This window comes from Trematomus bernacchii, unplaced genomic scaffold (genome assembly GCF_902827165.1).
Source record: "Trematomus bernacchii unplaced genomic scaffold, fTreBer1.1, whole genome shotgun sequence".
Classification (NCBI taxonomy): Eukaryota; Metazoa; Chordata; class Actinopteri; order Perciformes; family Nototheniidae; genus Trematomus; species Trematomus bernacchii.
In genome coordinates, this window is record NW_022987701.1 from 71,274 (window position 1) to 215,452 (window position 144,179).

The 144,179-nt window shown below is 39.7% G+C and overlaps 6 protein-coding genes and 2 non-coding genes across 9 annotated transcripts; 2 read left to right on the forward strand and 6 right to left on the reverse strand.

Moving 5' to 3' along the window:
• Positions 1-2,634: 2,634 nt before the first annotated feature.
• Positions 2,635-9,582, reverse strand: vgf (VGF nerve growth factor inducible). The gene is made up of 2 exons (XM_034139661.1): positions 9,386-9,582; positions 2,635-7,315 (listed from the first exon to the last, which is right to left on the reverse strand). The coding sequence occupies exon 2, from the start codon at positions 7,262-7,264 to the stop codon at positions 5,135-5,137; it is 2,130 nt and encodes a 709-aa protein (XP_033995552.1). The 5' UTR covers positions 7,265-7,315; positions 9,386-9,582; the 3' UTR covers positions 2,635-5,134.
• Positions 9,583-13,306: 3,724 nt separating this feature from the next.
• Positions 13,307-24,116, reverse strand: ap1s1 (adaptor related protein complex 1 subunit sigma 1). Its single transcript, XM_034139666.1, has 5 exons — positions 23,783-24,116; positions 21,378-21,556; positions 18,164-18,272; positions 17,886-18,023; positions 13,307-17,370 (listed from the first exon to the last, which is right to left on the reverse strand). The coding sequence occupies exons 2-5, from the start codon at positions 21,554-21,556 to the stop codon at positions 17,323-17,325; spliced, it is 474 nt and encodes a 157-aa protein (XP_033995557.1). The 5' UTR covers positions 23,783-24,116; the 3' UTR covers positions 13,307-17,322.
• Positions 24,117-25,637: 1,521 nt separating this feature from the next.
• On the reverse strand, positions 25,638-31,344 carry serpine1 (serpin peptidase inhibitor, clade E (nexin, plasminogen activator inhibitor type 1), member 1). Its single transcript, XM_034139665.1, has 9 exons — positions 31,239-31,344; positions 29,591-29,829; positions 28,223-28,447; positions 27,945-28,139; positions 27,424-27,622; positions 27,176-27,276; positions 26,964-27,050; positions 26,255-26,338; positions 25,638-26,149 (listed from the first exon to the last, which is right to left on the reverse strand). The coding sequence occupies exons 2-9, from the start codon at positions 29,826-29,828 to the stop codon at positions 26,112-26,114; spliced, it is 1,167 nt and encodes a 388-aa protein (XP_033995556.1). The 5' UTR covers position 29,829; positions 31,239-31,344; the 3' UTR covers positions 25,638-26,111.
• A 19,752-nt stretch (positions 31,345-51,096) lies between these two features.
• On the forward strand, positions 51,097-51,170 carry trnat-agu. Its single transcript has one exon. It is a non-coding gene; the product is annotated as a tRNA-Thr (tRNA).
• A 3,478-nt stretch (positions 51,171-54,648) lies between these two features.
• On the reverse strand, positions 54,649-54,730 carry trnas-uga. Its single transcript has one exon. It is a non-coding gene; the product is annotated as a tRNA-Ser (tRNA).
• Positions 54,731-59,913: 5,183 nt separating this feature from the next.
• On the forward strand, positions 59,914-94,134 carry zanl (zonadhesin, like). 2 transcript variants are annotated; one of them, XM_034139658.1, is made up of 53 exons: positions 59,914-60,021; positions 60,532-60,554; positions 61,856-62,005; positions 62,146-62,411; positions 62,741-62,825; positions 62,906-63,058; positions 63,373-63,537; positions 63,625-63,722; positions 63,807-63,885; positions 63,976-64,905; positions 65,029-65,222; positions 65,359-65,500; positions 66,149-66,393; positions 67,247-67,395; positions 67,624-67,752; positions 68,129-68,267; positions 68,492-68,633; positions 68,923-69,116; positions 69,248-69,386; positions 69,918-70,034; positions 70,668-70,792; positions 71,951-72,096; positions 72,680-72,823; positions 73,665-73,772; positions 74,955-75,124; positions 76,234-76,436; positions 76,614-76,758; positions 77,387-77,634; positions 79,571-79,748; positions 79,940-80,048; positions 80,135-80,229; positions 80,325-80,501; positions 81,402-81,607; positions 82,983-83,127; positions 83,750-83,847; positions 83,962-84,108; positions 84,203-84,367; positions 84,492-84,619; positions 85,217-85,488; positions 85,873-86,081; positions 86,847-86,991; positions 87,108-87,355; positions 87,430-87,559; positions 87,647-87,848; positions 88,534-88,695; positions 88,879-89,009; positions 89,729-89,931; positions 90,018-90,153; positions 91,038-91,178; positions 92,402-92,495; positions 92,683-92,727; positions 92,918-92,952; positions 93,841-94,134. In XM_034139658.1, exons 1-53 carry the CDS (start codon positions 59,948-59,950, stop codon positions 93,894-93,896), a joined length of 8,559 nt encoding a protein of 2,852 aa, XP_033995549.1. In that variant the 5' UTR covers positions 59,914-59,947; the 3' UTR covers positions 93,897-94,134. The 2 variants fall into 2 exon arrangements, with proteins under 2 accessions (XP_033995549.1, XP_033995550.1); XM_034139659.1 differs by lacking the exon at positions 92,683-92,727.
• A 2,231-nt stretch (positions 94,135-96,365) lies between these two features.
• On the reverse strand, positions 96,366-111,763 carry map11 (microtubule associated protein 1). The gene is made up of 12 exons (XM_034139671.1): positions 111,133-111,763; positions 109,920-110,003; positions 108,949-109,078; positions 108,733-108,819; positions 108,524-108,644; positions 107,059-107,206; positions 106,230-106,291; positions 104,813-104,985; positions 103,429-103,568; positions 102,750-102,925; positions 100,414-100,578; positions 96,366-98,998 (listed from the first exon to the last, which is right to left on the reverse strand). The coding sequence occupies exons 1-12, from the start codon at positions 111,577-111,579 to the stop codon at positions 98,995-98,997; spliced, it is 1,737 nt and encodes a 578-aa protein (XP_033995562.1). The 5' UTR covers positions 111,580-111,763; the 3' UTR covers positions 96,366-98,994.
• Positions 111,764-112,625: 862 nt separating this feature from the next.
• Positions 112,626-127,910, reverse strand: gal3st4 (galactose-3-O-sulfotransferase 4). Its single transcript, XM_034139673.1, is given in 5 exon segments — positions 112,626-118,554; positions 118,556-118,963; positions 119,703-120,003; positions 123,974-124,090; positions 127,618-127,910. Coding segments are annotated over 5 exon segments (1,506 nt in total). The 5' UTR covers positions 127,641-127,910; the 3' UTR covers positions 112,626-117,897.
• Between the last annotated feature and the right edge of the window lie 16,269 nt (positions 127,911-144,179).

The window sequence follows — 144,179 nt, forward strand, 5'->3', positions numbered from 1 at the left end:
AAATTATGGACGAATTTTGGACGAATGTAGGAGCCGCGGACGTGATTGGCCGGCAAATTATGGAGCTGGCACTGCCATAGAGAGGCGAAGTCCCTCCCTTTCCGGGGGACCTCCATGGGACCTTATTTTGGAAAAAGTATGCATTGAAGTCAATGGAGAGAGAAAGATTATCTTTCAATCCCGTTTGAATTGTGCCACGAATTACACATATGATGTTTGTCAATTTAGTTAGTCGGTTCTGTAAGAGCCAGCATGCGGGACCAGGATTCTGGGATTTGTAGTCTTTCTAGTTGCCTATTTTTCATAGTCTTATATTTCAACAGTTTTACGACAAACTGTGACTTTTTTGACATGGAAATTATTTTTTAAGATTGACAAACATCATATGTGTAATTCGTGGCACAATTCAAACGGGTTTGAAAGATAATCTTTCTCGGCCCATTGACTTCAATACATCATTTTTCCGAAATAAGGTCCCATGGGTCGGAAGTAGATGGGCGGGACTTCGCCTCTCTTTTGGCTAACCAATGTTGGAGCTGGCTCTCTGATTGGCCATATTCTCAACATTTCTCCAAATTAGACAGCCGAACCTGCGGCAGCTAGGAGGCTCCAGTCTCTTTGGAGGCGCGGGTACGAAGATTTAATTAGTTCCACCGTTCATGGGTTCGAATCCCGTCGGCGGCGTGTCCATGTAATTGGAAAACATGAAAAGTTTCCCATGTGAGCCCAGATAGCTAAAAATACATAATTCAAGTAGATATTGTTTTTAAAAAGACACACATTTTCCCCTTTTCTCTATTATCCCCCCTTCTTCCCCTTCTTTGACAGTCAGCGCATTAGACCGCTCGGCCATGCTACCATTGATTTCAATGAATTGCATCATGACGTCATAAAGAGTGTTTACGTCTGAGAATATTTAAGTTATACAAAAAATCTATGCTACATGTATTGGTGTGGATACACTGAATGTCTGAGAGCTATTAAAGGTTTCCACAACAGTATGTCCAATGTGTGTGTATGTGTGTGTGTGTGTGTGTGTGTGTGTGTGTGTGTGTGTGTGTGTGTGTGTGTGTGTTTTAATGAGCGTGCTGCTTCATTGAATATGTTTGATCATCTTACTGTTTTATGTACATGCATGCATACATATGTCTTATGTGTGCACTGTGTTTGTGTGTGTGTGTGTGTGTGTGTGTGTGTGTGTCCGTGTGTGTGTGTGTGTCCGTGTGTGTGTGTGTGTGTGTGTGTGTGTGTGTCCGTGTGTGTGTGTGTGTGTGTGTGTGTGTGTGTGTGTGTGTCCGTGTGTGTGTGTGTGCTCTGCAGTGGCTGCATGATGATGTTGGTGGATGAGTCACACAGTCTTCACCACGTGACATCATGAATCACTGCACCTCTCCATTGGCAGAGCTGCAACCATCAACCACTCCACTCCTCCCTTATCTCATCCCTCACCCCCCCCCCCCCCCCCCCCACTGCCTCTGCCCAGCCCTGTGTTACTTTTTTCCTCACCCCGTCATCTGGCACCCTCTCTGTCTTCTCTGTTTCTCCACCTTCTCTTCATTGTTTTACCAGCAGCCTTTCCTTTGCATTGCACAGCAGCCTAAATATGCCTCAGCAAAAATACTGATCACTTAATACACGTTTGCATTGTACACCATTTCTGTGTGTGCATCTCTGCCACTCACACAAACCACCTAAGTGAATGCATCCATTCATGGTGTCTGTGCTGAGATTGAATTACTGGAGCTCCATTGACAGCCCGTGGAAGTCCTTGACTTTCAATAGTTGTTGTGTTTCTCAAACCTTGACAGCCATGCATTTGTGGTGGTCTGCGTGGGTGTACGCACATCCCTGCAGCCCACAATTACCATCTCCTGTGATGGCTGCTCCAACATCTAATCACCCTGCTGAACACGGCCCCCACCCCTGAGCAGCATGACGTATCAAAGCAAGCCTAATCCTGTCTTCTGCTCCCTCCCACCTTTAATTACTGTCTGTGCTATAATCGGCCCCCAAGGACTACACAGGGGATTATCATTCTTAACCCTAGATGTGATTTATTTATCATGAAGATGGTGTACTTTCCTGAAAGCACCGGAGCATCATTGTTTTTGTCTTGAATATAGTGTTTATTAAAGGAGTAACTAACTCACCTTGCTTCCAAAATAATAGCTACATGTTTTTTATCTGTGCTGATCACAGTTTGGACCAATGACTTTCCTGTTCATCTTTACAGCTGTTTCCTTTGCAAAGAAATCTACAGAATGCATGCTTAGACATTTGAATGGCCGTCACATTATATCAACAAGTGATGTCGCATTCAAGTCCTCTCAACTGCAGCATCTTGTTGGTCCCTGGTACTCTGGGCAGTAAACTCTCACACCATCATCAGTTTTCATGGGGACCATTTTTCTGTAAAAAGTAGTTCCAGACAACTCTGCTCCGCTGTTGCATTTTTAAAAGGTCATTTTTTAAAGCTCTGAGCACTTTCGTTCTGAGCAGGCAGAATGATCAGAGAAACCTTGACATATAAAAGCAGAAATATGGAGAGATATACATTTACATTTTACTTCCACTTCAAAATCCATCCATCAATCAATCCACCCATCCAATGATTGTCCACAATGAAGCATTTTGTATTAAAAATAGTTCACTTTATTGTTTCTTTACGTGTAGCAAAAGTAGTCATTGACATGCGCATATTTACATCCAGCAAACGCATGTTTATCACGATGGTTACAACAAGGTACATCTAGAAAGATCACGGACAACACTCGCCGCACACAGGACTCATTTTGAGGTACACTGACGTCATTGTTTCTGTCATCTTTGATTTTTTTATACTTTTTTCATTGATGCTTGTACGTCTTCAAAGAAGCAATTTTTAGATGCAAGTATACATAAACGTGCAGACACTGTACCCTCGCCTCTGGTCTGTCGCTTCATTGTTCACTCCTCTGTCTGTAACTCCTCTCTCATAACAAAACTACAAATTGTTAGAAATGATAAAAAGGCTTTGTTTTTACTTCCATCTCTTCAACTCTTCTTTGACTAATGGCCTCGTGTTGACATTTCTTTCAGTGTGAGATTGTCGATGCCGTTAATCTGTTTTGGATGGCAACGATGATGTTGAGATGTGCTCATCCCTTAGCAACAGATGGCCTCAAAGGTCAACAATACGGACAAACCAAAGAGCAACATCCGCTATTGTTCCCAGTGACGCATTTGAAAAACCGATAAACCGGGAGAAAAGGACGTGTTTATTGATTACTGATTATCAGTAAGTCAAGAAAGGAAATGTCAGCAGTCCAATCTCCTTTTTCTGCACGTTAAAAACCTTTTTTGACAACGCTGTCCAATCCAAGAACAATTCCTTTATCATGCTTTAAAAATGATCAATAAACTCCAATTCTATCATCCCACCAGTTTCCATTACAAAAGTGATTACATCCTTGATCTCATTGACAATATCAAATGGTACAAAAGAGGGAAAGAAAGCATAATGTTAAGAATGTCACAGTGACATGTAAGGCAGCAAATATCAGCCCAAGAACTTCCTACTTCAAAATGTATAAAATGTATGATTGATGGTTGTGCAACATGTGGACAACAAGACCAATACAATACTCTTTGAGTTGATAATGGTCAATACAAATGTTGATTGGTAAGATGACACTAAATGGTCTCATTTAGCTGAATGAAACTTTGGGGTCCTATATCAAAGCCATAGATGGTTTCTTTAAAGGATAAGGTTACGGATTGTCTATATCACAAATGTAAACTGAGTGCTACAAACATACAAACAGGGTAGGGGAGTAAGAAAATATGGAACACATTTGGTGATATAGATGAATAAAGGAATAACACCAGCCTTACCCTTTCAAATGCATGTGTTAAGTAAAAAGAGCAGTATGCCTTCACCACTGCATTCTCCTCTGAAGGCATCACAAAATGCCATATAGACTTTGGCCAGGCTTTGGCACCATAGCAACAAGGTAATTGAAGTTATGCAAAAGTATGAGTCATCCAAGCCATTATAGTGATGGTAGGGTGGCTTCTGCAGCCCTTTGTATGAAATATTCTTTTTGGTGCGGTATATTTCATTATAAAGAGCTCTGTGTGAGTATACATATAGAGAAGGTGCGTTTCTGCAGAAATGCTTTGCTGCAATTTTATACAAATAACACAAAATGACACATTTGCATTAAATGTATTCATTTTAAAAACAATGAGATAGTGAATGGCTCCGGCAAGAGGCCATTTCAAGGTTATGATGATGTAATGTCATCTCTAAGAGACAATAGGTGCACCAGTTGATACAGACACGCTGTGTATCCAGGTTGGGGCGACTTCGGTCCAATTAAGGGAAATGAGGATATAGTGAGTGTTTTGTTGGAGGACACGAGCAGCCAATGGCTAGGCCACCACTTGTTGGTCCACAAGGTCAACAGATATTGACGTCTCAGATTACGGATTTCTTTTATCATGTACTCAGAGACATACAATATTGGCGTTGGAACTTCATAATGCTCTGAATGTGTCTGATTAACACATGGCTGGAATGTTTGGGGTCCACATAGTTTTGGACATTTAGTGTAGGGGAAATATTCTGTATAGATGACTCATTTTTAAAAGTTCCCTGCCTGAGAAAAATACACAAAATTCTCTGTTTGGTTGCCATCAAACATTTCCCAGCATCCACCACTGCCTCTGATGTTCCCGACTCTTTGACTGTGAACAATATGTTTTTTTAAAGGTACAGGTAACAACATATTTAAGCGTCCTCCTTTGTTGGCATTGTAAAATGTCCATATGGAGAATGTTGTCATGCCGGGAGTTTGGATGAAGTGTTTTAGCATGATACAAATCTTTGCTGAGTCATGCTTCCCAACGGGACGTTCATCCCGTCCCCCTCTTCCCAGAGGAGTGTAGATGTCTTTCTTTCTTTTCATTTTCCTACAAAAGGTACATTTTATTCAGACTACCTCTGGAAAAAGTCCTCCTGAATGTCCTGTCCAAATAGCAACCATTTAAAAAAGGAGAAAGAGACATACGTAAAACAAAACCAGCAAATCAAAATCCTAGATACTTTCCCTCTCTCCTCTTTGAACCGATTCCCGCTCTTTTCCCAACCCTCTCAGTCTAGCATTGGTCTCCTCATGAGAATCTGCTCTATGTATTTCTCCAGATCGTCACGGTTACTGCTGTCTGGCTTCTTTGCAGCCATATACAAATCTTCATTTCTCGCCGCTGCAGGTGCCGCCGGTGAGTAATAGAACTTCTGTTGGGGAGGGATCACGGGCATTCTGGGAGGGGAACGTGGCTTGGGGTAGTTCTGAAAGCGATAGCTGCTGTAGTAGGGCCTCTGCTGGGGGCCTGCGGGGGGGGTCCTCAGCCGAGGCTGGACCCAGCTGTGGTACCGGCGTCTGGGAGGGAAAGAGTAGGTGTCGTCCACGGAGTTACTCAGGTAGTTGTTGAGGTTGAGGGCAGGTTTGGTGAGGTAGTAACGGGGTTTGGGTCTGGGGGGAGGAGGGTAATAGACGGGGTTGTACTCTGGGTACTGCTTCCTCTGGTAGTAGGACGGGTATTTGTAGGGGTACGAAGGGTAGCCAGTCCAAACCGGCTTGGGCGATTGGAGCCAAAGATCCTGTTTGTACGACTTCTGAGGTTTGGGCCAGCGGTTGGGATTGGCTAACGGAGGCTTTGCAGGTTTGCTCCAGAAATCTTGCGATGTGGTCTGCGTGTTCTCCTGTAACCAGTTCTTCAGGCGATTGACAGATGGAGAGGGTTGCTTAGAAACCGGGAATTGATCGGTTGGAATCTGTGGTGCTGAAAAGGCGTTGTTCGATGAGTACGACGAAGACAGCGGAGTTGGGGGTCGTTGCCATCGAGACGGCGTCTCCGGCGACACGTCTTTCTTCTTCTTCTTCTCCACGTCACTGATGATGTCCACCACGTCGTCAGCGGGGAGGTGGAGTTTGTTGGAGATCTCGATCAGCTTGTCGATAGTCTGGGGATCGATATCGTCTTCCTCCGTCACTTCCTGCTCCTCGTCGGACCTCTTGTCCTCGGCGGCGTTGGACAGAGACGAGCGGTACTTCTTGTTCCCGTGGTTCTGTTTGACCATGTAGCGCAGCAGCATGTCCGAGGCGATGTCCGCCAACTTCTCCTCCTCCATCTTGGCTTTCTGAGCCTCGGCCGCCTGCCTTCTCATCTCCTCCTGCTCCGCCTTAGCCTGGACCTCCTCCTCCTCAGGACTCAGAACCTCCTCCTCCTCCTCGTCCTCCTCCTCCGGCTCATCTCCTTCCATCGCCTCCTGGTCAGACGGAGCATTAGACTGTGCAGCATTACTGCCAGCGTTATTGTCCTCAAAGTCGTCCATGAAGTTGCCTGCCTTGAATGTTGGGAAGTTCATGGCTTTCTGTGTCTCTTCCTGCCATTTCAGTTTCTTCTTGGACATGGCGAGGTCGTTGCCTTTGTGGCTCGGCATGACGTCGTTGTAGCTGCTGTAACCTCGGCTCTCTCTCTGGGCTTGCTCTGATTCTCCTTCCCTCTTGGTGGCCGCGTTCAGACGTGGGAATTGCTTCATCATGGTCTCCAGGTTCCTCAGCTCCTCGGGGCTGATCTGCTCGTCCTCGTTGCTCTCTTGGTCCGGGTTCTGTGGGAGAGACCCCTGACTGTTGTGCCCTGTTCCATCTGGACTGGCGGGCTTCTCAGTTTGGACCGGGACTGTCTGACTGGTGGTGCGACTCGTCACCTTTTCTGTCATCCTTTCCTCTTCCTCCTGAGCTCTCTTCCTCTCCTCTTCTTCCTGTTTGCCCCGCTCCTTCCCCTGTGCGGCCATCAGAAGTTCTAACTCCTTCCTTCCGTCTCTGTCTCTGTCTGTCCCCTCCATCATTCTCACTTCTCTGCTCGCTTCGTCCTCATTATTAACTCCACCCGTCTCAGCGTTTGTCTCTTCTCTCATCCCATCGCGCTCCCCTCCCTCCCTTCTTCTCCCCACTTGTGAGCGATTTAGTGCCTCCAGTAAAACCGCCGCTAGTGTTTTGGGATCCACATCTTTAAAGAGCTCGTCTTCTTCTTCCTCTGCCTCTTCTTTCTGTACCCACCGCCTCTCCTCTTCCCTTCCAGGAGGAGGGTCTCCATGTGGGTTAACGACGTCTCCGGGGATGTTGATGGGGCTGGGGGTGGACAGCCGGGGGAGGGAAGCCCCTGTCAGGAGGACAAGGAGGGTAAGGGCACTTGAGGCTGTGTGGTACCCGATCATGGTCAGTCAGAACGGGGTCCACTGTGAGCAGCAAGGGGGGCTCAGAACTGCCTGGAGGAGAAACAACATTTCTGTCATCAGTTTCAATGTCTGACTTTTTACCCTGCAGCAAATCACAATGATGAGTAGAGATGAAGAGTGTGTTAGAGGTGCTTTCCTAATATGTGCCCCTTAAGACGATATATGGAAACCTACAATATAAATGATTCTTCATTTCCCAGATTTATTTCAATTTTTCTCAAACTTGAATAAAAAATCGATCATATCATATATAAGTACTCAGATCCTTTACTTAAGTAAAAGTACAAATATTATGGTCTTAAAATACTCCACTACAATGTTAGAGGGCTAATTTCAAAATGTTACTTAGTATTAGCAAAGAAATGTACTTAAAGTACACAAAGTAAAAGTTGATTGGATCTTTTTTTAATATATTATCCTGTTTTTATACATATAAGATCCTTTTAGTATTCTAGTTTGGCAATGTGGACCAAATGTAGATACTTGAAATACTGCGTATATTAGTAACTGTATACTTACTACACTATAGGCTACCATATCAGCATGTGTTTTAAATACAGTAATTGTGAGTGTTAAATAAATGTAGTGAAGTAGAAGTATGAAGTAGCATTCAATAAAAATACTCAAGTACAATTACAGTATATGACAAAATAGTACAATACTTGAGAAAATGTAATTAGTTACTTTCCACCACTGCATGTCATATTTCACGCATTAAAAAACTGAACACTATTGGATTCAGCCGATAGGGACTGATCAGCCGTATGTAATGGAGGGGGGGAGGGAGGGAGGAGAAAACATACGGGGAGGGGGAGGGGGAGGGGGGAGGGGGAGGGCTACAGGTGACGTATGTTACCATTCCTTCTTTTCAATTGGCAACACCTCGACTTTAGGATAAGTGCACAAACAGGTCTAACATATCCCTGTTTGGCTCCAGGTCGCTTACATCGCCATAATAACCTGTTGTTATTCATGCATGGCACCAAGCCACTGTTTGCTGCAGTTACTTCAGGGATGCTGCAGAAATATGGGCTGCATTTTAAAAACGATTTAACATGAAAATGTCAAAAACAAGTTTAATTTCGATGTTTTTTTCAGTGAAACAACAAACATTTGAAGGGCCAATGAGATGATTGGGTGGCGCATGTTCTGCAGTGGAGGTGGCTGTGATGCGTGATGTGCAAACACGCAGCAGATGATCTTATCTCATCCTCCATGAAACAGATCATCTCTGCATCTGCCCTGTTTTCTTCACTACAGAAGGTATAGAGATCTGGTTTAGCAGGTCACACAACAAATATTTATAATCTGCTTCTGAGGCAATCATCAAGAAAAATCTGCCAGCATATAAAGCCACCTCCAGACTTCTGTCAACAGCAGTGCCAACCCCCCCCCCCCCACAGCCCACACACCAACAGTAACCTCCAGACCCCCAACAGCACGGACGTCAGAGGTGCAGACATTTTAGACACGACATAGGAATGTCACAGTGTCTGTGTTATCATTTTTAATGTATTCATGTTCACTTTCACGACCTTAAAGCACATGAACCGTTCGTTTTTCTACTGGGTTATTTTTGGCAAGGCGAGTAGCGTTTAATGGCTGGAGATGACGATAATTGTGATGATGATGATGGTGATGGTGATGATGATGATGATGATGGGGAGGAGGAAGAACATGATGAAGATAACAGCCACCTCTGCTGACCACAAATAAAGAAATATGCCCAGGGTGTAATTCATCTGATGCGAAGTAGAATACAAGTCTATAAACAATTAACTTTAAAATAGTTTTTTTTTTTATGTATCAATTATCTATTTTTTATAATTATATAATATAACAATGTATTTTGACAAATATTTCTAAAGGTGATTCATCATCATTTTGATCATTATAACCAGATACTTTTTTAATAACAATTTTTATAATTTTCAAAAAAAATGAAGGGTTGCGCTAAAAAAAAGGGGGAAAAAAGCAGACGTTTCGGAGTTGTTTAACATTTTCATAAATAATCTCATTATAAATAATAACACATCCAAAGCAACATATTTCCCTGTTCAGAAGCAAAAGTAAAGTAATGCAAAATAAGTTTGTACTCACTGGCAGTCAGAGGGATCGGCGCGGGGATTCCAGCTTCCCTGCTGGTCACGTCACACTCCTGGAAGTCCCGCTGTCATGCACTGAACCCGCTGTTCTGCACTTTCAGTGGTTGTTTTTTTTGCGCTAAAGTGGCTAAATGTGTTCACTATTGTCGCGGATGCTTGGTCACCTCCTCTCCCGGGGTTCCGCTGCTCGGGTCGTCTGGTTTCAGCACCACGGACAGCGGCTGCTCGGCTCTTATAGCTCGGTCCTCCCGGCCCACGTGTTTCATGCGTCAAGCGATCCCCATTGACGTCACTCGACTGTGTTTCATTCATAAGATTGCACTGCTGTCTCCCCCCCCCCTCCTCCTCCTCTCCTCCCCTCTCTGATCGAACCAATTAGCTGCAGTGCTCGCGCTGCTGAATGAACAGAAGCTGCTGAATGAATCCGCAATTTACCAGCCTTTCTGAGGACACAGCATGTGGAGTTGTTTTTCTCAACAATAAGCAAAGATACAGAACAATTATACACAATTACACACAGATCTTACATGTGGACAAGGAAGGGCTGGCAGCTGAGGATGATCCGCCCCATATGTGTTTTGTGTAACTATTGGTATATATGTACACATGTTGTATGAATGTACTGCAGGTAGAGAGTTCTGTAAACAAGTGATTGACATACTGTAGAGATGATTGGAGTTCACATGTCTCCCAAACATTCTATTGCTGAAGGATGATTCCTCTTTCCATGTATTAAACCATCACAAAAGGGTGCTCTTCGCTGGTTTCCTCAGCCAAAATGATTCTCATAACACAATGAAACCCCCACATGCTATATTTATCAAACAATGGATATCTTCCTTCCATGATCTCAGAGCTGTGATTTGCTTTTGTTAAAAATGCTTAAAAAAGTATAGATTATGAATTGTTATGCTAAATTGTGTGTAACAGATGAACTCAGACGATTGCTAACAAGCATTATGAATGTTTTCCTTTCTGATTTTGTATTATCGTTGACATCATGTTGTATACGTGTGTCCCTCTGTAAGGGCAAATAGAAACAAATGCAAAGTTGATCACAAAAACAATAAGCAAAGATGGGAAACATATTTGTTATAAATTACAAACGAATAATGTATTGTCTTGCAAAGAGATGTATTACACATGTCTTATACAGTATGGAGCACCTGTGTTACAACTTGCTAATGAAAGCACATATATAACAATGCACAGTGCACTGAAACAGTATTTCCCTTGTGACTGTCTACTATAAATATGACTAGCATTAATTAATCAAATTATGTTGTAAAATATATAAAAGTAATTACAAAATTGAGTTTCCTTCTTAAGCCATCATCAACTAAAAGTTCTGAAGACAAAAAAAATATTACCTTAAATATTTCCATGTAATTGACTTCTTCATTTGATACGAAGATCAAGTGATAGGATGGAAACCTTTACCTAACATGTAGGACCACTTTGTAGTGAAATTGTTTCCCAAGATGTACAGACAGATATACCTTTTTCCTATTTCTTTCTGCATATCCTTATCTATCATTTTCCTTCACCCTTTAATCATGATTTCCATATTTCACCATATTGCACCTATAATGAAAGATAGAAGAAGCATGTGCAGTCCATAACAACATATGGTAAACATGAAGAGAGCAGCTGCAGCCCCCCCTGCTGGTCAGCACTCTGAATCAGGGACCAATCACAGTGAGTCACCTCAGTGCAGGAGACACTGCTGCATGTTGGTGTTAGTGTTGGAACCCACTCATTACACCGCCTCAGTGTCAGGGAACAAAGAAGATGGTGGAAACAAAAAGTATTACTTTTGCTTAGGGTTGCAAAATTCCGGCAATTTTCAAAGATGGAAACTTTCCACGGGAATTAACGGGAATTTATGGGAATAAACTGGGAATTTTCAAAATTGAAGGTTGGCTCTTCTTAGAGAACTTAAATATAGTTGGGGAAAGTATATTTTAGCATAATCTTGACTAAAACAAACAGATGCCATTCAAGTACACTTGAATATCCATGCCATAGCACACTGCTTACTGCATGGCTATTGAGACCACACAAAGGTTCGCAACAGGCTCACTAATGTGAGAGTGGAAAAAGTGGTGGGCATTCGGGCAAACCTAAGGCTCTCTGAGCCTGACACAGCCATCCTCAACAAGGCTGGACAGTGACACTGAAGAGGAAGAGGAAGAGTTGGATGTTGATGAGGCCCAGGAAGAGCCCGTTGACTGAAAGGGTAAAAAATGCAGAGGATTGCTTGAAGGAAGATTTGCATGTTTAATGGGACTTTTTGGAGGGAGAAGGGCTCTTTTCATTTAACATTTTGAATGGGACTTTGTGGGGATTTTTGGATGGGGGGTGCATTTTTGTTCATTTTTTAATGAGTGGGGTTGGGGGGGGATGAGTAACATTTAACTCAACATTCCTGTTTTTGTTCTTCAATGAAACAAATAATTGTTCAATAAAATAATTAAAACTTGTTCTGTTCTACTTAAAAAAAAATTTTTTTTTAAAAATCTGTTGAAATGTTATGTTTTTTGTTTAATTTTGTATCGAATATTTCCAAAATTCCCCAGCTTAACTTTCCATGGAAACCTTCCGGAAACTTTCCGGAAATGTACCGGAAACTTTCCGCCCCTTTGCAACCCTACTTTTGCTACATTCCCAGAAAATATATGGAAAGTTACAACTACATCTAGACTGCAGGAAACAATAGTTACAAACAGTTTTTGGAAAGTACATGTACTCAAGTACTGAGTATATTATGTGCCAGTAGCTTCTTCACTTAATCTCAGAGGCACATATTGTATTTTGAATGAGTTCAATTGTTCTTATCTGATTTCTTTCACAGAAGGGCTTCTTCATATTTAATTCATAATCTTATTCATTTATCTTTTATTCCTAAAAACATGGAGAAATAGATTTTTTTAAATGGCTGTTTTGGACAGTATGTTCTCCTTTATGGGGTAATAAATGGAGACAAATAAACTTGTAAAAAAAACTAGAATGTAAAAAAAAAAAGTAAACCTGCCTTTGCCGAATGTACAGGTTTCTGTTATTGAAATGTATGACAAATGCCACATGTTTAATAATGTAAGCCTAATTAACATAATTAAACAATTACACATTTCTAAAAAACTCTTTAAACAACAATTCTTCTAAGTAATCTACTGGGAGAGTGGAATTGTTTTATCCTTTTTTTAAAAAAAAATCATATTAACCTGGGTGTCTCCCTGTAAGTATGTGTACTGTAAGTATTATATTGCCTCTGTGAAAAAGTAGGCTATTAAAACTAATGTTATTAGATTAACACAAATGTCTAAATATAATTTCACAGTTTTTAAATATACATGTGAGTTTAATCTGTAAATAGGTATTATACTTCATAAAATAACTAAGCTTTACAAAAACTCTATAAGAACTAGAAACTAGAGCGTCAGATAGTGTGATGGAGAACGGAATGTTTGCCACTGAAATGTAGTGGAGTAAAGTATTAGGTAGCATGAAATGGAAATACTAGAAAAGTTAGTCAACATGTGCACTCCCTAGGCTACTTGGTTAGGGAAGGATCAGGATTAAAAGAAGCCAACATTAAAACAAATGTTTTAATGTGTAGTGTTAAAGTCATATACTTTGTTGACACATCCATTCACCTGAACGTCCTCCTTAAAAAGGTTTGAACGCAGGTTATTGTAGACATTTTTACATGATCATTTTATTATTCCTGGAAATAAGTGTAAAAATGTCGACCCTAATGGTGTGATCTGTTCATTGAGGTTATGCAGCAGACATTCGTGGGAATCATTTGGAAAGATCTGTCGTTTTGGAACATGTTAAATATCCTGCAAGAACTCTTTCCTATACTTCTAAATCAACAGACACGTGAGCATGGGTACATAACACCAGGACAACATTTTATTTCGCTTAAAATTGTTTATTTCTTTATAAAATGACATTCACACACTGAGTCCCTTTAGCCTTTGCCTGCGTCACAGATTTGTGCGTTTCTGCTATCCTACAACAGCTCTTTAAGCCACACACTGTCCTCTTCTCCTCCTCCAAGGAACCAGAAAACCTTACAGACATTTCAAAACCTTATTGTCTTTCACATGAATGAACAAGGAAATCACCAAATCGATTGAGCATATGAAAAAGACAAAGATCAAACTGGGTAATTAAGTAGAATTTCACACAATGGAGATGGAAAAACATTATGAAACACACTTTTCAAAATGGAGGGAAAGCAGAGGTCAATGATGAAATCTTAGGAAGAGAAATATGCTCAAACGTACAAAAGAATGTGAGGATGGATAATTAAGTTTCAGAAAAAGGCTTTACAGAACTTTCTAAAAGGCAAAATCACACAGCTATGTCTAATTTTGAAAACTTTGTGAAACAGACTAACAAAGCACTGCCACGTCATGCAGCAATGAGCCAAGTTTGGAGTTGAGGAGGCGCGGTTGAGCATTACTCGTGCATCACCATTACGAGCTGTTATTGCATCATGACTACAAAGATACTCAAGAGAAACCAGAGGCAGGCAGTGTGACGCAGCCGTACAGTGTGGACATTCAGTAGAGCTAGGCTTTAAGATATGATCGGGCAACAAATAGTGCTAACACTAAAAACTTTAGGGCCATAATTCCATTCTTTTATTTAAATGACATTACAAGGCAAGTGTTAAAGGTGGCATTTGATGAGAAACGGTGGTAAGGAAACATGGGAATCAAGTCATCTTGTTTTTCTCCTAAGCCAATTAAAGCAGACTTTTTAGGGATGTGGTCTTAAAGAGACAGGCGCTGAAACGGCGTGTTTTAAGACAGATGGTGAATACAAGTATATTCAGACAAAGAGTATGAAAAAAGTATGTGTCTTTTTCACATTAAAGCATGTAAACATGGTCTAATAGAAACCCAAATACATAATAAACATGATTTTTTTAAATGATATGTCCCCTTTAAAATGAGTCAGATAATTGAATACAAGTCAAATATTCTGCTACTACATACATTTGAGACAATCTCTCTGTCTTGCAGAAGTTTCAGCATGTTTTACCTCCTCCCCGTGTGCCCTTTTGATGCATTTGTTCCACTACATGCCAACAGCAAACAATCAGATCACACAGTGAGCCCTAACTCTTAAAAAACGGACCAACATTCAGAGTTCAGTGGAGGAAAACAAAGGATTAGTCCTTGCTGTGTACAGACAACAGTGCTGCAGCCTGACCTCCACCCTGTCTTAGTTTTCCAGGACAAACACTCGCACAAACGTCATGTGAGGACATTGAGTTGCAGTACACTATTTACTTATTCTTTCTGTACAAATAAACAGATCAGGTTGAACCAGTTCACAAAAGAGCACTAAACTAAGAAAAATGTATTCTCCAATTAGAGGTGGTTTGTCCAGAACTCCTGAGAGGACGTTGTGTAAATGAATCCCTGTATAATGAAAAACATGCATATATTTTGGGGCAATAAAAGGAAGATTTCCCTCTGTAGGATTACATAGTATTGAACTAAAGAAACTAAACGTTAGCAAGCGGCAACCACTGAAATCTGGATTTAATATTTTGATACAGCTTGTGAATTATTTTCCAAAAATATCTAATGATTAATCACACATTTTTCTAAAGATAGCCTATCACCCGGCTCTATTTTATAGGAAATATTTCTTCTGAAACCTTACATCGTCACAGTATAAATAATGTTCAAACTGGTCTACTGAAAGAGGAACCCTACTGCATGGTCACTAAGACTTATTCCAGATATATTCATTTCAAAAAAGCTAAAGTCTGAGTGGAAATGGATATCTTTCAATCTTTCGTGAATCAACTCTTTTGTACAAAGAATCTGATTGCAAAGAAGTGTATACAGCTAACATTCAGTTCCCTGTCCACTTCTTGTTATGAAGTAAACATGTCATGCATAACATAGGATCACACCACTACACTGGCTAAGCAAATAGAAGCAGTGTAACAGTTCATGTGTACACTCTTTGTGTGTTATTGGGGGAGTAGAGCTCCGATTGAGTTGCATGTTTCAGATCAACAGAATATTGTGCCTCGCCAATTCAAATCGAAGTAACAGATTATTTTCCTTAATATTCAAAAGACACTAAATCATTTGTCTGAAACCGAGCCAATCTGCACAAATCCTGTCAAGGCAAATTGATATTAAAAAAACATCGTTCCACTTGATAAAGGATCCAGTGTTTTTCTTTAACTCGGGACCAAAACATAAAACCAGAGCTACGGTGAACTGTTACACCACTAAATAAAGAACTCAAAAAAGGTTTTAGGCACACGATTGTTTAAGAAATACCCTTTGCTTAAATGAAATGAGAAGTTATAGAAAGAGCTTTTATTAGATCCTGCTCTTTTCCCTTACTATGAATCTAGCAGCGGTTACTCATCTTAAATAACATTACCAACTGATCCACGGCCTCAGTAACAACCACATTCACAATGAGAAAACATTGTAACAGCAGTATGACATACTTCTCTAAAATTCGATGTATTCTCATGCCTTGGAACTAGCATTTAGTACCAGCAGAACAATGATTCCAACTCAATGCTGAATCTTTCCTTCTGCTTTCTTTAGTCAAACTAAGTGGGATGTGATTCTCCGCTGCACTTTGTTAAATTGCATAAGACAGACTTGACATTTCCATCTCGTCTGGTGCATCAGTCCACTCAGTACATATGCATGGCTAAGTTATTCTAGGCTGCGATGAAAATCTCAAATGTCTTTGGTTCATTATTAACAACCCACAATGCAGTGTGTCACCCCGGGCCTGTTGTGTTAGGTAAGAATTCTTAACTATGCAAACATGCCTTTTTGAGAAAATTCTAAGGAACTTCTTTAAGTGTAGTTTAAATAACTCTGATCATATTTACAGAGTGGAGTCAGAAAACAAAGTACATTTCTGTTTTCTTACCCACTCTGCACTTACTAATTACTAATAGAAAAAAAAAAGTGGGCTAATTTTCACTGAAGGAATAAACACTGGCGCTGAAAAGGTGGATAAATCCGTAGCTGAAAATAGTCCCCAATCGATGCACTATTCACTCCTGGTATGTAACTGTTAAGTTCTCCTTACCTATATATGTTTATGAATGACTTTATATAAAGACTTTATGATATTTTACTGTACTGTAAAAGATATTTGTTTTTACTTGGTTGCACTAAATAAATTAAGTAAATCTCCTGTTAGAGTGTCTGTTAAAAACTACAGTAGCCAGCATTAATTTATGAAACTATACATCTGTAAGCTTTTCTTAAAATGTTATGCTTTAGTAGGAACCAATGGGTTTTAAGTTGAGTGTCCCAGACAGCATATATACGCCAGAAAGTATTGCGAGATGGACCAACACATTTTTTTGTTTTGTCTTTTCATGAGTAGTTGAAAATACAAAATATATAAAAATACCATCAGAATTATCATTTAAGTGACGCTCACTTATTGTGTTTACCCAAATCCCGCCCTGTACCACATTCAGTACCTGACCGTTTACTTCTTTTTTCATTGGAGCTGCCTCGCTGCGATTTAACGACAGTATCGATTGCAGATTCTTATTCTAACTCTCTGATAAGGTGGACTCAATCTCAGCCCTTTCAAATCTGACCACATAACCCCCCCCTGCTGCCACACACAAGTTAAAATCCCATGTCCTCAAGCCCACGCTCAGATCACACACACAAACACACACACACACACACACACAGAGCTGAAAGGCCTGTCAGTGAACATGTCTTCCGTTCTTAACCGAGTCTCTTCCAGTGAAACACCGCACGTCGGCCCCAGAACCAGAGACCCAAACACCGTCAGTCCAAGCCTGTTCCATCCAAGATTGATCCCCCCCCCCCACCCCCCACTTCTCATCCAGCCCTCGGCCTTAGTATCTGTAGTCTCTCACAACTCCGCTGTGTACTACGCCAAGCCCATCTCCTCCAACACACTCCTGGGTGACTCGTCCTCCTGTGGAGGGAAACAGGCGTTAGAATTGTGGACTCAAGAACTATTTAAAAAAAACAAACAAATATGCACATTAACTGTTCATGGGGCTGCCATTTCTAAAACTAATGAGTCACTACAGCCACAACTTTGTCAAACACTTTGGGAATATGCAACTATGAAACACTTGGAAATGTGGAAAGTAAAATAAGCATTATTAATTAATTTTTTTTTAGAGCCTAAAAACAGCCATGCAGTGAAAGCATAAGGTCTGTTCAGATTCATAATCTTGTTTACATTTTTTCCCTAAATATGATAAATAATGTCACTTTTGTTGTCAGGGCTTCCTTCAGCATAATATGGTGGACGCCTAGCCTGAAATAAAGACAGCCAACGCTAATATCAACAGACTTTCAATGAAATACGACCAAAATTCCAACCAGATTTCATAGATTTGATCGATTTGAGTGATAACCTTGTACAGAAACAGTAACTGAAACCCCAACCCTCCATGGTAGAGGTGGTGGATTGGTAGTTACCTCCTGCAGTAGGTCGGCCTGTTCGATAGCTTTGAGGACGCTCTTCTTCGACGTATCCTGGATCTCTCCTCCCATCAGGAACTCATCTAGAATGAAGTATGCCTTCTCAAAGTTAAAGATGATGTCGAGCTCACACACCTGCACAAACACACACAGGCCATCAATGCTATGCACAGCAGGGAAACACACATTCACATTGTGTTGGGAGGTACAACTTCTGTCACCTTAGCACAGTCAAATCAACGACACAGAGCAGGAGGACAACACATGTGACTCACGCTGCCAAAGTACTTATCCAGAAGCTCTACGAAGCGGTGGATGACTTCCAGTGTGATCAGCTCATTGTCCTGCTCTTCAATTGCACAACAGAAATACAGGCTAGCGTACCTGCAGGAATACACACACACACACAGATGCATAGAAACAGTCAGGCTGGAAGATTCAGGGAAAGAAAACGAGTTGCAACTATTTTTGACCGATTCCAATCATATGAGAGAGTAATCCATTTTGAAATCTTCATTATCATCCATCATCGAAAAATAGAAATAAATGACAATGGTGTGATATTTTTGTAAAAGGATTTGCACAAAATGTGTAAGCTGGGATATCTCTGCAGCACTTCATTCAAAATGGTATAGCAACACATATTTCAATGAACTGTGCAGGCCTTATGGAAACCATGTGAATTCTTCCAGACGTCACACATCCACGGTCGTTAACTCGTGTGTCTGTTTTGCTCTCACACAACAAACAAACAGCAGCTTGGAGCGATCAAATCATTATTCATGATTGTTTTATCCAACCAACAGACCTAATAACATTTCATTGCCTAAAAGTAAGAGCTTATCGTCACATTTGAGGACAAGAAACAATGGAATTTCAGGCATTTTGTGTGAAGAAGTACATTAAGATGTTTGCCTATCTATTTGCGTTGAATGAATACTGGAGTGTTTGTTCAAGCTCTATTCAACTCACATCTAATAAGTAGGCAAACGGCCGATCTGCTCACGCACAGACACACAGCTCCATCTGTAGGGACTTGGGAACTGAAGGGTTGCCGGTTCAAGTCCCGATTGGACCCAAAAGAAATGGGAGGTGGAGATGTGCCAAAAACGGAATTTTCCAACCGATTAATAAAGGTTCATCTTAACTGATGTTTGCATTGACTACGCACTCAACAAAGGAGGCCAGATTGACATATTTCATGTAAGACAATATATCCAAAACACCAGGCTTGCACAGAAAGGGTTAACAGGGGGTTTCTGATACAACAGAACAGAGCTTGTATTGTGAGTGCAGTGTTCCCTCATTTCAACTCCACTGCAGGAAATCCCTGTGTGCTCCTCTCATCTCCCGCCCACGCACACACACAGGCTTCTTCGTTTGTTAGTCCACCTCTGCATTCTGCTCGCACAGTAATGAGCCCTGACACACACTGATGTCACAGAGTGTGTGTGTGTGTGTGTGTGTGCAGAAAGAGCTGTGAGAGAGGAATGCTGGGTCTCACCCTTTCCACCCACCTCAAATCTAATGCTGCTCAGCCCACATAGAAACAGACTTGTATTGGTCTGTGGGAGGAGAGCTAAAGTAAAAAGACGACGCAGTCAAACTTGCTGCTTCCTTTAAGTCACATCAAGACTTTTTACTGATGCAATGGAATCAACTCGTCCCTGATATCAAAGTAAAGAAACTAAAAGATATGCTTGACGTCAAAATGTTGCTGGAAGTACAATGGGGCTCCTCCAAGGCTATTGGTGCATTCACATGCCCCTGGGATAATGATGAAAATAATGAGCTGCAGCCCTAGGAATGAAATGCAAATCAATACGGTATCATCATCATCATCATCATCCAGCATCATCCTCTGCTCCTGCTGTCACTGTAGTGCAACATTTTACTTTAATGCAGTACAAATACATGTACAGTGATTTGTTATACTTGATTACAAGGAACACCGGAATGCAACAATTAACCGGTGCATAATTGTTATTGTCTGTCCTAGCTGATTAGTCGAACCATTTCAAGAATCTGGATTTCTGCTCGCTCCGCCGACGGGTTCAAATACTGATAAACTGTTTATTACCAACTAAATATGTTTTTATTTAAACTATCTTCTTAATGAAACTTGTAATATGAGTTATTATACAATATAACTTTAGATATTCTATATATTTGGTTCTCTTGCTTATAATGAATAAAATCATTGGATATTTAATACAAATTGTTTGTGCATTTCATTGTTTATTCATTTGTATTATCATTATATGCTCAGCCTAAAAGCCAAAGCTAATACAGGTTATGTTAAATTAACAAATGGTGTGCTTTTTTTGAACAATGAACATTAATGAAGTTGGCCAAACATTCAAAGTAAACTCTTTGCTTTTGTCTCGGGTGGAGGGAATACTCAAGTACTGCACTTAAGGATTTTTACTTGATGTGACCATTTTCTTTTGATGCTACTCTATTACACTACATTTTATAAAGATAATTGTTGGGGAAATATTTTCCTAGGACCCCACACCTTTGACCCAGTTTGCCTGCAGCCTTGGCTGCTGTGCTGTCAGTGTTGTGTCTCCCTGTTCCTGCCTGCCGGCGTCAGCTGACAGAGGTGTTATGGTTCTATCTTGTTATGCACAATGTTGATTCTTCTCTCAGAACGAGCTAAATACACGGGTCTGGGGTAGAGATCTTCAGAATTGGTTTGGCAGCAGCTGTGTCAACTCGTGGCACAGCACATGTCTTGTGAATTCTCCGGCCGAAGCTCCAAATAAAGCGTCAGTGTTTGCCATCAAAGCTCCTGCTCTCCTCGTGTCTCTCTGAGTCTCCATTTGCTCCAGAAGTTTCCATCACACTAATGAAGTTATTTTTAACCACTACATTTATCCGACAGCTTTAGTTACAGATTATGATACTATTCAATACAAATTATAACTAAACTAATAAATCAACTTTGATATATTATTATAGATTAATATTTCCAGCATCAGTAAGTAGAGTAATTCAAATGAGCTCCATCTTTACCAGCCGTTATAAACACAATAATGCACAAATAGTCAGAATCTAATTGAAAATGAGATTTTATCTCAATGTTTTTATCTGGTTAAATAAAGGTTAAATAAAAATAAAATAATAATTTCCTAAATGCAATTCTTAAATTACGCACAATAAGTACTTTTACTTCAAGTATGTAAAGTATATTTGAATGCCATTATACATACTTTTATTTCGATTTTAAATGCAGGACATGTATATATGTTACAGTGTCATTACAATGTAGTATTCCTACTTTTACTCAAATTCAAATTACTTCTAATATTACTAATATTTACACTCAGCAAATAATGAGAACAAGAAAGTGAAATTTGAGTAAAAAGAGAACCATATTAAATACAGTAACTCATTAAAGAAATCACTGACATGAGCACTTATGTAAGACTCTCCCAGTTGCCGGGCAGAAACAGGAGGAACCTTTTGACAGTTTTTGATCAGTACCTTTTATAGACAATCTTGAGGTCCCTCCATTCTAGAAAGCTGCACATTTTTGGTTTACGGGCGAGCACCATCTGCATGAGCTCCCTGACCATCTTCTTCTTGTCGCGCTCCGCTGTGGCGGTGTACCACTTCTGCAGCCGCAGCTTCCCCTGCCGGCTGAACAGCAGCATGAAACGCATCTACACACAGAGAGAGAGAGAGGGAGACTTTCAGAACAAGGGAACAGAGGCAGGGACGCATTCAGCAGAGGGGGGTTGATATACAGTATGTTCCATGTGGAAAAAGAATTTCTAACATTTCTGAGAAGAAATTATGAAAACGTTTTTGTTTGGTTTTTTTCATCACATGACAGTGCTAAATACAGAATTCATCATTTTATTATATTTCTCTTTTAATTCTGAACAGATCTGATGGAAGTTTAAAGTCTGCAGTTGCACAGGACTGAGTAGTAGGCTGACATTCAAATGAAGTAAAAGCAGAACATACGCTCACTGTTTTAATGTTAGAGCCCATGTCTGCACTCATTTACCCCTCCACAAGTCTAAAAACAGACACACACTGTTGGCATAGTGGTACATTTAGCGTCTTAAGAGCCAGAAATCATTCTCAGGAGTTAAGGGAGACTAAATTAGAACCTACATTTAGCCAGTTAACAGACTTGCATTGGGATGATAATGCTTCTCTGTGTCTGCTGAATATGTACGAAGGCAACTTACATTACAACTTTATTAACAGGGGATATTGAGACGTTTTACTTGACCAATTATTGGTTCATCTCTCTTATAAAGATGACATTCTGCTCATTTTCAGGTTCATACTTATATTCTGTGTCTCTACTGGGACATGTCTCCATGCTTTAATGTTCAAAAAGCTCTTTATTTCTCTCATACTGCCTGTGCTGCAGCACCTCTTTTCACCCTCTGTCTGAAACCAGAGCCCAGTCTGCTCTGATTGGTTAGCTGGTCGGCTCTGTTGTGATTGGTCAACAGCTTAGAAATGTCCCGTCTTTGAGCAAATCACGAACAATGTGTTGGAGCGCTAGCCAATAGAAGTCTGAGTGTTAGACAGTGATTTCACTTTACTACGGAAAAGAAAAAGGAGTCCAATGGAGGGCAAGGGGGACGTAGGGATTTTAGCCGTTGCAGACCATTTACATGCATACAAACCTATGACACACTTCAGAAAAGGGAAGACCCAATAAAGCCTCTTAAATAAACAGATTTCTACATAGAGTTTGGTGTGATATTTTCTCCACAAAGAAAAAAAAATACAGTATACACCCATATGAACGGATCCTAGCCTACTGTCAGGTGCATTTATTCACAGGCAAATAGTCTATGCAACAATGAATATCAACACATACTGCTACAGTGCATCTAGGATTATTACACCTTCAATAAAACTCAACGACTCACACGATCATAGAGCATAGATCTACCGCACCAACTACTATTTATCTTTAAATTACATGCAAACCTCTTTAGGGTCTATATGACAAAAGAGACAATGTGGGAGGTGTGGTTCCTGTTTGTTTTATAGGTGCAGGATGCTTGGATGGAATATATCTAAATATAGTCTTAAGAGCTATTCCAACATGGACTATGTGTTTTAGTGCAAAGGAGACTCTGGTGTTTATACTGCATATTATTTACAACTTGACGGTTCAACCCTTGTGGCAATAATGACAAACTGCTAAGTCTGGTCCAACACTGTTTGAATATTTAACAACAATGACTGAATTATGCATTTAAAGATTACTGCTTTCAACAATGCCGGTCTTATAGTGTCTTTTTTTAACAGCAAGAAAACAGAACCCAGAGCTTATATTTTGTAAAACATTGATATTGTACACAGTGATATATCTTTGCTGTAAAGAAAAACATGTATAGCCGAGCTAAATGACATATACAGCTTAACATAGTCAAACAATAATCATAATATATCTTGTTATTAGGTACCAACATCTGAGTGTATTTGCCAGCAACAGTTGTCACTAAACCAAAAGCATTAGTGGCCAATTACATATACTAGTTGGGACACATATTTTTGGAAATGTAGTGTACTAATACATTTAACAGTTATTTAATAGTTGATATGACAATTTACTTAACAAATAAATAGCTACAATGCATTGTCATCTACTGTCATATCCATTGCTGTGTATGTAACTGGTTAGAAGAAGGCAGTTGTTTGACAGTCGTCTAACTGTCACCTCCATGACACCGACTAACACCTGGGCCTAAAGTCGTTACCTGCGACAAGGAAACTCGCCAATTATACAGATAGAAAACATATTCAAGGCTCATTCAACATTACTCAATGTCAATATGATACAGCTAACATTTCAAGGGTCATGCGTTGAATAAAGCGCCACAGTGTGTTAGAAATACAAGATTATTTCCCACCTTATGCTGATATACGGCCTGTTAGCTCGCAGGCTATCCTGACAGAAGCCAGGTGAAGGTAGCGCAGGTGGACACTTCCTGTAATCATACACCTTGCTAGCTTTAGCTTAGCACGTAGCTCCTGCCCCTTTTTAAGCGGAAGAGAAGCAGTCACTTACCATTTCTCTTACTTTTTAAACTACCGTGACGGAACACACGAATACTATTTCTACACTGCCTGGTCCGCGTGAACAAATACACCGCAGCTAACGTTGACAGTACATGTCAGTGTGAGATACTACGAGGTAAATTGAGCTGTACCCATTCACCGCTACACTGAACAGTTCCGCCTCTACTGAGCATGCGCGGGAAATTACTTTTTTCGCCCTGAATCTTGCCTCTCAGGTAACACCCATCTCGTCATGTCTAACAAATATGTACATAATGCAGTGGTGGAATGTATGTAACTAAGTACCATTTCTCAAGTACTGTACTTAAGTAAAATGTTAAGGTACTTTTACTCTACCTGAGTATTTTCATATAATGGTACTTTATACTTCCACTCAACTACATTTGAGAAGCCAATGAATATAGTATACTTTTTACTCCACTACATTTCTTTGACAGCTTTTAGTTTATTTTTACTTTTTAGATTTAGATACATAAATACCATTAATGCATACTCATAATCCAGTAATTTAATGTCTATTATGAAATGAGCCACATTTGGTACTTAGGTATATTTTGATGCCACTACTTTTGTGCTTTTACCCGAGTAAGATTTTCAATGGAGGACTTTTACTTGTAACTTGAGTATTTTTACAATTTAGTAATGCCACTTTTACTTAAGTAGAACATCTGTGTACTTCTTCCACCTCTGTACATATATATTTTTACAATTGTATCCACTTTGAATAGTCATATTCTTCTTTATTTGTTATTGTTTTACTTTAAAACAAAAAGTCCTGCAAACCACAGAAGATCACATATCTAAATATAATTACCTTGAATTTCCTAATACGTATATAAATTGTAATTAAAGCATTACATAATAGCCAGGCACATTTTTATCTTGCACTTTATATGTCGTAGCTGCTACATTGTACTGCCATGTGGTAAATGCTTGTATGCTGCTCATGCTCTTCCTGGATATCATGTATTTATTTTTGCTATGTATATAAATGTCATTTTCTTATATGTTGTATGTGACGGGACTACGGATGGAAATTAGCTCAAAGCTAAAATCCAGCTCATTTACACTTGTAAGCATTATTTAGTTTTAAAGTGTTCATCAATGTGCACTGTCCCGATTCAAATAAACGATTAAAAATGTGTTAAGCATGGATAGATCTACATTACATCTTGTTTTTTAAAGGGGACGCATTGTGCTTATTTAAAGCTTCATACTTGTGTAGGACATGTTTACATTCTTTAATATAAAGAAAGCAAACATTATAATTCATATACTTTCTGAATATAGCTGTATTCGCCTCCATCTGAATAGCACCATTTTAGTGTCAAACTTTTTAAACACCCTTCGAAAAGCCCAGTCTTTGATTTGATTAAATCAGTTCTATTATAATGGACATGCATGTGATATGGGAAGAAGAGCCAATTCGGAATGGCATGACCCATTTTTTGAGCCCACACAAAGCTGATAGGGTTGATTTATCTTACAGTGTGTGGGTTGGAAGGCTCTCCAGATACCAAATAGATGTGCAAAAGCACTGGAAAAGTATGTTTTTCATGACCCATTTCAAATAGGGTAGTCATTACTTACAGTAGGCTGTTTAAACACCAGAGGTCAGTGTTTACCTTCCACAGATCTTAACACTAGAGTAATCACAGACTGCATTTTTGTAAAAACATAGTATTTTAATAAATATAAATACAGCAAAATACAAATGTTATTTGGCAACAACAATGAAATAACAAAAATAGACATTAGAAATAACATTGTAAAAATAGATAAACATATATCTTGTTTTAGTACTGCAGTGCATCGGGGCCTGTTGTGTCAGACAACAGTAAAATACTCAATTAGTTAACTTTCCTTCATACTTCTTTTTCTTTAGTCATTTAGAGAAATAAATAACAACAAACAAATAAACTCCCAGTCAGTAATGTTTCCAATGTCTGTTGTAATAAATGTGTGTATCTATTTGCCCCAGTCTTATTGTATTAAGTACCTTATACATAAAGGTGTCAGTGAATAAGTCTATTGAGTCGTAATAAGTCATATAAACTGTGTACAGTAGGTGTGGTGTGTGTATGGTCATCATGTGGAGTGTGAGCAGCAGTAGTCAGACGCAGTGGAATGAAGGCGGGTCTTCAGAGTGGGTTCATGTTGTTAAGGCTGGTTGAACTGGCCCATGAACAGAACAGCACCTGAACACAGGAAGTCAAACATTAGACACACCATCCCACACGCTCAGGTCAGATAAATACTTCTAAAATTGGATTTTAAAATAAAATGGGAAGAAATAGTGTTACCTGTTGGTTTGTGCTGGATGAGGAAGAGGAAGGGTCGGTCCAGAGTGAGCTCCTCCACTGCCATACGGGAAAACATCACAGCAGCTAAAGGAGGGAGAAATAAAAAACCAGGTCAGAGTCTGGAGGTTTATGCCTGAAGCCCTGGATACTCCAGAATACAATCTTATCTAATGTAAATTGTGTTTACAGTCATTTGATTAAACACACAACATGTCAAAAACATCTATCTGACACAGGGCCCTCAATAAGACAGGGCCACACATACGATTATTATCACATGCCCTATGATTGTGTCTTGTTATGGTGTGTATTCTAAGATCAACTTTCAGAATGATTTGACAATTCAACCTATTTCCAAGAAAATGCAGTCCTTAACTCAATTTGAAATGTTCAGTTTTGTAAGCCAATATAAAAATGACATGATTTCTCTCCAAAGGTATTGACACAAGCTAACCAGACCTGTGACTCAGTGTTAGCATGTCAGTAGTGTGATGTTGTTGTGTGTATCCTTCTGTATGTTGTAATAATCTTAATTTGTATGGTTAAAAAAGATTACAAAAATACTTTATTAAGAGTTTCTGGCTTTGACTGCAGCTTTGTTTTTATGTTGCATCCTTTATTTAACATTTGACTCAGCATTTCCCTTGGTAAAAAGCGGTTGTGTGTTGGTGTGTGTGTAAGAGAGGGAGAGTTTCAGTCGTGGGTCTACCTGTTGCTGCTGCTCCTTTGGTTCCTCGCTCATTCACCTCGATCTTCACTCTCTGTAGAACCTTCGACACACACAGCCTCTCATCAGCTGGAGGGCAGAAACACATAGATTAGATATATTGTTTATCAGAAGGCTTTCCACTCATTCTGGAAAATAACATGCTCATATACTTGTATGGTAAAGTTCAAGGTTAACTTAGGATTTGAACTTACTGGTGATGCGTGAGAAGTCAGCAGTAGCCAGGTTGAACATGTCTCCCAGACCCATGTTGATCAGGCAAGTCTTCAAATCCACCTCAGAGTTCAGAGTAAACCTGTGGAAACACACACAGTAATAATGTAACCCTGGTATCCACTAAACAATTCCTATGACACAAACAACCAATAAAACTACACTTAGAAAGTATATTTTCATTCATTTCCTCTTATCTACCCATACTCTCTGACCCGTCCTCCCTTACCTGGGCATGGCGAGCTGTCTCTTGACACTCCTCAGCTCTGTTCTCCACTGCTTCATCCTCTGGCTGCTCAGATCGGCACTGAGCGTGCTCAGAGGAACTTCAGGCTCGAAGGGCGACACCAGCAGCATGCTCAGGGAGTCACCCTCGTACGGGACCTCAATGACATCATAGTCAACGCCTTCGGCTGTCACAAACTCGCCTGTTGATATAGGAGAACGTTTTTTTTTATTAGTGTCATCTTCCAGTGTTGGATTTAGATCAAGCACGCTGGTGGTGTAAAGTAACTAAGTAGATTGACTTAAGAACTGTAATGTACCACAGCTTTGATAACACTTTAATGATCAATAATTATAATCAAAACATCAAATACATAACTTTTCTTCTTTGACTTGAGTGACATTTTGAATGGAGGACTTTTACTTGTAACAGAGTATTCCTACACTCTGGTACTTCTACTTTTACTCAAGTACAAGATCTGAGTACTCCCTCCGCCTCTGACTGGGACAGGGTGTTGAACATACCATAGTTGAAGCGGTTGGTGAGTCCCATCATGTGCACGGGCACGCTGCTGCCGTTGGCACAGTGGAACATCCTCTCCTGGGTCAGTTTGGGGTCAAAGGGGACCTTCCACAGGCCCTGGAAGTGGAGGGCATTCAGGAGGACCAGGCGGGTCTCGTCACTCAGAGAGCCAGGCGCCAGGAACTCTGGGATCTCACCTGCAGAATACAAAATCAACAAATGAGTCACGAAGGATTCAGAAGATGTGAGCACTTGAAATGAACATCTCTGCGGTAGGTACCTCCGGTGTGGTCTGAGACCCAGGAGTTGATGATGTTGACCGCCTGCTCTGGCTTGGTGAAGTCCACCTGGTTGGGGTGGGTCTGGAAGGCCTTGGTGAGGGCCCGGCGGTACCCCTTCTCCAGACTCATCTTCCTCTCCACCATGACCCCGCTGGCGGTGTCCACCCCCTCCTCACTGGACAGGTCCCGCTGCAGGAGGCGCTGCTGCCGGGACATTCCTCGCTCTGCGGGCCACAAGAGGTCAGGGTTGGTTTGACACTCATCTTACAACAATAATACACCGTTATATTTCCCTCCTCCCATGCTAGAGTTGACCTCATCCACAGTTTTATTACCTCCATAGCACTTCTTTTTTGTCACCATGTCATGTAACTTATTAAAATGTGTTTGTTATTGGCTTTATTCATCTTGTATGTAAAGCCTAAGCAAAAACGTTTTTCATACACTGCTACATTTTGAGATTTTGGGTGATTTCACCTCCACAGCATTGTCTTCTTTTAGACAGGTGTTTTTTTAATACACTTTGTCTATTTACTAGGGATGCCAGAAACTGACCATGATCAAATTCGAAAATCGGACAGCCCTGGCGAATATTAATCGATTATTCGCCCACCCCACCCCGACTTTACTTCGTTTGCACTTGTCAGTTCGAAGTAGTTCCACAAGGAACTCTTCTTTGAACGTGCCGCTTTGTTCATCTTTAGTTGTGTTGTTCTCACTGTTCTGTATGTCGCCAATAAATCAATCGCACGTGAGACGGAGAAGGGGGGGGGGGGGGGGGGGGTCGGTGTGTAGCAGTCTGCACTCTGCGGCTTCCTCCAAGTTTACAGTAAAACAAACTGGTGGTGTGACCAATGGCCATTTACAATTATTAATACTATTACTATTATTAGCATTAGTCTATATTTTGGTTGAAACTAAGCCAGGAAAAAAAAGAAAAACATAAATAATAATAAAAAAATATATAAATAAAATAGAATTTTAAAAATAATTTTCGATTATGGAGACTGTAACGAATATTCGAAAAATCGAATAATCGCTGGCATCCCTACTATTTACTTCTTTAGATTTCTCCTTAATTCACCAAAAGTAACCATTTGAAAATGCTTAGTTTGCATATTTAACATAACTTTTTAGAAAGCTTTAAAGTGTCATGGTGATATGTATAAGTTAACATGTTAACCCTTTTAACCTGCAGTGTCTACCCTTAATATTTAATCAGTTATATACTGTATCTGTAAAACATTGTTTTTTAATGGTTGTGGAGACGACAGCATGCTTTTTTCTTTGTTTTTTCTTCCTGCACACTGTTGTTGTTTGGTTTTGCACCACAACAAATCCTCCATCCTTTATTCTATGTGTCTCACCTTGGAGAGAGAAGCCCATGGCAGCGGTCAGGGCCTTCCGGGTGCTTCCAGCGGCGCCGGTCTGAGCCATGGCGAGGACGGAGGCCACGCCGTACGGGGACAGGGCCACGTTTTGATCCACAGAGTCCCGGGCCAGCTGGGAGAAGACCTTCAGGCCGAAGTCCGTCTGTCTGTCCGTCAGAGAGCCAAGCCCCACTGTGCTCAGAGCCAGCAGCAGGGAGATGTACACGCAAAGCATCCTGGGAAGGACAGACAGAAGAGAGGAGGTGTGAGATGGATTGAGGAGGGTTTTTCGGGGGCAATTTCGACAGTTAAAAGTTAAACCTTCATTTAATTGTATTCATATTTTAACAAAAACAAACATATGTTGCTGTATTAGTATACACTGCGACTGGCATCCATTGCACTTTATCCCAAAGGAGTAGAAATATGTTAAATGTCAGGGATAAAGAAACTTGGGAAACAATGCACCCCACATTGTGTCTGTTTCCCATTAAGAAGATACCGTAAGTACTTTGAATTGCTCAACACTAAGAGACTTTAAACAGCTTGCAGATGTTTTGAATCAAATGTTGTGACTAAGGCAAAATTCCAAAGAAATTCTTTAGCTTCCAGGAAAATCGTAAAATAAAGAATTTGCATATACTTAAAATGTCAGATTCCCACGATAATAAATATATTTTTGCATTACAAAACAAGATAAATATGTGATCACATCCAGCCTCCATCTGCCTACAATAAATCCTCCTGTGCTTTAAAACCTGTGGACTTCACATTCAAACTCCATCTTCCCAGATATTCAGACATGTGTGACTCATGCTGACTGTGTACACAATCACATCTGTGTGTCAGCTGGAAAATCTGCCTGTGTGTGTGTGCCGGTAGCATTGGTTTTCCACTGCAGACATCAATAGAGTGTACTGTGTTTGAAGAGGAGCTGGACTTCATGAAGCAGAGCATCAGAGACGCTGCTGACCTCAGCTCTGTTTGCATAAGCATTCACAAGCAGCTCAGAGAAGACCTGATTTACTACTTTCTGCCATGGTTAGAGTAACTGTAGTGAGACAGAATTAGTTACTTTCCACCACAACAAGTATCTAATGTGGTATACAACTAATTGAAAGTATTTTAAGGGGATCGAACTGACTATAGCTCCACCACATCAGTAAAGAATAACAGTTCTTAGTACCTTTTCTGCACTGAAAAACTTAAATCGTTGACTTTAATTAAATGTATTATGTCAACAAAATACACATAATAGAATTAGGTTAGTTGAAAGCAATAATATTAAGTTGAACCAATTATTTTTTATTTCAACTTAATATTATTGCTTTACAGTTATGTGAAATCTGGTGACATAATACATTTAATTAAAGTCCATTTTCAGTGTAGGATGCTGTTAAGGATGCCACCTCCTATTGGTACACTCTTTTAATACTGTAGTCTTATATTATTTTACATAATGCTATCATCTGCATATATATAAAACCACCATGTTATCCCTTGAAAGTCACATCAAATTAAACCTTTTTGCTCTTAATTGACGGTGAATAAAAAAATTGCACTCTAAAATAAAAAACGACATCTGCCAGTGTTTTCATTTGAGGTTTTCCAAAAGTCTTCATAATTAGATAAGTAGAATTCTTACCTTATGGTTGAGATGGTTCAGATTTAGTTCAGCAAGTGTTAGTTGTTTCAGCTTCAGTCTGCTGCTGCTGCTTGAGTGTGACTGTCTGAATGACTCTTTATAGTGCAGAGCTGCATGGTCCGAAGCCCCGCCCCCCCCACCTACGCACAAACACACACACAGAAGTTATTAGAGAGGATGATGTCATCTGACACTGTCTGGACGGGCTTCCTTTTCCCGTCCTCTCTCCTCTCACTCCCTTTCTCTGTCTGTGTGTCTGTTTTCAACCAAACCATGACAGAGCACATGGAAAGTCACTCAGCTGCTCATTCACACTCACACACACACTCACACACACACTCACACACACACACTCACTTACACACATCCCTAAGGCACGTACAGGAAATTCAGTACTCAGAGAGGCAGTCAGAACATGTCTTTCAGCCTGTAGGGTAATAGGTGTGATGTTTATTGATGTGTGGTTTTATAATTATTATAAGTATTTTTGTTATCTTGACACAACCCAAGCTCTTGTGATGACTAGTGAAAAACCTGTGAGATTCTGATGATTGTTCAATATACACGACGTAGGACCAAAATATGTGTTTTAACTACCGGCAAATGTCAACGCGCCAATTTTGCTAAGTTGTGAAACAAATAAAAAACAATAAATCTAATGATAAAAGTGAAAATATACCTTATTCCCTGCAGTTTGTATTATTTTTTTGCCAAAGGAAAACAACTTTTTTTTTGAGAACTTGTCTTCAGGAATCTGGAATTTACTTTTTCCAAATCAATGTCAACTAATAAAACATGCATATTCTACACATTCGATGCACATTTAAAAGTATGAAAAAATTGTATACTTATTTTTCAGACTTGGCAAGACTTTTAGATAATTATCTCTAAGGAATTATTCAAATTGGTCAATTAGGTTGGTTTACTTTACTTCTTACTTAAAGGGCTGCTACTATACCTTCAAATGATACTTCATCATAACAGCATAGAACACAGAGCATGTCCCACATATAAATGGTCGAGCCTGATTTGATGTGCGAACTGAAATGTATTTATAGTACTGACAGAGGCGGGAAAAGTACTCAGGTGCAAGTAATCATTCTGCACAATGACCCGTTTCAGTAACAGCCAATTAGAGTGGTGCAGGGATGACGTATTTACCCGGAAGTAAGCTGCGCATGGGTTCCCTCGCCAAAAAAAAGCAATGGGATTTTGGGAAATAGCTCGAAATAAGGTCTGTGGATAAATGCACGTTTTGTTCAGCCGGATAATATCCACATGTCTACCTTACTTTATCATTTTCAAATCATAAATCTAATCGCCAGAAGCAAAATGCTAACGTTATGCTATAAAGGAACTGCAGCCGAGTACAGCAGGGTCGCATGACTTCAACGTCACGCCAACTTAAGATCCATATTCAAAAATACAGATTAAAATTGTACAAGTTGAAGTGTTTGTTTTAACAGTTTGCAGGAGGCAGGCACTTGCTTTCACGCAGAACCGGGGCAAACAAACTTAGCGGAAGTGTTTACATGTTCGGCGTAATGACATACAACGTCCTCGACAACGTCTGTAGTCCTATTCAGCCACTTGGTAACAACCATCGTTTTTCAGACACGTAAACTCTTCAGAAATCACCAGCGGGGTCACTGCTGATGTATTTAATGTCGTAGAACAAAACGTGATCCGTCTCTTCAATGTGTCTCAACCACAGACCTTATTTCCAGCTATTTTCCAAAATCCTATGGAGGAATCCCATTGGCTCTGAGACGTGGGAACCCATAGTGGTAAAATGCTGGCTCACTTCCGGGTTTTAGGACTCGTTCCTTACAGTATACAAAGTAAGGGAATGCAGAAAGGCTCTTTCTAAGTATTTATGAATAATATTATATTATCACTTGTAAAAGCATTTTAATAGTTTGTCAATGTGGAGCCAATTTTGGGGACTTCCTAAAATACTTGATTGATAAGTAATGCATCATATTAATATAGTGTTGTTTTATATATAAAAAATATAGGAACAACGGGTGGTAAATAAATGTTGTGGAGTAGAAGTATAGAGTAGCATAAAATGCATGAAATGGAAATACTTAAAGTAAAGTAAAATGTTGTCAAAATAATACTGAAGTACGCTACTTGAGTAAATGTACTTGGTTACATTCCACCACTCAGCACTGACTAAATGTACTCTTAAAGTATTGTAAGTAAAGTGCACACAACACATCAGTCAGCATCAACTGTCTTTTCTTGTTGCATATAAAGGGGTTTGAGGACACGTGCCCACACGTTCATGCTTACATTTTTACTATCAGGAGTTTAATGTTATTAGCAGAGCTTTAGCTTTAGCTTATATTTCATACAGTCACTCTTTTGACTCTCTTTTGGGGAATGACACAAGCACCAAATTTGGTCGTGAGTTCCAGCATTCCTGATCCCACGACTCACAGACATCTGCTAGACAGGACAGGGAAAGGGAATTTACACACTTTTTCCAAATCGATCTGGAATGAAGCGTCTGGCAGACCTTCAAAAATGTTAATTGAAACCACTTTTTCTCATTGTGGTTACAACTTAAAAGCAATAAGAACTTTCTGGAACTGACGCAACCTAAATGCACCCGTTTTGGTTTCATTTTGTAGTTCTATCAGTGAGAAAGGACAAATGAACATATAGGTGTTCGAGCATGGCTAATAAGGGGAGGAAAGGGATGGGTCACCCACAAGCTGTCCTTTTCTTGTGATGGTACAAACCATTGAATTTACTCATGATTATGAGATGTTGGTCTTAATTATTGTTTTCTACATCTGTGTATAACATCACATTACACGTTACTTGTTTGACGCTTTTACCCAAAGCAACTTACATAGACTCAACACTTAATTTCTGCCTATATCATAAAGAACAAAATCCTTTGTAAATGTGCAATAAACGTAAATATTGAGGTGGAGAATCAGCCAATATAAAGTCCCATGATACTGGGCTGGATGAAGCATTGTTGGAAGGTGGTGATTGGAGTCTCCATTGAGTAGACCTAATCCAGTTTATGCAAGGAGACATATGTCAAACTAGGCGACAACAAACTAAAGTTTCATTAAATAGAGCCCTATGCCACTAGACAAAAACCCACTAACACCTTTTAACATCTGGCTTGTCTGTTTAGCGGTAAAGGTCACTATAGGCATTCTTTCCCAAGACAAGTCGTGGTCACACACATTTTTGTCCCTTTACGGCACAATTTTACGTGAGCGCATTGAAGTGAATATAAAGGTTTAATACAAAAGACAATAGACAATTTCTTAAATTGTAATACATGCAACTAATACGCTCTCCAAAGCGACCAGACTTTAGTCAGACGACATCATTTTACATTTCTGATCATCAACAGACTCTAATGAAAATGTAACAAATAAAAAACTTGTATTTGTTAGGCTTTCCACGGTTTCAACAATCACCAACTCTGGTTTGAGAGTTTGAAAGATAATGTTTAAGGAGCAGGTGTGAAAAGGAGGTTGCCACCGTGGCATTTTCACTGTTAGACTCTGTTTTTGCAAAGTAACTAAAGGTATTAAATAAATGAAATGGATTAAAAGTACACGAAAAATGTAAATACTCAAGTAAAGTCCCTCGAAATTGAAAAAAGTACAGTACTTTACCAGTGGCGACTGGTCATTAGGGGCAGGTGGGGCACAGCCCCACCTAGTGTCAGCAGAAAGTATTACAAATAATGATTACAAAAATGCAAAAAAATAAATAAAAAAATATATAAAATATATTTTAAGATCATGTTTAATCATCTGATTCGTCTGTACATTGCTGTTTTAGTCTGTGTTCTTCTAATTAGTGTGTCTACAGTCACAGTGTGTGCCTATTGAGCTGTTTAGAGCCATGTGGGACAAAACCTGATTATGCCCCTTCCTCTCGCTGTGAAGTCAACGGTGACTGTAAAAACTTCACTGCGCATGCTCAGAGTATTTTGTAATGAAATGTGTGTGGCAAAAAAATAATGACCAGAGGGGCATGGAGCTACCATCCCCACCATACGTCATCTCAAATCATTCAAAGCTGATTGGCTGTAAGTACGTGTGCCGCGAAAAGTGTGCTGTGTGAAGAGGAGACGAGAGAGCTGCAGTGGCGCGTCCTAAAACCAGGAAGTAAGCACAAAAAAGCAATGAGATTTCTCCAGAGGATTTTAGAAAATAGCTCGAAATAAGATCTGTGGGAAACGTACCTGTTAGATAAATGCACGTTTTGATTAGCCGGATAACATCCACATGTCTACCCTACTTTTATAATTTTTTTATCATAAATCTATGGATTAGATTTATGATAGACTTTTGAAACTACAAGAACATAAGGAGGACTTTTACAAAAAAGTAATAGAAATGTTTGTCCAGAAGGATAGGCAAATGGACTTCATCTTCAAGTCAAGGTAAGACCGCCATTTTATTGAAAATGGGATCTTACTAAGAGAGAACAATTCAATATTTAAATGATAAAATGACATTTTTTGGGTATCCTTTTGTTGAACTGTCTGTTTAAAATTAATCGAAGCATCAGACAAAAAAAGCTTTTGAAAATAATATTATATTTTGGTTTAGGTCAAAATATAATATTTGTAAACCTGAAGAGTCAGTGCCAGTGCCTCAGCAGCCATGAACCTCACTGCACGTCACTGCAGAAGCTTATATATAGACATCTAAGTTTTTTGTGCCCCACCACTTTTGTACATATAAAAACGCCACTGTACTTTACACAACTGCAAACGTATACTTTACTTCTGGCAATGGGGAAAGAAGTCGATTGTCTAATTTTTAGCGGGTATTTTCGTATTGACATTTTGGCGGGAAAACAGTGTTTGTTATAACAACTACAAGTGTCAAAGTCAGTATTAGTGAATACAGACACACTTGTTCACAAAAAAAGAGGTGACCATCGCTGGGTTAGTGGGCAAGGCATGGAACAGAAAATGTTTCTGAAACTACATGAAGTCTAGCAGAGTGAGACACCAAAAAAAAAGACAAACCCAGTCTACAAAGTGAGATGAAACGCTTTGGGAACTAGACTGGCCTGATGTCATTGTCTTCTGGCTTTCATCATCCTCAAAGTCAAGACAAGTGTGTCTGAGGGACGTTTACAGGCCCATTTACACTGTCTTTCAAACAAGACAGTGTAAATGAGCGGTCTTTGTCTTGGTGTTCTAGCGTTTTAGCACTTTAATTGCCTTGTAAAATCACATCATACAGCTAATTTACTGCCAAGCGTAAAGAGCTGAAGCTACCACTAAATAACTTTAAATGTTAGCAACCACACAATGAGAGAATGCTAGCGATGATCTGGTGAGTCATTTATGGAGCCTTTGTTAGGCCTGTTGTTGCAGTACATGTCATCCTGCTGTTTGTTTAGATAATGTTGCCAAAAATACACACATGCATTAGCACATGTCTTTACCGTCTCTTGGCATGATAAAACCCCCACTACCCCCACAGATTTGGTTCATTCCTTATACGGATGTGAATGGAAATTTGGCGTGTTCCACCCACCCAGTTCTCTGCGGGGGCTTCAGGAACATGGGAATCAACTGTTGCCAAGACAATACACAACATCACACCCACAGAATCCAGATACCAAAGATATCATTTTGGTTGGCAGGACAAATATACAAAAGTGCATCTTAACTTGCCAGGTACTTTTGAAAGACAATACATCCTGTCCTTAACAATTCAAGATCTTCTTACTCTGAAAAATTGGGACAGTTGACATAGAACTTGAAATATATACCTTTATAATAGCTTTTCTAGTAAGACACATAACGTAAATAGATCAGCGTGCGAGTGGATGTGTTCTTCTCCTTACTTTGTGCTTTTTCATTTTATTTAGAGGCCATATAAAAGCCTGCTCATTCTTTTTCCACTCTTTGTGCTGAGCTAGGCTGAACATGTCCTGGACTTACGTCTGAAATGGGAGCACAGATGTAAAACAGATGTACAAGTTCTCATCCAAGCAAACAATAACTGTGGCGTGTTCTGTCTGAATTATAAAAAACAAAGCATTAGCATCATTCAATCTGCTTTCCTCCTGAGATTATAAAAATACTAATAATGCACTTTATCTGTAAATATGTATTAATCAAATCAAATCAAATCAAGTTTTATTTATATAGCACATTTATAAACGATTTTTGGTCGAGCCAAAGTGCTGTACAAATAATTTAAAAAATACCCTACAGTAAAGACATTTTCCAGCTAATACAACAGCACAGTTTGTTCAGAATATCAGTATGGGAAAATAAAACGACACCCTCTGTCCTTAGACCCTCACATCGTATAAGGAAAAACTTCCAGAGAAAAACCCACAGTTTAAAGGGAAAAAATGGGAGAAACCTCAGGGAGAGCAACAGAGGAGGGATCCCTCTCCCAGGACGGACAGACGTGCAATAGAAGCTGTGTGTAAATCGAAGAGATAGGTAGGTAGGTAGACCGAATGTTAGGAAAGGCATTTCTTAGTCCTATCAATCGATCAAAAAATATATTCATTGCAACGTCCTCACTGTAGTTACAGGAGGAAGTACTTGGTTATGTACCTTCTTCTTTTTTTTGTACGCATTATTGTTTCCAGATTAATCGCGAGGGTTTACGCGTTAACAATGACAGCCCTAATATCTAGACTATATATATATAGATCTTTTCAAAGTTAAAAAGAGCTTACAAGATCAAACTAGCAAAAGAAAAATACAAAAAATATACAATATTGAGTAAAGCAACTACATACTAGAAAATGTACAGTAAGCTAAATGAAATAATTTAAAAAATCAATAGAAAAAAAAGGTGAGAAAATGCCTTTGTATAATAAAGGGATTTAAGAGGGTGATTAACAAATGAAATGTGTCAATAGATTTAACGCTCATATTTTGTAATAAATGACATTGTTCATTCTTTCGATGACTGATTTCAAATGAAAAGAAACAGACGCTGAATAATCATTGGTCATGGAAACGGTACTGACCAAATGCGCTGACTTAAGTTACGTCACATGTTTTATTGCATAATGTTAAATAGGAAAGTAAAGGGAAAGCTCTTGCGAAAAAAGAAACTTTCTTATGGGTTTCTTAACATCCAACCACATATGGAGAAAAAGACAAAGAATTACGGAAAATGTTGAGAGTAAGAGGAGAGGGGATTCCCTGTTTTAACAGCTGACCTTTCGACCCTGAGGTTTTGGCCCTGGACAGAATAGCATTGTGGATGTAAGTGTCGGTGTTTGATCCATGTTTGTGTACTCAAAACATTTCCAACCACAAGGAAAGAAAAAAAACACTTGATAAATACACACAGAAACAGAATACTGCACATTTGAAGAGTGTGTCATCATACCGGTCTAAACTGGTTTTTGATTTGGATCAGCAAAAGAACATGCTATCGCTGCAGTCTGTTCTTGCTAACTATTACATGTTTTACAATAACGTGGAAATAAAAGTTACACAAACTGCAAATTCATGACTCTGATGTTTGTAAGTCATGTGTTTCCTGGTCATTTGGATGGATATTTAAAAGTCAAGTGTAGTTTCTGTAGGGTGCTTTGTCAAATATATATTAGTCAGCAAGAATAGACTGCTGCAATGCAAGATATATAAGCTGATACAAATCAAAACTCACCAGTTCAGACTGGTCTGGCGTAGCACTGGTCACATGTGGTCTTTTTCTGTTTAAGTGTGTATTTTCAGGCAGTTATTTCCAGGTGTATACTCATGGAATCCATCTGCTTTAATTGTTGTACAGTTAGCCTGTGTGTGCATCTGTATTAAGCCGATTAAGTTTGTAAATGCATGTTTTTTGTACCATGTGCAGTCAGTAGCCCTAGTTAACAAGATATCTCTAAGCAGCATGATAGAGTCAAACTGTAGATGACTTGCTTAACCAGGAATAGGCCTGTGACCAGACATTTACATTAGGATGGAGAAAAATGTAGTTTCCTAACAAGCGTACTAACTGGAAGCATGGCATTTAGGCCTCCTTCACACGGGAACGTTTGCGTTTATGCACAGTATGCGTATTCAAAAAAGTCTTCCGTTCACATGCATTCGTTTCATTTAACGTGTCTGTTCAAACGAGACCGCTGGAAACGCTGTAGTACATATGCCGGGACTGTAAGTGGCGCTGTAACTTCCGCCAAAATACACCAAAAGCAGCGAAGAAGAGCAGCCTGGAGCAGCCCCGCAGCAATGTTGCCATGGCTACCCTTCTGTTTATGCCCCGCGGTGTATTTAGCAACATGTAGTTCATGTAATTCTCCATGTCCACTTGTTGCTGATGGTTGTGGTAGAGGAGCTGTAGATGTTGCACTAACATCTGTAGCATGGTCAGTAGCAGTAGCACTAGCAGTAGCTACTGACAGGAGGAAGTGTGTGTGGCGATTGCTGGTATTCAGCGGGATATAGTCATTTCCTCAGCATGTAAATATATGGATAAATGCAACGGGGAAGTTAACTGAAAGAAACCGAATCTGTGGATATTGCATCGACCGACCAAGAAGCACGTCTCCGTGGAGAGGACGCGCTCAGAAAGAGAGATATTCTCTACAAACACCGGGTGAGATCGCTCCTCTGGGACACACCGGTCCTCTGCCTACAAACAGGCGCAGGAGCAATGAACAATAATGGCCTGGATTAGGCAGTAAAGACAAGTTTGGTGTATCGCAGAGCGGACTTTTTAATTTTGTTTGTGTTGTTTGGCTGGAAAATTGTCAATATAATGGATCAATGCATGAAATCTGACTCTGTTTATTTTGTTTAAGGAGTATATTGGGCGTTAACAATTCTGGTTTGCCTTTTATAATATTATTTCATTCAAGAACCCCTTGTGCGTTTAATTAACACAGCTATTTTTGATAGTTGCTACAGCAGTGAGCAGGAGAGGTGGGGCTATCGTTATTTTTTCAGGAAATATTCGTATAGAGGTGATTACACGGACTCGGTTGACCCCCCAGAGCGTTTCGTTTGCAAATCTATCCACCTTGGGAACCGTTATCGTTTGTGGGGTCAGTTTCTATCGGCCTCGTGTAAATAATAGGGCTATACGCACGCGAAACTATGCAGATACAAGCAGTTTTCTCCTCGTGTAAACGGCGCCTTAGACGTTCATCCCACCAAGGGTGTTAATAGAATGGGAGAAACCCCCTATACAAAGAGAAACAAACAGCAGCAGTCCTATTTGTGTCAGGTTTTGCAATGCCACGTCAAACATCGATGCCAATGCCTCATAGGATTAAAAACAGGAAGTGAATCAAGGGCAGAGATAGTCACTTCCTGACGTCCCGGCAGAGACTGAAGACTAAAGGTTATCTTATTTGTTTATGACATTCTTAGGACTGTGGTATGTTGGAAAACACGAGATATGAAATGGATTGTGAGCTGGAAGGTAAGGCACGCAGCGAGTTTCCAAGAAGCTTATATGGTATTGTGGATTTCCCAATGTGGAAGGGAACATTCTAATGCATCAGCTTCAGTCCATACATACAAACTCATTTTGAATCATTACAAGATTGAACAAGAGGTGTAAATATCACAATAGCTTCTTGTTGGATTGCATTGTCATGGTGTACCACACTAGTTCAATGGCTACGGTCAAAACCAGGCAGGAAGTAAGAACAGGCAAACTTATCTGAGAAGGATTAAGGCAGAGAACCATCACTGCTGTGGATCATGAAGGCCAAACACAAGCTGGAAAGCTAAGCTGTAAGCTAACTACACATCTACAGATCTATCTGCCTCTCAAAGCAAATGTCAAACACTCACTACAGCAGCTGATGGACTGCTTAGCAGAGATAAAATCCTGGCTGAGCAAAAACTTTCTCAACCTCAACGAGAGCAAGACTGAGGTCATCTTTTTTGGACCCCAACCTCCAGCCTCTCCGGTTGATATTCTGGGCTCTCTCAATAAAAACATCCTCCCCTCGGTCATGAACCTTGGAGTGACCTTCACTAGCACTTTTAAATTTGATAAGCAGGTCAGCACCGTAGTCAAATCCTGCTTTTTTAAAATAAGATTATTGGCCAAAACCAAGTCGTATTTATCTTTTAATGACTTAGAAAGGGTTATTAACGCCTTTGTTACCTCAAGACTGGACTATTGCAACGCTCTGTATGTGGGTATGGACCAGGCCTCAATTAAACTCCTGCAGCTAGTCCAAAACGCAGCTGCACGTTTGCTGACTGGCCACAAAAAGCGTGACCACATCACCCCAATTCTGGCCTCACTGCACTGGCTTTCAGTTCGGTTCAGAATTGATTTTAAAATCCTTTTATTTGTTTTCAAAGCCCTAAATGGGCTGGCTCCGGCCTATATAGCTGAACTCTTCCAGCGCTACACCCCAGCCAGAGCTTTAAGGTCTGCTGACCAGCTGCTGCTGGTAGTGCCCAAGACCAGGCTCAAAACCCGAGGGCACCGAGCCTTCGCAGCAGCTGGCCCTAGGCTCTGGAACACTCTGCCCCTCCATGTGAGGTCGGCCCAGACCCTAGGGGGTTTTAAATCCACTCTAAAAACACACTTCTTCTCTCTGGCTTTCTAGTTAGAGCGGAGCACGACTCCTGACTTTTCCTTGTGTTTTTTTTATTTTATTTTTTATATATATCTGTTGTAATTTATTGTCTTTTATTGTGATTGTAGTAATGTGTTTTTATTACATGTACAGCACTTTGGCTCGACCAAAAATCGCTTTTAAATGTGCTTTATAAATAAAACTTGATTTGATTTGATTTGACATCTGGCAGGTCATTGACTAATATACATGCTGCAGGAATAATAAGGGAAATAGGAAGCAGGCGAGCAAGTGGGCGGGGAAAGTCAGGTAATGGCGGGAAACGGGTTACTGCAGGACATAAAGGCTGCATCTGAAATTACTGGAGAGCTTAAGTAAAAGTATTCTTTCCACTTCCGAAAGTACGTGAAGTTCCACTTGAAGTAGCATACATTTTGTCATTAAAGGGTATACTGTACAGGTAGGCTCTGTGGGGACATCTACGTACATTTAATTAACAGTGGTGCAAACAGAACTACTTGTGATTTACGTAGATGTCTGTGTAAGGTCTGCTAGGGAATACATCGGCCACTGATTAAGTTCGAATTGGCTGTTGTTAAACTCATCTAGCAAAATGTAGTCAATGTAAATGATGAAATACGTCTTGTTAGCTGTCACCAGACGATTCAGTCACAGTTTATCATCAGTTGTATTAACCTTTGATACTCTATTTCTTGTGGTCATCATGAAATACGTGCCTTTGTAAAGGACAAAGGGAAGTAAAAGACGGGTGTTTGTTGCTGATAACAACACGCAGGGGGAAGCCGTTGCAGTGACCAGTAAATGCATCATCTCACACTGAGAGAATTTGACTAAATGACACATTCATTCATGATAAGCAACGGGCGACTTCCTTGACCTAGTCTGACCTGAGCGCACTGTAGTGTTATTCATGCTGTTGAGTAAACCCCAACAGTCCGCTGTGTGGAAAGAGTTTCCAAACTGAACGTTTACTGGGTCATTGGAAGGTGAAAGGACGAAAAATATGTCAGTTTGAAACTTGAAATGACAACAAAATCAACATACAAAATCAAATGATTTGCCAAACATATAACTGAACTGATATTAATACAAACAAGGACTTAATTATCCAGGGAATATTTAACTTGGCTCAACAATTATGGATCTTGATCTGAGGAAAGTTGCAAAACAAACATTTCTCAACATTTTCAGGACACATAAGACGGCTTTTAGGTTGTAGTATAGTTACTATAGGAATAAAAAAACATAGTAACACTCAGCAAAGACTATCCTGTAATAATAATAATTCAGATTCACATAATGGTAACATCAGTGATTTTACAAGCATACAGTACATTACATTTTACCTGAGTTAGCGTTCACATTACGGTTTTAAATGTATTTATATTTTCCGAGGGAGTATAACAATATTTTCTGGGGAAAAACTAGGCCTTAATGCCATAAGCACATTTTCATTTTGATTTTACTATATTTATTTTATGATTCTGAAATCAAATCCCTGAGTGAAGTTGAAGTATGTATGTTTGATAAGCAAAAATATTCGTATTCATATTTTCACATGATCCCTTTCAATGTTTTTCTACCATATTTGGTGTTATTGGATTACACATGTGGCTGTATTAATAAGTATGTTTTAATGTGTTGTTGTAAATGTTAAATGTTATTTTAAATCAACAGCAATGCATCATATTCTGTAAGAGCAGCATTGTACTATGAATTTGTACATTAATACAGTGCTTGATAGTTTAGTGGTAGAATCAATGAGGTTTGAAAAAAACCATCTTTTTTTATATTTAGTAACTACAGTAATCCTTGGTTCTCAAAAAAACAAACAAGCACACATGCTAACAATCCAGGTTGCTATGGAAACATATTCTGGGGGAAAAAAGGATTGAATCTATGCTTCTTCTTAGTAACTTTATTACATAATCGCTCTGAATGGAATTGTGCTCAATGAGGTTCTTGTGAAAGCAACAGGAAGTACAGAATGATCCCTGATGGTGAACCACAACGTAGGAGTTAAAAGGAATGGAAACTCTATGGTGTGGCCTGTGTTAACCTGCGTATAGTGAGTAAGTGGGAGAGGTTATGGTGAAATAAGCTATCATTAATACACATGCATCAATCTTGACACCCAGTTACATAAACTGGCTGGTTCCTGCTGACCCTTCATGAAAACAAACAAAACTCAAACGTCTGGAACTACTTATACTTGCCTGATCTCCAACACTGCAAGTATCAATCTTGAAAAGCTGTGGTTAAAAAGACAACACACAAAAGACTCTTGGCATCTTAGACCCAATATGGACTTTGAATTGATCCTCCCAGGGTTTCCTTGGTTTGTCATATCTTCCCTAGACTGGACATCAGCTAGGAGTAGGCTTAGTAGTGCCATAGCCCCAGGTACTAGCTATGTTAGCGTAGCTCATTAGAGTTCTGGGAAATATGGGAAATATCTTTGGTGGTTATCGTCTAAAGGTCCACTGCATTTTATCCAACCCCAACGAGTGTATCTCCATTCTATGCCATACATGCTCCAGCTACGTGTGTTAACCACAGGTTGAATATCAGCCTAGCCTGCACATTAAAATCCCAAGTTAGGAATGAGAACATGTTGACGAAACCAACAGGACAATCATTTACCGGAACCTTTTCCAGAAACTTAAAACGATGTAGAACTTGTTTCTGGGTCTTTTTAGTTATTTAGACAAAATATCATTCTGCTGTAGATTGACAAAATAAGAACACCCAACTTGTTCTTGGAGAAGTTTTCAGGGGAGAAAAGTTGGACCTAGTGTTGAACGTTTTCATTTAAAGGTGGGGTAGGTCATTTTGGAGAAAACAGCTCGAGTGCGCTAGAATTTGAAAATACACAGCCGGAAAAAATCTGCCACTTCCTTACAGAGCCCCTCCTCCAACACACACGAACGCGCACATGACCAATAAGTTTGTGCACAGATGGAAGGCTGACAGGCAGGTAGGCCATCCAGTTATTTTAACCGGGCCGGCTAAAATGATTGGTCGTGCTTTTTACAGCACTACGGCTTCCACAGATTAAAAATTGTTATGGATTTTTTGTCAAAGCACTTAAGATATTCATTGCTATCGGGATGTTAAGAGCATTCCATGGAATATAACAAAAAGTGTATCTCGAGCCGGTTTCTCAAACTTACCTACCCCACCTTTAAGGATGACATTCCGCGAAGGTTGACATTGAACCTAATCGACGATACAGATCTTTTGTCACATTCTGTAGAACCACCGATTGTAGCATTTTCAGGGTCTTCCAAATCTGTCACAACTGACACTTGTAAAAACTGACTTTTCAATCTGCCACCTTTTACGGTTGAGGTCCAACCAGGTTTAGGCAGCTGCTAGTAAGATGTGGCCAAATGCACCGTTCTCTGAACCTCTGTTTGGTCTTTGCATGATCCCTCCTAATTTGTATCTGTCCCACAAGTACTGACTTACCTTCAACCCACCCTTCCCTCCTCCCTGCAGGTGAGAGTGACTCACTGTCTCTTTTGACCACGTTTGCCCCACCCATCCGATAATGAGTCAGTGTTTGAGAGTAAAGCTGTGTACCCACATGTCCTATAACTTTGATAACAGTGTCTTGTAAGTAGACAAAACAAATAGTCTGGAGCTCTTTCCTGCAGTGTAGTTAGGTGTGTACTGTATATGTGTGCACAAACAGGACATAACACACATCAGTATTACATACCACAGACTACACAAATTCATTGACCCCTAACCCAACCCTGTTCCTCATCTAATGACACATCTGGAAGCTTAGCCTCAGTCTCTAATTGTAGGTAACATGTAGATGAATCAATTCACTTGGAAAAGGTGTAGTTAATGATATAAGTGCACAAAGGGCTTGGTGTTGGAGTGATGTGTTTGCAGCTGAGAGGAATACAGACAGATGACAAATGAATGTAACGTGTTGGTCATACTGGCTCATATTTAAATGTGGGGTCATTGCTCAGACATGTCATTGTACCTAACAATCTGGTTAATGAACCGATTTTAAAACATATCTCACCTTATTAACATGGATCGTGTTTAGTGATATCCTTTTTTTGTATAATTTTAATTTGACTGAATGAGTAGGGGTTTTGCATACACATGCAACAAATGAGACTTTCTCCTAAAAAAATACAAAAAAAATACAAAAAAAGCACATATATGAAAAACGTATTTATTAATTAATTAAAGAACAACAAAGATGAAAAATGGTTGTCATCAAATAATAGTGCATCCCTACTCCTGCAAAACAAACAAACAAAAACCCGCCCACCATCACCAACCACACACCCACCCATATACTGTACCTCTGTAAACACACACACACACACACACACATATGTATGTATTTAAATCAATATCTGTGCAACAACATGCCAAACTGATAGTGTGACACTGATTTAAAAATAAATGTGTTTGAGCTCCTGTTTTAAGTCAGTTATATAAAAAGATACACATTGTGTGCACACCAAATAAGAGCAGAATTCTCTCGTTTGGTTTTGGGTTTCAGCCTTTTATTTGTCATCACTTGTTCCTATTCTCTCTGATATCGGACTTAGACCTGCTGCTGCTGTGGCTCCAGTGACAGCAGCATAACACTGTTACAGAAAAAGGCCTGATAAGACGATAGACACAGCAGAAGGCAGACAGACTGATAACAGCCTGGCTTGAGAACACAGATGTTATTTCGTCTGTATTTTTCCGGGAATCTGCCAACCCTAATACCATTTTTTTTTATTGAAAGCTATCAATATTTTTTACAATCCTAATTATATTTCAATAATTACATCAATAAATTAATTAAAAAGTGGCATTTTGCCCACAGAATTGATTCGGAATCGATCGTTTTTTTCTTGATTGTGTCGAAAAAATGGGAGAAAACACCTTTTCTGAGAGCATGACTCCTTTGGAGAAACAGAATTATTTTGAAGTAAATCTTTAAAGGGAAACTTTCTATGGGTTATTTTTCAGTGAAAGAGACATTGAAATGACTTGCTTTCACCTCCTCTGAAATTGATGCAGAGTATTGAGGTGTTTTGACCACCATCATGTTGTTGTTTTTTTTAGCAAGAAGTGAACATTATGTAAACTTGAATTGAATATCCACTCATTTACTTTTTGGAAAGATTGAGACGTTTTCCCAACGTATTTCCATTTGATATGTGATTTCCTGTAGTGTTTGAGTATAATATATACAATATATATTGGGCGAATCAGTATTGATTCAGTGTCAATCATTACTGGAAATCTTGATGTTTTAATAAGCACTTTCAATAAGGTTTCAGAATGAAATCAGGGGCTTCGTGTAGAATCTTTTTGAGAAAACACTCTTTCTGGGATCATGACTCCTGGTTACGGTCCTATCAAATGATTCATCAGAGAGAGTCAATGTTTTTAAAGCTCTACAGGACCCTCAGACAACTCTGATTTGAATTCTAACGTGAACTGGACTTTTAATTACAAAAACTACAAGTGTGAACTCTGGCCACCTCCCTGCAGTGATTCACTTCTCACAGCACTTTGACAAACATGCCCCTTTGACCACAGTCAGCTTTCCCCCGCTGAGGTTCCTATCTGCCTCTGCGCCCCGGTGAAGGTTCAATTCCTCAGAGTAGTCAGTACAAGTCAAGACTCGACCTTGTGAGCATTCTTCCTTCTGCGTGTTTCACATGAAGGCTCAACAAACCTCACACTCTTCCAGTAAAGTGAGAGTTTTACCACAAACACAATGCTGCTTCTGATAAACAGACATGCAGTGCTGCTGGTTGAAGGGTATGTGCTAACCCAGCCCTGCCAAAACCACGTTACACAAGTGTGCATGCTTGTTCCTCTGGGCATGCCTTGGAAAAAAGTATTAAAGTCAGAGAACACCATGTATTTATAAAGTCTTACTCACTTCTCCCATACAGCACTTTTCTGAGGAATACCCCTCTGACTTTCTCAACATTTCCCCCTCCCTTGTCCATTCATATGAGCACCAAACGTGGAGAAAGAAAGGAAAGATGAAGGGAGAACAATTGTAAAGCACCTGAAATCAAATCCAGCTGGGCTTCATATTAGATATCACCTAGAGACAGGAGCAGCAGGGAGGAAGCCATTACACCACCAGATGTGTCCCATTTCCAAACCACATGATATGTATGCATCATACTTGTATTGTGTGAAGAAATAAACAAATGACAAACCAATTAGCCAGTCAAAACACTGAATAATCAGTCAGAATACAAAGAGAAAAAGCAGAGAAAAAAGCTAAATGACTAAAAGTTGTTTTCCTTCCTTGATCTGTAAGAGAGAGAAACACCATAAATCTATTTTATACATGTATACTTCCAATCTAAGAGATACAAATGGATACATGTCTAGCAAAAACAAATCAGATTGACTTTTTTTTAAAGGGAAAATTGTTATCGGTTATTTCTCAGGATTTAACAGAAATTTGAAATTGCTGCATAGTTTTAGCTGGGCCATCTTGGTTTTTAGCAAAAATAAAACATTATTTACTTTTTGGAAAGATTGAAATATTGCTTGCATATCAAATGGACATTTGATATGTGATTTCTCATAGCATTCAAGTATAACATGTATTCAATATATATTGGGTGAATCAGTATTGATTCCATGTCAGTCATTACTGAACATTGTTTAACATTACACATAATAAGCACTTAAAGCAATTCAAGTAAACTGTAGACCAAAGAAGAAGACCCAGAAGAAGAATGAGGGATGATGAAGACGTGGGTCATACCATGATTTAAAGTTGAGTCAGAAATGTGCTGTGTCACCATTTATATCTTCCCTGTCTGTATTAAACATGACACAGGGTTTCTACAGAGTGTCTGACAGATATGACTCATCAGCTCCCACTGGAGGGGAGGGATTGAAAACATATGATGTTTTATATAGCATATTCCTTAATGCATATGCAGGAAATAACTTGGGCTTCACTGGGGAACAAAGCGTAGCGTAATGAGAAATGAAACAATTGTGCACACCAAAAACACACATTGAATCACTGCATGCCTTACAATTGGATCCAGTTTTTTTGTAATACATTGAATGTTTTTAGAATGAACACATGTCACCTTGTTGAGCCATAGCCAGGATGTTCAGATAAACTGTGGTCTACAGTATAACACACAAACCCCATCATATCAAATCAATGATTTCATGTTTTCTTATTTCTATATTTCAAATATGTTTTATTTGTTTGAAATGAAACTCTTACTAGTAACGTCAGATTTATACAAACACATTCTTGTTTGAGCCCAAATCATGATCCTACTAATCCAAGTGTTTTTGTTTCAATTCACAAATGTTACCACATGTTTAAAACTGTGACTGTAACTCGGGACTAAATCTGTTTCCCTTTAGATGTATTACAAATTGCAGTTTTGCTATGGAGTGGACATATCATGTTTATGAGACACTGGGGTTGGAGAGGAACACCAGGTGCTCAGGTATACATAAAGGAAACTATTGATCTAGTAAAGTACTATTAACTAGGGCTGCTCGATTATGGCCAAAATCATAATCTCCATTATTTGGGTCAATAATTGATATCACGATTATTAAAAACGATTATCCATTTACTTTGAAAACATCCATTTATTGAAAGAAAATTGAACAGTATGTTTTTAACAGTTGATTACCCTGAACTTTAAGTATAATTCAACTGGAAAACCAATAAAAAAGATTTAAAAAAAATAATAATTATAATACATTTAAAAAAATTGTTTCGATTACGTTGTTTTCGTAATCGTTGCAAGCCAAAATCGTAATTGCGATTAAAATACGATTAATTGAGCAGCCCTACTATTAATGCACTGGCATTGTATGTTCAAACTTCCATACATATGGAAAGAACAACATATAAAGTGAATTGCTTACACCTAGATGATGTTGTGTATGTATGGATATGTTCCAACATTATGAATGTTGAACAGGAGGCTTAAGTATGGGGGGCTTCAACATTGGCTTGTGGGTTTTCAGTTTGAATTAACAGCAGCTTTGCAAGTGTGAAATGTGATTTCTAATTCTATCTGCCAGAATATTAGTACAAATATACATATTTACATGTGGATGGACCACACCTGCCGTAAGTGTATTTTATAACATAAATAATGTGGAGTTTGCTCAAATACAATGAATAAACCTTGGAAAGATTTTTATAGTTCCATATTTGGGAGCACTAAGGAGCCCAGATGTGATCACCATTTAACCCTCTACAAGTCTTTGACAACAACACGACTCCACCCCGTGATATGACTAAAGATTCAGAACTGCCATTGAATTCTTCTGGTTTTTTGCAGGAGATTTCTTTCATGCCTGGCAGACTTTTCCAGTATTAACAGAGTGAACATGATTAATTCCCAACAGGGAATGTTCCAAAAATAGAGACTCAGTGTGGTTAAAGCGGGGGAAGTGAAGTGCCCTGGTGCTTTGGAACGATTAGTAACAGGAAGTAACTCATGGAAAATGAAAGTTACACGCAGGAGAAAAATGTGAGTGAATCTTCTACCGTAGGCCTATTTATAGAAAAATAAGAAATGTTCTAAATTCAGAATATTTTCACTACTCAACTTAATGCAGTCACTGAATGATATGATTTCCGATTCCGAGGCATTATTATGGATTGTGAAAGCATGGGCCAACTTGTTTTTGATATTCAAGGCAATATGCCAGGCACATCTTCTGCTTTTGCCAAAAATAAATCAAATCAATAAATGAAATAAATGAACCCAAGGTCTATTATAGGTCAAGCTGTTTTTTGTGAGGTTTTGTGTTTTGACAAAACATGTACATCTTGAACTAAGCATTTCTCAGCTTGAAAACAACATGGTCTTATGGTCTTCATCAGGAAGTGGAAATGGCTCAGGTGTTGAGAGTTTGACTTGATACACACATATCATACCAAGGTCAAGAATTGGATTCATCTTATCATTAATAACGTTGTATTTATTACAGGGATTTTTTAATACATGAAAATATATTATTTATATTATTTATTCCATCTCTTGTAAGACCATTGACTTTTTCCAGAAGCCATCAAAACAAACATCTGCTAATCATTCCAATGTTCATCTTAAGGTTCCTTGGCGCCACTCTGTGGTAGCAGGTAGTTACTACAGAACATTCACTGTAAGCTTCTCAAGCCAATGCCGATCTTTTTGAAGAGTTTTTGCTGTGATATGCACACCAAGGCCAGTGGAAACAAACTATATCACTACCGCATTTATGGATCCTATATAAAATGTATTGCCGGCCAAAAGCGGGAGGTGGCGCCGTGGCTTAGTTGGTTAAAGCGCCTGTCTAGTAAACAGGAGATCCTGGGTTCAAATCCCAGCGGTGCCTTTTGTATAAGGAAAACAATCATTTACCGAGCAGTATGTAAAGATAATACATTACATTACATGTTAGACGCTTTACAGCGTCTTACAGTACATACTCACTACTGTGGGCAATACCCACAGGAGCAATTTGGGGTGAAGTGTCTTGCCCAGGGACACAACGACATGCTGACTGCAGTGGGGTTGGAACTTGTGCTCCCCTGATCCGAACACCAACGCACTATTCCACTGCGCCACACGCCTAATAAAATATGATGCACATTTGGCAGCTGCAACATTAAGTAAGAATTGAATAAAATGTTGCATCAATAATTACTCGAGACCCACCCATTCATTTTTGTCCTCTGTGGTGCACATTGGTTTTTGGTCCATTACTTTGAGGTTATACATGCCACAGCATTAAGTCAAATTGTACTCCACAGAGGACATCCTGGGCTTTTCAAACATATGACATATGTGGGGGTGTGGCTTTGAAAAAAGATAGTAGGCTTGTTAGAGATGAGCGAGACCGACGCAGACCTGCGCAATTGCGATCGCCGTCTTGCTAGTGCGTTGCATGATGGTTAGTCATTTTGTCCGACTTGCTCTGGAGGCTCGACTACATGAGACGTTGAAATCTCGCGGGACAAAGACGCCGGCAGCCTTGAGAGCGAGGCGGAGCAGTTTCTCTCCACGGGCTGCGGAAGCGAAATGCTTGATGGGAAACGACTCGCTGGTATCTCGAGCTGAGCGCTCATTGGTGGTGTTTACCCCGTGCTGCTGATGAAACTCTCCATTGTTTTGTGTCAGTTTTACGTCGCCACTTCCATTCACATTTTTCATCATTGTTCCACAATGTTTATCATCATGAAATTAATATCTATATATTTTATACTATACTTGCACTGCTTACCGTTTTCATACTTTATATATCTTAGCATATTCATACACATTGTTCATACTAGGCTAGGCTACTGTGTATATCTAGTGTATTCATACCCCTCACTGTTTTTTCATCATTCAATTCATTCCATATTTTATTCTGTAGATTGTGTGCATTACTTTTCACTTTACTGCTTTATGCACTCCTGGTTAGAAGCTAAACTGCATTTCGTTGTCTCAGTACCTATAATCTGTGCAATGACAATAAAGTTGAATCTAATCTTGAGCAGGAACAAATGTATTTACTTAGTACATATCTGACATTAACGATTATACACATTTGTGCATTCTTTATAAATGCAAACTGGTCAAGACCACTGACGGAAGTAGTTTTGAAAAGTAATAAGTGGTTCTGTCTTTTACATGTAGGATTCAACCCCCCTTGTATTGATTTGTTTTAAAATGAACAGACACTTGAGTCATTCATTTGTAGTGATATAATAATTGTGGGATTTCTATTGCATCCACTTCATCTGCAACGAAGAACGCCAACGCAATTTCCGCTATTGCAAACCGAGTCAAGCCGACTCCGAGCTGTCCGACTTCAGGCGAGCTTTTCGAGACCTCCCCCGGCTGCAATCGGCTATTCTCGTCTACTTTCGAGGCGAGCCGCAGCTCATCTCAAACAAGCCTAATTTCATTGTATTTCGAAATTGCGTCCATCAACACAAGCACTATTTGTAGAAAGAGAAATGGTAAGTTTGTAATTTTGTAATTACCAGTGTTGTGAGTCCAATATTTTAATTAATGATAGTAAGGGAACATCTTAGGAGTTAGTGTAGTGAGTTTTCAGAGCAGTGTAATAATTATTTGACCTAAAACTAAATGTTTTTATGAATGTCCTCTGAGGAGGACATGGGGATTTGCCAACTTTTTATTTCCCCCCTTTTACACAACACAAATGGAGACCACTATGGGCCAAAACCATAGACTGGGCCAAAACTAACACTTAGGTTTCTGTAGGGTTCATGGCAGACGGATGCAGTGGGAAAACATACATCAAGTGCCTCAAGTGTCAGATGTATCTCTGCATTTCAAAAAAGGATGGAGTACTACAAATGAGGGCTCAGTATTTATTGCATTGAGTTGTTGTGCTCTAATGTTGTCTAAATGTACTTGTATGTTAATGTTGTTTGTATACTATGCTTCGCATAACTAACACCCGATGTCCTCTACAAAGGACACACAATAAAACAAAAATTAAAATATATTTTTTTTAGTTTGTGTTAGTCATTATGTTAATACCACCCTAAAGACTTGTGTGATCTAAAAAAAAAAAGGAAATTTGAAACCTTTTCTGGGTTTCAGGAGTTATAATGCAGTAATTTCATTTAAATCGTTTTAAAATCGTAATACTGCATAACGAGCACTTTTGGTACACTAAAAACACATTAATGTGATGGTAATGCTCATGTACTTTACTTTTACATTTACTTAAGTACTTTTACTTGTAACAGAGTAGTTATACACAGTGATGTTATTACTTTTACTCAATTAAAATATCTGAGTACTACTTTTCCACAAAGACACAACAAAGTCAGAGTGTTTCTGCAAATTGTACAACAATACTGTAGTACAATACATGATTTATGTAGAAATGTACAGTGCACAGTATGTATAGCTTCAACGATGCTGTGTTTGTTTCTCCCAGAATAGCTGAATACTACGTGACTAAAACATTTAAAATACCTTTACAGTCGATTACAGTAATGGCACCGGAGCACTAACGTTGCAGACTAGTATGTTCTCAAGTCCGGACACTTTTTAGACTTATTTTTGTCGAATAAAATAATGCGTGTGTGCAAACCTAAGAATACGCTGTAATATTCCGCCGAGCAAATCCACGGTTTCGAGCTGTATTAACTAACAAGTTAACATTGTCCGCTATATCGTTACTAAACGATACGAGGCGCAAAGTACGCATGATCATAACCTCTTCCGCGAAGTCAAGTTTGTGTCACTAACAATAACCCTGAAATTCATACATGTTTATTATAATTTCCTTGAAAATACCTCTTTTTCTTCTGTTACTTCCTTGTCAACACTTTCGGAGGTGGAGTGGGCGGTACCATCATTTTGCCCTACGTCACTTGACGATGCACTGCCCTGTCATTGGTCGGTTAGGACCAAGTGACAATGCACTACCCTGTCATTGGTCGGTTAGGACCTGTTAGGACTTGGTCGCTAAAGTGTTAGGAATGGGTAGGAATTGGTAGGAAAGCTGTTAGGAATTGTTAGGAATCGTTAGGATGTGTGTTGAAATAATAACATACGGAACACCTCTTTTTGTTTTAACATCTGATGTTTATAAGTTGCTTAGTTTTTGCAACAGTCCCTATTACACAAAACTTTACAATCAAATGCACACCGTTTTTTCTAGACTAAACACGGGTATATGATCCAAAGTTGAAAAAAAACAAGGTAACAATGAAGTTGTTAGGATGTGTATGTCGATATAACATTTATATCTTGTTCTGCAGTTTATCGGTAAATGTTTGCCCGGAACACGGTGGGCGGGTCTGTGCAGTCTACTCCGCTGCAAATGAACAAACGAAAAGATTCGCTGCGAGCAGGGTTCGAACCTGCGCGGGAAGATCCCATTGGATTTCAAGTCCAACGCCTTAACCACTCGGCCATCGCAGCCAATGAAAGTGTATGGTTAGTCCTTGTGGATTTAATGATCTTTTTAAACTAACACAAACACCTGCGTCTTCTTCTTAGATATCACTTGTCAATTGTTCAGTTCAACTATGGACTATTTTGGTCACCTAACACATTTTAAGAATTATATATATTTCATTTTCTAGCTGCACTCAGTCACCAGTCAGTGGAAGTTCATGGACAACACCCTCATTGGCTGGACTCTGGTGGGGACAAAATGCTTCTTCTCAATTTCATTAGGCCTTATCAACAAGGCCCTGTACCCAAACTGACTTGCAGTATTGCTACACCCTCTCTCTCTTTATTATGTTGTCATTAAGCTGGAGCCTTGACATTTACATTTTAAGGCATTTTCACATCCACTTGCACTTTGGTAAAGCACTCATGTAGGACTTTTGAGGCACACCCAGTTTGTGTATTGTATGTTGGTACAAAGATCAGTGTTTTGTGACCTGATTGGCACTCCCTCAGGGTGTTTCCATATATCTATATTTTGCAAACAACTAAAAAAAGTATTTCCCTATAGCCTTTGTAGAATGTTGACATGATGAACCTATATCGGGGTAGACAGATTAGGTACATTACGTTTATTCTATTTGTATATTGTGAATGTATCAACTCTTTCTGAATAAATGGATGATGTGACTGCACATAGTCCCTTGATCCTCCTTAGTAACAGTCATGTTTCCTTAGCAGCGGTGTGTTAGCAGAGTATTAACAACCTCTGAAATGTCCAAGATGACCAATCAGAATAGAGTATTCAAGCCATGTAATAAACATAGTTGTGTTATATCCTGAAAGACTGTTCTGTGTCCTTATTACTGTTACTGTAACTGTTTTACTGTAACAGCAGCCTTGCCTTATTAAAGTTGTAAACATCTTAAGCTATTGAACTTTAGGCCAAATACAGTTTATCTATTGGGCCATTTACTTGTTGTTTGGAGATTACAACATTTAAAACCAATCATGTCATTAATTTATACCATCCAGGAGCAAATCCAGGCAATAAAATAACAAGCAGTACATAACAATAATTACAATATTTGACAGAATAATATTCCATGTATTACTGACACAAAGGTTTCCTTTTGACAACAGGCTTGTTGCCCAAGTAGAAAAGAGCAACAGTCACTTCACTCCAAACAACATCAGCTAAGAAAAGGTTAATAATCTGTAAAATATATACAGTAGGTATGACACAACTAGTCTCTGAAATGAATACTGCAGCCCCACCCCTAAGAAAGAACACAGAATTCGCTCAGTCATCATAAGAGCCAATACTTCTCACGTTGGAGGAGTTTCCTTCTGCCTCAGTATCTTTCCCAGAAAGGGACTTCCACACACACATTACCTGACTCAAGTAAATGACGTTTTTATGAATGTGAATCACCACATACAAAACAGCTGAGGTTCATATTTCCTTTTTACATGCTGCTCTGACAAGTAAAACACAACTACCTATGTATTGTTTCAACTATTTCACTCACTTTACCTTATTTAGACGTACAGTACAGTACAGTACAGTACAGTACAGTACAGTACAGTACAGTACAGTCATATTTTATTATAATTTTTAGTTGGCCGGTACATTTAATGTAAGCAAATAGTAAAAAATGCTATCATTAATCAAAAGAGCTGTGTGCTCATACTTGTTCAAACATAAGAATGGACTTAGTGACTGCTTGTCATTTGTTACGCGTGGCTCCAAGAAAGTCAAACCATTAAAAGAGGGGGGGACTGAAAAAGAAAGAATTTCCTCTTTCTACACACCCTTTGTACACTGGCTAAACTCTACTGAGTCCCAAGCCTGGGTTTCAAACTGCCCCAATGGCCCAGTCTCTCAGGGTCTAGGCTTTCTTTTTATCCCGTGAACGAATAGAACTTAAGGAAGTGTAGTTTACGTTCTGTTTGTAGTGTAAAGTCTTGGTCAATGTACCTATTTTGTGGCAAGTATTTGTGAGGGAAGTTGGGACCATAACGCAATTTGACACAGCCGCAAAGCCAAATCGGGCCACTGGTGTAAAGTGTCGTTCAATGGCCCTTTCCCCAGTTCCAAACCGCTACTTGCTTGGCGCACACCCATCTTCAATATTAGCCTTCATTTTTAACCTAACCACACACCTTTAAAGTTTTGTGACACCAACTTGGGCCAGGGCATTAAGAAGGGCATAATGTGGTAGGGCCAATTGGTCATGGGCCCGATTACACGTACCATCTTCAACTTCTACCTTCCTCAACTTAACACCTATAACATGTCCTGACTGCATCTTTCACGGTTGTGACACTATCTCATTGAAATATTGGTATCAACTGGAAAAGGACTCCAAACTGCTTTGTCTCCAAGAGCACATTTTGCTATCAAGACAAACACAACACACACTCTTCCGGTTAATAATAACTTAGAAATTATACTGTACAGTAAGTCACAGTCAAAAAAAAGAAATACAGATTTGAAAGGACTACAAGTGTCTCCTTCATCCTTGACCAGACCCCAATCTTGTCTGTCAAATGAAAGAGATTATTATCTCAGTGAGCATAGAGATCTCAACAGTTGATTTTCAATTGAGTACTTTAAAAAAAACCTGTACACGAGGTACAAAGTCTAAAATCTTATACAGCAAAACAAATATAGTATGGAAAATGGTATTGTTCTTATAGGCAAGGCAAGGCAAGTTTATTTATATAGCACCTTTCAACACAAGGCAATTCAAAGTGCTTTACAAAAAATGAAAGACATTAAGAAAATGGCATTTAAAATCAGTCATTAAAAAGCAAAGATAATAAAATAAACATTAAAAGAAAAAATACATGGATAAAAGTTACAGTGCAGTTTAAGATGTGAATAGTTCAATTGAAAGCAGCGGCAAAAAGAAAAGTGTTCAGCCTGGATTTAAAAGTAGTAAGAGTTGCAGCGGACCTGCAGGTTTCTGGGAGTTTGTTCCAGATATTTGGAGCATAATAACTGAACGCTGCTTTACCATGTTTAGTTCTGACTCTGGGGACAGAAAGCTGACCAGTCCCTGAAGACCTGAGAGTTCTGGATGGTTCATAATTTAGCAGTAGGTCAGACATGTATTTTGGGCCTAAACCATTCAAAGCTTTATAAACCAGCAGCAATATTTTGAAATCAATTCTTTGACAGGAAGCCAGTGTAAAGACTTCAGAACACGAGTGATGTGATCCACTTTCTTAGTGTTAGTGAGGACTAGATTTTTTAGTGAGACCTGTAAAGACACCATTAAAGTAGTCGAATCTACTGAAGATAAAAGCATGGACAAGTTTTTCCAAATCCTGCTGTGACATTAGTCTTTTAATCCTAGAAATATTCTTAAGGTGATAGTAGACTGATTTATTAACTGTTTTAATGTGACCGTTGAAACTCAGGTCAGAGTCCATGACTACACCTAGATTTCTGGCTTTATCTGTTGTTTTGAACATTGCAGACTGAAGCTCAGCGCTAACTTTTATACGTTCTGCCTTGGCTCCAAAATCCATTACCTCAGTTTTATCTTTGTTTAATTGGAGAAAGTTCTGACACATCCAGTCATTGAGTTCAATGCACTTACTCAGTGTTTGAATTGGAGCATAGTCTCCTGGTGAAATTGTTACGTAAATGTGTGTGTCATCCGCATAGCTATGGTAACTTATTTTGTTGCTTTTCATTATCTGAGCCAGTGGTAGCATGTAGATGTTAAAGAGAAGAGGCCCCAAGATGGAGCCCCACATGTCATATTTGTCAACTCAGATGTGTATTTACCTATAGAAACGTTTTTTCTGTCCTTTAAGTAGGATTCAAACCAATTTAGAACTGTTGCCGAAAGTCCCACCCAGTTTTCTAGTCGGTCTAGTAATATGTTGTGATCAACAGTGTCAAACGCAGCGCTAACATCTAATAATACTAACACTGAAGTTCTGCCACTGTCTGTGTTTAAGTGGATGTCATTGAAGAGCTTTACAAGAGCAGTCTGAGTGCTGTGGTTTGGTCGAAAGCCTGACTGGAACACATCCAAACAGTTATTTAAATGCAAGTAATTACTCAACTGTTGAAAAACTACTTTTTCAATGATTTTACCTAGAAATGGGAGGTTTGATATGGGCCTGTAATTGTTCATTACTGAAGCATCTAGATTATTCTTTTTTAAGAGCGGTTTAATGACTGAAGTTTTCAGGGCCTGTGGAAAAACACCTGAGTGAAGATACTTGTTTACTATGTGAAGTAGATCTGAGGCCATGCAATGAAAAACAATGGAATAATATCAAGGCAGCAGGAGGAGGATTTCAGAAGTTGAATAATGTCCTCTAGGTTTTTATCATTAATCTGATGGAATTGTGTCATGATGTCTGAATTGATTTTAGGTGGACACAGGGACAACACATTTGCTGTACCTGATGCAGAGGCACTGACTGCTTGTCTGATTTTCTGAATTATAGGCAATGATCAAATCTCACTTTCACAGATAAAGCTCAGCAGAATGAGCATCGCTGGTGACGGACTGAGCCCGAGGTCAAAGTGCACATGGAAACATGAGTCTGTCCTGGTTGCTATGGAAAACAAAATTAAAAAACTGTTTTCAACGTATCTAAGTAACGTAGTGTAACAAACGTGACGATAAGACCGAAACGGAAGATGGTATTCTCCTTTTACACACCCTATTTAGTCAAATAACGGCAACAGCAAAAAAATGTTGTACCTGTGTTTCAATAATTTAAATTTGAAAATTGGTAGGATTGATTAATCAAAAATGAAAAAAAAGTAGTTTAATTTATAATACAATTGAATCGACTTGCTTTACCGTGTTCCCATCCCACACAAAGAATGCACAAATATTAAGTATGTAATAATAAGGTGTGTCTATGTGATAACAGTATTCCGTTTATTACACATGGAGCTCCATAATGTCTTACAGTACAAGTGTTGGTATTTGTAATATCATGTTTGATAGGCTTCCCCACCCTGCCTGTGAACGGCTAAGAGGTCAAAAAGCACTAACACACCTAGAGAGAACACACCTGGTCCCTATCAACTACAGTTACTTATTTACACATTTTGCGACATTAAGTAATGGAGCAATTCAGCATCCACCCACCCACCCATCACACCCCTGCTTACCCCCCCCCCCCCCCATACATCCTAGCCCTTTATATAAAGGCCTCCGCTCTGTCATTCTGTCTTCCTCTCCTGCTAACTAACAGTTAGCCATGGATACATTCAGGTTTCTAATTCTGCTCCTATGGATGTGTGTCTGCAGGGCGGGAGGACAGGCACAGCATGGGTGAGTCTCCAATCCAAACATAGCACATCAGATATGACAAATACATTATTTGGAAAAAATTATCGCAAGCTAGTCTAATAATCAAATAGTCATTGAAGTATTTTTTATGGAAAATGTAAATTGATTAATCCAGCCTCTGAAATATTGAGATTTCCTGCTTTTCTCTATTTTGTATTCAATAATAGGAATATTTTGGGATATTTAAAGATGTTACTTTAGACTTTGAAAAATGTGAATGTGTTTTTCACTATTTTCTGAATTTTATTAGAGAAAATATTACAATAATTATCAAGGAAATAATTTGCAGATGTATAGATAATTGATATAATGCTTGATTAATTTCGGTCCTGGTTTAAATAAAAAATGTTTTACATTTACATTACAATTTACACATTTTAAATACATCTGTAATATTTGGATATCTTCTCTGCTGACATTTACAGTAAGGGCTCACTATGAAAGGAAACCAAACTTTAACGTGAATCTGTTATGTCTTTCTCTGTTTTACAGCCTGCCGAGAACACAAAGAGAGGGTACGTTGATTTTTATCACGCAATAAATTCTGTGTATCATTATCTTTAATCAAAATTTGAACATAAGGTAGGACTGTATGACTACATGTGACTCCACCAGACCGTCCTTGGCGTTGGTGTGGACTTTACCTCTTTACAGCTTCTTATCTTCACTATACATAAGCAACAAACACTTTTACACTGTGTAGATGTGTTAACATTTTCACAACATAGACACAGGAAACTACAGAGAGATATCAGTCCTCAGTTAAAGCCAACAACTCTAAAGAAGTGAACGTTGCCTCGCTGTTCTTTTTTTTAAATATAGTGAAACTTAAAGAGGACAAAACAGGGTCTCCCTTAGGGGGTTCCTACCTTGTGATTGACAACGGCAACCTGATGATAGAGCTGCAGGGATGACACATATGCGTAGACCACATCGAAAGATAGCGTCACAGTGGTTCCTTCGGCAAAAAGCCAAACAGATTTGATTAGCCGCATCATAGACTCTATGCATTACATTACGTTTTTTTTATTACTGCACATATTTCATATTTTATTCCATTCTATTTCAATGTAAATACTGCTATATTTGACTATTTTTTAAATACATTTTTTATCTTATTATAGTTTTCTTAAAATAGTTTTCTATCTGTGTTTTACATTATTGTTTTACCTTTATGTATGCACCACAACACCAAGTCAAATTCCTCGTAAGTGTCAACCTACCTGGTAATAAACCTGATTCTGATTCTGATTCTGATTCGACTATTGTAGAAATAAGCTCTGTGGCAAACAAACATGTATAATGCTTGGACAAGTCATTCTAACAAAGGAAAAACAAAGTCAACATTGTCAAAGTTAAGTTTAAGGTTGCGCCCCCTTCTCACTACTCAAGTTTGAAAAAAGTCCCCTTCATGTCTCTTTAATATGTAACCTTATTTACCTCTAATACTGATTTGAAGGACAAGTGTCTCCTTCATCCTTGACCGGAAGCCAATGGTGTCCGCAAAAAACTGTTTATCCAATTGACGAGTTGAATATCTCAGTGAGGGTAGAGGAACAAACATGCCAATTACTCATCAAATATCAAGTTTCTAACGGGAAAATTAGGCAGAAAGTCTTAAATCTTATACAATAAAACTCTTATGGTATGGAATGTGGTACTGTTGGTATGGTTATGTTCTCTAAGGCAATGATAAGATCGAACAGCTGATTGTCCTTGACCATGAAGAGGACAAAACAAGTCCTCTTTATGACTCTTAAGTTATTGACCTCTCCAGTATGCATTTGTCAATCTGCCTGTGTTTGTCTATTTCCAGGAGTAGAGCTGACCTCCTGTGACTTTAACCAGGACAGTGCACCATTCTGCAGGTTCACTCAGGACAGCACAGACAACGGCGATTGGACCCGACAAAGAGGTCCAACCCCAACCCTCAACACTGGCCCCAATGGAGACTACCCTTACGGAGGTCAGTCCTGAGTGCATGGTTTAGATGAAATATTTACTGCCTGTAATCAACCATGATTAGGGTTGATTTAGAACCTTGCCATGGACATTTGGACACATTATATAAATACACATCTTCCTTCTGTCTGAATCTGTCTGCAGAGGGCTTCTACATCTACCATGAGAGTGACAATGTGGCTAATGGACAGAAAGTTCGTCTTCTGAGCCCCGCCCTCTCATCTTCCGCCACTCAGATCTGTGTCCAGTTCCGATACTACATGTACGGCTCAGACAATACAAATGTGTTCAGAGTTCTGGCCAAGAGGCCTGGCGCTGAGGAGGAAGTATGGAAAAAGACAGGATTCCAGAGTCCATCTTGGCTGAAGGGCTCCGTCACTGTGTCCAAATCCAGCAGTGAAAGCGTCAATGTGAGTGTCAGCAGGTCACGTCTTTTGTTCAATCTTGACAAAATGTTAGAATCTTCCATCTCCTTTTAGCATGACTTTGCATCTTTGTATAACTATCCCTCCAATACATGATAAGGATGATCCAATATTTCAAATACCTATTAGTGCTTAAACACTACATAATAAAGCTACAGTATGTCTCATTTCATTAGCCAATATTCAATCACAATTTAATTAACATTTTTTAATTCCGAATACAACGCTGAAATCAATATACAGCTTTTTCCTAAAGTACAACTGCTGAATTAATTTCCTCATGTAGGTTAATAATGTATGCTCTGTGTCTATAGATTGTGTTTGAGGCTCAGAGAGGCCTCAGTGATTCCTGTGACACAGCTCTGGACAACATTGTCATCACTGAAGGAGCATGTCCCTGTAAGCTTTCGCACTGACACACTCATATATGCTCAAAAGCAAATTGCTCTATCATTGATTTTGAATTTTTTTTTTCACAGCTTGTGTTTATGGCTGTGAGTTTGACACTCTTGGTGAGATATGTTCGTGGATGACCAACACTGTGAATCCTGATATATTTGGCTTTGAACAGTGGGTTGGGCCAACTGACACTGAAGGCAGCGGCCCAAATGATGACTTCTCCAAACCTGGATGTAAGCAGTTCTTGTCTTCAAAAGTCTGCATGGAAATGAATGTGTCACAAGCTCTTCCAGATTGTATGTACTGTATATTAAATAACATTAAGCCAATGTACCATCTGTACAAATAAATAAAATAAGCATACTTTTCTCCTTTTTGTAAAATGTCATTAATGGCAAATAAACCTGTTTTATTTGCTGAACATGAAACGTTTAAATGCACATACAAACCTTTTTAGGCACGTATCTGTCCATAGAAATTAAATTAATGATTTTAATTAAATTTTTATCCTTTTCTAAATGTCATTTCTTTTTTTAACCCTATGTAGTCGGTGCCTACATGTTGATGGATGGTGTATATTCTCTCCCTGGAGCTAAGTCAGAGATCCTAAGTCCTGTAATATCTTCCCCTGGATGCCTTGACCTCACCTTCCACTACGTCCTGTATGGCACCAGCACGACCATGGAGATCAGTGTCCACACTAAAACCCCAGGCAGGTGCATTTATTAAAATAAAGACCGAAACACAGACAGCATAACATTTTTTGTCTTGCTTAATTCTGTTTACTTATATGTACCAGGTGGAAGCCTTGGACCTGCTCTCTTCACTGTCAGGGGGAACCAGGGTCAAAGCTGGAAGCCTGCAGAGGTCCGGTACTTGGGATCTGCTGCCATTGAGGTAAATACTAACTACTGTGTGTCTTTTTAGGTGTGTGTGCATAGGTTTCCAATAACCTTCTTGTCACATTTATATGTATTTCAGTTTGTGATTGTGGGAACGTATGGAGAAACTATTCAGACGGACATTGCTGTTGATGCTGTGTGTGTCACGGTCTGCAAAGGTGAGAAACTGACAAGAGGGAATTCAAGTTACTCTCTGCACCATAAGAAATAGGACGTTTAATGGGAAACCATTTCTTTTTCTTTTAAAGCTCCACCAACAACTCCTAAACCACCAGTAACAACTCCGGGACCTACCACACCCAAACCAACAACTCCTGGTCCAACCACACCCAAACCAACAACTCCTGGTCCAACCACACCCAAACCATCAACTCCTGGTCCAACCACACCTAAACCAACAACTCCAGGACCTACCACACCTAAACCAACAACTCCAGGACCTACCACACCCAAGCCAACAACTCCTGGACCTACCACACCCAAGCCAACAACTCCTGGACCTACCACACCCAAACCAACAATTCCTGGTCCAACCACACCCAAACCAACAACTCCTGGACCTACCACACCCAAGCCAACAACTCCTGGACCTACCACACCCAAGCCAACAACTCCTGGACCTACCACACCCAAACCAACAACTCCTGGACCTACCACACCCAAACCAACAATTCCTGGTCCAACCACACCCAAACCAACAACTCCTGGACCTACCACACCCAAGCCAACAACTCCTGGACCTACCACACCCAAACCAACAACTCCTGGACCTACCACACCCAAACCAACCACTCCTGGTCCAACCACACCCAAACCAACCACTCCAGGACCTACCACACCCAAACCAACAACTCCAGGACCAACCACACCCAAACCAACAACTCCTGTTCCAACCACACCAAAGCCAACAACTCCCGGCCCATCTACACCCAAACCAACAACTCCTGTTCCAACCACACCTAAGCCAACAACTCCCGGCCCATCTACACCCAAACCAACAACTCCTGTTCCAACCACACCTAAGCCAACAACTCCCGGCCCATCTACACCCAAACCAACAACTCCCGGTCCAACCACACCCAAACCAACCACTCCTGGGCCAACCACACCTAAGCCAATCACTCCCGGGCCAACCACACCTAAACCAACAACTCCTAAACCAACAACACCAGAACCAAGTAAGCATGCATACCTATGAAGTTCCATTTGAGTTTTAGATTAATGAGATTCTTCAATTCTTTCTTTCTTCCTTACATCTTCCTTACACATTTTCCTTACAAGTGCTTCTTTCTGCTGTACAGACCCATGCCCTCCTGATGCAGAGTATATAGAATGTGGTCCAGCTTGTATCCCAACCTGTAAGGAACCCTCCACCAACTGTTCTGGATCTTGTATCAGTGGCTGCTTCTGCAAACCAGGGTTTGTCTTCAAGGGTCGACGCTGTGTGCCACTAGAAAAATGTGGCTGTCTTGATGACGAGAATAACTATTACGAGGTTGGATTTCCTTACTAATGACCCCATATGCATGCAATCCTGTTCAATATATAATGATAACAGAGTACATGACAGGAAGGTTGTACTTTGTAGTTCTAGTCCTGCCGATTTGATCCTTTGTTACATTTTCTTTCAGCCTGGAGAAATTATATTTGGAGATGGCTGCTCAAAGCTGTGTCACTGTGCAGGAAACTACACACTAGAATGTGTTGATAACTCATGTGAACCCACTGAAGAGTGTCGTGAGGTTAATGGAGGTTCAGGCTGCTATCCTAAAGGTAATTATGACTGGTAGATGTTCTTGGAATTGGTACAGGAGCTATTACTAGCAGCTCAACATGATATAATATAACTATTACGTCAAACAACCACATATAATGGTGAAAGTGTTTAGAACTCTTATTTCCGACCACACACAAAGGCAGAGAGTAAGTTTAATTATAGAATAGTGACAAAGGATAATTCTTTGAACAGGGATACAGTACCCACTTCATAACAAACCTTCCTCAAACTTGATTGTGCACAGAAAGCAGTGCCTTGCAAAAAATAATCTGCTATGGTCATACTTGTTCTGGTGTGACTAGTAGGTGGCCTATTTGTGCTAATGTTAGAAAACTTTAGATACTGTTCTGCTTTGTAACTGACATCATTGAGTCAGTTAACCCTACCCTGTGTGTGCTAATGTCTCACTACATTTTACGTTTATAATTTTCCTAAAACACTCAATTCTGACCACAGTCAGTGACTAAAAAGCTTTAGGTGTCACTTCAAAATGACCATCTGACTTGGTCCCAAGTGATCCGTCGCCACCATCTGCTGTACTCTACAGCAACTGGAGTTTAGCTAGTTCTTAATCTTAAATTACTGTGAACCAGTGAAGCATATTTGTAACAGAATAACCTCTAACATACTTTCTAATACCTTAGGTACATCCACGTGCATAGCATCTGGTGATCCGCACTACACCACCTTTGACAAACGCAAGTACAACTTCATGGGAAACTGCAGCTATTTAATGACTGGACCCTGCAATGACACCACCCTGCCACACTTTGAGGTCCATGCAGACAATGAAAATCGCTTTAACAGGCCCACCATCTCCTATCTGAAAGCTGTCCATGTATATGTACGCATGGTGAAGATCTCCATTCTCAAAGGTGGCACTGTACAGGTGAGAAGTGGAGGAGCTAGCATAGTTTTTAACAGACAGGGTGTCATGGTAAAGACCATCATACAATTGATTCAAATATAACATGTCAAGGTAACTAAAGTTATTGTAGGCTACAAAAGACAATTAAGGATATAGCTAAATTAAGTAGCTACAATTAAATGTCTTTCCCTTTACATACACAGGATGTCAATACACTTATGCTTAACACGTTACATGTGTTAAGGAATTTAATGTTATTTCTTATTTGTGGCAAATCCAATGCTTAAATCTCCACATTGAAAAATCGTCAGGATGCTTTTATTGTGAAAGCCTACCGGTAAACATTATCCTGTCACTAAGTTAGCAAAGCATCATTAGCAGTACAGGTAGCAGTATTAGCCATTTTGTGTTTTAGCTAAATAATACAATTATACGAACACCATGTAATAGCGATAAAAATAACTGTACTGAACTCGACATAGCGTATTTGCATCTGCAGTTTTAAGAGCCAACTGACTCCACTACTGCGTCAAACCAGATGTAGCTTATAGCGATCACATGGCTAGCACCTGGGCTCTGCCTTTTTGCACATATTGGCAAAAAAGTTGTTATTAACATTACTAAGGTGAATTAAAACAATAAAAGTAATGTATAAATACTCACTTGTTTTACATTGACAAACGATTTGATGTGAGAATTATTGCACATATTAACCCGATGTGGGTTCAACACTAACTTTGGAGCTTATTCTACAGGAGCATTTAAGTTGCTTTTGTCATTGCCAATTAAGAAAATGAAATATCCTATAAATGCCACATCTATTACCTCAGTAATCACCAAACTATGTTATTTGCACCTGCTTTCCCCCACACAGGTAAATGGGACCAATGTAAATCTGGCAGTGAGTCCAGCCCCAGGTGTCTCTGTGTTCAAGTCAGGGAAGTTCTACACTGTGTCCATGGACTTTGGCGTGACAGTTCGTTATGATGGAAACCACTTCATGGATATCAAAGTGATCAAAGAGTAAGTGAAGACTGAAAAAAGATACAGTCATTGGAGAACGGCTCTTTTGTTCTTACCCCAACCCAACATACCAAATCATCCTTTAAATGGACGTTTAGAAAATAATAACAAAAACGCTGTTACAAACTCTTGGATATGGTGGTGGACAAGTAGACACATGCAGCTCTACCTGATTTGTTGCTCTCACTCCTACAAAATCTAACCTTTACATCGTCTTTTAACCTGCAGCTATGAAGACAAGCTGTGTGGACTGTGTGGAGATTACGACGGGAATGCCAAAGATGACTTCCGTAAACCAGATGGATCATTGACCAACAACCCCAATGACTTTGGACACAGCTGGAACACTGATCCAGAGTTAGTAGCATACATTCATTTGTCTACAAACAAGCTGCATACACAGACATTACCTTACTAGTTTGACCATACCTATTTATTTAATACATGTAGATTGCGCGTTCTGGGTGTGCCAATCCAGAAAGGGCACCAGAACAGCTAATCCGATTTACCACAAGCTAAACACTGCACTCCCTTTGGTCCTTAGCAAAACACCCTCCAAGAGTAAAGTTGATTGGATGAGCTGTTCTCAAGAAATGTGCAGGACAGACCCACATTGAAAGATTCCTTGCTTTATAGTTAAATCGAATATTTTGGGTCATCATGCTAATACACCACACCCGTTTATTTTAACAACGCATGCCAACTTTCTCTAACTTACTCTCTGTGTTGACAGGTGTAATAAGAAACCCAACACCACCATCCCCGACTGTGAGGTTGGAGAGCAGGAAATGTACGAGAGCTCAGGATACTGTGGTATCTTGCTGGACAAAAAGGGTCCCTTCGCTGTGTGCCACCGCAAAGTCAACCCAAATGTAAGTCGCTTCACAAAAACACACATACAGTACAGACAAACATGAAGCAGTTCCCTCTTTAGATGTAGAACTCATTTTAGTGTGCCAACATGCAATAAAATCAGTACAATCTCATCAAAAATAATAAGAAGCAGAGGAAAGAGGGAGACAGAAATGACAGTTTATGGTTTAAGATAAAGATATAAAGTGAAGGATTGTAACTCAAACTACGTGTGTGTCTTCAGAATTACTTCAGGGACTGTGTGTTCGACTTGTGTGAGCTGGATGGAGCCAAGCCCATCCTCTGTGAAGCCATCGAAGCCTACGTCAACGAGTGCCAGGATCGCGGGGTAAACATCGGACCCTGGAGGAACGAAACCTTCTGCCGTGAGTGTCGGGTGAAAGAATGGACCGAGAAATGATAGATGGATGGTGGGATGTAGGGCAAGAAAAAATGCGCTAGCCCAAATGGCTTTTGGCGTTATTTTGCCAACCCATTTTGGGTTGGGTTGGTCATTTGTCTATAGCCCACACATGAAACCTGCTGCCATAAACAACTGTACCATTTTTACATTACTAATCTTCATTATACAATTGATTAATTCAAGCCCTGGTCTCAGCATGTGCTTGTATGCCCTTCCTATCACTGAACTCAGCCTCCTTTCCTCCCCCCTAGCTCTGAGCTGCCAACCCAACAGCCACTATGAGCCGTGTGCAAACCCCTGCCAGGAGACGTGTTTGGGGAAACCTTCCTCCTGCGGCGGGCCCTGCTCCGAGGGCTGTGTGTGCGATCCTGGATATGTCCTGAGTGCCGGAAAGTGCGTGAAGAAGAGTTTGTGTGGCTGCAATTACAACGGACAGTATTATGAGGTACAGAGAAGAGGGGTTTGCAACCAGGGGACATTTATATTTCAGTTTAAAACCACAAGGACATCATTGCTTTTGAATATGTGAGGATCTTGTTAACACAGTTAAAATGTGTGTGTGTATGTGTGTGTCAGTCTGGAGACGAGTTTTATGTGGAGGATTGTCAGCTGAAGTGTAGGTGTAACGCACCTTTCGTGACCTGTTCGCCGTTCGATTGCCCCCCAATGCATGAGTGTAAACTCCAGGAGGGAGAGCTGGGCTGCTATCCCACCAGTAAGTTTACACCCTTCATACTACGTGTAACTAAAGTGTGTGTGAATCATAGTGTATTGACGTTATCAGTATAACAAAAAAACTACCCATTTTCCCACAATTTAGCAGAAGAAGTAGAATTTTGAAGAAGCAAAGTAAATGAATTTAAAACCAAATTCAAATAAATGACTCAGTTAAGCCTTTAGATTACAGCTGGTAATCGCAAGTTTTAGTACAGTATACCAGTATATACATAGCTGCAAGAATATGATATCAGGAAATGGGAGTCAAAGTCAATCATTTTCTATCTATTTTACTGCATTTCTTATATATTTTACTTGTATATTAAGTATATCATACTGTATGTTGCATTGTTTGAGGAGCTTTAGACTCATGATCAAATCCTTGAAACATCATACTCAGGTGTTCTGCAGGGTACAATTTGGGTACCTCTTATTTTTTGTTACCACACAGAACAACTTCTCCCTAATGCAAGTTGTGTAATGTTAGCAGCATAAGTCTTATTATGTTCTGTGCGTGTCCCTCTCCCAGGCTCTCAGGACTGTGTGGTGTCCGGAGATCCTCACTACAACACGTTTGACAAGAAGTTCTACACCTTCATGGGAACATGTACCTACACTCTAGCCAGGACCTGCAAGAACAACACAGGTAAGATCCATGTCATTTCCTTTGAAGCTGAACAGATATTTAAAGATGTTATGTCACTTTCTATAACTGTTGCCAAATTCTTGTCACAACACATTGCACACATCAACTTTGTTATCCTATAAAATCTGATGTCCTTACACCAGAAGGTGGCACTAAAACCACATTGGAAATTGAAAACAAATCAAAAGAAAGCCATATTTCCAAGAGTAACATCATTTGTTTATGTCATTTCCACTTTTAGACTCAATTGTTTCATATTTTGACAGTTTTTAGACATGTTTTGAATCCACATTGGTGTAGATGGACTTCATTTCTAAGGCGCTTTATCCAGTCTTTGCGACTCCTCAGAGCGCTTCACATATACAAGTTATCATTCACCCATTCATACAGAGGCGGGCGCTGCCATGCAAGGTGTCATCTGCTATAGGAAGCTAACATTCACACACAGTGGTCATGCCATCGGAGGTAATTTGGGCTAAAATAACTTGCCCAAGGATACATCGACATGTAAGGGCGGGGGGGGGTGGGGGGGGGGGGGGGGGGGAATCCACAACCTCCTGATTGGAGCACTACCCGAGTCGAGCCCGAAGCAAAAACAAAAGATGATATTCTGTGTGTTTGAACCTTCCGCAGGTCCTTGGTTCTCAGTGGAGGGGAAGAACGAGGAGAGAGGCGTGTCCGGTGTGTCCTACCTGAGAAAACTCTACGTCACTGTCAATGGAGTCACTGTGACCCTGATGAAGTCCAGGAGAACGCTGGTCAGTATAGGCAACATTTACACAGTGTATTTGTGTCTATAAAAAGACTTGTTCCACACACCACACTTAATCTTCTGGTTTAGTGAGCACAAAGCCATTCCCTTTTCCTCTTCACCTTTCCATTTCATCTTATCCGCGCTCCTTGACTTGTATCCCTTTATAATGCCATAATCTTAGAAATCCGTTTGCTAACCTCTTTCTCCTCATCATATCAGCTACTTGATCCGTCAGTGTCAACGCTCCGTCATCTTATCCAGCCAGAGATCTTAATCCCTGTGCAGGGTTTTTATTCACGTGTGAAATAAGATAAACTGACAGGAAGTGATAAATATAAAACAAATATTAAGTGTAGGGGAGGCTGGGGTTGGTTGGCACACTTTTCACTCTGCTGTTTAGTCTGACATCATTTATGTTGGATTTTTTTAACAAGCAGCAAATTAAATGTCAATGCCTCACCTGTACGTACATATCTTTTAATTTAAACAAACATGTTCTAAAATTAGGTATTTCTTGGTTTGATTTTTATTTTAACATTAGCATTTTAAAATGCTGTTGTTACAAAATCACAAGAAAATGAAATGTAATGTAACAAGAAACAATTTGAACATTTAATTTAAAAAGCATCAGAAAACATGAACTAAATACAATATCTACCCATTGTTCAAAATAAAAACAATTGAATTTGAAACAAATGAATCTCTAAATACGTTTGACAGTTACTATTCAAAATAATACAAATTAACTCACAATATTAACATAATTTTAAATCTTTCAAAAATAATTGTAATATGTTAGGCTTTAACAGTTCAATGAATGGACATATGTGCCCACCAACTTAGCTTATATTGGATATATGAAATGATGTTAGCCATCTGATATCACTTGCTTACACACGCCTATTTCTATCAACTAACACACCTTTAATATCTCTACCTAGCAGAGTTAAATAAGACATTTAGGCTTGGGGCAATGTTTACATTTTTGATACTAAAACACTGTAATGTGACCCTCATCAATAAAGTAAGCATTCAGATATTTTAGCATAGCAGATAAGTGCAATTTCACAATTGTTACTGTGGCCCATTATTAGCTTACTGCCAGGCTTAGCTACCGGTAGCTTCTGTTTAACCCCGTCTTTATGTTCTTTTCTTCCCCCAGGTGAACGGACTGCGAGTGGCCCTCCCTAACTCCCCCTCCCCTTTCATCACCATCAGTCTGGCGGGTCAGTACATCACCCTGAAGACGCCCTTCGGCCTCAGGGTGCGCTGGGATGGAAACCATTACGCCCAGATCTCAGTTCCCAGGTTAGTAATCTGTGGGACTTGGAGACAAAAAAGCTAGTAAACAGACTTTTCTGAGACCCTTAAATCAACTTAAAAGTGGCAAAACACTTGTTTGAAAATCGCAAAAATGATAACATAATTATACATCTTATGTAGCTCTGGATACATTTGCAACTTTCTTTTTGTTGAAATGATGAACTTCACCAATGAATTTAGGCTGCAAATGTAGCTGTTTGAAGCACACCGTGAAAAACAGAATGATATGGGCTGGGTATATAAAATAGTATAAAATGCTATAAACTGCCATAGGTCAGTTTAATCTGGGTTTAGGTGTATTTCATGGAAGCTGCCTAAGAAATCACATAAGCATCTTTTCAAACTGTAGGTCAGAGGTCACACAGATCTGCTATTCTTAATACATCTTCAATCCCAACATTCTTTAGTTTTATATAAACACTACATTGATGATGCCCTGACGCAGATGAAGAGATTTCTGCATTATGTCTCCAGAATTCCATCCAAGGGCCAAACGGTTTTTGACCTTTTAAGTCTTCTTAAGACATTCCTCTTTATCTCTTAATTCCATCATGACTTGTCCCTCCAGCTCCTACTATGACCAGATGTGTGGCCTCTGTGGAGACTACGATGGGAAACCAGACAATGACTTCACCAAACCAGATGGCGTTCTGGTAGGAAATGTCAATGACTTTGGGAACAGTTGGCAGACGGAAGAGGATGAAGATGACACGTGAGTTTATAATCATTCATTTTCATGCTGGAATTTTCTTTGAACGTTCTTGGAATTCACTTAAGGTCCGAGCATGTGATTGAACTACATGTGACTAGGCTCATGGACACTATAATCTACTGAGTTACTAACAGTTTGAGAATGAACGTTAAAGAAACACATTACATGAGCTATACATTGTGTTGGGAAAATACTGAATGTACTCTTCTCATATCAGAGTAGCACATGATAACAAAGGCCCTACGTAGCTGTGTACGTAACAGGATGGATGATTACCTAGAAGAGCATCAGGACTGTTTTAGGCATATGATAGCTATGGGACAACGATTAACATGATGATTCAGCCTCTATGGAGATAGACATATGACTGACATGTTTATTGCTTACGCAGGCCTTAGCTAATCTGAACTAAGCAAAGAATACTGCTTTGAACCGGTATACATGTATCTTGTTGTGACTGAATAACACCCTATCTTGTATATAAAGCATGTCAAGGACACTATTTGGGGAAACTATTTTGTCCCATGCAGCTCTGTATGTGATGACTACTTCCATTATTGCAAGGATAATAAATACATCCTGATATTGAAGCTCAAGCCAGTGACGAGTGATATTTTCTTAACACATTGTATGGATTTATACTGTGCAATGGGCTATTTTAAGCACAAATACATGTTATTTGATCAAATAATAACGTTATGTTTACATACATTATTATAAGAATATAAATGTTATATTGCCAAAAATGCACGTTGGACTAGTGCCTGAGAATAAATCAAATTGAAAGGACAGTTGATTGTTTATTTGTACTTGACCCTGTTGGTGTGTTTGTGTTGATCAGGTGTACCCCGGGTACCAAGCCGGACCCAGACTGTGACCCAAAACTGGAGGCTGAGGTGGTGAAACCGGAGAAATGTGGCAAAATCAAAGACCCTGCAGGACCCTTCAGGTGAGGAAACTGATTTTTCTCTTCCCAATTATTCAATTCCTTTTTAAAGGGACCTGAGCGAAAACAATCACCCTGCTGAGATACAGATATATAATCTGAATAATCCCATTTTATTTTCATATCATTTTTAAAGTCCTTATTAAGGCTCAAAAAACTTTCAGATTTTACATTTCCCATAATGCAACTAGGTAGTGTGTGTTTTTTCTAGCAGGTAAATGCTTGCAACTATTTGTATTGGTTCTAACCGGAAAAGGGCATAAAGCAGCTGGTACCATATATATTGTTTTAAGAATAAGACAAATGTATCTTCTTATTCTTAGATGTTGAAAATAAATCCAATCTTTGCAATAATGACAGAGAATCTTTGTTATTTTATTACCATTCTGTTACATTTTGGATTAGAATAAAATATTAGTTTTTGTTCAAAATCTTTCATAATATATAGAAATGCATGTTCAAAATGTATAATGATAAAAATAGAGTTATACATTTTTAACATGTGATGAATTAATCGTATTGATTATATGATAACATTTTACATTTCAAGTAGAATAATAAATATTGAAAAAGTTAAATGAAACAGTGTGAATGCCCTTACTACAATCATCCAGTTTGTACTGTAAGCATTCTGTCATACATTTTAATTTCTCAACGTATACATTTATTGTATATGCACTTCCTGTTCTTTGCAATGTCAGCACTTATGTATCTTGAACTGTATCAGATAACATCAACAGCTCCGGACAAAGGGTAGTTAGAGGGTGTGGCTGTAGATACTCCTATCAGTCTGAGCATACTGACACTTTGTGGGTTCAATTTAGAAAGTGGGTGTTTTATTTTGAAAGCGTGGAGGAGACACCGATTGTGTTATATTTACGACAATAAGTCATTTATCTGTTCCAGATTACAGTTATAGCTTGTTTTACATAATAAATAATTACAATAATAGCATTGAACCACAACACCCACTCATACATACATACTGTTAATGTAAAAAATGTGTTGGGTTGGGTTGTTAAGGAAGTAGTTTATTGTTTTCATATATTCATTTTCATATCAAAAATGGTTTCAAGGACCGATTAGATAGAGAATGCTACATGTGAAATCGGCATTATGTCATGAGTGTATCTTTTCACTGTTTTGAACCATCTGCCTGACCTTATGAGTTTTTTCTCTATCCAGGGAGTGTATCAGCAAGGTGGACCCCACTCCGTTCTTCCAGAGCTGTGTGTACGACATGTGTCGGTTCAATGGCCAGCAGCATGTTCTGTGTGACCAGCTCCAGGCCTACACTGACGTCTGCCAGAGCGCCGGGGCCAAAGTCCACCAGTGGAGGACTCCAACCTTCTGCCGTGAGTTTAACTCAGTGTTTCCTCAGAGGATCTTTGTCTTCTCTGCTTTGCCTTTGTGGGGGAAACCTCTGTGTAGCAATGCAGGAGGAGTCACCGACTCAAAGGAGACACGGGGAGAGCTGGAGCTTTGATGGCAAACACTGATGGGTTTATTTAGGAGCTTCGGCCGGAGAATTCACAAGACATGTCAAAGAGTCAGAGGTTCTGACTTCACGGTAGAGTTGCCACGTCAATTCTGAAGAACTCTAACCCAGACCCATGTATTTAGCTAGTTCAGAGAGAAAAATCAACATTGTGCAGAACAAGATAGAATCATAACACCTCTATCAGCTGACGCCAACAGGCAGGAACAGGGAGACAAAACACTGAGAGCACAGCAGCCAAGGTTACAGGTGTGTGTGCTCAGTCAGGACAGTATGAACTGATAAACTGGGTCAAAGTTATGGGTCTTGGAAAATATTTCCCCAACAGCCTTGAGTTTTCCAGTAATTTGAAAGGTCTATTTTGTATAAAAAAATCTTCAATAACAGAAAGGTACTATGTTTAGTTGTAGAATCGGATAGAAATAATTTAAATGTAACTGTATTTCATTTTAGTGACTAGACCTTTGGCTGTAGGGTGGGCGATTGATCCATCATGTCCAAAATGAAATATAATTACATATGACACATTTAATTCCTACCTAAGGACCGTTCGACATGTTTACTCTTAGGGCTGGATGAATTGAACACTGACCCTCTGATTGGTTGACGCAAATTTACTCCACCAAACATTAGCATGTTAGCATTGAAATTGCCAGCAATACAGCACCACGCTGTCATCATATTACTATTTCAACTTTGATACAGGCTAAACATTAGCATGTTAGCATTGAAATGGTCAGCATGACAACCTGACAGTTTGTACGTTTGATTCATGACAACTACAAAAGTTAAAGCAGCAAACTTCAGCACTGAGCATGCGGAAGAGCCAAAAACTGCAACTACTCGTATTATCACTTGAGGCTGGCTCCAAAAATGATTTAATCCCCATAGACCCCCATCTTTAAATACTCAACTTTACACCAGAATAACACTGTTATTATACCCTGTCTCTGTCCCTCCATGCAGCCCTGGCCTGCCCCCCCAACAGCTCCTACTCTCTGTGTGTGAGCTCCTGTCCCGAGACCTGCCTGGGTGTGGGGGGGTCTCCCGGCTGTCAGGACGTGTGTGTGGAGGGCTGCGAGTGTAACCCGGGCTACATCCTCAGCAACGACAAGTGTGTGTCCCTGAAAGACTGCGGCTGTGTGGACCCCAGCGGAAACTATCACCCTGTAAGTGCCTCATCCCATAAGTATGAACACACCTGGTATTTATTTTGAATGTTAAAATGACAGTATTGTTTAGTTTACCACAATTAAATGTATCTGATCTAAACAATGGTGTGTCTTTGGACGTGTGATGCATTTAAATTGGTCGTATAATGTTTCATTTTCATTTGTGTGTTTCAGGTGAATGATAACTGGTACCTGGAGGGTTGTGAGCAGAAGTGTGTGTGTCACAGTGGAGGTTCGATCCAGTGTCAAAACACCAGCTGTAAACCATCCACTGAGAGCTGCCAGCTGCACGAGGGAGAATATGACTGCCGTCCTCTGGGTACGTTCAACACACACACATTTTTAGTGGACTATTTATTTATCAAGCACTGGATTCTGGATCAGTTTCTATTCAAGTTATTGAGATCCACTGATTCACAATCAGAGGTGGGAAGTTACTAAGTACATTTACTCAAGTACTGTACTTAAGAACAATTTTGAGGTACTACATTACTTGAGTATTTCTATTTCATGCTACTTTATACTTCTACTCCACGACCTTTAAAAGGGAAATAATGTAAGTGTACTCCAATACATTTGAAATGATTTAAACATTTTAAAAAAAGTCAATCAGAACTTTGTTTTTGTACAACAGTACTTGATGCAACAATATAATCTAGAAATACATAAAGGCCTTTTGTGCACAATGATTACTTTAACTTTGTATACTTAGAGTACATGTTGATAATACTTTTGTACTTTTACTCAAGTAAGATTTGAATGCAGGACCTTTACTTGTAATTAAGTAATTTGACAATAATGTATTGGAACTGTTACTCAAGAAAAGCATCTGAATGCTTATTCCACCACTGTTGATAATATCTTGCATCGGGAATTCCAATTGTGAGAAAATGTAGGAAATATGCATGCAACATATGAATAACTCAATTCCTCCCTCTCTTTTACAGGAAGTGGTATCTGCTCCGTGTCTGGTGATCCCCACTACACCACCTTTGACAAACGCACCCACAATTACATGGGGGCCTGCTCCTACACCCTGTCCAAACCCTGCAACGAGTCCTCGGGCATGCCCTACTTCTCTGTGGACACCCAAAACGAGCACAGAGGGAGCAGTAAGAAGATTTCCTACGTCAGGGCCGTGGTGATCAACGTGAACGAAATGACCTTCATCTTCGGGAAGGGCCGCACAGTCCAGGTACGCTGCCTCACAGAGCAAGTGGTGCTTTCAAAAAACTGTACATTTGATGTCTTTTTGTAATGACTTCTCCTTGATCTCGCTGAAAAACATCATAAGAACAATGAAAGATGGGAGAATTCATAAGGACTTAGCTTAGCCTACACTTAGCTACATAATTAGCTAAGTGTAGCTAATCGGTAGATGTTATTGATGTTGGTGTGACGTGAGTTTCTATATTGCGCCTGCTAGAAATAGTTGGACGCATAATTCTTTATATTTTCGTAAAGGTAAAAAAACCCTAAGCTAAAGAGCATAAAACAGAAGACTTGAAGCACCTTTGATAGCCTTTGAAAAATGTGACCTGTTTTGTAATGGATGCCACAAAGATACTCCCGGGTCACTAAACCATCATTCTACAGCAGGGGTAGCCAACACGGTGCCCGCGGGCACTTAGTCGCCCGCAGGGGCAACGTGAGTCGCCTGCGGGGCATGTTCTAAAAATAGCTCGCCAAGCAAATCCAAAATGTATAAAATACACAAAACAAAAAAGGAAATGTAAATAAAAGAATCTACCCTATGCATAAACGAAACCTAAATCATAGCGAACTCTATCTACTTACTACAACTCTATATCTATCTAACACCCCTCCTCCCCCCACCCCCACAATGAATATCGACCAATCACGTTCTTGCTTGATTTGCGGGACCAGCGTTGCAGTCGGGAAGAAAAGCAATGTGGAGTGGCACCTCCCCGCTGATTTTCCTTCTGGCAGAATCTACACAACACATCAGCCCCATTGAACAGCCTATCATGCCAGCCTATACAACACATGGGGGGCAGAGTTTTACTCTGTGTGTTTTGCAACTTGCATATATATTTATTGCACTTGACGCACACACGCATGGCGTAATTTCCACCTGGGAGAGGGGGGGAAATGTCCCCCGCTCTTTTCGAAATCCCGTTTGTGTCCCCCCACTTTACAAATATGTTTATTATTATTTTTTAACGCAAGCCGTCATCGACACGGAGGAGCACACAGCCTCTGTGAGCGAGCGAGACAGAGGGAGAGAGAGGGGGGGGGGGGGAGAGAGAGAGAGAGAGAGCGAGCGAGAGAGAGAGAGAGAGAGAGAGAGAGAGAGAGAGAGAGAGAGAGAGAGAGAGAGAGAGCGAGAGAGAGGGGGGGAGAGAGAGAGAGCGAGCGAGAGAGCTAGGGAGAGCACACCTTTATCTATTTAATATAGATTAAGTAAGAAATCATTCCAATGTGTATAGGACAGTAAAAAAATTAAAAAAAACAGTTTGAAAGGGGAGTGATTAGTAAAATAAGCATAAATAAAATAAGCTAACATAAGATAAGAATAAACCAGTTGAAATGATTTGTTATTGGTTGTGATCATATTCTAAAGATGTTTGGATTATTGAAAAGTATACAGCTCTCTTTCATCTGAGTGTTGAGAGCTGTATCCATCAATTTATGTTGTGCTCAAAGTGCTCCAGATTGATGCATTTCACTTCAACATTTAAAAAAAATCTTCCCGGGGGTGCATGCCCTCGGACCCCCCTAGAGGATGTGAGGTCCCCCCTGGAGGAGGTGAGGACCCCCCTAGAGGAGGTGAGGCCCGTCCACCCCCAAATAAAGCAGGTTAAAATAATTAAATAGCATACATGTTCTTTTAGTAAACACTGAAAACGGGTCCCACAGACCCAAACAGCACACAAAGGTTAAAGGTAAGCATATCATAATGTTAAAATGTGCTAAATATATACACTGCAAAAAACAAAAACAACAAAAGGGGTAAAAGTAGCCCCCGACTTGTTTTATTTTTTTAAAGTAGCCCTCACCCTAAAAAAGGTTGGTGACCCCTGTTCTACAGTATACCACTGGTTTCAATGAATGGCTCCATATAGACACTCTTTGGCTATCAAAGACTGACACATCGCTGTGTTCTTCAGGTGAATGGAACAGCGGTCGTTCCACCTGTTTCCACAATCAGAGGAGTTAAGATCTACTTGAGTGGCAAGTTCGTCGTCCTGGAGACAGACTTCGGCCTGAGGGTGCGCTTCGATGGTAACCACCACGCTGACGTCACCCTGCCAACCTCCTACAACGGCCTGCTCTGTGGCATGTGTGGTAAGAGCTGGGTCCCATTTCAGGCCCCTGATACTACAGTAAACCAGAGACTATTCAAACTATTGAACTGATTTGTCCAATCCTTTATAAGTGCTACTTCCACTGTATTTGACTAAGTGTACAGTGGTTCTCCAAACCAAAACTACCAGACCTTTTTCAGCATGTTGACTGAGTCTTTATGTATTTTTAAGGAAATTTCAATGGAGACTCCAAAGATGACAACCTAAAACCAGACAATAAGCCGGCTGCTAACACCAACGAGCTGGGAGACAGCTGGCAGGTTCCTGACCCTCGACCTGAGTGAGTCACAGTGATTAATACATAAACACATAAGACAAAAATCAGTACTTTACTGCATTTTAATGAATCATCCGCCTCTTCTCCAGCTGTACCAATGGTGGAGAACAGGAGGACTGTGATGACAAGGTGGAGGCAGAGGCTCAGAAGCCCACCAGCTGCGGCATGATCACAGATCCAAACGGTACGGCCGATACCGATGTGAAAGTGACCGTTTAGCCAAATGAGTTTGTCTGCAATTCCCCTCAACTACATGTCTCTGTCTTATCTCGACCTCAGGTATCTTTAAGCCCTGCCACTCCGTGGTGTCCCCCGGTCCATACTTTGAGAACTGTGTGTACGACATGTGTGGCACTGGAGGTCAGACCGTGGCCCTGTGCCAGGCCATCGAGAGCTACGCCGACATGTGCGCCTCCGCAGGAGTCCCCATCGCATGGAGGAATAACACCTTCTGTCGTAAGTTTGTGTGTCGGTGTGAAGAACAGAAATGACCTTCATAGAACGATTAGCACCAAGTTTATCTAAAACCACAGCTATTTGGTGTTTGGTCCACAGCTATTTGGTTGTTAGCTAGTTTCTGTACTTGCCACATAGGCCGCTGTTAAACAAGACACAAGATCCAAGGTCTTGGTCATGCAAAAAACAAGTCCTATAGTTCAGACCCTCCCAACTCCTTTCAGCTCAATCTTTAAACAATTAATCAGCAGGATTCGAATTTGATGTGCTCTACATATGGACATTTTGCCATTTAGCATTTCGACACACTTATTAGGCATTTGAGCAGGATGCCATCACCCTTCTAAGCAATATGACCAAAATAACATTACATTTAATAATAACTGACGTGTAGAGGCTAAGCCGACGCTGTAGGCCACTGAGGTGTTGCTATTGTTTACATAAATTACACACACTTTAGCCTGTCAGGTAATAGGTTTACGGTTTATCAAGTTTCCAACTGAACACTCAGTCCATTTGTTTTCCATTACTGTTTGATACTTAGAAACACTACAACTTAGTTTCCCGTGTTTGCGTATGTGTGCCCGGGTGTGTGGTCAAAAACTCACCGGATTCAAACATTGGTTCCTACCTTTACACCATGAGCGCTCATTGGCTCCTACATGACGCTTATCTAAAGTGAATAACAATAAGTGCAATCAACCATGAATATAAAATGTTAGAACAGCATGAACTCGGCGAGTACGTAAGCTTAAAAAAAATTTCAGTACAACAACATTGAGAGTCGCGAGTGTGAGAAAAACTATTGTGGATTTGCATTTGTGGAAAAAGCTGTATAACTGCAAATATTTACAAAAGAAAAACACACTTGTAACATTGCAACTGCCTTCCTCTCTCCAGCCCTGAAGTGCCCCCCCGGCAGTCAGTACGACCCATGTGGCCCCGCCTGCTCCCAGCCCAGCTGTCAGGACCCTGCAAGCCCCGGCTCCTGTAACTACCCCTGTGTGGAGGGCTGCGTCTGCAACCCCGGCCTCGTCCTCAGCGGAGACAAATGTGTCCCGATCAGCGAGTGTGGATGCACTGATGAAGACGGGAAGTACAGGCCGGTGAGTGCAGAGGGTAGAGGCTTCCGGATAGTATTTTGTAGGGATGCTCCGATCCCCAATTTTGGGGCCGATAGCAGATCGCCGGAATCAGTATCGGCCGATACCGATCGCCGATCCGATCGAGTGGGCGGGGCCTATGGGGATCTTCCATTTAAAGTGATGTTTAAAACTCAGTTAATGGGGCTCATTCACTGGCGCTTCCACAAACAACAACCAACATAATTATTACATTCAAATGAAGTATAGTTTACATTAACTTTGGATAATAACACGGGAGAAATTAGCGGAAGCGCTCTCTTTTCCTCTCTCTCCCTCTCTCTCTCTCCTGACAGCCTGTCAGTATCTCCTGCAGCTCACTGATCCAGTAATGAGTGACCCGACAGTGAAGAATGAATATATTTATAACTAGTTTAGCTTGTTCCAGAGGTAGATAAAATAGCTAAGTGTGTTAGGTCTAACTCTTAATGTGTGTTCTGCTCCGCTCACCGGTCCGTCACAGCGGGTGGAGCTGCAGTATTTCTGCTTCACACACGTTGCATACCGCTATTTTATTGTCATTTTCGGACACTTAAAATACTGCCAGACTAGTGAAGCCATTTTGGCGAGCTTGTTTTGTCGCGCACAGAGAAAAGTGTCATGTATTTTACGTCATCATTTTACGTCATGCGATTGGCTCTCGTGATCGGCATTTTTAGAGAGCACCGATCGATCGGCAGAGAGTGAGTATCGGCCGATATCGATCGGCGGCTGATCGATCGGAGCATCCCTAGTATTTTGAACCCTGAAATGTTGAGTAAACCAACGTTTTATGTTAGAAATGTATAGTAGGGTCCCCAGCACATAGAAACTGCCAGATGCTAACTTCCATATGTTGGGCAATTTGCACAATTAAGTTGCATTAATTAACATTATAGACTATGTGGATAATAGTTTTTAAATGGTTTGGTCGATCTGGATAATTTTGGAGTGGTTTTTTGATTTCTGATATGTTCATGGACAAAAATGGCAGTTTGAACCAGACGGTGGCCCTGTTTGTAGTGTGTATTTTGATGAATTTGTTGTCAATTTTAAAGTTTTACAAAGACCCAAAACTTTGATTCAACATCCTCAATAAGCTCCAAGACCACTCATGAATTGTCGAAATCGACCAGGCCATTTTTGTAGCTATTGTCTGCATATGCTACTTAACGCAACTTGTGCTAATTGTGCAAATTGCCCAACATATGCATGTTAGCATCCGGCAGTTTCTATGTGCTGGGGACCCTACTATACATTTCTATCATAAAACGTTGGTGTACTCAACATTTCAGGGTTCACTATGCTGGCAACTAGACGGCAGAGAGATGTTTGAACATGCTTTTCTGTTTGTGTGTAGGTTGGAGACGCCTGGTTCTCAGAGACGGACTGCTCGGAGCGCTGTAAGTGTAACGGAAACAACAACATCACCTGCGAGCCCTGGCAGTGCAGCCCCGCTCAGGAGTGTAAGGTCGTAGAAGGAGTACTGGACTGCCACTCTACAGGTACACTGAACATCACTCACTACTAGGCTTGGGGAGCAACAGATTACATGTAACGGGATGACGTAATCAGGATTAAAAACAACATAACTGTATCATAGGTAGACATACTGCCTTTCATTTTAGATTTTTTATTTTGACTACTTCCATTGCAGTTGGTGGACACATTAGTTATGAAACGCAAAGTATGTGCTGGTTTTTAATTCATGTGTTAAACTAAAATCGCATTTTAAACTAATATTCTGTAGGCGTTAACTATAATTTAAAATGACACCATTTTGTATCCTTTAAATCTTGGTTTCTTCTTTTCCAAGGTCACATTGTTCTGTTGTCTTACATTATACACTTAAGTAAAGACCCATCTTATTGATATTTCTTGAATTTATTTGCATTGCATTTGATATTGAGGCAATCCAAAAGTAATGGAAAGTAATCAGGTAACATTACTTTTATACAGGTAACCAGTAACTGTAACGGAATACATTTTAAAGTAACCCAGCCAACACTGTTATTACACCTGAAGCCAAAATGTGAAGTATTTCTTTATATGAAATTTCGTATTTTTTATAGTTTGATCAGTCTTTAAACCAATCGACAATTTTTTTTTCTTTTCTCCAAACCTCAGGAAAAGGAGTGTGTCACGTGGCTGGAGACCCTCACTACTACACCTTTGATGGTGTGATGCACACGTACATGGGCACCTGCACTTACACACTTGTGGAGGTATGCGGACATTTCTTTTTTAAATGTATACACGTCTGAAATATTTTAGCCAGTGTCTGTTTTGTGAAACAAAAAAACATATTGCTTGAAATGACATTTTTCTGTATCCTCTAGGTTTGTGACTCGACCAGGGTAACTCCCTTCAAGATCGTGGCTAAAAACGAGGAGCGTGGCCAACCAGAGGCCTCCTATGTTCGCTCTGTCAAAGTCTACCTGCCTTTTGACAACGTGGTTGAACTGCAGAAGAGCCGCAGAGTGACGGTAAGGAACATTTTTCATAATAAATCGACCCAGAATTGTTTTAATGTAATGATAGCCATGTTGACTGATGTCTGTTCTTTGCATCTTGTGTTAGCTGAATGGCCGGAGGGTGCGAACACCACTTTCCATCGACGCGGTCGGAACCAAGGTGATAAGCAGCGGGTCCTACAGTCTGCTGGACACAAACTTCGGTCTACAGGTGAAGTTTGACGGAGTCCATCACCTAGAGATCACTGTTCCCGGAGAATACTACAACAAGGTATGAAGACATGAGACATATTTCCTTGCACCAAAGACTAATTTGTACCATTCTAACTGTATTCTTGCCCATGAATATGCTACGAGATGCAACCTTAACCCATATCAACCTTTCTCCACTCTAGCTGTGTGGCATGTGTGGCAACTACAACCACAACTCCACTGATGACAACCTGATGCCCAACAAGAAACCAGCCAAGGATGTGATTGAACTGGGCAACAGCTGGAAGTCAGATGGAGACAGTGATTCCGGGTCAGTGCCTTATACATCGTCACTAAACTAATCTGCATTCTGCATTACGTATCAGGGAAAATGTATTTCCTCCCAGATTATAGTTGCAGTTATACATGGTGAACATTATACATTGAAAGAAAAAATCACAACTAAAGTACTTGGTTAGGTTTAGTAACAGATTATGGTTTGGTTTGAATAGGTATGTTTGTTATGTAACTTAAGCTACATATGTTGATGGGAATAAGTCCATGTTGACTATTCTTTACACATGGCAAACGACCCATCCATCCATCCTGTCCTCCTTCTTAAGCAATTGTATGAGCAATGTTTATAAATGTTACTGACTGCAGTTTAGTTTCATAGGAATACAATCAAGAAGACCAGGCTGCGTCTAACGTTTTCCAACCCATTTGAGATTTAACCACGGCCACTTCCACATTATAAAAAGCATCAACGCAGCGTCAGAGCGTCACCCTTTTGAGTTTTCAGCTATAGTCGCTTCAAAGAGAGTAGATTATAAAAAATGCCCTTTTCAAAAAGTGTTAAGGTTAGGATAGGTCTAGAGCAGCCCTGACAATCCTGACTTAACCATTCTTCCAACATTCTTCCCTTAAGCTGTCAGCCAGACACTCGCCCAGACATCCACCCTAACTGCACCACAGAAGAAGAGACGCTGTACGAGGCTCAGTGTGGCAACGTCATCCTCTCCGACCGATTCCAGCCCTGCCACTCACTGGTGCCCCCCGAGGCCTTCCTGGGTAACTGCATCTACGACATGTGCGAGTACAACGGCATGCAGGCCACGCTCTGCGACAACGTGGAGGCCTACGCCGCGGCCTGCCAGAGTGCCGGGGTCACCATCAGCTGGAGGAACAACACCTTCTGTCGTACGTCAAGTCCCACTCGTTCACAATTTGAATGAACCTTCCAGTTTTGCTCTTTTATACAACTGTAATATGCAATATATACACTTTTTTTTTATTCACACCAAAAAAAGTGTATATATTACCTAACCCTAACCCTTTTTTACGTGCTAACCATAATTTTCTATAATTCTTATTTTATTGAATTGGTTTCATTCTTAGCCATAGACAAGTACTTATTTGTCTTTATTTTTTTGTATTACTAATGTGTGCTTTTTCCTCATATGTAACCTGTTAGCTACTTTATCATTGCTTGCCTTTTATCTGCTATATCACTTTTGCTGACACGCTGTACTATTAAAGGGATTCTGATTCTGATTTTCATACTTTAATTTTCCCTCTCTGCAGCCGTGCCGTGCCCTCCTAACAGCCACTACTCAGACTGCACCGCCCCCTGCCCCCCCACCTGCTCAGACCTCTTCCCCATGTCCTGCCACCTCCCCCCCACCTCCTGTGTGGAGGGCTGTCAGTGTGATGCCGGATACGTCCTCAGTGACACCAAGTGTGTTCCTCTGGACAAATGTGGCTGTCTGGGCTCCGATGGAGAGTACCACGATGTGAGTGAAACACACTGCTGCTGGCCGATTGCTGTGAACAGGATCTGATAATATAGATTCAGAACATTAGATATACACAGAGTATTAAAAGTGCAGATGAACTTAATAGATGTAAGCATGGACCCAGAAAAAAACATCTGTATCTGTAGTTTCCAGCCTAGGATCATGACCCAAAGAAAGAAAGTTTATAGAATGATTGAAGATAAAAGAGTAATATCTACTGTATTAGTTCCAAAACAATTCCTAAGCATTTTCATTAAAAGATCTATGATATTTAATGTTATTTAATCTTACATTTACAAAATGATGTAAGGAAAAGTTTATTTAAAGCAAATTTTACATTTCTTCCACGTTTAGCTGACCTGCTAAATGCCAAATGACATACTTAGTTTCAAATATTAAAGTTCTTTTCATTTATTACTGTACAATGTGTTAATTTTTTTTGACTTAAATGTAAGTAATTTTTTCTTTAAAATGTCCGATATATTCAGATCTTCCATTGTTTTCAATCCTTCAGATTGAACAATGCCAATAACAACAATGTATAAATGTCATGCATTCACAATATCCTTCCATTGAACCTTTATTGAGTTACAATTTGCACATTATTCTTCAGTTGGTGGTGCAAGTTGTAGTGCCTGTCAGTCTTATCACCATCAACTGAAGCTCCACAAATATGACTTCAATCATATAAAGATTGTTACACAGAGCAATCGATCATTGTATTTATATTATATATAAATTGTGTGTTGTGTTTGTGTGCAGGTTGGAGACTCTTGGCTGACGGAAAAATGTACTGACATGTGTACCTGTGACCTCGGTGGCAAAATCACATGCAAGGCACAAACCTGCAATTCCAACTCAGTGTGTGCTCTGGACAAATATGGAGACGTCTACTGCAAACCCACCAGTGAGTCCACCACGCTTCACCTGTAGTAATCCAACATGTTGTAACAAGGTGGAAAATATAAGTATTGCTTTTAAGTCATAACTAATTTTCACCATTTCATTGATACTATCATCTAGAGTTCGACAAGTGCAGCATCTCTGGGGACCCTCACTTCCGAACATTTGACAGCTTCACCCATCACTTCCAAGGGCCCTACACCTACGTCCTGGCTCAGGGCTACAACCTGCAGAACTCGATGGCTCCCCTGGTGGTGAGGGGGAAGAACATCAGGCGTGGGGGGAACAGAAGGATTTCCTTCCTAGATCAGATGTACATCGACGTTTACGGCGTCAACGTTCGCTTCCTGCAGAAGAAGACCGTCCTGGTACGTAGTTTTTCTTCTTCTGTTTCGTTTTGCCTGTAGTAAAAAGTACATACTGAAATATTGTGTCTCTGTAGGTGAATGGTGAGCGTGTTGCCCCTCCTCTCAGTCCAGTCGATGGTCTGACCATCACCATGAACTCCAGGCAGGTCCAGCTCACCACTGACTTCGGACTCACTGTACGCTTTGACGGCAACATTCGTGGAGGTAAGAGAAGAAGAAACTGCCCACAGTGACAGACTGGGCCTGTTTGTGAATCCACTGAACCCCCTCCTCTGTCTCTCTTTGTATCAGAGATCATTCTGCCCAACACCTATAAGAACTCCGTCAGAGGGCTGTGCGGAAACTACGACGGATTCACCAGGAACGAGTACATGAAGCCGGACGGATCAGTGGTCAGGGACCTGAACAATTTCGGAGAGAGCTGGAGGGTCAGTGACCGACAGGCGGAGGGAGTGAAGATCTCCAACCTTCCTCAGACAGTCCACATCCACAGGTAGGACAACCACCAGGGTCACTGCTGTAGCTGTAAATACACCTTCTAAAGCTGTAGATGTTGACTGAAAGTTGGAAAACACCAAGGTTCCTGAAATGGGGATACATTCTTGACTTTAAATAAGTGGTCGTTTATGGACGGAAAGGTGTAGCATTGGGATAGGAAGAACCAGTAACAATTTTGAGGAGATCCGAATCACCGGCATTATTCTCAAATACATTTTAAGCTTGCGAAAAGGCCTTGGCAGAGGTCTGCGCTCCCTAAGTAATAACCTTTTAGTTAATAAGTTATCAATATAACACTTTAAGAAGTTACTGAATAAGTTTATAGAAAAGACAAATGATCAAAAACTATTTTTTAACATTGTACAACAGGTGAGGGTCTTTATGTTGGGTACGAAATATACCTAAACATTTTCATAATCTCGGAACCTTGGTTTTCTATCCACATTTCGTGGTAATCTGGTATACAGATATCGGGACACCTTAAATATTTCTCAAAGTTTATTGATACAACCCAATATCACATTTGTCTCAGGGGGGCTTTACAGTTTACACAGAATATGAATACGACAGCCTCTGTCCTTAGACCCTCACATCGGACAAGGAAAAATGGAAAGAATTGTTTTGCCATAACTGTTTTCTTTGTCCTCTATCTTTCCATCCTTTTGGCTATTTGTCTCTAGGCGAGAGGTGGAGACTGATCCAGACTCAGGGTTTGAGACATCGGACTGCTCTAAGGCTCAGCTCGATAACTACAACAGTGCGACTCAGTGTGGAGCGCTGTCTGACTCTAAGGGCCCGTTTGCTGTCTGCCATGCCGCCCTGCCACCTAAAAGCTACCAGGAGTGAGTATTCTGTGGAGTGTGTGGAACCGGAGAGAGTTACAGTACAGTGTTTGTGTTTTATGCTCTGTAAGTCGGCTGGATTTGCTCACACCGGTGTGTGTGTGTGCGTGTGCGTGTGCGTGTGCGTGTGCGTGTGCGTGTGCGTGTGCGTGTGCGTGTGTGTGTGTGTGTGTGTGTTTGCAGTGACTGTGTGTTCGACCTGTGTGCGGAGGAGGGCAGTGCGGCGCTGCGCTGTGCCAGTTACGAGGCGTACATAGCAACCTGTCAGGAGGCCGGAGTCAAGCTGGGCTCCTGGAGGCAGCAGCTGGGCTGTGGTGAGAGGCTGAGCACACACAGAGTCACCCTGCATTCACATCATGGGGGAACACCAGAGGGGTCTCAGTGTCAGACGCATGGTAGAAAGAGGACTTTGTTTGGACCTGGACTCATGTAACACTGACTGTTTGGGAATGCATGCTTCTGATGTCACAGACATAATACTGTCTGTACTGTATGAAAGTCAATAAGAGTAGAGCTGTGTGGTAATAATTGTTTAAGTCACAATTATGCAGTGGTGGAAAGTAACTAAGTACATTTACTCAAGTACTGTACTTAAGTCCATATTTAAATTACCTGTACTTTACTTGAGTATTTCCATTTTATGCTACTTTATACTTCTATCCCACTACAATTTGGAGGCAAATATTGTCCTTTTTACTCACTTATTTTATTTGACATCATTAGTTACTCTGCAGGTTAATATAGTTTATTTATGTCTACTTTTGTACTTTTACTCAAGTTACACTTTCATTGCATGACTGTTAATTGTAACGGACAATTTCTACACTGTAGTATTAATAATTTTACTTAAGTAAACAATCTAAGTACTTCTGCCACCACTGCACTTATGTGCATTTGAGAAAATGCAACCACAACTTGAGCTGATTTCAACAGTCTGCACATAGATTTCCCCCCCAAAAAACTATGAAAAACAATATAAAAAACATACGCAATAATTCACACGAGATGGTGTTGTGTTATCTCTCTCCCCCAGCCCTCTCCTGTGACGCCAACAGCTCCTACACCACCTGTATGTCCCCTTGCCCCGCCTCCTGCGCCGATCTGGCAGCACCCTCTGAGTGTGACACCACTTCCTGTGTGGAGGGGTGCCAGTGTGCCGCGGGCTTCGTCATGAGCGAGGGGATCTGTGTGCCGTACACACAGTGCGGCTGCACCTTCCTCAACAGATACTACACTGTAAGAGGCCTTATGGAGTTATAATCACTGTGTGTCACAATGTCATGATGTGATTTTATTTCAACTCTTTTCCCTCCCTCCTGCAGCTGGGGGAGAAGTTTGTGACTGAGGACTGCTCTGAGACCTGTGAATGCACCAGCACAGGCGCCGTGTGCCAGGCCAAGGCCTGCCAGGGCGGGTACCTCTGCACCATCTTCGACTTCAAACGGGACTGCTTCAGAGGTGCGTGTTTGTGCTTATAATTATTTATCATTTACTCAATATCATTTCAGTGTAAAGTCTACTGATTCAGCCCATATTCTGCCACAATGTGATTCTTCTCACATCAAAGAAAAAACATAACCAAAATGAATGATGGCAAAATCTGTGACATTAATCAGATTTTTTCAAAAGATTACATTTTGGTTGGTTTTTAGCCTTTATCAGAGTAGTAGATTTGAAAGGGGTGGATACAGGGCCGCCCCTCCCTACAGGCAGATCACGCAGACTGCATGGGGCCTCACCTCGCGGAGGGGGCCTCATCTTGCAGAGGGTTAATTCTTCATTTTGCGGAGGGAGCCTCATCTGAAGCGCAAATGTGGCGCACCTACAGTGTAAGCGCGCCACAGAGGCTCCACTAGCAAAAAAATGTCATCTGTGGAAGCCGTAGTACTGTAAAAAGCACGACCAATCATTTTAGCCGGCCCGGCTAAAATAACTGGATGGCCTACCTGCCTGTCAGCCTTCCATCCTTGCACAAACTTATCATTGGTCATGTGTGCGTTTGTGTGTGTTGGAGGAGGGGCTCTGTAAGGAAGTCTGAAGGAAGAGGCAGATTTTTTCCGGTTGTGTACTTTCAAATTCTAGCGCACTCGAGCTGGTTTCTCCATTCTTACCTACCCTACCTTTAATTTGGGAAATAAAATGGTTATATATGGATATAACTAGCCATACATATTGAATTGGATGAAAAGTAAAATACATCTTGTCAATCACGCTGTTGCATTTTTATATTTCTTCACCCCTATGTAGTACTGCAACACTGCAAATGCTAAAAAGATGATTGTGAGAGAAAGAAACAAAATCAATGTGTCAAAAAACTAATTAATGTTTTGTTCTGTGTTTAGCGAGTCCCTGTCTGGATTACCCCTGTCTGAACGGAGGAGCGTGTAAGGAGGCCAGCAACAGCACCTACACCTGTCTGTGTGCGGACGGATTCCAGGGAACAAACTGCGAGGTGGAGATCACAGAAACCGGAGGAGGACTGGGTACGGCAAGCTCAATAAAATCATGCTACAAGAAAAAAGTTTCCCTACTGATTCAATTTACAAAACCAATGACTAGTGAAAAACTATGATATTTAGGTGACACTTGTTTATTATACTTCTGCCGTCATAATTTTACTTTTTATTCAGTTTTAAATGCCATACTCTTGGTTGTTTTGTATATTTATTTTAACCAGATGAACGATTTTAGTCACGAGATAGCAGGAGCTTCACCCTGCTGAAAAAACCAGCATAGACCAGCTTAAGATGGTTGCTGGTTTTAGCTGGTGTTAGCTGGTGTTAGCTGGTGTTAGCTGGTGTTAGCTGGTGTTAGCTGGTGTTAGCTGGTGTTAGCTGGTGTTAGCTGGTGTTAGCTGGTGTTAGCTGGTGTTAGCTGGTGTTAGGCTGGTTTAGTTGGACAAGCTGGCCAGGCTGGTCTTGCTGGTTCAAGACCAGCCTGACTAGCTAAGTTGGTCTAAGCTGTTTTTTTCAGCAGTGCACTTATCAGATAAACAGATAGGCTACTTCTTTATTTAGTGTTTTATTTGTTGTATTCAATGGGTCCATTTGTTTTGGAGAGGAATTATATATATTTGTGGGAAAGTACACTCCCGGTAAAAAACCTCCTGATGTCTGGATGTTAAGTGAACAGAGAAACAAGCTAAACAAACGTTAGCGGTTAGCTCGCAGCCACAGCATCACAAAACACGGATATTTCACGTGATACTGCTTTATTAAGTGTTGAATTGGTTGTATTCACTATGTCTGTTTGTTTTTTTAGAGTAGAGGGTCATATTTTCATGGATAATTCAGCTCCCTGTACAAAACCTTCTGAACATCTGGATCTTATCAAGGAAACAAGCTAAACAAGCTTTAGCGGTTAGCTTGCTGCCTCTGCATCCTATGTCTAGCAAACACCATTAGAAAAAACAACATGTTTTAACATGAGACTGCTTTATTCTGTGTTGTTATAAGTTTTAATTACTCATACTTTGTTTTGGAGAAAATAATTCCTCTATTATGCATTTAACTATTTAGCAATGTAGCGCTAATTGGGGGCTAACCTGCAGATCAACAGACTAGCCATTTTCTGTTTTACAAATAAGGACGATGTGCAAAAGAGATTTAAACTACATTTTGACTGAGTGTCTTTAGTTTTCAACTTTTTTTGGAGAAACACAGAGTCAAAGTTTTGGTTTAATTAATTCGTCATTCTATTTTTTCAGAAACCAAGTGGATTATCCTGATCGCAGTCCTGGCATCAGTCGCCGTCATCGCAATTGTGACCGCCATTGTGTGCGTTTGCAGACGGAAATCCAAGTAAGTACACTGATATTATGGGCATTTATCAAAGCGTTTGTGTGTAGGATGTGAATAGATGTGTGGTTCTGCGTGGCATTACTGCTGACTGACACTTCACAGCCAAAGGAAACTGCTGCTGTCCTCTACAGACTGAATACACTCTAACCAAGGCAAAGATAAATAAGTCAAATGAATTTCATTGCAGGTCGTTTGTTTATGTAATTCAGAGAAAGCAGTCGTCTCTATGGGGGTGAGAGAAAATTACAGTGTCATCACCTTTTTGGGATATTTCTGGGAGCATACTGTATCAGCACGGAGGAGGGACTGACTTCACTCTACCTTTACTTTCTAACCATATTTACCACCTCCCCTGCAGGCACAAATGTTGTAATCACGTTCATTTCTTTCAAACACTCACATCTGTTATCTTCTGTTCGCAGGAGCAAGGGGAAAAAACTAAGCCTGACATCAGCAAGTAAGAATTTTCATTATTGTTCAAGGAAATTAGCCCAATTGAATGTCATGTTAGTCTTTTGTATAAAAAAGGGGAAGTAGATACAAGGATTTGCTTTATTAGGACCAATAGTCTCCTAATAAAGTGGTGCAGTAGTGAGCCCTAAAACCCGAAAGACTTAGCATTTTACCACTTCTTGTTGCCTCGTCACAAAGTCAATCGTTTTTTGAACGCATTTGTAGAAGGTCTCTAGTTAACACAAGCTTACGAGACTTTCGCGTTTGTACCACGACATAAAATACGTCAACAACACTCCTAAAACTCGGAAAGGAGTTCGCATTTTATCACTTCTGGTTTCCTCATCACTCAAAGTAAATCGTTTTGGAACAGATTTGTGGTAAAGAGGTCTGTGATTAACATAAGCTTATGAGATTTTCAAGTTTTTTTCCACGACATAAAACACATCTGAATGTCTGAACCTTCTACTTGTCATAAAAACCCTAACAAGTAACCAATTAAACTACCAAATGTCATCCAGCCGACACGAGCCCACTTTGAGCTTAGCGGTGGTAGCCGTGCGACCGTAATGTAGTTTGTTTATAGCACTATATTAGCTTTTATTTTTGCTGATTGCACATACGATTCAAAAATCACAAAGTGGCATTAATATGTGGAGATTAGCCTGCTGAACAAAACTTGTTAAGTATCAAAGACGTGTGTTGGCCACAAAGCTTGTTGTATGCAATACACCGAAATGTTGACCTGTTGCTATGCTAAACGTCGACTTCCATTTTGGTTGAATGCCTGTAGACAGATTTCACTTCTTTATGAACATCTACAATAAAACTATCATATAATTACTGATGCGATCATGTGTGCAGTTCTAAAATCTATCTTTTTTCTTTTTAGGTGTCCCATATGCAAACATAGATGAACCAAAGACTGAAAAAGTGACTGCGTTGTGAGCTGTTTACCTGAATCTAACAAACACCTGCTATATGAGACCAAATGTGTTCTGAAGATAATTCAGCAGCAAGGAGGAATACAACTGAGAAATGAAGGAAGTGTTGTGAATATTATAGATATTGTTCATGTGTTTTGCTGTATTAACTTATGCTTTAAAGAATATCATTTTAGTCAGATGTGTACGTTTAATTTACAGAAAAATGTGCCTTTAAGTGTAATGTCTTTTTTTGAATGAAATGCGTGCAGAAAAACATGTGTTTGTCTTTGTTGAACAGTGTCATCTTTACAGAAAACAGTTACCCTTACCATTTCCATGTACAAATATAATCTTACTGGAAAAGTTTGTACTGTTTAGATTACATGCATTCTTTTAAAAAATAACTTACAATTTATATAATCTCATCCTTATCATGATTTCTTCCAAAGCTCATTGCAATAAGAGCTCACTGGTAAGGTTGGCCGGACGTGACCATTGTCCCCAATTATTTTTCTCCTTACACATCCAATGTATGGTTTATGCAAATCCACAGAAGAAACTTGAAGTCATGTTTCTGCTCAATCTTGACTCGCTGTTTGCTACGCTGGGTTTTAGAGATATGGAAAAGGAGGAAAAGAGAGAGGGTTGTATCTGCTGACACATAGTGAGTCTCTTTACACCCCAGGGACACATATTCATGTGTAAAATGACATAATAGGTGACCTTTAACCTCTTTAATTGTTTGGCTTGTGTGTCCAGTTTATTAGAGCACTACTGTTGACAAAGTTGGTCAGTAAAACAACTTTATTTGACCAAGTCCACCTGGTTTTGTGTCGCTTACTTTTCCCTCAACGAGATGGGAAGTAACAGTATGTTTAAATGCCATCACTTACTCCTGCCGTAAAACAATGAGGATGAGAGAGGAACATTACTTTAAGACTATACTTTTATAACATTTCTACAGAAACTAAGTTTTCTTTAGAACAAAGTCGACGGACATGCTTCCTTTTTTGTAACTTCATGTTTGTATTGTCTCAAGGCAAGTGTATGTGCATGTCAGTATATATATATATATATGTGTGTTGTTGAGGACACAAGTGTTAAATCCATGACTAGATAAAGATACATCACTTTTTAATAGAGAAGCATGGTGTTTTCAGAATTCCTCCATTAGCTTGTATACCACATTGCTAACAAAGAAAGTACAATTGTATATCTCTTGACCCGGTGCCAGAGTAAATCTGCAAAGAGGTGATTTACAGGGAAGGCAATAAAGCGGTATAAATCAAAAACATATGAACAGCATGGCCAACAGCAATGCGTAAAGACGCACGCCGCTCGCAAATACGCTCAAACCAACAGCAACATACAAACCCACTTTGCAACCGCGCATTGAGTGCACGGCGGCTCAAACACTGGTAAACATCGTGCATGAGCTTGTGTGTAAAGTCAATAATTCACACCAGAAAACCTCACAGCAACAGGTTTGCTTGGGCCTTACACTTGGCCAACTGCAGCAAACAGATCCACACCATAGAGAGCCACACCACATTACCACAAGCAGCAGGAGATCAAATTAATATGGAAACGCTCGATGCTAAAGCAGCTGGAGACTCCGTTTCCCTGTTGTATCAAAGTAGTTAAAACTCACTGTTTTAAGTTGTTTCCTGATGTCCATGAATTAAAACAGAATTTAAAGCCACAGACTCCAAACTCAGAACAGGTGGCACAGTGTAACGCACGCAAACTTGCTTGCGTGATGTTCTGAATGGCGATTGGTCTAAATGTGGCCTGATCATATATAGTCAGTGGTGTAAAGTAACTAAGTATATTTACTCAAGTACTTAAGTACACTTTTGAGATACTTGTGCTTTACTTGAGTATGTCCATTTTTTCAGAGGTAAATGGTGTACTTTTACTCAACTACATTTATTTAGTTACTTTACAGATCTGGATGAATGTGAAATATAATCAAGTGTTAAATCAGACTTTAGTTCCACCTGGAGTAAATTCACAAGCTACCCTGCAGTATACAAAGTCATTCAAACTAGCTGCACCTTTACCAGCTTTGAGAACACTTTAATGATCAATCATTATAAAACATATCATATATATTATTCTGAAATGGACCAATCTGCACAATGACTACTTTTACTTTTGCTACTTTAAGAATATGTTGATGCTAATACTTTTGTACTTTTACTTGAGTAACATTTTGAATGCAGAATACTTGTAACAGTATTCCTACACTCTGGTACTTCTACTTCTAGTTTTAACTTGAACTCAATATATGAGTACTTCTCCCACCTCTGCAAATAGTTTACATTGGAGGTGTATATACAGTATATTTTGGGGGGGATTTGACTTATTTTCTAACAACATAAAGGTTGGAGCATTAAAGTGTAACATTTAAAACAATAATACTTGTGTGGGGGAGGGCAAAGAGGTCAAAGGGGAGGGCCTGGCCACAGAATATCACTCAGAGACAGAGACCTTACCCAGCTAAACTTTATTTGCCATGTAGGCAGAAAATGGAAGCTCCAAAACATCGCTTACAAAACAATTAGCTTACTTGCAAACTGAATATGTGACTCTCTAAGCAATCCAGTGTTTTGAGACGAGGTTCAAGATCAGGATACACAGTTAGTAGTCATACCAATGATGATGAAAGATGTTGGGGGTCGATAAGTCTAAAATGTGTGTGTAGCTTAAACCCTCGGATGATCAAATACACACATTCTTTAACTCAACGACGGACTTGCTTCCCATTAGGTTTTGTTCAGGGACCTCAGAGGAAGATCCTACAACTTTATTGACCCCATGACCTTTTGTCTGTCAACTCCCTGCAACCAACACTTTGGTCAGATGTACAGAACATGTGCTGGGAACATTCATTGTTGTAGAGGATGAACCTTTTTTCAAACTAATATACATTAAAGAAACATCTAATAAGCAGAGTACAGATATGACATTTACAGTTTGTACACATGTATGCTCCCCAGAGGATGAACCCTCTCAACATCTTCGCCATACATTACTGCATCTCCAAGTCTTTAAGGTAAATATATCATCTCTTTAACAACACAGTCAAGCTCTCAGGGGGATGAACCTCCAAAGATCAGCTTTGTTTGCTTCAAGCACCATTTCTGGTCATTCTTTACAGTAGATCCTCAGCACATTGGTCTTTCTTGCCAACACTTGATCAGCCTCTAGCAGGGTCTTTGCTATCCTAATGTTAACATCCACTCTCCAGATGTAGGTCACATCTGTAAACGAGAAAAAGCTTAAAACTAATGTCATAACACACTGAACAAGTTGGATTTATAAAATGATTGGAATTGGAATCAGTGACAACACTTCATGTTTTAACAACCATTTCTGTTGTTATGGTAGTTTTACTTTACTGGCTCAACATTTTCTAGTAAGTTCTTAGAAAGTAAGTGATTCAATTTGGTACTGATTATTGGGACGACATTGTTGACTTTTAGTGAGTCACAGCAGGACAGCTATTTGAACATTGTCAAATAAGTCACATAATTCCACACGTAGAAACAATAATGTTTTCAATAATAAATTATAATTCTTTCAGTTTTTCTTGTCAAGATTTTACAACGTCCTTTGAGTAATGTATTCTGCAAACAAACAACTAAAATACTCAAAGAATTACAAAACATGGTTCCTCTTTTCGTTATCATAAGATCGCAAAAAAAGGGTTGTGTTTCGAAGCACCCTGGGTGTCTCCTAAAAAGAAAATGATCGGTCTTACTAACAAACTTTCATTTTTCATTTAAGAGTTCTTTAACGAAATGCTGGGGATGTGAATTTTAGGAATGTTAAAAAAAAACGTAGGAAATGAACTTAACAAAACCCTTTGATATCAGTTGGACCCGGTGAGCCACACATTATACATGCAAGTCAGCTATTATGTAACAAATGCTGAATTCCAGGGTTCAAAGGACTGGATATTGAAATAAGGAGACCCCCCTGTGCACCGACAATGGAGTGTATACGAAGGGTCAAATAAAAGACAAAAACATACATTTAAAACCTGAATATTAACACTCCAACTCAACAATAAATATATACAATAACACTTACATAATTCAGCCAGTGTTAAGACTAGTTTAGAGGTGGATCACACTCAATTAAATACTTTACTATTTTGAAAAAATACCAACTTTCTGTGGGGAAAGCAGCAAAACAGCCCTTCAATTTTAAGTTAAGATGCAGCTTTCATCCAGTGCACACCTATAACAATAATATATAATGTCAGTAGTCCAGTTAAAGAACTTTAAATCTGAATATGGATTGTAAGTAGGTAGGTATATCAAGTTTTACATCAGTAGGTTAAGCACAGAAATAGGTTCAGAACATTAGCTTAGCACAAAATCTGGAAATGGCTAGCTGAGCTCTGTCACAATAAATATAAATACACCTTCCATCAACCCCATAGCTCTGTGATCCACATGGTATATATTTGTAATACACAGGAGCAGTTATTGTTTGAACTACTATATATATATATATATATATGTTCACCAACAATGGCTTGGTCAAACTGTCCTATTAGGATGTTTCCAACCAAAACCCAGCGGACTTTGTTGGCTTTTGGGCAACCAAGTACCATGAATCCAAAAGAATGCAATCTTACGGTCTCTGTGTGTTATGGCAATAGGTGTATTACACAAACTGTTATGTATGAAAACAGACTGCTGTGAGCATCCAGCACTATTTGTGCTCCCAGACCTGACAATGGCAGGAAATCTGGGATCTCCTGATTAGATCCTACAAGAAAACAAGAGCTGCCATGAAAAAACAATCACGGTTGTGTCCTATAAAGTATAAATATAAGCAGAATTCACAGACATAGGATAACCCATTGAGTAAAATGGAATGATAGCTTGAAGGAAATGTAAAAAACCAAATAAATTGAAATGATAAACCAATGAGATGAAGAATTGTTGCGGTTCCACAGAAGGCCAGCAGCATCCCTCCATCACCCCCCCCCCCCCCTCTCTGCTCCTCCGTCCATCACTCCATCCTCGTCATGTCTCCTTCAGAGTCAGCTGACAGAGTGTCCAACACTAATGTGTGTCTGCGGTAAGACTCTGCTCTCAGGGTCATCTGAGGGGGAACAGAGTGAAGAATCACAGTGAAAAAGTAATCATGGTATTAGTGGAAGTTTTGTGTCTTTGAAGCCTTTAGCTGCTTTGTCGGCTTTTAAGCAATCCCAAGAACAATGTCCATTAAACATGCACCTTTTCCATCATTTTACATATGCATGATTGTGCAAATAATCCTAAGAATATAGCTTAAACCTTAATGGCAGATCACCCCCTTTTCCTATTATTAGAGAAAACTTAAGATCTGTTTGTTAAAACAATATCTTCATTTCAGAAATTATAATTGAGCTGGGTCGGTGTGTATGTATACTATAAACAAAACACAAAATGTAAACAAGGGTGAAAGTAGAGAGTTTAAAAAAAAAGATTTATTTAATTGTTATAATTTAAATACCCTATTTTCTTGGAATGTAACCCTTAAATGGTTTCTGTGTCCATAAATGGTTGCAATAAGAGTGTTACATGGGTGGAATGTGGGTGGAATACAAGTGTAATAGTGCTTTAATAGGGGTGTATAGGAGTTATAATAAAAGTGTAATATGGTTGTAATGTAGAAAATAGCAATACATATTATTTATATGTGATTGCCCATTTAAGGGTTAATATGTCTAAAAGATAGATGAATAAACAAAGCAAGGTCATTTTAGACAAGGACGTATCCTTGTCTGTTCATTACATAAGCTGAGTTGATGTGACTGTGTGTGTGTGGATCTCAGGAAGAATACCAATGCTAATGCTAATGCTAGTGCTAATGGGGATCCTCATGAAGATCCTCCACAAGAGGGAACTGTCTGTTCATGGTGGCACTAACAACACTCACACTGACCTCTGCCAGTCACTGAACATATTCCAACATTACAGAAATATGAGACCTTAGATGTTTCTCAATACTTTCCTTTGAGAAATACAAACATGTTTTTCACCAAACCCTGTCATCATTAATCAAAAGAAGCCAAAGTTGGAGTAACAGAAGAAATGTACCCATTTTAAGAAACCAGGTTATTAAGAGGAAATGGAAAAAAGTGATTTAGTTTATTTAAATGTTATTGTGATGTAGTTCATGAAAGATAAAATCATTAAAGGAAATAATCTGAATCTAAAATCTTTCATTTTGAGAAGCACCAAATTAAAAGTAAAATGTGATGCTGGTTTTAATAGAAAAAAACAACCATCATACAGAATCAGAATCTTAGGATCAAGTTAAAAATAAATAAAATCAACACAATAGATTAAAGTTATTTATACAAAAATAAGAAGTTAAAGTAGAAATGTCCTATTGAAAATAACAAAAAATAGAATACGACAAAAAAAGTATGTTCAAATGTGCACATTGTACTACAATAATATATATATTACAATATATACATGTACATACAATTCTAATCATCTGTCATTTTATAAAAAGTGGTTTCTTACCTGCAGGGTGTGTCTATCATTGGTTCCAGCACCAGCACCTTACACTCTCTCTTGGCTATTTTGTCCAGGGAGATGAGGCCGTTTTCAGGGGGCCGGTACAGACCCCTCCCCATTGGAGGTCCTACAGGAGGGGTGATGGTCCGCCGCTCCATCACACTGCCTGACCTGCACAACAGAGAGAGGCACAGGGGGAGAGACATCATTCACGTCCTGCACCACATGTGTGATGTAAGAGGATCCGTTACCTGAGGAAAAGTCAATATTGAATGAAGCACACCATTTCTAGACTTGAAAGACAGACGTTGAATGCGGCACACTGCTCTACCCTGACTATGTGATGGTTTAATGGTTTAGCACAATTTAAAATTACACAAACATAACAGATAACAGATGATAAACAGTGCAGGAAGAGGCAAAAAAACTAAATTGGACTTATTTAAAGACTCTACAAATAATGTAAAAAAATCTAAATTGTATATAAAACACAAGATCAATATACAAACAATGGCACACTTTAAGAACAACATATTCATACTTAAAATGTAAATATAATAACACTGATTTGAATATGAAAACCAGATATCATATATTGCAGTGACGTGCGGTGAGGTTCATGGCTGGTGAGGCACTGACTCTTTCAGAGTCAGATTTACAAATATTATAGCCTATTTTGACCTTAATCGAAATATTCTGTTATTTTCAAAAGCTTTTTTAGTCTGATGCTATGATTAATTTTAAACAGACCGATCAACAAAAGGATACCCAAAATCTAAATATTGGATTGTTCTTTCTAAGTAAGATCCCATTTTCATTACAGTTGTGGTCTTACCTTGACTTGAAGATGAATAGAAGTCCATGCTATCCTTCTGGACAACAATCTCTATTACTGTTTTGTAAAAGTCCTCCTTATCTTCCTGTAGTTTCAAAAGTCTAGTTTGTTGTTTGCGGTAGAATAACAGTAGCAACAAGAACCTGTGGGCTCACGTGCGCCCCCTTCAGTGCGGCAGAGGTTATGGCTGCCTCCCCTGGTGATTTTTTCATTGCCGTTGTATATGTGTAGCGAGCCTAAATATCATATATACGTGAAATAAGTTATTTAGAGACTATGGATGGCGAGGATAAATGTAATAAAGGGATCTAGAAACATTACATTGGTGACCTACAGTGAGATGGGAACAGGCATGCGCTTAGGGCCCGCTTTCCAGCCAGTTTCTGTGGGGTGACGCATTCTGAATTGAGGCAGAGCTCATCTGTGCCTCACCTCAGAATGCGTCACCCCACAGTAACTGGCTTGAGCGCGCTCACAAAATAAGTGGCCGCGCTAAATTAGTGCCCGCGCTCCCGCAAGTTACTGTAGGCTTACGAGAGGCAGTGCTCGTGCCTGCCTCACTTCTCATCGCTCCCGTAGCGGAGCTCGGCCAATTTGCTGATTTTGACTATAAAATGCGATTGGAATCATACAGAAATCACATTTACAACACAGATCAGTGGAGACATTTTATTATTATTACTATTTAGTTTTTCTTTAATTGTTTTTCCGTTACATTGGAGTATGACAGGTGAGGCTCTGCCTCCCCTGCCTCCACTGACTGCACGTCGCTGATATATTGGCAAAATTCTTTTTGAGGTATTTATTATAGCAATGCAGCGAGGGGCAGTTGTTTGTTATGATTGGAAGGCCATTCCAGATCTGTATTCCTCTGAAACAAATGGAAGATCTAACTGTGAGACACTTAGATCTTAGAAATGTTTCTGTAAATAAGAACACACATTTGATAAACATTGATATCCTAATCTGTAAGAATCTGAAGCCTAAAGGAGCAGATGAGATAAGGGATCTTGTTGCCAGCTCATAGAGTCCTATTGTGTACCAGGAAATGTTGAGTAGACCAACGTTCTATGATAGAAATGTATAGTAGGGTCTCCAGCTCATAGAAACGGCTGGATGCTAACTTGCATATGTTGGGCAATTTGCACAATTAGCATAAATGTTGTTATTTAGCATAAATAAGTATGTGGACAATCGTTAAAAAGTGGCCGATTTGGACAGTTTTGTGGGTTATTTTTTAACTTGGTGGGCTCATTTTAACACCAGTTGTAGTATTCAAGCTAACTAAGTAATCAACCCAAAATCAATCTAAATCAGCCCACCAAGAGTACAAATATCGCCATTTTCTGGTTAAAACTGCCATGTCGGGAATGGATTCAGGATCCTCAATAACCCCTAAAACCACCCCAAAGTCTTCCAAATCAGCCATGTCATTTTTTTATTATTTTCCCTTGTGCTAATTTAGATTGCCCAAAATATGCAAGTTAGAGTTATTATCGGTCCGTACCTGACGTGGTGGGCTCTGGAGGGCTGCTGGTGGGAGAAGCTGTGAGAGCGGCCCACGCTCTGTCTCTCCAGCAGCTCTCGGACCCCCGGGCTGGATGATGAGGGAGAGCGAGGCTCCACCGGGGGGGTGGACACCAAGGCTGTGAACTGCAGCTTCAGCTTCATGTGCTGGCTCAGCTACAGAGAGGGGGGGGGGGGGGAGGATGGGAGAGCACTTTGAGTATCACTGCTGATTGGGTAAATGAACGCAGTGTTTTTCTACCTTTATGGCTGTACATGTTCTACATTGTAGCCTGAGCGTTTATAATGACATTGGAATGAAAAGTCTGTCAGTTTGTTGAGACTCACTCGGTGTGATACCTGGGCCTTTTTAGATGAACACAAAGCTGATATCCTGATATCCGTATCTCTGAAACCTTTGTAGTTTCTCTCATAAAAGTTGCCTGTTTCCCGGTTTGTTTACACAGGCGAACCAAATAAGCCATGTTCTTCTTTTGAAATGGCTGGTGTTTCATTTGGAGAAGACGTCTAAGTATTTGATTACTTTGCCGGCCACTGCATTGCAGGCACAGTGCTCAACAATTGAAAATTATTTTAGCAAGTAAATCATCTTTTTTGGGACATTTTCCTGCGTTAAAAATCACTGAATGAACTAACTAATGTATGAGCAGCAACAGTACCTCGAAGAGTCCGGTGCGGAGGATCTGGAAGGCCACGGTGAAGGAGAGGGTGGAGCCCTTCCTGCACTGACCCAGGTTGTTGAGGGGAGACTGGCACACCACCGCCCCCCCACCATGGTGCTGCTGGCCTCCAAGAGCAGCTGATGAGAGGAGGGACAAATAATATCAGATTAATATAAGAATAACTTGTTGACTCACTGTAAATTTGATTAAGACTTTGTATAGAGCGTTTTAAATATTAATTATGTACTGTCCTCTCTTTGTTACACTAACACTTTGCAATATACAGAGGTGGGAAGAACATTCAAGTAATGTATTCAAGTGCTATTTTGTCATACACAGGGTTGCACAATGGAAAACGGTCTGTTCATACGATATAAAGAAAACCTCACTTAGGTCAGTTTTGCACCTTAGATAAACAAATGCACACTGTATGATAATCAAATCGCTGTTTACTCAGATATCATTGTAGTAATACAACCCTACCTTACTAACATACTGTACATTAGACCCGTGGAATTCATCACAGCTGGCTTTAACCCCGACACACCCATCCAACACATCTCACAGGGTGCAACCTTTTCTTTTTTCACGCTGACTGTAGTGAAGATTACACATCTGGACGTTGACCCAGTCATGATCACAGCTGGATCAGGATGTCTCACTTTACCCTTCACTAATGTAAACAGCCTGTGGTAAGTATGTAATGAACAGATCTCCATTGTAATACAAGTGCCTGAACCATTGTTGACTTTATAATTTGTTTCGCTCCTAAATAGGGAATGGGAACAGTGGTGCATTCTGGGCCGTTGCCATCTTTGTAGGATAGCGTCTATAGCAATAGCAGCAACCGTCAATATAATTCAGCAGTTCACCGTCATCTGTCAGCAGTTTTGCTTTGTAAACGAATAAAGTATGTGCGAAATATGAATGCCCTCACAAAGAGAAGCTCTGGCCGGAGACAGAGGAGCGTTATTAAAAAAGAGAGTTAATTACTGACATCTGTCTGTATGAATTAAGAGAAGAACAATTACTGTTACAAATGTCAGCCCTCTGTGGTGTTTGGAGTCACCTGTCAGCAATTTAAAAATATCAAATATCCAGAGGCCCATGTCATGACATAAAAGTGCCTACCGACCATGTAAAACGTTTAACGTCGTTCGTATCCTCTAAAGATGGACGACTTGCTGTTGATGACGTCACATTGCCATTCCCTATTGTCAAGTAATCAAATCAAATTGAATGAAAACTAAAGCAACGACACAATGTGTCTTCAGGTGTTGTGGTGCAAACTGCTGTGTGTCACTAACCAGCACTAAGCCAGGTGGGACAGGTCTTTTGGTTGGAGGAGTCAAGATTGTCCGGTGTGAGATCTGCTACTCACCGTCAGCATTCCAGATCAGACGGACAGCCAGAAAGTCCTGCAGGTTGTTGAGCAGGGTGTATTTGACCCAGAAGTGCTCCAGAGGCCGGACCGCCCTGGGACAGGAAGCTGTCATCACCAGGCGAGGGCGATCCAGGCGGATGCTAGGCAACGAGTAACAACTAGAGATGTATCTGTAGAGAAAGCAAACTCATATTTTCATTTCCTTCAATAGACATTTATGTTAGACATTTGGCCTGTCATAGGACAGCTGTAATCCAGTCTGTATTTTTCCTGCTTTGACATGTCCATAAAATGAATGATTAATTATAGTTTTAATATTTACAAGTTAGGTTGTAGAAGGTAAACTGCTCCTGTGGACAGCCCTTCCTGACAGAAAGAATGTGTGTTATCCAAAACTATGTCCTGGCCGGAGCCACCAGACTCCATTGATAAAAACGTTCATAATGCCTTGCAGAATGTACACGTTTCTGGTCTGCAGCTGTTGACTGAACCCGTACAGCGAGCAGAGTAGCATTCCTTTTCCTCTTTAAACTTTTTAAACATGGTCCGTAGGCACTGTTATGTCACTGGCTGTTACAGCCACTCCAATAATGACAAATAAACAAAACAAAAAAAGGACCATGGGATAACATTTTATAATTTAAACTAACAGGGAAAGAAAGGAGACGTAGCAAACATCAGCAATGGCGCTAAATTAAGTCCGATTGCAGCCATCTGCTGAACTAGAGGACACAAACCACTACACTGGGAATAAGATTTAAAACAGGAAATATGGCAGTATACGTACATATACTGGGAGATTAATTGTGCATTTTGCTAGCACTAAGTTAGCATAGCATTAGCATTAGCTGCATTAGCTGTGATTAGATGTGTCCAGATGACTCTATAGTCGTTAAAACCAGTTGATCTGAGGGTCCTGTACCCCCCCGTTTGTAAACCTGACATGAGCCTCTGAATATTACATATTTTTAAGTAGACACTAACCCCAGATAGGAGCGACATCGGTAACAGTGATAGGTCCGTTTTTCTCTTGATTAATACGGACAGATGTCATTAATTCACTTTTTCTTTTAAATAACCCTTCTCAGTTTCTGCCTTCTCTTTGGAAGGGCATTTATATTTTGCACATACTTTATACAGTTCTGATGCAAAAAGCTGACAGATAACCATGAAACGTTGATTTATATTGACGGCTGCTGCCGTTGCTATAGACGCGATCCTCCAAAGATGGCATCAACCCCCCAGAATGCACCGTGGTTACCATGGCCTATTGACGTGTACCTCATATAACCCAACTTCAAACAATCAGAACTATCTCTGAACCTTTGATTGTCATACTGTACCACATTGTTTTCACCGTAATACATTCTGCTAAGCGACGCTAAGTAAATGTTGAACTAAGACAAACAGTTACCTTGTTAAAGGGAGTGTTGGAGTAAACCACTGTAACACAGCCACCAGCGGGACTTCCAAACCCTAGAGAAATACATACAATAAATATATGAAGACATATTAAGAACAACAACAGTTAAAAACACATAAATGAGCCACATGGTTAGCATTAGCATGAAAAAACACTAGTTTATCTTTGACTAAATCCCTCGCACTACGTCCTGATGCCAAAAATACTCATTAGAGCAAAAATGTTGATTAATCCGCCACTGAAAATAGTCCCTACACTATGTTGTTTACACTACTTCCTTGTGTGACAGGCACTTTTGCTATTTTTGCATTGTTTCTTGTGGCTTGGCCAAAAAAAGACACTTCTCTCTTCTGTATGTAGAAATGACAATGGTTTGGCTTATTGACAACTAATGTCCTAACAGGTTATTGCTGTTTTAAATGTCGTCCCGCATGATTGATTGCACTTATTATATGTTTCTTTGGAAAAGGGGGTCAGCTAAATCAAATGTAATAAAGAAGAGAAGAGATAACTTGGCCCTAAAGTGGAAACGTTGAAACTCGATATTTTTTTATTCTTCAAATCTCTTGTGAAAAACATATATCAGGACAAATATTTTAAGGTCCAAAAATAGATTTACCAAAGTAAAATAGAAGATGAATGTATAGTTAGTGTATTAAAGGAAATCTTTTTGAGTACAAGTGTTTTCTTTTTGTTGCTTTCAATAAAATGAGATTGACAAATGACTTCATATCAAGCTTTCTGAGATGTGTGAAAAATGATCATTGTAAAACTTTTATTAAAGTTGACCAGGAAGAAGCTGCCTCCATCATTTTCTCACCTCACTAGAGTACTCCTCTGCTGTGTCTTGTAGCTGCAGCTGGAACAGGAAGGTCTGTTCTTCAAGGGCGCTGAGCATGCTGGGTAAACGCGATGACCCGCTATCTATCCGACAGAATGAAGCCACGGTGACCTCAGCTGATTGGTGGCTTTAGCGGGAAGTGGAAATAAAGAAGGGGTTTTTAGGCGACTTTAAACAACACAAAACACAGCTCCTGATTCTTTACATTTTATAACGTTAACCATGTTTACTATATTAGTTTAGCATGTTAGCATGACAACATATTCTTATTAAAACTGAGGCTAAGTTGGTTACGAAAGTTTTATTTAAGTTAATCAGCAATCAAATTGTTCAGTTTCCGAGTAGAAGACCTTATAGTTTCTGTACGACAGCTCAAATCAAGCTTAACTTTACTCTGTGGGCCTCGTGCAAAAAGCATATTGACGCCAATAAATAAATAACTCAATATGTTTATGGCAAAGGTTCAGAAATATGGAAAGAGGGGAAGTGGATACAGCTGCAGCAGGAATTTGGAGAGTTTCTACTGTATGGATGTTTAATGTCCTCCTTTGCTGAGCCTTACTAGTGCATTGCAGCTGCTGTAAACCTGAGCACAATACACTCAAGATTATTAGGGCTGTAAGTGTGTTTATACAGATGATTTCACTCAGATTGCACCAACAGTAGTGCTATGATGTTGGATGTCTCAGAGTATGTCACTGATATAAATGCAAATTAAGATCCATCTGATGTTATTGCATATAGAAAGTCAACCTTTTTTACACCGATTTCATGCATATAGTGACTTGGACTTAATACTAGAGTATGACAGTTTTCATAAATAGATTGCTATATGACAACATGCTATATGCTAATGACCAAGATGTGACAATTAATGTATGTATGAGTTTTAATGTCAACTATATACTTTGGTTATCCGTTTTTTTTTTTAATGATTTGTTGATTGTTATGTAGTTACTTAATGTATTCAAAAGTTCCTTTTGTTATGTATTCCTTGTAACCAAATCATTTCTTAAAATAATCATTTAAAAAAAGCATGTTTTATATATATATATATATATATTAATATATATAACACTCGCTCTTCTATCGTCTAGCGCTCCAACACATTGTACATGATAGGCTAAGAGGAGTGACACCTCTAAGCACCTGACCCATGACAACATAGCCGGCCAGCTAACCAATCAGAGCAGACTGGGCTCTGGTTTCAGACAGAGGGTGAAAAGAGGTGCTGCAGCACAGGCAGTATGAGAAAAATAAAGAGCTTTTTGAACATTAAAGCATGGAGACACGTCCCAGTAGAGATACTACATACTGATATACACCTGAAAATGAGCAGGACATGTCCTATTTAACAATCCGTATCTCAGGAAGAGCAACAGTGTAGGGGTATGGACATATGTGTGTTTATCCTAGAGTATACAGTAAGTGCACATGTACTCACCAGACATTGTCCACTATGAGAACTGAACCATCTGGCATCATGGGGAGGTAGGAGGAGTTATAGTTGGGAACGATCTTCACATCTCTGACACACACCTCATCCTGAGAGCTGCAGTTCAACACTGTAGAGAGAGGGGGGGTGAGAAGAGTTATCACAGGTGGTGTCTTCGAAGATCTGTATGTGTGTGTGAGTGTGTGATAGTTGTCTACCTTTAAGGAGAGTCAGGTGTTTTCCAGAGACAGCCATGTGCTGACACTGCACACTGGGAGGTGGTAGAACATTCATGATGGTGCTGACTGGGAATGGAAATAAGAAACAGAAAAAACAAACAAGCACATTTAGTATGCCATTCCTCAGAATGAAAAGTCCCAAGTTTAAGACCACAGAACTCTTTGAGTTGCAGAGCTCAGGTCTGGTGTGTTTACCCTGCGCCTTGAAGGTGGTGAGATCCTGTCTGAAGGTGTGTACTGGGCTCTTGAGCTGGAGAAGGGTCAAGTAGCCATGTTCCCTCACCTCTGCTTTCTCATCCTCATGACTCCACACAGTCACTACAATCTGACAAAAACACAAAGTAAAAGTTATATATGTGTTGTTTATATTGATTTGGCTTCATAATAAGTTAGTCTAAGATGGTGTTTGTTTAAAAACCAGTCTGATTCACAAATATATATCCTCCCACGCAGGCTACGGGAGTCACGGATAATATGTACAGGGTTACGTTATCAGGTTACAAACGAAACATAACTGTATTCCCTTACTGTTACATACAAAAATATGTAATCAGATTACTGGTACTTTTTTTAATGGGGATTATTAGCAGCATTACAATTGTATAATGCGCTTTATAATAAAGAATGATATATTATGGGCAGACGTACTGTCTGAATTTTCTTTTTGCTTTTCAGTTAGTCTACTTTTTATTCTTTAAAAATGTTTTTAAATTCAGTAGCAGGACACCTGATTTATTGAACAAACTTATACTGTGTTTGCTTTTAATTAATGTGTTAAACTAAAACAGCATTTGTATAATATACTTTTCTATCTTAAAATATAAGATGACATCTTTTATCCTAAATATCTTGGTTTCTTCTTTTCTAAGGTCATATTGTTCTGTTAACTTCTGTGTATTATCTTCAATACACTTAAGTTAAAAACATCTTATTGATATTTATTTTCTCTTGTTTTTATCTGCATTGCATTTGATATTGAGGTAATCCAAAAGTAACAGAAAGTAATCAGGTATCATTACTTTGATATTGTGATACTCAGATTACGTCAATGATTACCTTTTTTTACCGGTACTAGTTATTATAACGGGTTACATTTGTAAGTAACCCTCCTAACCCTGCTCCCACGGTATGTACTGTCATGTCGTCCCAGTATTTGTGCATCTCACCTTGGCTTTAAGCGTGTTGGCTGGCAGCTTGTCCAAAGAGACGGTGAGAGAGAAGACAACCTGGTCATCCAAAACCAGAGCGGACTGCAGAGGACAAGATGTTGGAGGTGTAGGAAATGACAATTTGTGAAATAAATTAGCACAGTATTCATTAACCAACAACTAGAAGTTCAACTACGTTTTAATGAGACTATAATGATGGGCCATATAAATAAAGGGATGCTGTATTACCATAACCTCTCTACTGTAATTGAACACCATATGATATGCCAAAGGTTCTGTTTTCTATAAACACAAGATTCTGCCCTGACAAGTAAAAATAGGTCAATTTTTTTTTTATTGAGAAAAAAGGCTCAAATATAAGACTGTTTTAGTTTTAAGATGAAGAGTAAGGCAACAGGCACATTTTAGACCAGAACATGCCCAGTTTTTGAGAGTACCTATAGAAATGGACCACAAATGTTCACATTTTTGTCTGAGCCATTACTGTGGTTCACAGGTTGTGTATGTTGTATACGTCCCTGTCTTCAGCCTAGCAGGCACACAGGTAGAGACTGAAGCTGGTTTAAAGCCCCTGGAGACATTACTTCACTGTCAGGTCTCAACACATCTGAAGCACAATGATTATTGCAACAGACAGAAATAACTGGCTGCTTTGTCTCATGAAATCAAGCAGAACAATAAAGGTCAGGGTATAAATGACTTTGATTTGGTTTCCCCTTAATTCAGTAAATAGGTATAGGTTACTTCCTGTTACACTGAAGGTATGAGAGTGGGTTTATAATGGGAAGTAAAGAGTTAGGGAAGTTATCCAGTTGTCCCTTTTATCATATGTACACATATATACTGCATAATATATATTACATAATAAATGTAGTGGAGTAAAAGTACACTATTTACCTCTGAATTGTAGTGGAGTAAAAGTAAAAAGAAGCAAACTATTTAAATACTCTGTAAAGTACAACTATCTCAAAATTGTACTTAAGTACAGTACATGAGTAAATCTACTTAGTTACTTTACACCACTGGAAATAGGTAAAGGTGACTTCCTGTTACACTGAAGGTATGGGAGTATACTGAGAAGCAATTAGTTAAATGTTAAAGGAAGTTATCAAGTCGTTCTCTCCATCATATTAACAGTCAGTGTTAACTACTTTAATAACAGTAATTCCCCTTTATTCACACTTTCTTTATCCTACTTTTCCCTTCTTACCTGCACCGGTTCCTTCCCACACTGTCGCCCATCTCTGGCCGAGCTGTTGTGAGTGAGATGCGGGGTGCACTGTATGAAGGTCCGGGTACTGTCCGGTCTCTTTCCTCCAGTCTCCCTCTCCTCCCCGGGCTCCTCTTCCCCGCTGTCCGCGCTGCAGGTGCTCTGGATGTCGGGCTGGTACTCGCTGGGTCTCTGCACACGGCTCTCTGCGACGCACACACTCGCCTGAGCTGACAGTGAACTCACCATCTCCTTCCACGGTAAAACCCCGGGGCTGTCATCCTTCCCCGCCGCCTTCCGGGACCGCAGGACCAGCAGGAACTGCACCACCTCCCCGAGGTAGACGTGCTTTCTCCGCGGGAGAGTAGTATACTCCGCCGGGTCTGACAGAGTGGATATTGGAGCGGCAGGGAAATACATGAAGTACTCGCATTGGGACTCCATCATTAAAGAACCTAACCATATGCTGCCGTGTAAAAAAAGCGAGGTTCCACGTCCGCTTTTTTCATGTAGCCCGTATGTCCGTGTGTCAGAAATTAAATAAAACAGTGTAACGGAATTAAAGTAACGTTCAAACCATTCATATCCATTTTTGTTCCGTGGAGCTTCCGTTTACCGAGTCGCAATACAAACAACAGGACGGCTAATCGAAACAGAGCTTTTCCAGACCATACTAATCAATCACCTGAAGGTAGATCACAGAGCCAAACATATTCAAATACAGTCAAACCAGGGCTTTATTGTGATATATTACCATAAGTGGAAAAAAATAATTTCAGTACAAATAATTTATAGCAATGAAAAAAAGTATTACATTTAAAAATATACTGAAGAAAAGAGTATATAAGTTGGCCTTTAATCAGATCTTGTGTTAGCAAAGCTGGTAAAGGTGCAGCTAGTTTGAATGACTTTGTATACTGCAGGGAAGCTTGTGAATTTACTCCAGGTGGAACTAAAGTCTGATTTAAGAGTTGATTATATTTCACATCATTAATCCAAATCTGTAAAGTAACTAAAGCTATTAAATACATGTAGTGGAGTAAAAGTACATGATTTACATCACATTTTTACTTAAATACATAACTTGCGTAAATCTGCTGAGTTACTTTACACCACTGCCTATAATCAGCTATATGTACTTACAAGGGGGTTCATGGGCAATTGCGTCTTTAGTATTATTACTCATAAAATAATATTATTGTGTTGTTACTAATGATGTATTATGTCTAAGCAGAATTTAATTTTGCAGCTGATTGATGGTGGAGCAATTTTTTCTTGTATCATACAACAATATATTATACGTTAGTTTCATATGTAACAATAAAACATATTCATAGAGCAGATCATGTTTAATAATGTTAAATATGAATGATAATGTTACAGCTGGGAAAGAATGTAGGCTAGAAGGGTAAAAAATAAAATATTGTCATTTGAGGTGTAGTAGGAGAAGAAATATAAAGTATAAGAAAGGAGACGAGGAAGTTGAGTTAAAGAAATTTTGTTTTTATTCAGTACAAGAAAAAAAAACCTCAATGGATGCACACGTAGTACCAGTTTCACCCCAAAAATAACATTTTCAAGTAAGATCCAAGCCAAAGTACACCGTTGCTTTCTGAACTTGCATTTCCAGTCCAGTGAAATCTGTAACACCTAGAGAGATGATCAGGTCCATTTATGATTTCCTGTCAGTAATAACCCAGTGTTGTGAAAAGTAGAGATGGAAGCTGTTCAAATGAGGTGATAAATCACACTGTACCATAGCTGAGATTTCCACTGGAAGAATAAAAACAATGCTGCATGTGGGAAGACGGGCATCGAAATTAAGCAGTTTTCATTTGACTTTCATTACAGGTTCATTATCTCTAAATTAAAAGATAAAGTATTACATCTCTACCTCGTAATTACCACTCAAGGACCGGATAATTTAGTGGCTGTGCTCTCATTTGTAAGCATTATGATCAACACTTAATATTCTGGTCGTCTTGAGATAAATTCCCATCTGAAATAATCACAGTAATGCTCAGTGTTATTATTTATCCTTTTCTCAGGTATTAGACTTGACTTATTTTGTATTTAATTACAATTAACGAAATGTCTAAATGTGGACGTTTTGAAAGACAACAGCTTGATATAACCGTACAATCACAGTTTTCTTAGTAACACTGAATTATGACCCTGCCATAATTAATGATGGCAATTTGTCATCAGTGTTTCAACACTGACTGAACATTGAAGATGAGCTGAATGTATGTTTTCTCATCACATCAATAATAAATTCCATCATACTGTGACAAAAACACCCTTCCCCTCGTCGTCCCTAACCAACCCCGATAAATACAGTCTGTACAAATGGTAGATATAAAAGAAAATACAGAAGGACATTGTTTAAAAGCCGGGGTCAATAATATTATAACTGCATCCTAAGGCATGAAACAAATCTGTTTGTGCATTAGTGTTCATTAAACAGTGGTGACCCAGAACAGCGAGCATCTACTAGTACAGTTCTTCATTGTAATACAAGCACATGAGGCCTGTTTGTATCATCACAATTAAATTATGGTACAAATAATAACGTTAGACCGACATCCTGATGAGCCGAACATATAGAGTGTGTCCTGGTGGTGGCACTAAAGAAAATGGTGTTCTTTCACATTAAAAAGATTGGATGTTAAAAATATTCATGTTTGAGTTTAAAATAAACAACAATAATAATATTTGAGGGTTGCAGGACATAGCCGTGCAGCACTGTGATACACAGTGGGTTATGTAACTGAAGTTAGTTTCAGATTATAGTGAAATACTTATAAGTCAATGTTTGCATGAAAGGAGGGAACATAAATAAACACAGGTATGTCCCTTTTAAATCTAAGTTAATACTTTCTCATCCCTTTGACTCAGTGTCTTAACTTAAGACTGTAAGCTGATTAACAATCTCCGTTTCACTGGAGGAAGCACAATGCAGTGCACCCAATCCCCGCAGAAGGACAACTGCTGTAAGGTGACACTATTCACAGTGCACGGGATGGAGAATACACACTACTGTGCTGTGGAAAGACTTTTGTTAGCATCAATCAGTCAAATGTTCAATATTGGACGTTTTAAAGAGACCCAAAATCAGAGCTCCTACATACACACAAATGGATAGATGAAAAAATTGCGTTCTTCTGTTAAAAATGTCCATTTCTAACTATTTTTATCATTTATTATCCCTATGACAGCTAGTTGTAGCTTGGAAATATGAATATTTGTTGTCGATTTTCAGGAGAACGCAAAAGTTTGTATCCTTTTTTTCACCTATCTATTTTTTTCCCCTATTTCCACTTTGGGCTTTGTAAATATATTCCTTTACATGTACATTTACACATGTACATTCTTACACATGATCTGTACAATACTACATTTATACTATGGCCATGGAGAATACTCAGTTCTGATTGGTCAAAGGGTGTGCATTATTTTTCAGATATCAGCACTCAAATGTAATTTCAGCTGCATCATCTGTACCAAGATAAGCGTCAACAAGTGAACAACAATTCACTATGAAAAGTGCCAACATGTGAATAAATAATACTGAATATTGTGATGTTGAAAACAGCTAAAGTGAAATAAAAAACAACATGGCTCATATTTGCACCTTCGCAACACCGGACCTCATTCACCTGGAGCTTATTAGACCCTCATTCATGCAAAAATATGAATCTCTCAATATCATTCTCAAATGGCTTGACTGCATGGCTCTAAAAATATTAGACCATGGTGCTTCAATGTGTTGTTGTTTATTATCTTCACAGGAAAGAGTGTTGTGTAGCATTGCCAGACAGCAGAAAGAGGAAACCACAGCAGACAGAGTTCTCACTTTGAAGTGCTATGACACAGACCACAGCAGCTAGCAGGTGCTCACACAGGATTTTAACTCAAATATGAAGTGCGCTATAAATGAAACCCATTATTATTATTATTACAGGGTTCCTGTCTGTGCTCTACTTTCCTCCCACAGCACGAGACAACCAGGTTATAAATACAGGTACTGCAGAATGGCTGCCCACTGTCCTTTGTGATGATCTAAATAAAATATGTAAGCTAAACAGGATTCTATCAAAGACCAATTCCCCCGTTTTTTATTTACACATATTTTAGTAAGAAACCTCCCTATTTGCTCTTGATTCAAAGTTAATGCTATATATTCTCCTGATCTGCCCACTCCCTTCAGCAGTGTAAACATAGAGCACTCCTTGCCAGATTCAATATGCAGTTTTCTCATAATGAACTGCAGTACCCAAGTTCATGGACCATGTCACTTAGTGCAACCATGTGGGTCGCTGTTTTCTCAACAGTTTCTGATAAACAATGGAGCTCTTGACAAAGCCGTCTACAAAAACCAGTCAGGCGATGTCAGCGAGCTCACACATGCACATTTCAGAGCGTTATTCCTGTTATCATACTGTAGGTATGTATAAGGCAATCAAGTGAGAACCTGTCTGCTGTGTTTTGTCCCTGACAGAGATAGGTTGTTTGTGTTACATAGTACATGTAGTACAATTTGATCCTTCATGCAGCAGCATGTTAATGACAAAATATCTGCAAGCACCATGCAGGACCAGGCTGTGACTGAACATGTGACAAGCTGCATGTCTGACAGTGTTAATGTAAACATGCTGCATTCCACAGACGATGAAGAGTTCCAGCTCCTTACTCAGAGCCAAATAAAGCAGAACTGGTGTTTATGTGGAGGAACAGGAATAGGGACAAACTGTAACTCATGCCTGAGATAGTGATATTATGTGAGAAGGGTCTAGCTGCAGAGCTCCACGCTCAGGCCCAGCTCCTCCACCTGAGACCTTTTACAGTGTCACGCTAACAGTGTGTGGCATCTGCAAATTGTTTACACCAGTGCATGCATTCACTAGTTTAAATAAATAATACAACGCTAATATTTTAAATATCTGTAACTTCTAGTTAGGTAGCGTAACCTTAAGCAGCCAAACTCGTACTAGCCTTATGAGTTAGCTCGGCTAGCTATAATGTTGGTAGCAATCAAAGGCTAATGTTAGCTACAATGATTATTAAGCATTTGCATTTCCCTAACAAATAAGTATAGCTAGCTAACATTAGCTATTGCTAGCAAACGCATAAGGATATCACATGTTATTTGCTTCTTTTACCTTAACATTAGAAGTTAGAATTATATCGAAATATAACCTTTGTATTGTTTACCTTGTGTAGCTGTTTTGTGGCAAGGGATAAAATGAATACAATATTGGCTTAGTAGGCTAATTTATTTAGTAAGGATACCTATGATATAACAAAAGACTGCTTCAATAGAATTGTATTGCTAGTCAACATTAAGAATGTTAGCATTTACTGTGAAATGGTCTTTAGAACAGTGACATGTAAAACATTTGTATTAACAAGTAGATGGATTAATGGCGTTGGAGATGGGTCCTGGGTCCAAAAGGTGGGTTGAGCCAGGAGCTTTGCAGCAAGACGCTACTGCTTTATGTTGTCTGCTGTGTTCCGTCTGACAAAACAATATAGAAAAGTCCCAAAATACCTGCCAACTCGTTCAACGGTTATCTGGAAGGAATACTGGGGGAGTTGAGGTCACCCTTGTGCAATATAATGAATCATCTTTAACATGCAGCTGCTTTTGGATGTGTTTACCCCTGCACTGATATTCAATTCATTTGTAAAACATTATGACAAGGAAATGGGTCTTCATGGTCTCTGCATATGTGAGACAGATGGATACTTTAGCGGATAGTGGAAGGAAGGAATGTGCCCAAATGCTGATAATAACCAGCCGCCTGCTTGCGGTAGTATCAAGCACCGGATCGTTTTCCCCTCTTGTATTATTAAAATATATTTAAGAAGCAGTTCAGGTTAGTGGTTCTAGACAGGGCTCCCTGACTCTGAAGCTGAACAAAGTGTTTCAAAGAGAGAAATAGTAAGTTATAAATCACCATTATTTGTGTCCATTACCAGTACCAGCAAAGACTGACTTTACAAACCATACCCTCAAAGAAAAACAGATAGTGTTGTATACATACCCCAATGTAAGCCTCTTGTGTATTACCATTGCTTTAGAGACACAGAGCTTAGCATGTGTTTTTCTAATACATTCCCAGCTTTTCTTCAAAAACTGTTAGAATTGAAAGACTCTTCAAACCAAGTGAATACAAAACATTCCATCCTCTGCGAGATTTTTTTTTTCAACCCATATTCCAAGTAAATTCTTTATTTTGTATTCAAATATTAAATAACTTTAAAATATATATCTTTTAGGGAGGTGCTAGGCTCAGTGACTCAGTGTTATGGCACTGCATGAGAGGCAAATACTGGGGCTTATTGTACCTTTACGTTGAGAAGTTTCAAGCATGTGCACCAAGGACAACGTAAAAAATAAATCGTACCTCTTAGAAGTATAAATATGAACAAGGACTAAAACAGGCTTCTGTGTGTCAGCAAAGCAGAGAGTCCCTGCCAACAGTTTCTTTGAGTCTGCTTATATAAAAACAAAGTTAATTCTACCACTTGTAACTGCAGCCATGAAAGCATCCCAGGCTCTCAGAGGTCAAGGGCCACGAGGATTACACCGACTAAAAGCAAAGAACGGTTTTAAGTAACGAAGCAAACAACCAAAAAGTGGAAGTTCAAACAGCTCCTCCTTTTTGTTTTCTCGTGTGTAAACCACACTCGGCTCAGCTTTCAGTCCATTTGTTCAGAGACCAGAGGTACCGTATTGAGGAACGAGACTCACCTGAAACCTCATGTCAATCTTACTTTTTGTATCAAAGTCTGGTTCCTCCTCATTAAGCGGCTTCCGTCCCAGTCCCTCAACTCCGCTGTCCTCCCCCCAGCATTCCCCTCCGCCGGCCTCTCTCCTGTCCTGGGTGAGTCTTGTCTTACCAGAGAGGCTCCGGCTGCCAGCAGAGCCGGGTTCTGCTTCCCTGACTGGGCCATGCGGGGGAACTGTTTAGCATCCAGCACGTCCTTGTACTGCAGCTCGGGTCTGATCATCCTCAGACAGGCCGCCCTGGTGGCGTTGTCCAGCCCCGGCTGAAGCTCGTATCCCAGAATCTGCAACAATCCCAACTGGAACGGGCGGATGTTCTTGTCTTGGATCCGGCGCCCCTCCACAGGCTTTCCGCCGTCCCTCAGACAAACCTGGGCCATTTCTTTCCGGAGCATCCTGAGAAGAGATACTTCCTGCTCCATCTGGGCGTAACCGAAACTTTTGATATCCTCCCAGAAGGTCCGGTTGAAGGTTTTATATAAGTACAAGTCGAAGGCGTTCCACTGCCGCAGCTTCTCCCGCTGTGCCTCCGTCACATTGGTCAGTATCTTGGCTTGGGGGCGTACCCCTCTGAACCCGATACCTGCTGCCGCCGCTGCTTTGCTCACGAAGCTCCCGCTCAGCCCCCCCCACGTCGCTGGGCTTCTGCTGCCGAGCGTTGAGGCTGAAAGAGACGACGGTTTCCAGCGGCCAGCAGAGGGCGTGCCGCAGCAGGATCATGGACTGGTCAAAGTACTCCGACACTAGAATCAGATTGAAGGTCTGGCGGATCATGGTCTCTGCCTTCTGAGCCACAGCCAATGAGAAGTTAGCACTGTTGTCCATGCCGAAGTCAAACATCAGCAGATTGCGGGCGTAGTTGTTGCGGACCCGAGAGTCGTAATATCTGTAGGGGTTGTCAGCAAAGTCGCCCAAGCTCTTGGCTTTCTTAAAGGCAGGTGCCACCTCTTTGTAATAGGCAAAGGAGGACTCAGCCATACCGGCCGGGTCCCGGATGATGGAGAAGTAGAACGTGTCTGCAGGCATCACCTTCTCCACCTGAGGAACAGAAGAGGAGAATTTTGTGTTAAAATATGTGCTAGTAGTTTACTACATTTAAGCTACAACAGAAGATACATTTATTTTTTCGCTTGTCCTGAGAGTGTTTGTGTAGTTGTCATCACTTTCTTGTTTAAAGATCTATACAGATATAAAAAGTAACAGGGGAAAAACTATTATCTCCTGCATGTTAGCTAATCGGCATGGGCATAAAATAAAGTAATGGATGTATTGTTAATTTTAACTCAAACATTAATTAGAACAAGCTTTATTTCTTGCTATTAGGTTGCTAGCTAACATGAGTAGGATTGCATCATTCATAATAATAAAGGATAACTGGTTTGAAAAATGATATTCTAATGTACAATCAGGGCATCTACTATTATGCAATTGTTTTCTTTTATACTTAAAATATATTCTTTGTGTTGTTGTTTATTGTTTTTTTTTAAAACTTTGCAATTGGTTCCTTCTTCTTAATTTTTTTTATTTAAATGTATACACATTGATTTCAAACAAAATATGTTTTTGATTCATTTTGTTATCTCTTTTTGTGTGTTTGATGGTTTAGTTATAAGCAAAGGGTGACATATTTCATGAGGGAAAAAAAGTGATTATTAAGTTTTCCTAACAATGACACACATGGTACATTTATAAATGTATTCAAACCACTACAGAACATTCCATAATAATCATCCCCTTTGCCATTTCACTTCCCCCTCTGCTCTTATGAATGACTCACCTCAGGCTTATTAAATCTCATGTGATGGCCCAGGATGTGGAACTCCATGGCTCTGGGGCCTCGGTAACCTTTGACCCTATGAGCATTGAAAGGCAGTGGGTATCCGAACTGGTATCCCATTGGGAGGGCGAAGCGGAGGTTGCGCTCGTCCCCGAAGCGGTACAGCATGTTGAGCACCGTGCTGCTGGCCGTCTTGTGGGTCTTCAGGAACATGATGTGGGTGTGGGGCTGACAGAAGCCCAGAGAGGGGCCCTGAGCATCAGAGGACAGGAAGATGGAGTGGCCAGCTGGATGCACACTGCTGGAGGAGGAGGGAGAAATGTAACTTTAGATTAAATGTCAACTTCGTGTTTAAAATCCTACAAACAATGCAAAGGATAAAATGACCCCACCCCTATTTGTTGCTTGAGCTAGCAGGGGCTCAAGCATAAAGGGGGCCCCAAGGCTCAGACTTTCATGCTTGACTCTCTGCAGCCCTTCTAATTTTCCTGTTGTATTATTGGACTGGCGCAAGAATGAGCTCGCCGGTGAAAGTGAAGTTATTTGTATTGCCTTAACTGATATCCCTGTAAGCGTACCTTTTACCTACACTTTCACGTTAAATTGACTCCTACACAGATCCTTCTTTGCAGGAGCTCTTGTGCCAGGTTCGCCCCGTTGAGGAAATCACCAGTGCAGCCCATGGGTATTTTCATGGTGAGGGTTTTGTTGGGCAAGCAATATTTCAATTTGTCATACCAGACAAGCTGAGAGAAGGGGTATTGCTAACAGCTCATGATGATGTTGCAGGTCACTTGGAGTGCAGAAGACTTACAACAGAGTGCTGCGGTATTTCTACTGGCCCAGATTGAAGAAGGCTGTGTCTGCCTTTATTAAGACTTGTCATACTTGTCAGTTAACGAGTAAACCTAACCAAACTCTTAAACCTGTGCCTCTGTCTCCTATTCCTGCAGTGTCCTCCCCTTTTGATCGACTGCTGATTGACTGTGTTGGCCCATTGCCCAAGTCTAAGGCTGGAAGTTCATATCTGCTGACGGTGATGTGTCAGACCACACGTTATCCTGCGGTATATCCATTGAGGAACATCACAGCTAAGTCTGTGGTGAAAAACCTGAGTCAGTTTATTTCCATCTTTGGTATCCCGAAAGTTATTCAGAGTGACCAGGGTACTTCACTTCACATATATTTAAGCAGATTTTGAGACAACTTCATGTGAAACATGTAACCTCTAGCTCTTACCATCCACAGAGCCAGGGGGCACTTGAGAGGTTCCACCAAACACTGAAATCCTTGTTACATTCATACTGCAATGAGTTGAATCTGCTTTTCAGCTCCAAAGTTGCCCCAAAAAATCTATTAATGCAGCTTTAATTTAATCTGTGTGATGTTAATGTGCTTTAGGGAGTTTTTCAATCATCTTCTCATCTATCTTGCACTTATAATGTAAACTCAGAATAGAAAATGTTCTGATTAAAGACAGCAATGCATTAAACCAAATTCTTGAGAAAAAACAGTTATAATTTAACATTTTCCATTTATGTAACTATAAAGCCAAAGACGGATGAAGAATTATTGTGAATTAAAAACACTTTTTGGGATGTTAGGGCTTGAGCAGTAAGTGCATGGATCAATTATCAAAGGGCATGTGCTTTATTATTTGGTAGCCATATCTAAGGGATTGGTATTCAAACGTCAATATTGGCACGGCGCACAGTGAAACTCAACCTCAGTTCAGCTCTAGTGGGTAAGTCTGTTAGTAGGCAGCATCATTGAAAATCCAGTCCTTATGCCCTGACCACACTGTAGAAATGCAAGCTGAGGGACTGCAACCTGAACCCCCCCCCCCAGGGCCCTTGGACCCAGATGTTAGAGGACAGAGTTAAATGGAAAGCTCTACTTTAGGATTAATAATTTACTTCAGTATTATGGTATTAAAAATACATTCTGTACCAAATAGAGTCTATTAAAACATAATGTGCCCATGAATGGTATCTTAAAGTAGAGCAACTGCACAAGAACTAACTAAAAAAGAACATCTGATTTCTCAGAGGCTGGAACACTTGGTACAAGGTTGAGCATGTTACCCATTCAAAAGACATGCTTGCTCATTTTAACAGCATTAACAGCAACAGTAATGATTACTGGAAGGATTGTCCATTATAACCCTGAGCAGTCTTCTCTTTAACCTCGTAGTGCCCTTTGTTGATCTTTTAAATGACAACTAAAAATAGAAATAAATAAAACATGTGGTAGGGAAACTACCAACACAGCTTGTGTCAATGAAACATATCAATATTTCACGCCTCATGCTGCTGAGAGCTCATTTTCAGGTTGTAACGACAAGATTCAAGCACATTTTTAATGTTAGAGTCTTCTCCTCGGCCAACACAGGCTGCTAACAGATCTCAGCCTAATCTCAGTGGATTTTAGAGTGTCAGATTAACTTAAATTCAACAAGCATTAAAACCCCATGACAGCCTTGCTCTTCAGAGATCCCTGTTATCATCGTCTTCACATGCTGAGATGTAAGTGCGAAAAACACAAGAAAGAGAGGAAACACAAACAGGACTAAGAGTAGTTTCAACCCATAAAGAGGGAATTATTGATTGAAACTTATCTTAGTGTGTTGCCATGACTATCTATGACAGCAACATCAAGTTTGGTAAAATAACTGTTAACGTTAAAAGGTTAACACGAGTAAGCAGCAGAATTTGTGACCATAATGTCAAAATAAAGCAACAAAATATAAGCGTATTTCTTTGCGTAACTGACGTAAAGTCAAGTTCAATAACTAGCTGTAGTCACATGACAAGTGGAAAAACGGCTCTGTGCTGACGTTGTGTTTCTTTGGAAAATTGGTCACCAGGCAGTGCGCTTAATGTTCAAATTATTCCGACTTTGACCTTGTGGATCGCTGACCTTTCCACGCGCAACCAATCAGATGACAGCGGTGCAAGCGGGCAGGGGATGTGACCATTGAAATGAAACTAACTAGCTGTTTTCACCGCAAGGCTCTGCCCAACCTCACGGTGAACAAAGAGAAAATGGCGTATGATGTAAATGAACAGTCCCACCGTGTGAGCTTAATCTGCAGATCATTCATGGCAATTCAATTAGTAAAGATTTCGGTTTTTTAAGTACTGTAAATGAATATATTTGGGCTCAGAATGGTTGGTCAGACAATACAAAACGTTTGAAGACATCTTCTATGATTACCTTTTTCAATTGGATAAACATAAATTGGCCATTAAATAAAAGGATTGGTTGCAGCGCTCAAAACACACTTACTAATAATATCTAGAAAATAATCAAAATGTGACGCTAATAGTGCTCCAAGTCAGTGTGTGAAAACAACTATTTCTTTGTAATGTTTTAAAGAGATGCCCCGTGATAAAGGGCAGTATCAGCACATTTAGATCCTGTATTATTCTCCTCACTTCCTGGCGGTGGTTCTCGTGGTTGCCACCGTCACACGGAGAGGAAGCAGTTTCAGTGCACAGCTATTCACCAAGACATACTCAGTCTACCTCAATCTCAAAAATAATTATCATACCAATAAGGTATAAGTAGTGTATAAACCTAAACCTCTTCTACTGTGAGAATCAACAATGTTTGACAGCTGGGCTATGCTGAATTTTGGCAGATTGATGATGTAACTTTTCCACCTAATCGCTTAGAACATCAATTCTCTTCTGTGGTGAATTGAAAAAATGATTATGCCTGCTCAAAATAAGTACATATGCTTTGCAGACTGTTGCTTACACTCAATTAAGTCATTCAAAAATAGAAGCTTATTTTTTCAATTGATTCCAATGAGAACACTCGGAAGCGGTCGCCTCCAGAAAAAGCAAAGAGCCCGAGATCAAGCGTCTCCTGGTGGTGCTTACAGTGAAAAACAATGTAAAAAAAACTGTAGTAGCACAAACAGAAAAAAACATTGACATATTGACATATCGTTTTCGTTGTCAATAAAAAAGAGGAAATGCTGTCATCGCCTTACTGAGAGAAAAAAACGCTATGTGGACACGGAAGATAGGTTGATTCTTTTATGCGAAATTGAACCTCAACACATCAGATGTTTTACCCGCTTAGTCAATGGTTTCCATAGCGTAATTAAAGCTTCATTTGGGGAAAATGGCAACATTTAATTTGAAAGTTTAAATCGGCCGATACTGATGTTGTGCCAATATCATCGTGCATACCTTCTTAGAACTGCAATGCAAAAGAAATAAGTTCAATCACAGATACATTTAGTAAATCAAAATAGATACCTCTTGTTGAAGATGACCCCCAACAGTTGGACAGCGAAGGCGATGGCAACGAAAAGCAGCAGCGCCTTCCAGATCCAAACTGTGCCCACCCGGCCACACACCAGCCACCGCAACATCCTGGGAGGGGGGGGGGGGGGGCGATGGATGGAGGAAGGTATAGAAGGGTGAGGCAAGAAGATTAAGGAGAAGGTGAAGAAAATGATGGTGGAGAAGAGAGGGGAGAGAAGAATGATGATGTTGTTAATGGGGGACAAAACGGGGTGGTGGGTGGGGAAGGGAAGATGATGTTTTCGAGGTGGAGGAGGGGGACGTGATGTCATGTCAAAAGAGCGATGAGGAAATAAGGGTGGAGGAGGTAATAAAGGGGTGGGGGAGGCAAAAGAGAGGGTAGAGAGAGAGGGGGAGATTTGGATGAGTCATAAAGTAAACATGAATAAGGCTTCTTCAGCATCAGCCTGAAAACATCCACAGACAAAAGGACCAGCCTACACTGAGAAACTGACTTTAATTAAACGTATTATGTCAACAGATTTCACATAATTGTATTAGGTTAATTGAAAGCAAATATATTAAGTTGAACCTATTATTTGTTATTTAAACTTGATAATATTGCTTTCAACTAACCTAATACAGTTATGTGAAATCTGTTGACCTAATAAAGATAATTAATGCTGTATATAGTTCGGATATTGCATTTTCCGACCAATGTGTCTGCTAATAAAGTAATATTATCACACGTTTTTTTATCCACGGGATGTACGTGAACTTTGACCATGTCATTCTTAATAACTGCTTCTGCTCTGATGTGTCGGGGTCATCCGCATACACTTCAGTGCACGGCAGCATAGTGGCAAAAAGGGAGAAAATAACTGTCCAATCAGAACGGAGGATGTGAATGACGTGAACACGGACATGACTGCTAGCCTCGGGCCGGAGAGGAGAAAGAGAATGTGTGTGTGTGTGTGTGTGTGTGTGTGTGTGTGTGTGTGTGTGTGTGTGTGTGTGTGTGTGTGTGTGTGTGTGAGAGAACGGGGAGTACAGGGAGGTTAGGTCATAATGACCAATGCTGAAAAGGAATGAACAGGAATGTGTGGCATTGTGACGAAACATCATTGATTCTCCCTTTTTCTTTTCTCTCTTCAGTTTGCAGCAGTATTGTCAAAGCTAAGAGACAGGGAGACAGTTTATCATGGGGAAATTACATTTCCTGCTGTATTTAAACAGTAACAAGTGAACTGTCTGTACTCAGTGGTGCAGGACGAGATCTGTTATGGCGCATTTCCACTGCAGGGCCTCGCACGGCTTAGTACGGTATAGTTAGGCCAGGCTCACTTTATGCTGCGTTTCCATTACAGTTTAGTAGCTGGGGCAGTAACTATAGTAACGCAGTGTAGGCGGAGCCGTGGCGTCATCTTCAATGCGAACCACAAAACCAACATCAGCCGTTAGCTGTTAGCACTCAGAGCTCTCAGCTCCTCATATCTGTTCAGAAACTAGACAAAAGTTAAACAAGTACAAACCACAGAGTGTCTGTGTCATGGCGAATACAGTCGCTGCTTTATTTATGTCTGTAGGCCGTTGTTGTGAGTGTGTGGACGGTCGGAGCATATACAACGTTAGCTTAGCCGATCTCCATTCAGAAAACACGCATTTTAAAAGGTTTTTCGCCTACCGTCTTGTCTGCAGACTTGTCAAAGCATTAATTCATGGTTTTTACTAACCGGTATCAGTATGTTGTTACTTCGGCATCATTTTGAAACGTGTATTACAATTAAATCACGGTAAAATATGTTCATTGTGTTGTAGTTGTAGCCACTCACGTCACTAGTTTAGCATATTCAGCCCGGTTGTTGGCCCGGAAAGAACCACGATTTTGGAGGGCCAGAAAAACTGTGAAAAAGTACCCGTTAGCCGGAACTAGGGCTGTACCCGAATATCCGAATATTCGTTCATTGGAGTACTATTCGGGTTTCAATTTCGTTATTCGGATATTCGTATTTTATCGTTTTTTTTTAAATTGAATTTATTGAAATCTCCAATATCAACGTAAGAGCTTGCGCCTCTTCGGGGGGTGCTAACACTTAACCATAAACTTTAATGTTTACTTTCTCCGTCTTTATATGTAGATATGACTTTTCTCCGTTAATCTCCGTCACGTTGTTTCCATAGCAACAACAACTAACTGTCAACAGCGCTAACTCTCCTTCAAAATAAAAGCATGTCCATAAAAAATAGGAAGCCAAGCCAAATTACACTTAAGACATATACAACTGCAACGAAAGTAACACACATAATGCAATATCCTTTTCAATTTCAAAGAACACAAATTGGGTTAAATACATTAACAAATAACTATAAAACAACAATACTGTAGAATAACAAAATGAATGCTGTGAATAAACCGAAATACACGTGTTGAAGCGGTTCGCTGCTGATTACTACGCACCCCCCCGCGCGCGGGCCGAATATCCGAATATTCGCTGCTGATTACTACCGAATATCCGGAGCCCGAAGAATGGTATTCGGGACAGCCCTAGTGGAAACGGAAGAAAAAAAACGGGCCGGGTTTGGCGCGGTACGCTTAAACCGTGCTACGCGCTGCAGTGGGAATGCACCATTAGTGATGTGACATTTGCATATGCCAATGTAAATGGACATTAAGAGATATATGAGTTCTGTGCTGTGACGCTGCTGCCTTACACAAAGAGGAAATCAGCCGCTAAACACATATCGATGCAGCGGATGTGACCTGCATGTCATTCTACCATTGTTGTCTAGACCTATTCAAACCCTTTATGACTAATTAAAGTCTATATTAGTTTTTTAAGAAGCTCCAGTGTATGTTTATTAGCTTTTCAGACCACTTGGTAAGAAATTAGAGCTCAAACTGAAGTCCCTAATTACTTGTGCAACAAAAGTAACTTCAAACTATTTGTTATCCTTATCAAGAGCTTTCTAGGCTACATATAATTTAATTTAGGGACAAGCCCCAAGAAATATATCAACAATGTAACAAGCTGGCTGCTCTTTCTTGTTGGTTAGAGCTTTTTTAAATTACCTTATTTCAGTTTGTGTTGCTGGACTGGACATATTGTGTGTTTTTATTTTTGGCAAAAGAAGCCAAGGACATCTTTGGATTCTGGTTTCATGCAATAATATTTCTCATAGCAGATGTACTGTGTTTAATGTGTGGGGTGTTATAGCTGTGGCCTGGTGGTGATCACTCACAGAGCTCATGGAATACAATATATTATAACCACATGGAGAGCAGGATAACATCATGATTTGCAAAGGATGGGTGGTACGGACATACAATAAGAGCGGTGCTACACACAGAAGAATAAGCAGGGGCCACCACCCACCCCTCAGCCTCCACCACAACACAAAGGAGCCTTCAGTCTGCATCACACACACTCACTCACTCACTCTCACACACACACACAGGCTGTAAATGCACAAATAAATCTTGCACATGGAAGGCCTTTGAAGCAGCCCTCCTCCACCCACACCTTCTCCTCTTTTTCCTGCAGGATCACAGCGCAGCGCCACCTTTTCATTCCCCACAATCTGTGCATCTCTGCAGACCCCCCGTCCACCCGTCCACCCCGCGGCTCCGACTCTTCCCATTTTCTTCAGATCGTTACCTGGCTCTCCGTCTGAAAAGCATAGCTGAGTCTCCAGACCGGTATCGGTGACGGTGTTATTGTGCAGCGGAATAGAGCGCGGAGCATCTCGAAGGCTCCAGCCGCAGCTGACCCGCCGCCGGTACCGATCAGGCCATGGACCCGGGGAGACCCGCACGGAGCCCGGACCCGGGTTCTGGAGGAGGCGGGAAGAGGCTTCACTCCTGCCCGGGGCTCTGACCGAATTGATCTGGCTGTGCACCGACAGTTCTATCAAATTTCTGCCGGGACGACGGCCGACACACACAGGGAGAACTGAGATAAAGAGAGCGTGAATGTGAGCGTCTAGTACTTCCCGGGCAGCTTCAAAATAAAAGCATGTTTACGAATTTGCAGGGGACGGGTCCGAAAATCCGGAATTTTGAATCCAAAAAAAGGTCTCCACTTTTGTTTGGGTTACTTGGATTGTTATGTATAGGCCTATATTTATATCTATACATTGTATAGGCCTATATTTATATATATACACTTCCAGGAATAAAAAGCTAGAAGGAACTGCTGAAGTATTCATTTAGTTATTTGTTTATGTATTGATTTACTATTATTGTTGGCCTTATCGCAGTAAAACAAATGTAGGCCTACCAATAATATTGTAAATTACGATTATTTAAGATTTATCGTTTGGTCTAAGAAATGTCTGAAATTGGCTACAGTAAATAAATCCATTCCAGTTTCTCAAAGTTCAAGATAATCTCTTTTATGTCAAAGATATTTAGTTTAATATGATACAAAACAGAGTAAAGTAGGACAACACTATATTGAAGAGGTTCAAAACTGCTTTTTCTGATATGTTTGCATGACACAATTACTCAAACGGTTATCGGATTGTCAAAAAACCAAGCAATTTGTTTTAGGTTCATGACTAATTATTGCAACTTTAACAATAATGGAATCAACAGATCCTGTTGTTGTTTAAAAGCCTTTACACTTGTTATTCTAAATGATTAAGTTCCCACTGACACTTTAAGTGACAAAGTTTGTGGTTTTATTTTGAAGGCAAAGTGACGCTGACGGAAGTGAATCATGAGAAAAATATTTAAGAATACATTTAGTCCCCTAAGGTGGACATGATGTATGGCCCTACCTCATCGCCTGTTAAAGTCATGCCATTGGAGCGCAATAAATAACTATTATTTCACACAACAATGTAAATCTGTTGCTGGTGTGCATGGGTATGTGTGTGCACAGTACTGTGGTTGAACTAATGCATGCATATCTGTTTATTTAATTACATTGTGTTAAAGTATTTGACAAATATAGCCTATTTATAAGAACATATGGCCACACATCAAATGATGAATATTTATATTAAAAACATTTTAATTTAAATGTACATTCATGTCTGAATTCTTACTTGAATCTCTGAATTCTGAAATGTTGCTTCAGATGTACTTTTATGTTAAGAATGGATTTAATGTAGCACCCTGAGACCGAGACGGCTATATATAAAATTGACTGACCTTGAGTCCCCATTGAAAGGAATGGTGGTACAGAGATCCTGAATAGTAACGGATGTGAGAGGCCTTCTTTTAATAGCTGACCTTTGTTTAAGTCACCACAAAGCACCAATTGACATAAGCCTGGGAGAAGGAAGTGTTGTTATTGTTGTAAAATAATAGGGGGAAGAAGGACTCAGATCTTATGCTTCAGTAAAAGTTTCAATTCCAGTGTAGACATACTCTGTAACAAGTACAAGTTCTGCAATCAAAATGTTAGATAAGTAAAAGTATAAAAGTATTAGCATCAAAATATTCTTACATATACACTTTATTCAAAGTGGTCATTTTCAGAATAATATATAATATATCACTGTAGTATAATTAGTGATGCATTCATGTGTCTATCATTTGAATGTTGCAGCTGTTAGATGACCAGAAAACATAAATAACTTCTTATACTGCCAGATAACTCTATCCATAACAGTATATTCAAGTATATTATTCAAATTGTATTAATAAAATGTACCTCCAAAAGTAACTTGTGCTTTCAATTACATGTAGAGGAGTAAAAAGTACAATATTTGCTGACAAAATGTAGTGGAGGAGAAGTATAAAGTAGCATAAAGTGAGAATACTCAAGTACAGTACTTGAGTGAATGTTCTTACAGTAGTTACTTTGCACAACGGAAAATAATAATTCAACTTAATGTCTGCAGGACAGCAAAAAATGTAGAACTTTTCCTATTCTTGTTCTTTCCCTATTTCACCTCCAGGATTTGAAGGGGAAAATGTTGTGAGAGCAATGAAGTCATTATGTTTGATATTTTATTTTCTCTTTATTCTTAATATGGGTTTTGACCGCTGGACCTTTGTTCTAATGCAGTATTGTTATAAAGTACTTTAGTTCTTCAACACCTCACAAAAGCAGCAATATATTCCCAACTCTTTGGCTCGAATGTTGGGACGATGGAAGGATTTAAGCTGGAATACAAATTCAAATGTCTGGGGTCATGTTTTGTCCCCCTGAGAGTATTCTTTCTCCCTGCAGAGTTGCAGTGCAGTTGAGCTGTGCAGGTCAGAGCGGCTGCTGTTCAGTAACCTCACACTGCAGCTGTTAACACACATCATCTTTTCACCAACTGCTCACTGCTGCTCACACACAGCCGGCTGCTTATTGACTGCTGAACACTATGGTTCATCAATGTAAATCAACATTTCTCTTTACACAGGGAGATGTTATGACACACGCTACTTTGCATTTGTTTACAGAATATTTAAAGGGGACCTATTATGTAAAATCCACTTTTTCCTGTCTTCTACATAAGCATGTGTCCCCTTTTTCAGAGATTCTGAAAGTTTCAGGAAAAAAGATTATCTCACTTTTTGTCCTGATCCATTTATATAAAAACCTGTCTGAAAATGAGCTGATCAGATTTTGGCCACGTTATGATGTCATAACGATTTTTTGGCTTGTGTAACCATTAGCCAATAACCAACCAAGGTAACCCCCCCCCCCCCCCCCCCCCACCTTATCACCTGAATCTCCTCCTAAAGCACCATTGTGTTCTTTTTAACCAAATATCTCTCAGAGGGGCGTGGGGAGTGGCTCCTTATTTTCATCTAAAGTAACAGACAGAGAATCAGCACTTTTTAAACAGGGCTGAAACAGAGGGGATTATGGGATGTTTGTATATATCTGAGACCTATAATATATTGATAAAAAACAGTATAATAGGGGACCTTTAACTTATTTCTAAACGATGAACTACATGTTAAATGAAAAAGATATCCTTTACATAAGCTCATAATTTTCATGTAAATCATGTTATCTTTATCACTATTGAAACACTTATGTTTACAATTGTAATTACCAATGCATTACTAACTTTCCTTAAAATCCAAAAATCCAGAATTTAAACTCACAATGGTTGTCCAGTCTGAGTGAAGGTTGGTAAAAAATGCTGAAGGACATTTGGGTATTTTAAAAATAGTCTGTGGTCCGATGACACACAATTAAACCATTTTTGGTATCAAGTGCCAGCTAATGCTAATATCATGTTAAGTTAAGATAAGTAACAACTAAATATAGAGATATAAAGAAGCACACAATTTCAGCTTGAGGATCAAAGGATACAGGGTGTCATAATTTGCTCTGAGACAGAAGATGTAATGCTATATAAATAAATGGTATTGACAACGTCAGCACACAGGCTTTTCTCATTTTAAAAATACAAATAGTTCTGACTTCCGTTGTGACTATAAAAGTGTTTCACATGTGGCCTTAAATGTACTTACTTTACAGAGATAATGGTTTTGGCCGTGGCTCTGAACAATGTGGTCTGGAAAACCCTTTCAGTTTTACTCCTTTTACTATTGATGTTGTTCGTGAAGCCTTAACCAAGTTAGATCCTAAGAAACCGGCTGGCCCGGACAGCGTAGAACCTTTCTTTTAAAGATAGCTGCAGATTTTATTGCTCCAACTCTCACTACTCTTTTTAACCTCTCCCTCAGCACAAATACAATTCCAAAAATATGGAAGTCAGCTTATGTCCTGCCTTTACTAAAAGGAGGGGAGGCCATCTTATTAAATAATTATAGGCCTATCTCTAAATTGTCAGTTCTGGCCAAGGTGCTCGAACGCCTAGTGAGTGAACAGGTAAAGGAGTTTTTATCTACAAATGGCATCCTGTCTAAACATCAGTCAGGCTTCAGAAAGCAACATAGCACCACCACTGCGACAATGAAAGTGGTGAATGATATGGCGAGTATTTTAGATAATAAGCAGAGTTGTGCAGCTCTATTTGTTGACCTGTCCAAAGCGGTTGACACCGTCGATCATCGCATCTTGAAGCAGAGGCTCGTCAGTATTGGCTTATCCAGCCATGCAGTAGGGTGGTTTGTGAACTACCTCGCTGAAAGGTCCCAATGTGTTCAGTTTGATGGGCTGTCTTCTGAGTGGTTAAACATTACTAATGGTGTACCACAAGGTTCTGTTTTAGATCCACTTTTATTCTCCATCTACATCAATAGTTTAGGTGAAAATGTCGATGGAGCAACCTTACATTTTTATGCGGACGATACCGTTATGTACTGTGCATGTCCCTCCATTAAGGAGGCTGTTGTTGAATTGCAAGCTGTTTTTAACATTATTCAGACTCAGCTCTCTGAACTAAAGCTTCTTTTAAATGTTGATAAAACCAAGGTAATGCTCTTTTCAAAAGCTAAAAAGACACCAGAGCCTGTTTTAGATATTGTAACTACGCAAGGAATAAAACTTGAAGTGGCTACCTGTTACAAATACCTTGGTATCTGGCTTGATGATTGTCTCTCTTTTAAACTTCATGTCAATAACCTGCTTAAAAAACTGAGGGTTAGGATAGGTTTCTTTTTCAGAAACAAGTCCTGTTTCTCGCTTGAGGCCAGGAAAAGGCTAGTCACTGTGACCTTTTTACCTGTGCTGGACTATGGTGATTTGTTTTATATGAATGCACCTGCCCATTACCTGATCAAGTTAGATGCCGCGTATCACAGTGCACTGAGATTTGTGACAAACTGTAAAGTATTAACCCATCACTGTACCCTGTATGCAAGGGCAGGTTTGCCTTCACTAACTGTACGGAGGCTCAGTTACTGGTACATTTTTATATACAAAGCCATGTTAGGGAAACTGCCATCCTACATCTGCTCCCTGATCTCACAGCGAATTGTAAGTGGCTACTGCCTGAGATCGCATGCTGTGGTTTTATTAAATGTGCCAACTGCTAGGACTGTCTTAGGGAAGATAGCATTTAGATGTGCAGCTCCTATGTCAGGGGTGCCCAACCTTTTTTGAACCGAGAGCTACTTTTAAAGTTGCCAGTCTGCCGAGATCTACCAGTCCAAATAGAGAGGCGTAGCCATTACTGACAGCCTACTACCAGGTAAATACACACTTCTACTTGTATAAAACTGACCTTTGTACAATTAATACTTCATAAAATACTGCAGATCCTTTATCTTACCTCTTTCTAATCTACACACATACAAATATTTAACTGAAGTTACACAACAGTGTTGTTGATACAGAGTTGGAGTTTATTCACACGTCACATACTACAGTGGGTAATGTTTTCAAGAAACATTGAACAGTGCTGCCACATATGACACAGGAAAAAAAGAAAAGACTCTGAACCCTTTCTTTGCCATTATATAAAAATAGTGTTGCTACAAAAGTATAAATTAGGCTTACTAATAAGACAACTCAGATCTGAAGCTACACAGGAATCTGCTGCCAAAGTGCAATAAAAAAGACACAATTAATAGAATCAAACCCTTTTTTTGTTGCATTTTAGTAGAGTATAAAAATAAATGCCTTTAAAATAGGATGCAAGCAACACTAGTTTCTTAACCTGAATTGATAATAGACTATAATCAATTTAAACAGAACAGATCTTAATGTTTGCATTCTTATACCATTTTGTACAATAATTATAATGAATAAGTTCAAACAAACTAAAACTTACAGCGGATTAATAACGGTATCTAACTTGAGTTTTTATTATATCAAAAACCTGTTGAAATGCTACTGTTATTTTTACTGTCCCCAAAAAGCGCGTCGGCAGCCTCCAGGAATGCTTCTTTCACAACTTCGCCATCTTTGAAAAACTTCATGTGTTTCGCAAGAACGTGACTGACACGATAAGATGCTATGGTAGCAGCCTTGCTCTTGTTGTTGGGCCTGGTGAAAAGTGACTGCTGTGCATTTAGCTGTCCTTTCAGGTCCCTCACCTTTTGGGAGCGTAGGGCAGAATTAGGAGGGGATTCCGTCTCGTAGCGTTTGTGCACTGTTTTGAAATGCCGCTCCTAAATTACCCTTCTTCGATAAAGCCACGCTCGCATTGCATGAGACAGATAGACTTTGAATTGGACTTTGAATTGGAATAGATACAAAAATAATCATCCTCCCACTCGGAGTGAAAATTATATATTTTGGGCTTTTTTGCTTCTGCCATAATTGCGGTCTTGTGTGTGTGCGGACTGTCACTCCTGTTGACACGGACAACGTCAGCGAAATAGTGCCCACTGCCCACCAGCCACGCCCCGACACATGGGGTCACGCCGGCCAATCACAAAGCTTTGATGCGTTCAAGTGCATTATTCTGGCACAGGAAGATAATGTTATAGGACATTAACGATAAAACAGAATATTGTTGTTCTATTTTTAGACACATCTCGCGATCGACTGGGAATCTCCCTGCGATCGACTGGTTGGGCACCCCTGTCCTATGTCTTGGAATAGTCTGCAAATTAAATGGAAACTGAGCAATCTGGTGCCACTAAATGTTTTTTAAAGCTCGGTTGGATACTAATCTATCGGATGCTGTTGGTACCTGTTCATGTGGATAGTTATTTAGTGGGAATGCTGATAACAGCATTCCAACTATATGTTATGCTACGGACAAAAAGTTTATTATTCCGCCGGCTTATTTTGGCCCTCTTCTCCTCCCACATTCAACATCGCAGAAACTCCGTTCAAACATCAAAACGTTCAGCTCGGTCGGGAATCGATGGCTATTACTTTTTATCATTCATAACTTTCATAATTCCAGAGATACATCCCATAATACATCACATTTTTAACCATTGAAGTCAATGGAGAAATTCTTCAGACTTCAACAAATCTTCATGCGACTTCAACTGCTGTTGCTGTTCATTCATACTTTCACTCAGAAACCTCATTTCAACTTTAAAATGTTACACATCTTTCTGACATTATTCGTGTAACACAACTTTTAAATCTGATTCTTACTTTTAGAGATATTAAACATTGTTCAGACCTTGGTAAAGAGGCTTTCTTCAGATTTTATCATTAACTAGAGTGTGTGATGTCACAGCTAGAGTGGAGGAAATCTTGAAATTTGCCTTCATATATTTTTTTAAAACTGCCATAATTCCCAAACCCTACATTCCTGAGACATAATTTTTCATGACAAACATAGGAAAACATCTCGTAGCTTGAAAAATGACAAATAATTAAGCAAAATAATTAAACAAAATGCCTCTTGAGGGCATGAAGTGACAAAAACGTTCAACATGCCTCCATTAAAGCCCATTGTAATTTCAGGCTGATATTTCCTCACGGTAGCAGCCGCACACCTTTAGTTAAACTGCCAAAAAGGCCACATTATTAACCCGAAAGTACACAAAAATTACACTTCAGATACTCAACTTCCTTGACATGCTTCATGTTTTGAAATTTCACAGATATCTGTTACGGTTCTTCGACAAAACATTCACATGTAAGAGGTTTATCTCTCATTCAGAACAATGGAAACCTTTGATCTCTGCACACCTCGTTAGCTCAAATATAAACACCTTTGTCATGGAACACGATGATGTCATAACACACAGGTGTTCGTGTTTGAGCTAACGACGTGGTCACTGGAGTTTAACAGACTGTCTGAGCCTATTCTTTTCTGTCTGATGGAGACTTCATACTGACTTCAACATGTTCCACCTATTTTATACATTATTGGTGACACACAGCTGCCGTCGTTAGCTCAAATATAAACACCTGTGTCATGGAACACGATGATGTCACATTGACAGGTTTGTTAACGATGCAGCCATCAACACATCTAAGCGTATTATGGGGTGTCATCAAATGCCGTTGCCATGGCGACAGATCATTCGCCATCAAGTTAGTTCAAAAGTTTGCAGTTCAAATATTCTGCTGCTTTTCCAAGCCTTTTTACTTTCTTTTCTTCTCTCATCACACATTCAAGCCCCCAGTGTTCATGTATCATTTCAATCTAAATTCTTCACTTTCTTCTTACACATTACATTTCAGCATAGCAATTCAGCGTCAGCTTTTCAGCATAAAGCATTCCCACTAGCAATTTCTTCAGGAATTGCATTCTCTAGTTGTAAATTGTAATCCCTGTAATGATGCTGTATGATGTCCTTTTTGTTGTTCTGTTGTTTTATGTTTCATGTGGAACCTACTTGAGCAGGTCTCCCTTGAAAAAGAGATCAATGATCTCAAGGGATACACCTGGGTAAATAAAGGCTTGAAATGAAATGAAATGAAGAAAAAAACCACATAATAAACATTTGAAATGCAAAACATTGTCAATACCTGTTTAGTGCCTCAATAGGTAAAATTATAAAGTATTTCTTGAAAATAGGACATTTCACTGCAGAAAAATGACTTTTATGTTAATAATATATTACATTTAAAGTGAGAGACAAGCAATTAAGGGCTATATACTGTATATAATTAACTTAACCTTGATAATAAAGTGTTGTTAATGTAATGTAATTTAAAGGAGTAATTTGAAGTTGAAGTAGACCTTAACTCAACCTCCGGGATTTGAAGGGTGGGACAGATATCCTGATTAGTGTCTTCATCAAAAGCTAACCACAAAAGCATCAATTGACGCAAGAATATTTGAGCAGGTGTAACTTCTTGTGCCTGTGATGGACAACTTAACACTGTAGGTACAAACCTGTGTGGATTATGCTAGTTAGGACAAGTTGATAACGAATCTTCTCTTTTGTCCACATGATGAACAATTAAGATTATCTAATGAAATGTCGATTGACAATGACAACGTTGCTAATCTCGTTTACAGTTTATCATTGTGAACATATCGCACTTCTAGGAGCATCTGACCATCTTTATGGTGCAGACCTAAGTTATTACTGCATGGGATGGCGGGAAAAGACATTTGTTTATCAAATATTCTTCTATTTTAGCAACTGAAAGAAGTCGCTGCCACTGAACCAGGTATATTACTTATCAGATCATGTACACACAATGCCCTTAGGCGCTTTCACACCAAGTACTTTGTGGTACTTAGTTCCCAGTACTTAGTCCCGCCGAACTCTTTAGTCCCGGAACTGTCCTAGTAGATCGCGTTCACACCGCAATAAGTCCCTGAGGGAGGATTACGCAAATGAAGCTGCTGACGTCACTTCTTCTTCTTCTGCTTTGGGTTTACTGGCAGGCCGCAAACAACTTCACGGCGTATACTGCCACCCGAAGTCCCGGAGCCCCCCGAAGTCCCGGGTAAATCGCCCGAAGCGCCGACACCTCCTCATCACTCCACCGCTCTCATGTTTTCTTTTGTGTTGCCATAAGTTAGTCTCTCTCCGTTGGTGCGCTGGGCTAATGCTAATGCTAATAATGCTAATGCGAGCAAATAAAATGGCGGCTTCACAAAACTTTTCTGAGTTTTACGGGGCGTGGTTTGCAATTCGCCCAGCCAATCAGAAATTGGTACCTTTTCCTCCGCAGGATAGTACCACCTCTCTAGCAGGGACTGAAAAGGGGTGAAAAGGTTCGCATGAACTAGGTTCAAAATCCCAAGAACTATCGGAAATATTCCTGGGAAAAGTACACCGGTGTGAAAGCGCCTCTTGTTGTCCTATAACCACAAGCTCACGAGTTCTGGCAGCCGATTTGTTGAGCCTTGATAAACATGTAATAAGATACTCAAACACAGCTGTGACCGCATTACAAAAGGAACATTGCTCCAATTAGTCACCTTTTCATTACACTATAAAACAGCATGTACAAATATATATCTGAGTTTGGATTAGGGCTGCACGATATTGAAAAAAACTGACATTGCGATATATTTTTTTCCCCTGCGATATACATTGCGTTTTTTTTAACTATATTTAACCGGATGAACGGACGTCTGGATCTTAACTGGTTGACTCATCATACCTTAAGTCATGATCTAACATGTCATGATAATGCATGTTGCTTACCCTCAAATAAGGGGGTTCATTTGTGAATGAAGAAGAGAAGAACCTTTTTGTATCCAAAATAGTTCCAGATGGCAGATGTTGCTTTTCTTTTTGGAAGTAAATCTTCATTCTCGCCGGTATTGTCCTCCTGTGCCTCACTCATTTTTTACCGGTGTTTTGATGGTCTGCAAACTAGCGGGGCGGGGCCTGCTGTGATCTGATCAAGAATGATTGTGATTGGTGGTTTGCTGTGCATGCAGAGCCTGCATGCACCATTCCCATTGAGATCTGAGGCCGAGTTTTGCGTGCATATGACACGCCACGTTTCATGCCTGCACCACTTATTTTTGTCCGGTCGGCTCTTGGTAGACCGGAAGCTGTGTGGTTCATAAAAACATGTTCTTACTCAATACCAAGCCACGATTATTGTTTTTATTTTAAATCGTATAATGTCTGACTTTTTTTGCCATCTGTGAGGAAAAGAAATGTGGCTCAGAGCCTCTGAATAATGAAATCTGTATTTTTTTTAATCTTTTTTTCCTTCTAATTTGTTATTCTTTTCTAAATAACACACTGTTATTTCCTAAACAATAACACACAATTATCCTTGTTTTTATTTATTCGATCTTGGGCTTTTTAGCATGCTTTTTAGCCGTAAATAAAGTCACCGGAAACAGACGTAGACGGTAAACTGATTACCCAAGATCCTCAGCTTGAAGCTCGGGATGTTTTAGCCGCAATGCACGTTGGGATATGGTGTTAATGCGATATGATATCCGAAAAAAAATTCAGAGTTTAGGATGGCCGAAGACACTACACTACCCATAATCCCCAGCTATCGTTTGGGACTACAGTTCCGTTGACAAACCCCGTGATTAATCTTCAAACTCTGGGATTAGATGTTGGAGTGGCAGTGCGCCAAGGTTACGCCGAGCGTCAAACAGCTATTTGAAATGGAACGAAACCAAGGCAGACTAACCAAAACTGGACTCGAACGCCCCCCCAGAACTACACATGCAACATGTTCTATGGCACGTCTCTACTGGGAATTGTAGTTTTAAAAGACGTTTTCGTTTTTCCCAAAATTAGAAGTTGACAGTATTAAACTGTGTACACCCCTGGAGGTTTAGGCAATAGGAAACAAATTGGTGTGTCCAAATTTAAAACATGTAATTAATAAATGGGTGAAAATCGCTTGTGTACATAATGCGCAGCATTAATATATACCCACATGACAGCTCATTGTTACTTTGTAATTCTACTCCACTACAATTCAGAGGTTAACCTGGTATTTTTACTCCACTACATTTATTTTAGTTACTTTGCAGATTCTGATTAATGATGTGAAATATAAACAACCCTTAAATCAGACTTTAGTTACACCTGAGTAAAATTCAGTGAAGGTGATTGTCAAGTGCCAACAATCAGGAGAGATATTTGATAGTTGGTGCTTGAGAAGACTAAACATTTATCTGCAGATCCCTATAAAGTATATTCATTACTCGTTATTCTCTACTAATAGTTAATTAAAAACTGTATATAATGGCTATTGTGCACATCCCTTTCAAGATTTCAAGATTTTCAAAAGTTTATTGACATATCATATACACAACTATGGTGTAGTTATGCAATGAATGAAAAACTTGGGTCACAGGTTCCTCAACAATGCATTACAAGACATCTATCAATATGTGTGTATACCTCCACCATTAAACTGTCATATTCTGCACATTTCTTATACTATCTACATACATCTTATAAGAGTATAATACATATGTATAATATCAGTTAAAATATGTGCTTAAACATAGTTAACATTGCAGGAAAGCAATATATTAGACGTTAAGTACTTTGTCATCTGTAGATACCCCCAAAGCTTTTTTCTTATTCAAAAGAAGACCTTAACCTAAAGTATTCTTAAATGTTTAAATAAAGCCTTATTAGTTTGTCTGTTTTGCACATCCTCCTATTAATATCTAATAATAAAAATAATAAAATTCAATAACGTGCTTTAACCAGTAGGTGTCCCTTTCTATCAGCTGTGCACCGTTATGGCGTAAATACAGCCTATCTACCAATTGGATCAAATATAAAAGTCAGCCGAATTAGTGTTGATACTGCAAGGAGACGTATTGTGTGAAAAGAAATGTAAGATGTTTGTTTAATTGCTGATATATTTATGATCCACGTCACGTTTTCAGTTTTGGCGGCAGTTCTTCCTGTTTGTCTAGAAGTCTTCTCATCAGGGCTCTATAAATAGCGAACTACGGCAGATATGTAATATTTAATGCAGCCGAACCGTGTATTACAATGCCGTTATGTGATGACTTTCAAAGAGAAAAGCAAGCACACTCGGAATAAAGTATTATTTTTTTTTTTTTTAATGTTTTCGGATTTCACATCGCATAAACACCATATCCCAGCGTACATTGCGGCTAAACCATCCAATCACCGAGCTGAGGATCTTGTTTGTTTCTGGTATTGTTTATGACGGATGTATTTAGTTATACTGTAGTGCCGAGAGACGGGAGTCGGAGGCGGGGTATCAAAGGTACAAGCTAGACTTTTATTTAGCATCAGAACAACATGTAAACAGCTTCAAGCCCGGGAAGCGAAGACCGGCGGAAACAGGAAGTCCGGTTAACTAAAATGTCCGTGCGGAACAATACCCCAACCCATAGATCCGTGGGTGAATAATGTCAATCACCACAATACACACATTCCTTCACATTTAAATTTGAATTTACATTAAAGTATTTCGTGAGGCCTTCTAAAAATGTTTTTAAATATAACTACGGTTCTAGTTGAAGAGTTTGTAAATTAACATGAACCCAAACTGTTGCCTGGCAACGCAATCGCATAACGTTGCGTCCATTAATTCCACACACATGGATTAACATCGATTTAATACATTAATGTAGCCTTTGTTTCTGCTAAAAGAGGTGTCGACCAGCTGGGGCAACAAGAAAATTGGCGAAATCGAGTGTGACTATTAAAAAATAAATCATTATTATATTAATATTGACAATAACAACCGACCGTCATGGTAGAGCATTTGCTTGGCATTTCCGGGTATTTCTCTACCGGTTGGCCCATGTTAACAATACCGTGTAACTGTCACGTTTGAAGGGACAAAATCATGACATCTTCACGTCTCCCAGCATGGTAAATCGTCACAACGTCTTGCCGTGATACCGGGTTGGGCGTATCATATGCACGCAAAACTCGGCCTCAGATCTCAATGGGAATGGTTAGCGTATCATATGCACGCAAAATCGGACTTCTGCGTATCTATTGCACACATTTCCAATGTGTAAAGTCGTGTCATTTGTACGCAGACTGAAGAGAGTGGGTTAGAATTACCTACCCTACCTTTAAGTTACATTTTCAAGGTAAAGCTAAAGAAGTAAAACAAGATTATGCCATGATCATTTTCCGACAATGTTTGGATTTCAAAATTACTTTTTTTGTTTCTATTACACCACGATTGCATTCCTCACTTTAATCACAAATCTCTCAACATAAATATGATCTATAAATATGTAAAAAAAAGAATGCACTATACTACTTTTCTGTATACATGACAGGGTATTTAACAAATGCTTTTCTTAAAACAGTAAACAGACGGTAAGTGCCCCACGATAAGATTCTTCCCAGTAACAAATCCTGACATCCTCATCCAATCCTGTGATTGTACCCCCCCACCTTGCCCAGTCAGGCAAGGTTAATATAGGATCAGTCAAACAAGATTAGCCAACTGTTGAACCTAATGCTTTGACAATAAGCCGACACGTTCTCTCTGTACTTGAGAATATAGCCAACCACACAGACAGCAGAGACAATAAGTGAGGAAATGATCAGATGTTGTTTTTCAAGACAAGAAAGACAATTAATCCCTTTCTAGGCTGCATGTAAAATCTTATTATATGCACTCATTAACCTTGAACAGGAAGGCACAAATTAGAGCATGATCCTCTGAAAGGCAGCATTAAACAGGTGACTTCCGTCACATCTTTCAAAACAAAACTAATTTGTTCTCTTATAAATTCAACTTAATATTACTGCAATTGATAAAGTGAAAGGAGTTGCTGTAATTGAAGTGCGTTATTGATGATAGCACATGAAAAGGGTATAATAATATTAATAATAATAATAATAATGGGCTGTTTCTTTATGTTTTACATTAACTTCTAAGAGTTTTTGTTATCCAAAATGAAAAACACCTTTTTGTTTCATTAATTTGTTTCTTCGTGAATTTAAAAAGACATGTTAGGATTCTATTGTTGGAATCACCTGTTTAGCCTCTTATGTTAGCATATGATCTATGCATTAGATATGATAAGGGTATAATAATGCGCTGTTTCTTTATGTTTCACATTAACTCAACATTACATTAACTACTGCGAAATGAAGAATGTTTTCTTGTTGTTTCATTTGTTAATGTAAAATCATGGCATGTTAAGATTCTGTCTGTTTAGCCTCTTGTAGCTTAGGGTTTAACTCAGTGTGGTATAAGGTTTATTTTTAAAGAAGTCACTAGCTCGAAGTGGGGAAGAAATGAAGGTCAAACCCGTTAAATGTTTGAATTATGAAAGTAGAAATGTATAATTTAAGTTAAAGAGAAGTTTAGGCTGAAGAACATCCGGGGTTTTCCTTGATTCCCCTCTCAGGCGCACGCGACCCTGTTACTTAGCATTACCTTACTGTTTAATGTTTCTCTAACTTGACTCACCTTGTTTCAAATATCGTCCACGTGGACTATTTCGTAAAAACCGTAAACAAAGTCCCTCCGTTCTCGCCCTAGCTCCTCCTGAACGTCTCCTGAGCTCCAGCAGCAGCCCGCCGATACAGTCCGTTAACCTCCCCGGCCGTTGGTTCGAGTCCCGGACAGGAACACCAACATCACATCGTGTCCCGGTGGTCACCAAACAAAAGCTCTTCCCCTCTCCGTCTCTTAGCCTAGCCATCGATCATCTGGAAGCTCTACTGGGGGCTTCATCTTCCACCTCCTCCTCCTCATCCCCCATCCATTTCCTCCACTGCCACTTACACGTTAAACCCCCACCCCCGTAGGCTACATTTATGTCTCATCCAGAGGATTTGTTTCCTTTCAAATGTATAAAAGCCTTTGATAAAGGGTGTTCTTTAGAAATGCTTCAACTATGCACTCACCATTAGACTGCAATAAGAATCCTTATAATTTATAAATGTTTAAGAGCTCGTTCAAGTGCTTATTCAGAGCTCAGATTATGCTCGGGCTAGTTTAAGCTTCTTTGTGTATATTAAGCTTCTTTATTTAAGAAGACAATCCAGAAGTTAGTTTGTGCAATTAATGTGTTGTTGAGTGTCGCACCCTGGTCCATGTCGTTTTTTTAATAATACCAGTGGCAGTTCTAGACTAATTGTACTGGGGGGGCCGTGATGGGGCCAATCGTTTAATGAGAGGGGCACATTGATTCAATGCAGTAAAAAGGAGATTTTAACATGTTTTAGTTTTTAAGTCAGTGCGCCTTAAAAAAACCTTTACCATTATTGGTGTTTGATTTAGTAACAGAGTTTGTGTCAATGTCTTTGTTACAATTGTATTTATTTGTTTTAGTTACTTTGGCCCAAGATACAGAACATTAAAAGAAGTTTGGGGTAATAGAAACATTATTTATGCAGCCAACATTTTTTTTTTTAAATGTTTAGTACTTGTCGGGATTTGTTATAGTCACAACATTTGTTTCAGTAATTAAGTTATTCAATTACATTACTGAAAGAAAAAAAATCCCTGTTGACTTTGGCCCAGGATACAGCATAGTACCTTAGCATTTTACATGAATTGCATTATCATAGATTTATACTTTTGGAGCGGGGCCACAGGGGGGTTCAAGCTCCGTGTCACAGTGGCACTGGCCCCTGTTGGCCCCCGGGACCACCCATGAGTAATACAATTTGGAGTCGCAAACCTTAACATTTTCAACACAAAGTGCTTAAAGGGCCATTGTGATTTTTAATGTAGGTATTTTAGGCTATTCATTTGAACCTGATGTCCAATTCCTTCTAAAGCTATAGTCTTTTTTTGGTTCACTCTCAATGCTCTGATAATGCTGTTCTTGACTGCAACAGAAAAAAAAGCTCTAGATAAAAACACAACTTGTCTAATGGAAAGATAATGTTTCTCTGTAACAGCCGGATGTGTAAATAAACTATGATAGTCACCATCCTAACCTGAAAAGAGATGATGTTTTTGTTTTCTTGTTGCTGCTGACCCCAAGTGGTCAAGATCAGTTATTGCAGGTTAAAAGGTCACATGTAATTAACATTTGTAAAGGTCCCATGTCATGGCCATTTCTACTGATCATA

What these genes read in the sequence shown, in the direction of transcription:
- ap1s1 (XM_034139666.1), bottom strand. Translation starts at nt 21,556, where the DNA reads ATGCGTTTCATGCTGCTGTTCAGCCGGCAGGGGAAGCTGCGGCTGCAG. An exon ending in CTCAAGATTGTCTATAAAAG is followed by an intron (nt 18,273 to 21,377) that starts GTACTGATCAAA and finishes GTATTCCTGCAG; the next exon opens with GTACGCTAGCCTGTATTTCT. An exon ending in TGGATAAGTACTTTGGCAGC is followed by an intron (nt 18,024 to 18,163) that starts GTGAGTCACATG and finishes GTGTTTGTGCAG; the next exon opens with GTGTGTGAGCTCGACATCAT.
- vgf (XM_034139661.1), bottom strand. Translation starts at nt 7,264, where the DNA reads ATGATCGGGTACCACACAGCCTCAAGTGCCCTTACCCTCCTTGTCCTC.
- zanl (XM_034139658.1), top strand. Translation starts at nt 59,948, where the DNA reads ATGGATACATTCAGGTTTCTAATTCTGCTCCTATGGATGTGTGTCTGC. An exon ending in GGAGGACAGGCACAGCATGG is followed by an intron (nt 60,022 to 60,531) that starts GTGAGTCTCCAA and finishes TCTGTTTTACAG; the next exon opens with CCTGCCGAGAACACAAAGAG. An exon ending in CCGATGGAGAGTACCACGAT is followed by an intron (nt 86,082 to 86,846) that starts GTGAGTGAAACA and finishes GTTTGTGTGCAG; the next exon opens with GTTGGAGACTCTTGGCTGAC.
- serpine1 (XM_034139665.1), bottom strand. Translation starts at nt 29,828, where the DNA reads ATGCTTTGCGTGTACATCTCCCTGCTGCTGGCTCTGAGCACAGTGGGG. An exon ending in CATGGGCTTCTCTCTCCAAG is followed by an intron (nt 28,448 to 29,590) that starts GTGAGACACATA and finishes TGTGGCCCGCAG; the next exon opens with AGCGAGGAATGTCCCGGCAG. An exon ending in TGACTTCTCACGCATCACCA is followed by an intron (nt 27,051 to 27,175) that starts GTAAGTTCAAAT and finishes TCTGCCCTCCAG; the next exon opens with CTGATGAGAGGCTGTGTGTG.
- map11 (XM_034139671.1), bottom strand. Translation starts at nt 111,579, where the DNA reads ATGATGGAGTCCCAATGCGAGTACTTCATGTATTTCCCTGCCGCTCCA. An exon ending in CACCACCTTCAAGGCGCAGG is followed by an intron (nt 108,820 to 108,948) that starts GTAAACACACCA and finishes TTCCATTCCCAG; the next exon opens with TCAGCACCATCATGAATGTT. An exon ending in TCTGATCTGGAATGCTGACG is followed by an intron (nt 103,569 to 104,812) that starts GTGAGTAGCAGA and finishes TCCTCTCATCAG; the next exon opens with CTGCTCTTGGAGGCCAGCAG.